The 135,637-nt window shown below is 35.9% G+C and overlaps 5 protein-coding genes and 1 long non-coding RNA gene across 12 annotated transcripts; 2 read left to right on the forward strand and 4 right to left on the reverse strand.

The window, feature by feature from the left end:
• Positions 1-3,623: 3,623 nt before the first annotated feature.
• On the forward strand, positions 3,624-52,489 carry LOC145222257 (erythroid differentiation-related factor 1-like). Of its 4 annotated transcripts, XM_080088338.1 has the most exons (25): positions 3,625-4,040; positions 4,104-4,340; positions 5,105-5,363; positions 10,718-10,829; positions 15,503-15,626; positions 15,866-15,955; positions 18,554-18,665; positions 18,794-18,915; positions 19,249-19,410; positions 19,567-19,663; positions 21,177-21,329; positions 29,668-29,809; positions 30,474-30,524; positions 31,860-31,991; positions 32,503-32,670; positions 36,778-36,849; positions 36,939-37,112; positions 38,656-39,000; positions 39,064-39,293; positions 47,286-47,474; positions 47,532-47,672; positions 48,557-48,710; positions 48,768-48,868; positions 48,935-49,155; positions 52,215-52,489. In XM_080088338.1, the coding sequence occupies exons 2-25, from the start codon at positions 4,189-4,191 to the stop codon at positions 52,399-52,401; spliced, it is 3,690 nt and encodes a 1,229-aa protein (XP_079944464.1). In that variant the 5' UTR covers positions 3,625-4,040; positions 4,104-4,188; the 3' UTR covers positions 52,402-52,489. The 4 variants fall into 4 exon arrangements, with proteins under 4 accessions (XP_079944466.1, XP_079944464.1, XP_079944467.1 ...); XM_080088339.1 differs by having other exon boundaries at positions 3,628-4,340; positions 18,554-18,653; XM_080088340.1 differs by lacking the exon at positions 36,778-36,849 and having other exon boundaries at positions 3,624-4,340.
• Positions 52,490-53,762: 1,273 nt separating this feature from the next.
• On the forward strand, positions 53,763-66,363 carry LOC145222258 (matrix metalloproteinase-21-like). 2 transcript variants are annotated; one of them, XM_080088342.1, is made up of 12 exons: positions 53,763-54,431; positions 55,525-56,025; positions 56,083-56,372; positions 56,439-56,780; positions 57,112-57,346; positions 57,416-57,578; positions 58,112-58,299; positions 58,361-58,508; positions 58,958-59,087; positions 59,168-59,316; positions 64,970-65,142; positions 65,548-66,363. In XM_080088342.1, exons 2-12 carry the CDS (start codon positions 55,657-55,659, stop codon positions 65,860-65,862), a joined length of 2,502 nt encoding a protein of 833 aa, XP_079944468.1. In that variant the 5' UTR covers positions 53,763-54,431; positions 55,525-55,656; the 3' UTR covers positions 65,863-66,363. The 2 variants fall into 2 exon arrangements, with proteins under 2 accessions (XP_079944468.1, XP_079944469.1); XM_080088343.1 differs by lacking the exon at positions 53,763-54,431 and adding an exon at positions 54,904-55,094.
• On the reverse strand, positions 66,306-69,282 carry LOC145222260 (uroporphyrinogen-III synthase-like). Of its 2 annotated transcripts, none has more exons than XM_080088347.1 (6): positions 69,148-69,282; positions 68,936-69,086; positions 68,300-68,380; positions 68,161-68,244; positions 67,915-68,099; positions 66,306-66,829 (listed from the first exon to the last, which is right to left on the reverse strand). In XM_080088347.1, exons 1-6 carry the CDS (start codon positions 69,280-69,282, stop codon positions 66,701-66,703), a joined length of 765 nt encoding a protein of 254 aa, XP_079944473.1. In that variant the 3' UTR covers positions 66,306-66,700. The 2 variants fall into 2 exon arrangements, with proteins under 2 accessions (XP_079944473.1, XP_079944472.1); XM_080088346.1 differs by having other exon boundaries at positions 66,306-66,841.
• Positions 69,283-69,307: 25 nt separating this feature from the next.
• Positions 69,308-69,664, reverse strand: LOC145222262 (14 kDa phosphohistidine phosphatase-like). Its single transcript, XM_080088348.1, has one exon. The coding sequence runs from the start codon at positions 69,662-69,664 to the stop codon at positions 69,308-69,310; it is 357 nt and encodes a 118-aa protein (XP_079944474.1).
• Positions 69,665-69,937: 273 nt separating this feature from the next.
• On the reverse strand, positions 69,938-117,227 carry LOC145222259 (NCK-interacting protein with SH3 domain-like). Of its 2 annotated transcripts, XM_080088344.1 has the most exons (13): positions 116,991-117,227; positions 111,475-111,581; positions 111,270-111,379; positions 91,202-91,427; positions 91,033-91,129; positions 87,562-87,708; positions 87,088-87,210; positions 84,773-84,875; positions 84,632-84,712; positions 81,251-81,379; positions 79,076-79,165; positions 78,828-79,018; positions 69,938-70,899 (listed from the first exon to the last, which is right to left on the reverse strand). In XM_080088344.1, exons 1-13 carry the CDS (start codon positions 117,165-117,167, stop codon positions 70,693-70,695), a joined length of 1,788 nt encoding a protein of 595 aa, XP_079944470.1. In that variant the 5' UTR covers positions 117,168-117,227; the 3' UTR covers positions 69,938-70,692. The 2 variants fall into 2 exon arrangements, with proteins under 2 accessions (XP_079944470.1, XP_079944471.1); XM_080088345.1 differs by lacking the exon at positions 87,088-87,210.
• A 6,370-nt stretch (positions 117,228-123,597) lies between these two features.
• Positions 123,598-127,136, reverse strand: LOC145224974 (uncharacterized). Its single transcript, XR_013859774.1, has 2 exons — positions 126,664-127,136; positions 123,598-126,180 (listed from the first exon to the last, which is right to left on the reverse strand). It is a non-coding gene; the product is annotated as an uncharacterized LOC145224974 (long non-coding RNA).
• Between the last annotated feature and the right edge of the window lie 8,501 nt (positions 127,137-135,637).

The following is a 135,637-nucleotide window of genomic DNA, read 5'->3' on the forward strand; positions in this document are numbered from 1 at the left end:
TTAGTTGATATTGGTCAATCACCGGATTCTACAAATGAACATATCATGATAACTTAAAGTGCATAATTCACAGATTGTTGCAAAAACATCAACCAGTACTTAAGTGCATATAAACAACAACTATGGACTTTTCCTTTAACCAAATGCACAAAAACCACTCCAATATAACTAATCTTTTACACCTAACTCACAATATTTATGCAAGGATTTAGGAAATGATTTTTCCAAAGCGTTCGATCGAGTTTTGCACCAAGTTACAGCAAGTTGGCATAAATTGGAACTTGCTCATGTTACTTCGGTCGTATTTAGCTGGTCATTTGCAAAGAGTGCGCTTTAACAATGTTTTTTTCTGATTTCGTGCCTACCAATGCTGGTATTCCACAAGGTTCACTCTTGGGCCCATTGCTTTTTTAATTTATATCAATGACATTTTCAACAACATAACTTGTAACATTTTGCTTTTGCTGATGACACAGCACTCTACTTCTCCGATAAATGTGATCTCCGCCTAACAACGCTTTTTGTTCGCAGAAATGTCCACGCCCTGCTTCAGTTTCATAAAGTTTTACATCGTATTGCACCTTCTTATTTGCTTGGATGCGCACCACATTTCATCAAAGATATGGTTGCTTACGACCTTCGTCATTCACTTAAACTTAACTCCATTCATTGTCACAGCAATCAAAAATTTAACTTGTTTTTTGCAAGTCTATTCGGTGGTTTAAAAACATTTTTAATAAGTTAAGATTGTCATTAAAGGGGTATAGATGGAATATGCGCTTCTTTCCGTTTGTGTTCTATTTACCAATGATGACAATTGTTTTTGTCAAAACGATTGACTAAAAACTCTGTTCTTAGTAAATATCAGTAAATTTTGAAAAAAACACATCATAGCTTTAAAACATCTGGTGTCAATTTGCCTTGATCCCAATCAGTAAATGGGCAACGTTTAAGGGGGACACCACTGAGTCAAGCAAAAATTTCATAAATAATCAGGAAAATGCAAGTATATGCACCATCAGTTGTCAGTATATCAGCATCCTATTTCTAACACTTAACTTTAACATATGGTACAGAAAAAGAAAAGGTGATCTCCAGAAAAAGGTGATTTAGAAATCACCTTTTGTAGTTAATAAAACCACAACAAAACATGTAAGATTATAGGTCTCACCTCTGCATCAGATACAACATCAACATTTCCTATCATCTCAATATGACTGTTGACCATACATAAGCTAGAAAATTTAACTTTTCTTGTCATGTCGATAGCTGAAGATTGTGAGTTACTGCCAGATACAAGAACATTTGGTCGGAGTCCAGCAGCTCTTCTCAACCAATTTGATGGTGCAAGGTTAATGTTTGTTTGGGGAGCCAATTGAGTGAACAAAGTGGGGTATTTGGAAGCAGAGTATTGAACAATTGCTGATGACCTGTGCAACATATGTATATTTACTTAAGTAGGTTTATTAGGGCAATAATACAAAACAATTTCTCAGAAGCACAAGACATGTTTCGATTTAACTAAGTACTTAAGGTGTTAAAACTTTCAATAATGTTGCATGTTTTATATGTATATGTGTGCAACGATAATAATAGGTTCTTGATGAAATTGGCTCATGATTGTATCAGTGTCAAAATCACTCATTGGTACGGTATTAAACCAGCTCCTCTAAAATATGCAATCCATTCATGTTGAGGTTATTGGGGTCAAGGTGAGGGTTAGTAATAAAAAATAACAATAAAATTTATTCTCAGATACACCTTTTGGGCTTATATTTCACATGCGTTGGGTGTGGTACTAAACACCGCATGATTTTGCATTTTAATGCATCATTACACATGTAAGAATATTAGCCCCAAATGGGTATCTGAGATTGAATTATAATGGTATAGTTATTACAAGCCCACTCACCCTGACCCTTATAGCCCTAACCATAAACATTTGTATAAATTTTCTTAGTATATTATTTTGATTATGTAATTAAATTAGCCGTTATGAAACTGCATTTATTAGGACAAACAGCACAAATTCTTGGGTTATGTATCTCTTAATAACTGACATGTTCACAGCTTGGTGGAAAATAAACTGGGAAAATATCAAGATGTTTAACCCTACCCTACACAAACTGCTCAAGTCATGCAAACTTGAAAGAAATGATTTTATGTTCTGAAAGATGTTTAAACTCTTGTATACCGAATTTGGTCATCCAGAGCAGAATCTGTGATACATTTATGACATTTGTTGCTGTCTTCGTTAGTTGTATCTAGATATGTTCTTCCGGTAAAAACACTTAAATGACTTGTGACCACAGACGAATCAACGTCATTTTGTCTAAACCAGGGGTGTCCAACACGTGGCACGCGTGCCAAAAGTGGCACGCAGAGCATTTACAAATGGCACGCGAGCTTTTGCACATTCAGGTAGTAAACATTTGTCACGCAATTAAATTTGTTTCTATTGATTCTTCTTGGCCTTTATTATAACCTCTGTAAAGATTAAATTGTTCGTTTTTGACAAAATTTAAAGCCTCCTGGCCATAGGCGTAGAGCTTCAAAAAAATTCCAGGGGTGCGACTTTTGATCAATAGCGCCGATACCGCCGATCTGTGTTTTAGCCTGTAGTTTCTGTCAAATTATATTGTAAATAGTCACTTCATACATTTCTTTGTGTGGTTGGGGTGTTTGCTGTGCGTCCAATAACGTATGCACATACCGAAAGGACGATTTGCCGAATCAGTCATTTTAACAACGATTTAGTTTTTAAAGAACTTGTTACGCAGGAAATAAAAGTAAAACCAATTCACGTTTCAAATATAGCTGACCGAAACTTAGGTCATCTTGGATCAAGTTTGGGCCGTTGCAGTGCTTGGCAAACGGACATTTAACACGGCTCAGGAATCGGTAATGCAAACGTACATAACAGCATCTAAAAGCGGCTATAAACCCCTTGTATTGTTTAATGTTGGCATGGAATTTATTAACAAAAAAATTATAATTATTTTTATTTCAGAAAGTTATTGCACCACATAATACTAAAACGTTAGTGAACGTGCCATGTTTATGTCGCAATAAAATGCCCGTTTATTTCGAAACAATTGTAATTGTTACGTTTCAACCGATGTCTGTTCAATTAATTACGTGACTACAAACGCATTTGTGTTTAGTTGGAAAAACATTTTAAACCGACGTAACTTGAACAAAGATAAGTTTTGACGCACACAAAGTACTCAAATGCCCCATTTTTTTCTAACCGTTTAAACCAAAATTGGCACGGCGGTGTGTTCGAGTTGGACACCTCTGGTCTAAACAAAGGAGGGTGGGCGGCGCACGTACTTGGGAGGGCAAAGAGAGGGGATGCAAGGTAGAGAGAAGAAATGAACCTTTCAAACGGTACCCTGATTGTCGCTCTGCGCGCTCTACTTCTTGCCCAGTAGGCTCGTGAACTATCGTCTTGGATTTTGTGAATGCCTCTATTTTAATTCCCTCGTATAGGATATAACAGATAAAAGACCCAATGTCGTCATAATTCGCGGATTCGTGGAAATCTTATGTCTAATTACAAAATGAAGTCTTTTTGATTGTTTATTTTGCATTATTTATACTTTTCTATGTCAAAAGAGGAATAAAAGTAGAGAAAACTGCTGTTGTTGTGAAGATTTGGGGCAAAACGCGGCAGATTTGCTGCAAAACGAGACTGTTTTGCCTTAAAGTTTCTGTTGGATGGTACCTTACTCGAGTTTTGACTTTTGCGGCAGTGACACAACGATTGTGTTTTGGTCATGCGTTTCGCAGGCTTAACGTTGAGTTAAAAAGGTTGTGTTATTAGGGAACGATTGGCGTCATTTTTGGTATGACGTCATTAGAAGGTGTGATGACGTCATATATGAAGTTTGGGCTCGCTACGATGGATATTACGCAAAATGGATTTTTTTGTAGGCCTGTAAAATTGTATGATGACGTCATGGTGACATCATTACGTGTGTGACGTATACGGGTTATGACGTAGTTCATGGTTGCATCCTTTTCAGCACAGTATCATGGTATTGAGACACTGATAGTGTGAACTGTGTGTGAAGTCACAAAACAATATTTGTTCTTTCAAGTTTCAGTCAAATGTTTTGCATGGGTATTAATGTGACCCGTATACAAGAAAACAAAAAAGACCTACATGTTCTAGCCTAGCATGACATGGATTCGTTGGATTTGAATGACGTTGATTCGTCTGTGGTCACAAGTCATTTAAGTGTTTTTACCGGAAGAACATATCTAGATACGACTAACGAAGACAGCAACAAATGTCATAAATGTATCACAGATTCTGCTCTGGAGGACCAAATTCGGTATACAAGAGTTTAAACATCTTTCAGAATATAAAATCATTTCTTTCAAGTTTGCATGACTTGAGCAGTTTGTGTAGGGTAGGGTTAAACATCTTAATATTTTCCCAGTTTATTTTCCACCAAGCTGTGAACATGTCAGTTATTAAGAGATACATAACCCAAGAATTTGTGCTGTTTGTCCTAATAAATGCAGTTTCATAACGGCTAATTTAATTACATAATCAAAATAATATACTAAGAAAATTTATACAAATGTTTATGGTTAGGGCTATAAGGGTCAGGGTGAGTGGGCTTGTAATAACTATACCATTATAATTCAATCTCAGATACCCATTTGGGGCTAATATTCTTACATGTGTAATGATGCATTAAAATGCAAAATCATGCGGTGTTTAGTACCACACCCAACGCATGTGAAATATAAGCCCAAAAGGTGTATCTGAGAATAAATTTTATTGTTATTTTTTATTACTAACCCTCACCTTGACCCTAATAACCTCAACATGAATGGATTGCATATTTTAGAGGAGCTGGTTTAATACCGTACCAATGAGTGATTTTGACACTGATACAATCATGAGCCAATTTCATCAAGAACCTATTATTATCGTTGCACACATATACATATAAAACATGCAACATTATTGAAAGTTTTAACACCATAAGTACTTAGTTAAATCGAAACATGTCTTGTGCTTCTGAGAAATTGTTTTGTATTATTGCCCTAATAAACCTACTTAAGTAAATATACATATGTTGCACAGGTCATCAGCAATTGTTCAATACTCTGCTTCCAAATACCCCACTTTGTTCACTCAATTGGCTCCCCAAACAAACATTAACCTTGCACCATCAAATTGGTTGAGAAGAGCTGCTGGACTCCGACCAAATGTTCTTGTATCTGGCAGTAACTCACAATCTTCAGCTATCGACATGACAAGAAAAGTTAAATTTTCTAGCTTATGTATGGCCAACAGTCATATTGAGATGATAGGAAATGTTGATGTTGTATCTGATGCAGAGGTGAGACCTATAATCTTACATGTTTTGTTGTGGTTTTATTATGGGTCCCCTTCCCTGAAGGGGACACATGTTGTTTTTGTCTATATATTTTTTTTCTTGATTTCTTTTTTTCTTTCTAACGTGGATTTGTTCCCACGTTTTGGTCAAGAAAGAATGGTTCAAACTTTTTCAAATTTGCACACATTATAGATATTGGTCTTAAGATGGTCCATGTGAATTTTGACCCCGTTTGATCCCTCGGTTTACCCACAGCCCCCCAAAACGTGAAATTTTTAAAACGGTTATACTTGCTAAAGTACTTCATTTAGGAGTTACATGCTTTGTTGTTTGGTGCAATATAAGGTATTTCAAAGAATTTTGTACCATAAAAAAAGATTTACCCATTTTCACCCCGTAAACCCCAAAATATTCGTTTCTGTCTAACGCTGGTTTGTTAAATGCGTTTGGTCAAAAAAGAGTGCTTTAAATGTATTCAAATTTGCACAGATGTTAGTTATTGTTCTGAATTTGATCCTCCTGAAGTTTGACCCCAAACGACCCAGCGGTTCACCCACAGGCCCCCAAAACGAAAAAAATTAAAAACTGCTGTACTGACCCAAGTACATAATCTGAGGGTTTCATGCTTTGTTGGTTGGTGCAATGTAAGCTATTCTAAAGAATTTTGTAACTTTTTATTGGATTCACCCATGTTTACCCCTTAAACCCCAAAATAATGAGTTTTAGGCCAGAAATACAAGCCCTAATGTGCTGAAATGTTAAACAATTGTTTGCAGTAGGTTATTCGTTTAGTATTTAAAAATTTGCCTTAATCGGCCAAATAGTTACTTTTACAGTCCATAATATGTGTACACTGTCAGTCAGATAGAAGTCTCAAATCTCAAGGTAGTAATTCACTTGTTTACGATTAAGGCGGGTGAATACAGCGGGAGTGCTCAGAATTCACTTGTTTACGATTAATACGGGTGAATGCAGCGGGAGTGCTCAGCTTGACGTCCGGACGGACGTTTTACGAGACAGTCGTGTTGGTGATTAGAAATCATCTGTTTTTGCGCAGCCATGCTATGTCGTTTTATTAAGTTATCAAGCTCATTTTCAGTTTTGGAAAATTGTGTTTAATGAGATTAAATTGAAAGTATTTTTCCTGTTCTTATTTACTGTTTTTTTGTAATTATATGACAATAATGATGCAAAAAAAATACGGACAAAACTTTTAAAGTTGGGTTAAGGCTAAAGTTGGTTAAGTTTTTCCTTAAGAATCTAAAAATAACCAGGATGTTTGTTTACCACAAATTCGCACAAACGCGCGTTTCGTTTGACCCATTGGGACCCATTCGTTTTTGTTTACAAAAACAATCATATGTGTAGATCAAATGATGTGTATAGTAAATTGGAAAATATCTAACAATGATTGTGTCCTATTTTTACTGTTACCAAATCGCATATGCATATGTGTGGGGACCCATTAGAATATGCTTGCAGAAACAATTATATATGTTATATAGTGCCACGAAAAAGATAGGGACCCAATGCCAAATATATATATCCATTATAAATATAGTAAATGGTATATGTGATACATCGTTAAATATGATGTAGTATATATAAACTGGCAATATATAGGAAAACCACTATTCTAGTTAACTACAAAAGGTGATTTCTAAATCACCTTTTTCTGGAGATCACCTTTTCTTTTTCTGTACCATATGTTAAAGTTAAGTGTTAGAAATAGGATGCTGATATACTGACAACTGATGGTGCATATACTTGCATTTTCCTGATTATTTATGAAATTTTTGCTTGACTCAGTGGTGTCCCCCTTAAACGTTGCCCATTTACTGATTGGGATCAAGGCAAATTGACACCAGATGTTTTAAAGCTATGATGTGTTTTTTTCAAAATTTACTGATATTTACTAAGAACAGAGTTTTTAGTCAATCGTTTTGACAAAAACAATTGTCATCATTGGTAAATAGAACACAAATGGAAAGAAGCGCATATTCCATCTATACCCCTTTAATGACAATCTTAACTTATTAAAAATGTTTTTAAACCACCGAATAGACTTGCAAAAAACAAGTTAAATTTTTGATTGCTGTGACAATGAATGGAGTTAAGTTTAAGTGAATGACGAAGGTCGTAAGCAACCATATCTTTGATGAAATGTGGTGCGCATCCAAGCAAATATGAAGGTGCAATACGATGTAAAACTTTATGAAACTGAAGCAGGGCGTGGACATTTCTGCGAACAAAAAGCATTGTTAGGCGGAGATCACATTTATCGGAAAAGTAGAGTGCTGTGTCATCAGCAAAAGCAAAATGTTACAAGTTATGTTGTTGAAAATGTCATTGATATAAATTAAAAAAGCAATGGGCCCAAGAGTGAACCTTGTGGAATACCAGCATTGGTAGGCACGAAATCAGAAAAAAACATTGTTAAAGCGCACTCTTTGCAAATGACCAGCTAAATACGACCGAAGTAACATGAGCAAGTTCCAATTTATGCCAACTTGCTGTAACTTGGTGCAAAACTCGATCGAACGCTTTGGAAATGTCTAAGAAGACAATTCTGCAATCATTTCCTAAATCCTTGCATAAATATTGCGAGTTAGGTGTAAAAGATTAGTTATATTGGAGTGGTTTTTGTGAAAGCCGAAATTGTTCGGGTTACAGAGTTTATTAAATTCTAAAAAGTTGACAATGTGCTGGTGAAGAAGTTTCACAAATACTTTTGACAGGGAAGGCAGCAGCGAAATAGGACAATAGTTTTTCACGACACTTTTAGACCCTGTCTTATGCAGGGGAATTATCTTCTTTTTCCACTCACTAGGAAAAGTATAAAATGACAATGCTAAAGATTCAGCACATTTTTAAAGAATTTTGTTGAGAAGGTTCAACAGATCTGAACATTTTGTATGGTCTAGGTTACGCAATACTTGGTAAACTTCGAACGAAGTCACTTCGAACGGAGATATGGATAAGGTGGCTGTGTTTAACATTGGGGGTAATCGCATTGAGAGCAGATGTGAAGGTAACATCAAGATTGAAGCAAAGTGATTAGGTTGGCTTTATCAGCTTCGTTGGATACGTTAACTCCATTCTGAATAAAAATGAGGAGTAATTGTGCTTTCGTGTGAACTAATTTTTAGAATTTTCTATTATTTAAAAATCTGTAAGTGACCAAAACCACCTGGAAGAAGGGGATGGCAAGCATGCTTGATCAACAACGTGCAAGTGGTAATGGGCTTTAGCGACCTTTATCTTACGTTGTAATTCATTTCTAATCTTATTGTACTGCAATTTGTGTTGAGAATTAAAAAATGCTGGTCTTAGCTGGAAAAAGGGAATTCATGAAGGGCACTATTCATAAAACTGCAATGTTGGAGCAAAGATATCCTGCTATTTGCTGTATGAACTGCCTGGTTGCTGTGGTACCAAGCTCACAGTTTGCGAAGTGTTTTACACAAACAATTTTGGGAATGAAAACTGAATGCTTAGTAACTAAACATACTAAATGGTGCAAACCTGAATTGATAAGTGTTTTTTACCTTTCCTTTTTACTAATTTTGTAAATATATGACAATTTAATAATGGAAAAAGAATACTGACAAAACCTTTTTAAGGCAAACAAACTTTATTTCCAAAATAACTGGAAACTGCATGGAGCTTTATTCTTTTTTCTTTAAAAGGGCCAAGATTAGCTTTCCTTGTGTGGTAGCCATATTAAACAAATAATGAAACTGGATTGTGCAGTTTAACAAACTATATGTACCGGTTTTGTGACAACATGCTGTTATAAGAAAAAATGACAAGTGCATAGTAAATCTGTAAATAAAATATGTATACATAGAAAAGCTACCTTTCTAGATGTTATCTGTTGTTGTTTTATATTTGTTAAGTAAAAACATTTTTTGGGTTTCATTCAATGGATGGTTAAATGGCTTGATGTTTTTCATGTTAGACTTTTGTAGTATGGTAAGTTAACCACAACTATAACTCACAAAAGTATCTTTGCCTCATGTGCTTGTGATGTTGTTCAACAAATATACTTTTTATTGGTCCTCAGCACTAGCATGTTGCTATTGCTAATAAAAACATTTGTACTCCAGTATTCTTCAAACAGCTTGAAAAATGGGGACTTTTATGTAATAACAAAGTTTATGAAAGAAATTAAAAGCTTCTGTTTGATTTGTGGGGGTGATAAAGCAAAAAAATGAATTGTTCTGAGCCTAGATTTCTCTAAATTTTATTTTAGCTGGTTTTGCATTTCTTATCCGTAAAAACCTAGTATATCGTTTTTTCATAGATAATAAACAAACTAACAATATGTCGTGAACCGTAGGTATGCCAATTTTTTTTACTGTAACAAACACCAAACAGGTTGGCAAAAATTTTGTTTTTGGATGTCATCTAACACCAAACACATTTTGTTTTGTTTTCTCAAAAACTTGGAAATTGCAGTTACTAGGTTTTACCAAACGACAGCAGAACTGTACAAAAACAGACAAATGAGATTGTAGAAAAACTATTTCTTGGTGGAACAGGTCATGTAAGGGCTTATGTACTTTGCGGCCATTGTTAAACTTATCCTGCCCACTGTGAAAAAAGTTTGGTAACCCCTGCTATAGTACCACCATTTATTATTTTTGCACAGTCGCAAATACTGTGTTTCACCTTCCAACAGCAAACTTTTTTGTTATGTCTTGAAAAGAATTATTTACTGCTCTACAGGTGTGGGGAACCATGAGTTTCTGTAAATAAAAACAAACTAAGGTTGTAACAAACATTACCTAATTGGTACACAATCTAAAATAATAGTGTATGTGCAATGGAAAAATGGGATAGGCCAACTAGTTGGGTTTCAAACCTTATTATTTTTTTAGTTCATGTCAGGTGATAATTATGTTTCATATATGTCTGGCATAACATTGGTGACGAATATAAAGGTTAAAAGATAAGGTGCAAGTCTCTGAAAACTATGTTAATTGGTTAAATCTCATTGTCAGCTTGATCGCTGCATGACAGACATTTACTGTCGGTCTAATTCTATGTATCCCAGAAAGCATCAAGGAACAGTGATTTGCTATAAATTTCATATATTTTTCCTGGTTTCATCATTGCATGGCCTTCCGGTCTGCAGTGTCAGTCACTTAACATTGTTTTATATTAGAAATCACACTGAGAATCCAATAAGCTGGAAATAGATGCTCAATGTTAAAAAGGGCATAAAATTATTAAGGACATTTAGGTAATCATGACCAAATGAATGTGTTTCCAATATTTGTTTGCAGTATTGACTTTTTGATCAACAGGTACTTATTAAAACTTTTTGATTAACTAGTACTTATTATTTGCAGAATATTAAAAAGTTGCTTAAGGTACCCTACAGCAAGGCACATATCAGCATGGCAGTTCATCGGGTTGGCAGAACATTACTTCTGGAACAGTTCAATGTTACCAAAGATTTAGGTAATGGCATCGCTAGAATCATACTATCTGTAAGTTCGTGTTTTTTAATTGGTCCCCTTCCCTGAAGGGGGCACATATTGTTTTTGTCTGTATTTTTTTCTGTCTAACGCTGTTTTGTTTCACCCATTTGGTCAAGAGAGACTGCTTCAAATTTACATACTTATTAGGTATATGTTTTTTTAAGGCTCTATGTACTATAGTACATGATCTATGAGTTTCATGCTTTGTTGGTTGGTGCAATGTAAGGTATTCTAAACAATTTTGTAACTTTTTATTGGATTCACCCATTTTAACCTCTTAAATCCCAAAATAATAAGTTTTATAAGCTATTGCTGCCAGGCATAGTATCAAGTTTAAAGAGCTCTTCTGGCAATCTTCATTTGCCAGAAGAGCTCTTTAAACTTGATAATAAGTTTTAGTTTAAGGCCAGAAATACAAGCCCTAATGTGCTAAAATGGTAAACAGTTGTTTGCAGTAGGTTATTCGTTTAGTTTTCAAAAATTATGCCTTAATCGGCCAAATAGTTACTTTAACAACAGCCTATAATATGTGTATTATACACTATAATATAATATCAGTCTATAATACACTGTCAGTCAGATAGAAGTCTCTACTCTCAAGGGAGTAATTTACTGGTTTACGATTAAGACAGGTGAATGCAGCGGGAGTGCTCAGCTTGACATCTGGACAGACGTTTTACGAGACAGTCATTTCGGTGATTGTAAATCGGCTGTTTTTGCACATCTATGCTATGCCGTTTTGTTAAGTTATCACGCACATTTTCAGTTTTAGAAAATTGTGTTTAAAAACTTACCTTGAACGACAATTTCAAGGTCAAAGCATGAGATTAAATTGAAAGTATATTTTTTTGAAAGTATCCCGTTCTTATTTACTAAAAGAATATGGACACAACTTTTAAAGTTGGGTTGATGCCTTCTGAAGTTTTTACTTTAAGAATCTAAAAAAAACAGGACGTTTGTTTACCTTAAATCTGCACAAACGCGCGTGTGGGGACCCATTCGTTTTTGCTTGCAAAAACAATCATATGTGTAGCTCGTTTGCTCAATAAACAGTGCTTCAAATTTATTCAAACAAATTGATTCAAATTTGGACAGATCAGTTATTAATCCAAATTTAATTCTCCTGAGGTTTGACCCTGAATGACCCAGTGGCCACAGGCCACCAAAATGTAATATTTTTAAAAGGGTATACTGACTAAAGTGCATCATCTGGAGTTAAATGCTTTGTTGGTTGATGCAATGTAAGGTTTTTTAAAGAATTTTGTAACTTTTAAAAGGATTGATCCATTTCACCCCTTCAACCCCAAAATATTTGTTTCTGTCTAATGCTGGTTTGTTATATGTGTTTGGTTAAGAAAGAATGCTTCACATGTATTTAAATTTACACAAGTGTTAGCTATTGATCCAAATTTGATCCTCCTGAAGTTTGGCCCGACTGACCAAGAGGTTCACCCACAAGCCCCCAAAACGTAATTATTTTTTAAACGGCTGTACTGACTAAGGTACATAGTCTAAGAGTTTCATGCTTTCTTGGTTGGTGCAATGTAAGGAATTCTCAAGAACTTTCTAACTTTTTATTTGATTTACTTATTTTATAGCCCTTAAACCCGGAAATAATCAGTTTTAGTTTTAGGCCAGAAATACAAGCCCTAATGTGCTGTATTTCTGCAAACACTCAATCAGTTTTGTAAGTACTTAAAATTTTGATCTAGGTTTTACCAACTATCTTACACAAACTGTTGATGAAAAACATAGATAGATTCATGTGTAAATTAATTAACACAAAACCCATTCAGTAAAAAAATATTGTTAAATTAGTGTCATAAAAATACTATGCAAAATGTAACAATTGCAAAAACTCAAATCTTCCAACACTTTATTCCAAACAAACAAATTTTATTATAAAAGAGGTGCTTTACCTTCACAGCCTATAATATGTGTACAATTTTAAGCAGATGAAGTCCCAAGGCAGTTACTCACTGGTTTCTGGTTAAGGCAGTTTAATGCTGAGCTGGATAGCTTAGCTTGACGTACAGACAGACGTTTTGGAGATACATGGCTATGGCTGCAGAAAAACAATTTGTTATGTATACCTTTGCAGCAAAATATCTTTCTAATTTGTCAGTGTCTATAATACTGTCTAGGTTTGTAAACCTTTTTACCATGACTAATTCGCATAAACTCTTGTGTGGGGACCAGACATGGGGTCGAATACACTTTACGAATACCAGCATGACTGTATTTGAATTCATGAATACTTTGGTAATTTTTGAGTGACAGCAATTCGAATGGTATTCGAATAAAACGAGTGAAGTATTTGTATTCATGAATTGTTGACCACACTACAACGACAAGTAATTCGAATACTATTCGAATAAACCAAGGCACGTATTCGTATTCATGAATTCTACGCACTTTTTAAAGTTTGGCAATTCGAATTGTATTCGAATAATGCGAGTCAGGTATTCGTATTCACGAATTGTTTCGTAATGTTAAGGTGGCAGCAATTCGAATTGTATTCGAATAAAGCATGTTAAGTATTAGTATTCATGAATAGTTGACCAAAAAACAACAACGTGTAATTCGAATACTATTCGAATAAACCCCAAGCGTGTATTCGTATTCATGAATACTTTGTACTTTTTGAGATGAAGCAATTCGAATTAATAGTTCTAGTTATTTGTATTCACGAATTGTTCAGTTGTTGTAAGAAGCAAACAATTCGAATAACATTCGAATGCACCGATTTGGATATTTGTAGTTGCGGAAAATAAAAGAAATAAAATGCCCCGAAACTTAAAAGGTATTCGATCAAAAAGTAACATGGGTTTATGAATTGCAAATTTATTGGTAAAAATGTAAACCAACGAGCTTTTTTGCCACATTAGCTTGACTGAAGTCTCCGTTATAAAAACACCAAATTTGCATGAAATGTTTGCTTCATGAACACGCTACACCTGTCATGTGCTGAGAACAACCCAATGTTGTAAGCTTTGTAACACAATTCCATTTATGTAGTGTCACAATTAAACTTCTATATGTCATTGTTTCGTAACATAAACAAAAACTTGTCAAATCAGGTCACATTCACTGCCAATTTGAATTGTATTCGAATCTATTTGGCAAAAATATGTAGCAAAATATTCTCGACTACTTCTAGTCTGGAGGTAATCGACAATTCAAATTGTATTCGTAAAAACGTAGTCATGTATTCGATTTTACGTATCTTACGTTGCCAAAGGCTGACAACAATTCGAATTATATTCGTAAAAATGTAGTCATGTATTCGATTTTGCGAATTGTTATGTAGCCACAGGCTGACAACAATTCGAATTGTATTCGTACAAATGTAGTATTGTATTCGATTTTACGAATTGTTACCTTGCCAAAGGCCGACAACAATTCGAATTGTGTTCGTAAAAAATATTGTGTATTCGAATTTGGAAATTCTTAGGTTGGCAAAAACCTACAACAATTCGAATTGTATTCGAATAAATTTACTCAAGTTTTTGTATTCATGAATTGTTGGTTCAAAAGTTAACTTCAACTATTCGAATTGTATTTATGCACTATCAAACGAAAGACAAAATCATTCGAATACAGCACGAAGGTGCCATAACCTGTATTCGAATGCATGCGAATGACAAATACGAATGGCCCCATGTCTGGTGGGGACCCATTCGTTTTTCCTTGCAAAAACAATCATGCGTGTAAATCAAATGGTGTATGCCAGGGGTGCAAAAATGCGGTTGCATGGTCGCGCCGCGCGACCAATAAACTTGCGTGCGCGACCGTAATTTGTAGCCACAATAATAGGTGGTTTATAATTTTTTTTTAATTTTTTAAAATAATAATAAAGATAACAATTTATTACAACACATTTGTTTAAAAGCAAAATTGTTCCCAATTTTCTTCAGATTTGACTATATTTCGTTATCACTACAAACTAACCAAAATATCCACGGTGGACGCCACCGTGCTTTAAAAACCCAAGGTGGCGACGCCACCGCCTACTCGCCGCCTATGGACTAGATTACCATTATCGTATCAGGGAAAATAGTTCACCTTTCACATACACTTGTTTTTTACCCAGCTTTTATCCAGTAATCCTAATATAATAGAATACTCTCTCACAAGTAGGTCAACGCTAATACCACAACAAATAGGCTGAGGTCATCATTTCCAATCTTCGTTTGATGCATCGCATAACGCAAATCAACACAATCAAACTGTTCAGCTCAATCTATGGATTATGTTTAAACTTTTAAGCATAAGCAAATGGGATATTGTGAAATAAATCAATTATTTAAATCACTAGATTTTAAACAAAACCATTAGGACATTTAGAGGTCATTCGTAAAATGAGAACTTGCGATATGGCTATTAATAGCCAACTGGTTGTGCATTAGGTGAAAAGAGACACTTACACAAAACCATGTGCGCTACTTAATTTTACTGCGCCCTACCAAAATCCTACATAAATTTTGCACCCCTGGTGTATGCATTAAATAGGATATCGCATATTTAAAATGGAAATATATAGGAAGACCATCTTTCTAGTTCTAATTATTACATTTGACTTAAGTTTAGTCAAATGTTCATGTTAACTAAAATTTGACAACACAAGTGAAATTTTATGTTACAATGTTTCAGATCAGGAGCAAGATTGGTTTCGGTTTGTTTGCAGTATGTTACCTCAAGATCTTAAAAATATTAAGAAAAAATTGCCTTCAGCTCAACTCGATCGACTTATGCTTTCCAAGTTTTTATACTACAGGTACTTAATTCAGTTCCCAGGTGGTGAAGATAACATATGTGCCGAGTGAAACAGTGTGATGATTGATATTCCTGTTTTAAATATAAATGAGTTGTCCACCATATAAAAAATATTATGTGTGAAAACTTACTGGTACACCTAACATGATTCGGTCAAATGTGGCAGACAGACTTACAGTTACAATATTTACAAGTTAAAAAAAGATATTTAGACGTCATTTATGTTTAAAACAACTTTAGCTTGACAAAAGAGAATGGTGAAGAAAACAGTCGGACAATCTCTGCTGAATCATCAAAATATATTCCAGGCTACAGCACTAATATTGCAAGGTTTGAACTTTTGTGTTTTTTTTATTGTTGTTGTTGATCTTTTCAAAATAACAGGCCAACCCATAAGTGTTGAAAGAATTAGGTATGAACTGGATGATATTAACTAAATAAGTTATGCATTTAGTGGTTAGTTATTATGCCATTAGACAATTATAAATGTTCTCAATATAAGGGAATAACCATGCATCAAGTATGATACTTGTTGATTCTACAAATCCAAAATAAATACAGATGAATCCAGTTAATCGCATCATCGATTTGCCAAGGGCATTTGATGCGATAATCCGGTTGCTATGTAAACAGTACACGCCGTGAACAAAAGTGCTCATTTTCACTTCCCCAGCTCTTTTGTTGCCAAGAATTGAAAAAAGTACTCTCAAGTCAAAACTAGATTTATTACTCTCAGCGCATTACATGACGTCATGCATCCTAACTGCCGTGGCTATGGTGCAATCGCCCAAGTGTGTTGAAGAGACAGTAGAAACGCATACACACTCTTTAATCGGCGCACACGTCACAGTTCTCTTGATTTGTGCTTTCTCTTGTAGTCAGGTTTATTTGAAAAAATATGTTACATCGCATCGTAGCCAAGGGGCCCAGCATTTAAATTTGGGAACTTCCCTCTGACGACGGTTTATGACGTTTTAGTCTTGTTTTGGGTAGTTTCCCTTATAAATTTGCTAGGCCTTTCGCTTAAAATACATGTAAAATGGCCTGTTGTTTCTGACCTATTTCGTTTTTTAGTTCAAACCAACACGTTAAGCGGCAAAGTGCTAGGTGCATATTTGTAAGCAAGCCCAAACCCGAAAGTACACCACCAAAACCTGGTCAAACTTACAACTTTGGCACATTCTATAGCACAAGGGCGCTAAGGCGAGCTGCATCAGTTTCTTTTATAACAGTGGTTCTCAAACTTTTTGGCCGCGACCCAAATCTGAGCTTTATGAACATCTTGCGACCCAAGCCTCAAACAACAAAAATGTATTTTTTATTTTTGTACGAATAGTTATCATCCTTAAACGCTAACTGTTACTTTCCAAGTTCAGTTTCGTATGATTAACCTCCTATTATTCCCCGTGCTAACGTGTTACAATCACCGTGTGCGTAATAGAAAATTGGAAGGCTATTGTCTGTATGTTATAATGATTGGTTCATTTTGCTGTATAGCTTTGTCGAGTAAGGCTGTATTTGGAGACAGGCATGCGAGCGTTTTTTGCACAATGTGCTCGAAAATGTGCAGGTGCCAAAATGTGCAGGTGCCAAAATGTGCAGGTCAAAATGTGCGCACATTGTGTATTTGGCTACGGTTCTATCAAAACTCTCAGAAAACCACTTAGTTATGCTGCAATACTCCAAGGTTACTAAGATAAAGCCACATAAAATGCCTATGATACAATAATTCAGTCATGACTGAGAATTTAAAATACTTGAAAATTGAAATGAAAAAAGTTCGTTTGGGCAGAATTGAATCACCACAGTGCGACCCATTTTGTGACCCTGCGCGACCCATACTTTGAGAACCACTGTTTTATAATCTGTTATCCAATTGAGAAACAGAATAATTGATTTTAGCACACCGTTAAAGACTCAGATTGTGGCGCTACTTTCTAGCTTACTCAGCAAAACTGCAGCTGCAAGATTAGCGTGACTGTCACGTGATCAACGTGTGATCGTTGCTTCAAAAATTTAAACCAGCAACAAATACTAGAAGAATAAATGCCTTTCTTAATCAGTGATCCACCTGATAAGTTGCGCAAGGTCACGAATAGAAGAAATAAAATATGGCAATCATTGGCATGTTACCAATTATGTGGATCTAAAAACACATAGTGTGATTACTTGCGATCTAACATTTTTTACAACCATTACGTGTTTGGCGAGTCATGAACAATATAACAGAAAACATATTTAACCATTTGTATTACATTTAACATTGTTCAAATTTCAATACAGTTTAATACTTTGAATTTGGTGCAGTTCACACTTTACAATTAGCGTCTTTGCCGGAACACCAGTTTCGTAGTATTAACACGTTGAACTCTTTAATTAAACGCTTGTTATATCACTATTGATGATTAGACAAGCCAACAAAAATGGATCAATGTGCATGGATTTGAGATAACGACTCCTTGTTATCGCACAGCGGTAAACTGAACGCCGATTTAATCTCCTAATAACTTTTCAAAAATATTTTATGGTCGAGACCTGTCTTTTTCAAAGTTGAAATTAGAGGTGTTATTTGGTGTAGAATGCAAACATACATCTATGTCTTTTTCGCATACATTACCTCCGGAGGATTTAACGATTTTCTTAACAAACGATGGGTGACGGCTTGGGATTTTTAATTGTAATGCAATTAAACGGATTATACGATTAACCGGCATGCGAATAACTGGATTTGTCTGTATGTGAATTTTTTAAATCCGGTTGTGGATGAGAGCAATGTTGCAGAGTCAAAGGTTTTAAACCAAGTCAGATTTTGAAATGAGTCCTGACAATACACCGTCAGCATCCTGGAAATGCTTGGAACCAGACTTTTGACTCTGCTCATAAATATTATTTCTTGGTAACTAATAAAGTGACACGTGTTTTGTGTAGATTGGATGATTTGAGTGGTAATTCAGAAATTCATGTGAGGAAGCCTGAAAACAGATGGGATTTTTGGACACCTACAGATTTTTCAACAAAAAAATCTCATGTATCTCTTTCTGTACATAAAAAAAAACGAAAAGAAAGCTTTTACTTATTCACAATATGTTTTAATTTGTTTGTTTAATCTGGTTGCATCATTTAATGGATTTTTGTTATTTATTAATTATAAAATTACTCTTGTTTTAGGATGTTAAGGATAAATTTGAACGTACAATTTTGTGGACATTTGAGGATTTACAAATGTTACTTGGGACAAATATGCCAATATTTGGAGGTGGAGAATATCCTGCAGTCAGCTTAAGATTGTTGTAAGAAATTGATTGTTGGTGTTCTTCTGAAATGTTTGTTGGACTTGGATAACTCTTTCACAGCTAGTAGATATGACATCACAATGGTGCTATTGTAGTTTGCTGTGTTGTGTTTAAATCTGTTAGTTTAACATGACCTTTCCCTACCTGATAAAAGTATTGTTACAAGGAAAAAGAAGACCATAGCTGTTGTGCATTTTTGGATAACTAACCTATGCTAATAACAAGGAAAACTATTCTCTTTATATATTTTGTGTGTGACCGGTTTCAGTTAATGTATTGTATGCCTCTATTAAAAATCTTCACTGTTTTATATCTATTTCATGACTGCAGTGATTCCAAAAAAGCAATCAACATATTAACTGGAATTGACTATTGGCTAGATAATTTGATTTGCAATGTCCCTGAGGTGGTAATGTGTTTTCATGTCAATGGTATCGTACAGAACTATGAAGTTATAAAAACAGAGGAAATACCAAAGCTTGAAAATTCAAAGTAAGTTTTTACTTGTTTGTTTGTTTCTTCTGTGTGCCCGAAACAAAGCCTGAATTTTAGTTCATATTTTTTTTAAATTCTGACCAGGTGTTATGTTTGTGCTACATTCAAATTTACAATAAGAATTACATATATTTTCAAACAAATCTATCTTAGGTTTAACCCTCAAGTAATCAAGGACATTGCTCAGAGCATTTTATCCTTTTTAAAATCAAACTGCACAAAAGAAGGCCATACATATTGGTTATTTAAGGTGAGATAAAATGCAGCATGGGTCTAGCACAGGGGTCACCAAACTACCGCGGGCGGATCTGGATCCGACCGAAGGTCATTTTATCCGCCCCGCGACCCCATTTTTTGATTTGCCAAGTATTATTGATAACTTTGTAACATTACAAAATTATTCTACTTCTTACAAAAGTTTTCCTGTCGCAATATGTAGAACTGATATTACCTGGTTTCAAAGGATTACAATGCCCAGGATTGATCCAAAAGCGAGTTTGGTACATCACAAACAAATTGCAAACAATTGCCTTCTTTTGTTACTTGTGACATAATATACAAGCTTTGCCCATGTAATGAGACTAACCATATAGTTCAACAGTTGCATCACAAGATTTTAAATGGGATTGTAGGAAGACCATCTCTTGGCACCCCAATAAAAATCGCTTTGAGGGCAAAGTTTGGAAAGGCGGCCCTAGGGCATGTAAACTATGCGGCCCGTGTGAATCATTATTAAACTTATCCAGCCCGCAAGGAAAAAAGTTTGGTGACTCCTGGTGTAGCATATCCATTATTTTGAATGTGTATTACCGGTATTTGAGCAGTAATCAAATTAGTCCTTGCCCTGGAGCATTTGCAAGGGAATTGCAACACTTTGTTTATACATTTATAAAGTATGTGTTGTTCATTAGGCAACATGACATGAGGTTACTGCAGACAACACATGCCTAAATGCAAGACACAGAAACAAATTGTTTTTCTGTGCCACAACATAAGTGGACTAGAAGTTTTAATGGTTGGTTTGAATTAACATGGCATTTGTGAAAGAAACAGATTGAAAGCATAAATAATTTAAGTTTACTTGAAATTTGTTGTCAATTAAATAAGATATTCTGTCACTTTTAATTTGTGTAACAGCTTAAAGCAGGGGTAGGCAATCTTGTTACTGTGGGGCAGAAAACAATTGCCAAAATATGCTTACCTACAAGTAAAATTCAGATTCAATTCTAGCCACAAATTGCCATGTCACTTAAAAATAGCACCGGGCACATTAATCTACTCAAAAATATGTAATAGTTGGACTAGTTTCCCAGTACATGTGAAATCCAAGCGTTTCTGCTGGCCGCACAACCTTTAATCATGGGCCGCATTTGACCTGTGGGCCACAGTTTGCCCACCCCTGGCTTAAAGTTAGTGCTGGTGACCCTCTTGGCTGTTAACATGGTAAAAACAATGATTTAAATGCTTTGTCATTTCAACCATTATATCAACGAAAACACAATAAACAAGCAGCGATTTGATATGCCAGCACTTTTTTCAAGCAGAGAATTGTGACATGTGCAGCAATAAATTTTAAATTCATGCCCACAGCAGAGTAAAGGCAGAAATGTTTGAGCAAATGTTTTGATTTTTGTCTGGTAAATATACCGGTTACATTGTTCGGTTAATTCCTGGCAAAAAAATAGTTTGCAATTACCAAACTAGATGTCATCATATAATTGTGGATCCATTTACTGTATTTAACAGTCCCACTTCCCTTTCAGGGCAGTAATGATGATGTTGTAAAACTGTATGATCTTACAATGTTGTGTGACAATAATAAAACATGTAGTGATGAAACATGTAGTGATTTGAGTAATCCGTTTACCATACCAGTTGCTTCTTTACTGTTCAAAATGGCCACAAATTTGATGCAGGTGGGTGAAAAAACTGTTCAACTTAGTTGTTAACTGCTTAGCATCATGGCTGATACTAACCTGAGAGTAGGGTGTTGTCATAATGTGGAAAATGATCCAGCTCCATGAACACCACTTTAAATGACACATGCGATGGCATCCGTGTGTTAGTTTTCAATGTTGTTAAATAAGCAAATAAAATCACTTCAATCAGTGCTCCAATTTGCCAAGCATTTTGCTGATTCTTTTAGCTGATTTTCCCACTTGTCCAACTTTTACATAACACTACAAGGTGTCAAAATACGGGAAATAAACTAAACCACTGCATCAAACAGGTCAGCGCTTACACTACTGCACATAGGGTGATGTCACACTCACAAACTGTCTTGGATTTAGATAATGTGAAAATATTAAGAAACTTGTGTTAACAGTGGAGAATGGGTAAACAGAAAAATCAAGCTTCTCCCAATTCAGTGTAATTATGGGTCCCCTTCACTCTTTTATGGCTCCCCTTCCATGCGTTTGGTCATAAAAGAGTGCTTTAAACATATTTAAATTTACATATTGTTACATTAATGTTTGTTAAAGCCAGTCAATGGCCACCGCCAGGGTTATGCATGACATGAGGGAAAGATGATTGGCAGGTTAATAAGCCAGCTCTGTGTGATATGTTGTTTGGCGTTGTTTGGCCAAACCAGCTCTGCAAATATGTCGTTTGGCAAAAGACTGAAAAGGCGTTAATATTTAACTCAGTGGTTCGCAACCTTTTTGACCTTGCGGCACCCTATCAAAGAGACATAGTTTGCAGCACCCTGGCAAAACTGGATCAATTTTATGAGGTTTCTGTATTTATGTACTTTTTTACTTTTTCTGTCTAACGCTGGTTTGTAATGCTCGTTTGGTAAAGAAAGAGTGCTTCAAATTTGGACACATGTTAGTTATTAATCCAAACTTTATCTTCCAGAAGTTTGACCCCGAATTACCCAGCGGTCCACCCACAGGCCTGCGAAACGTAAAATTTTTAACGCTGGTTTTTATCACTTGTGTGGTAAAGAAAGAAATTTATTCAAATTTGGACATATGTTAGTTATTAATCTGAACTTGTTCCTCCAGAAGTTTGACCCCGAATGACCCAGCGGTTCACCCACAGGCCCCCGAAACGAAATGTGTCTGACGCCCGTTTGGTCAAGAAAAACACTGTAGGCAGAAGTCCCAAGAGAGTAACTCACTGGTTTACGATAGCATGAGGGCTCAGCTTGCCGTCGGACAGAAGTTGTACGAGACGTCGTTTCGGTGATTAGAAATCAGCTGTTTTGCACAGCAATGCTATTTCGTTTTATTAAGTTATCACTCGCATTTTCAGTTTTGGCAAAGGTTTCACACATATGATGTGATTTAAACCTAATGAGTGTGCTTCGGTTTCCTATATGTCAAGCAAAACTTTGTTGCAAGATAAATGTTTTTTTAAATGCTCATTGCCAGGTTGGCCGCCGCATGACCCCGGGTTACTTAAGGTCAACTAGTAGGTATTACTAACACAGTTCAGAACTTTCTTTCGTCATAATGTAGCATTTTTTGCAATCAATTTAGGAATCAATACTCAAGGCATGTATAAATTAGGTTAAACGGTGTTGTTGAACACTAAGGACGGCGTGCTATTGAAAACGGTGTCAAAAGGTCAAACAGTCGCTTGGCGTGTGCACCCTGAGAGGTTACTACAGGTCAATGGTACTCGTTTTGCGAAACAAAGTTAAATGAAAAACAATTTGTTATGTATACACTTGTAGCAAATTGCTTTTTAATTTAAAGTGTCTGTAACACAACTGTTACAGCTTTCTAGAAAAAAAGTGTGTTTAAAACCTGACCTTGGACGACAATATCTGGGTCAAAGCAAGAAAATCAATTGAAATTTTTTAATGTTTTTGTAATTATATGACAATAATAGTGCAAAAAGAATACGAACAAAATTTTTTTATTGTTGGGTTAATGCTTTCTAAAAATTTGTCCTTAAAAATCTAAAAATTTTGCTTGGTTTTTCGTTTTGTCCTCGAAGCATATTAAATTGGTTTCTGATTAAGAAACATTTCTAGAAAATAAAAAAGATAATGTTAAACAAACCAAAACCTATCAAAAATTCAAAAGCCTGTCAAATGACAGTAAATTGGCCTATGTAGTTGTATCATTGTTGTAGTTTAGGCTCTAAACCCAATTGTGGTAGTTCAATGTTATAATGGATGTTAATTAGGAAGTTTCAAGACTAGATTTTTTCAAGGAATTCTACCTTCTATCCAACAGTTGTGCCCTTAACTTCGTCGTGGTTTTTAACAGTGTGTAGCTATTTCCGTCTTGGTGAATATTTTAACGCAATTGTGCTGCTACGGCTCAAATTTGTTGGAATTGCCCAGTAATATTTAAAATGTTAACATGGCAGAAATAAGCAAGTATATAGTAGGCAACACTTGTAGTTTTGTATGGTTTTGACAAAACACTTTCTAGAATCTAGATTGACATATAAAATCAAAAGAGAGCAGAAAAAAGGGGACTTAATGGGCTGCTTCCGGCCCACGGTTGTATTTTGAAGAACCCACAACTGCACAAACACAGGAATATTATTCCGTTTATTAAACATAAATCTGCAAATTTGATTAATAGTGTAACAATGTTATTTCCCTTCTCGCTCAGCATTTGCACTCTACAACATGGCACAAAACGTCACTGATTAAAACAGAACTTATAATGTAACCTAAAGGTGAGTTTGAGGGAAGTAAAAATGCTCTAATGCTTAAACAGAGAACTAGAGAAAAGCCTCTCCTTGCTGAAGTTAATACTTTCATTTCAAACATCCATGTTTGTTTGAAATAACCTTATCTCTTTTAACACAGGGTTTCTCACAACTCAAGCACTGTACAATGTGCACAAGTGCAAGAGCACACATTGGTGTTGCTGTTTTTGAAGTAATAACAGTGTCTTTTTCATTTAATATTTTAAGAATAATCCAAGAAAGAAAATTATAACCTGTTCACCTAAGTGAATTGTGGGCCAAGATACTTTTGTTGTATTTTTATTACAGGTCTATTTCCCTAAAAGGGGACACATATTGTTTTGTCCACATTTTTATATTTTTGCTGTCTTAACGCTGGTTTATGTTTGGTCAAGAAAGGGTGCTTCAAATTTACACACATGTTAGTTATTTATGTAGATTTGACCCCAAAGAACCCATCGGTTCACCCACAGGCCCCTAAGTGTGATTTTTTGGACTCTACGTACTATAGTACAAGATTAGGAGTATTTTGTAACTTTTAGTTAGATTCGCCAATTTTTCACCCCTTTAATCTAAAAATATTCATTTTTAGATTTTTCAGTTCTAAAGGTCAAAGTTAAGCGCCCTAATGTGTTAAATTTATAACAATTGTTTGTAGTGTGTACCTCATGTAGTAAAATTTGATGCATGTACAGACGTTTTACTATGCAGTCATTTTGGTAATTAGATATTAGCTGTTTTAGTGCTACTATATGGTTTATTAGGTTAGCATGTGCATGTTTCGTACCTTAGACATGATTTAAATTTCTTTAACTGTATTTTGCTTTGTTATATGTCTGGCAAAACGTTTTTGTCTAATATAAATGTAAAAAAAAACTAATAAAAGCCATAATGAATGGTCATTAAACAATCTTTGACCTTACAATGTATGGTCATTAAACGGATTTTACCCCAAAATGTAACTTTTTTGTTTCTGGAGAAATAAACTAGACAAACAATGCTCAAGTTTTGTATAAATTAGGTAATATGTTATTGTTAAACACTAAGGAATGCATGCCATTGAAAAACATGTTGAAAGGTCATTAATAGTCATTTGGATTTCGCGAAAGGTTTTTTTTATGTTTCTAAAGCAATATCGGAACATGGGATTCTTATAAAGACATCTAAGTTACATTTGTATTCATTTCCAGTGATGTTCTGCTTTGATGCTGCTTGGACTTGAAGTAACAACTTTACTTTAAATAACCGGAACATTTTAAAAGTGTAACTAATTCCTGTAAACACATGCGTGGTACCCATTCGTGTCTGCTTGCAAAAACAACTATATGTGTAGATCAGGGGTGTCCAAAAGTGGCACGCAGAGCATTTGAAAATTGCACGCGAGCTTTTGCACATTCATATGGTAAACATTAGGATTTGTTATGCAATTAAATTTGCTTCTATTGATTCCTCTTGGCCTTTAGTCTAACTTTGGCAAAGATGATCATTAGTAAAGTTATACAACCCACTGATTAAATTGCATTTTTAAAAGCAATTCACATTTCAATATTAAAATGTGAGTGTACGTGCCATGCTTATGTTGCAATAAAATGCCCGTTTATTTCGAAACAATTGTAATTGTTGCATTTCAATCGATGTCAGTTCAATTAAATATGTGACTACAAACGCATTTGTGGTTAGTTGGAAATACGTTTTAAAACCGACGTAACTTGAACAAAGATGCGATTTCGACGTTACACAAAGTACTCTACGCCAGTGCCCCTGCAAACTATTCGTACCTTGTGTAGCATAAACAGAACAAAAGGTTTCTGGAGTATCATAAACAAGTACTTAACAACATGTTTTTTTTCTAACCATTTAATATGGTTCTACATAATGGCCAAATATTCGGATTGAGCCCGTACCGTTAAGACGTTTTAGACATGAGTTGGAAAAAGTACCAAACATTGGCACGCGAGTATATTTTAAAACAAAAATTGGCACGGCGATGTAATCGAGTTGGACACCCCTGGTGTAGATCAAATTGTGTGTATAGTAATTCTATAAATAAGATATAGAATATATAAAATGAAAATGTATGTCAATAACCCTGTTTACATGCGTTGTCTACAAACGGATCAGATTAAGCCTCAAGCCGGCTTGAGAATTGACCCGTTTCAGCATCCTATTTACATGCACATATCGCAAGGCTCGATCCGCTTCATTTTGTACGGTGCACTTACCCCCAAAAAATGGTAATTCATTTCGCTTTGTTGTTTAAAATAGCATTGTTAAAAGTCAATGCCTGGCAATTATGTAGCCTTGTTTATAATAAGGCAAGTGATGCTTTACCATTCAGTTCATTTTGCCAGAAAAGAATTGAGCTATTAGTCCAGAAAGCAGTCTCTAGGTATTGTGTTAATCAACTAAAAAGCCAACAGCTGTTTCTTATTGAAATTGTAGTTGTAGTTTCAGAAGTTGCTTGGGTTTGCTTTAGTGATAAACTTTAATTCTGAGTAATTCATTCAACAAGTTTGTTGGATATAAAGCATAATGACATTAAACAAGGTTGGGGAAATAGCCATTACATCATGTTCGAGACTTATAACCAACTAAATTTTCCCGCAGAAGACATTGTAGGTGTCAGTAAAGCAGGTTTGTTGGTATTTTTATGACTGTGCTTTTATAAATCACTACCAATCTTACTTGCAAATTGTATTAAAATGAAACATGTTTAAAATCAGGTCATAACAAGTGAAGCAAAGTTGCAATAACAATGAAATAAAAACTACTTTCTTTAGATATATGTTTGGTTTCATTTATTAAGTAATTATGGGTTCCCTTCCCCTCATCTTTATTTCACTCAGTTTTTTTTTGCTCCAGGGAAGTTTGTCCATGCACTTTTCGCATGAAATCTTTGGTGAATTTGAATGAAAATTTCACAGATGGTAGATATATTTATGCAGATGTGCCATTTGCTTTGTTTGACTTGATAACCCCAGTATTTAGCCCGCTAGACCCCAAAGTGTGAAACGTTTTTGTATGTTGCTGGGCACCACAAACGAAAGATTTCTGTGGTGTAATGGTATAATAAAGGCACCAGTACATATGGTACTTGTGTTTGTGCATTACTTGGTGGACGTTTTTGCACATGCCAGTCAGAGGGGTATTAACAGCCTTATGTAGTCAGAAGCGTTGACGAATGTTGTTAATAACACCTCTAGTGGTTAGAATTTTAAATATTGTTCGATTTGGATAAAATTTTGCATGACTGTTAATTAGGTCATCATGGTTTCATATTTTATACTTTTGGGTGTTAAACCCAATCAGTTACCCCACTGACCCCCTAAAATGGGTGAGTATTTTAAACGGTGTCGGAATTTAGTGAAATTTGAAATACTTGCAGAATTTTTCATTTATATGTGTCAATTGTTTTGTTTAACCATGTTACCCCAATATTTACCCCTCTAGCCCCCTAAAAAGGGTGAATTTTTTGAACATTGTCTGAATTTGATGCAATTTGGACAGCTTATAGAGTGTGCTATTTATAGTTATTGTTTGTTATGTTCAACCCTGTCGCCCCAACATTTACCCCACTAGCCCCCCAAAATGTATAAATTTTTTAAACAATGTCTGAATTGAATAAAATTTGGACAGTTTGTAGAGTGTACCATTTGTAGGTGTTGATTGTTGTGTTAAACTCTGTAGTACCTATCATTTACTCCACTAGACTCCTACAGTCATCATAAAATAGAAAAACCTTCAAAAATATATGAATAGAATGAATTTAAATAGTCTTTGCTCCATATAGCATATTTATTTATGCACAGTACCGATCACTGTGTTTGACGATACAATGCCAAACTTTCTCATTGTAATCTCTTGAAATGCATTATTTACAACTTTGCATGTGTAGGGACCCATGAGTTTCTGCTTGCGGAAACAACTAAGGTTATAAAAGACAGTGGATGATATGGGACCCAATATAAAATAAGTGTCAGATGTAAATATATGTTAAGAAATAGGTCACAGTGTATGTACAATGGCATAATGTGCTAAGCTACCCTTCTAGTTTTTTTAAATCAGTGCTAAGCCACCCTTCTAGTTTTTTTAATCATAGTAAAACATGTATTTTGGGTTGCAAATCTTTTGGCACCATTAAGATTATGATGATGTTACTGCCATGTCATAAGGTACAACACACCTTTAGAAAAACTTGCTGAGGCAGATAAACTGTTTTCAGTTCTCATTCTACTCAGTAAAGAAGTACACTTATTTTTTGGAAGATTCACAATACCCTTGTTTGTATGTTTGATCAAGTCTGTCATGATTTTTACTCTTTACACATTTGACAAAGACATATCGAACCCACACCAATGATTAATGATCGAAAAGCGGAGGTCACAACAATGTGAATACATATACAACACCACAGTGCATAATTAAAATACAGACACCATGTTTGTTATCAATTTTTTTACTGTTTCGTGTGTTTGGTGTTTTATTGTGTGAATACTGGCATGGCGTTTTCTCGTAGTTAATCTTTTTATGGACTCCACCATTGCCTTTCTGCTTGTGTCTTCTTTACCGTTGTTTTAAAATAAATCCATATATGTATCATGTTCTTGCATTGATGTTTGTCCTACAAAAAAATAACATCCAACTGTGAATACTATCAACAGTACATTGTAATGGGTGGAGCCTTAGTGTCATTAAAAAATATCCACACGGTTTTATGTAGGTGTTTGTCCCATATAATAAAATTTAACATGTGATTGTGAATACAATCAATAGTACATGGTAATGGGTGGTGCCTTAGTATCATTACAAAATATCCACATGTTGGGTTCATAAAATAAAACTTATCATGTGATTGTGAATACAATCAACAGTACATAGTATTGGGGGTGCCTTAGTATCATTACAAAATATCCACTTGTTTTATGTAGGTGTTGGTCCCATAAAATAAAACTTAACATGTGATCATAAACACAATCAACAGTAGATGGTATTAAGTGGTACCTTATGATTACTAAAAAGCCACACAATTTTGTCACACCGCATAGATTTTGTTACAGTTATGACAGAATAGCTTTACATTTACAAACTGCCTTTGCACATGCTTTATGGTGTGTGTTGTAATAGTTATGACAAACTGTTCATATTCACCTGCATTGCAGATCAATTTGAATATAGTTTCTTACAAGGGTGGATTATATTTCATACACACAGAAATCTCACCATTCTCCAATCCTATGGAGTGCTTTAGCACATTTACGCTAAATAAAAGACTATTTAAGTTTGTTGCATCACAATCGATAAACAGATAATACAGACTGAGGACAGATGACCCTGGCTTTTAAATCTATCCGTTATCTGTTTAAGCCGTATATCTAGAAGATTAGATTAGTTGTGTGTAATAAATATACAGTAAGTTCTGGACAAAGGTTGACATGAAAATGCAATTTTGTAGAAACATGTACATGGTGAATGTGTGATCGATCACTTGAATATTGTATGGAAACACCAACTTTTTAGATTTTATGAAGTAAATCAACTAGGCCTGCAACAAATACTAAGCATTCAGAATATACTTACAAAACGAATAAATGCTTTTAGGGTGATGGTTTCTCGGAACACAACATAACTGTTAAAAGATTGTTGAAAAATTGTGTGGGACTTCTGGACAAAAAAATTGATGTGGAACCTATAATGCTCTCTAGTGCCCTTGGAATGTTGTCAACTTTATTCCTCTTTAACTGTAATGATTCAATGTTATATAATGCAAAACATTTGCATGTTTATGAATGGGTCCCTTTCATTGAAAGAGCCTCATAGTGCTCTCCTACACTTTTTCAGTTCAAAAAAGATGTTATTTTCCATGGTTTAGCAATGAAGGGTGGTTAAAAGTAACAACTATGAACCCCCTTCTCTCGCTTATTTGGTATCTTCTATTCTGCCCATCACATATGTTTTTCCTTGTTTTGATTAAGAAAATGTTTTTTTCAGATTGATTTAATTTTTCGCATGTTGTACAGATATCTAAAATTGTGAAATGCATTTAGATCGTTTTGGTGATTAGAAAATTTGAAGAGATAGAGTGAAGGTTAAATTTGGCCTAATTTGTGTTTCTGGATCCATACTTAATCACACCATTCTTACTAATTTGTACAAACACACCTGAGTGGACCCATTTTGCTTGCAAAAGTAATCATGTTAAGTTGGACAAATGGTGTGTATGGATGTGTATAAATCAGTAAAAGACATAGAAAATACAAATGTTTATGTATAGGAAAAACACCTTTCTAGACGTTAACTAGATCTTAGCTGACTTAGCGCATATGAATTGATAAAACATAGTAATGATGCCTTTTTGTCTGCATGTTTTTTGTGCGATGAGTGTAAACATTTTGTACTTTATTCAGCTGATAGCTCCCCCTTGCCTTATATTGGCAAAGATTCACTATTACCCAAAGGTATGAAAAACAGTTTACCCTAATTTGGTCTTTGATTTGTTTAACCACATTAATGCTTTGGTTTACTATTTTTGCTCATTAAGATTGAGCAGCATTCATAATTATGGGTCCCCTTCCCTGAAGGGACACATTGATTTTACTCGAATTATTTGTTTGTTTTTTCTTCCCAAAGTTTGTTCGACTCGTTTTTCCATCAAATGTTTGATGGATTTGGCTGAAATTTACACAGATGGTAGATATAGTTATGTAGATGTGCATCCCACTTTGTTTTTGGTGATTACCCCATTATTTACCCCGCTAGCCCCCTAAAATGGCTATTTTTCCCCCAAAGTTTGTCCGACTCGTTTTTCCATCAAATGTTTGATGGATTTGGCTGAAATTTACACAGATGGTAGATATAGTTATGTAGATGTGCACACTTTGTTTTTGTTGATAACCCCAGTATTTACCCCGCTAGCCCCCTAAAATGGGTGAGGTTTTAAACAGTGTCAGAATTGGCTGAAATTTGGATTTCTTGTATAGTATGCCATTTATAGGTGTCGATTGTTGTGTTCAACCCTGTAGTCCTAACATTTACCCCAAAAGCCCCTAAAGTGTAAAACGTATTTGTATGTTACTGGGCACCACAAACGAAAGATTTCTTTGGAGCAATAGTGTTACAAGGGCAACCAGTTGTATGTTGCTTGGTGGTCGTTTTTGCGCCATGGCAATTAGGGGCTTGTTAACAGCCTTATGACGTCAGAAACATTAACGGTTGTTGCTCAAAAACCTCTAGTGGTCGAAATTTTAAACATTGGCGGATTGGGCTGGAATTTTGCAGTACTATTGATTGAGTCATTGTGGTTTTTATATATTTTTTAGTTTGTGTGTCGAACCCAATTAGTTGCCCTACTAGCCCCCTAAAATGGGTCAGTTTTTTAAAACGTTAAATAGGACATACTTCAAACAATATCTGGGGTGAATCTAATTTTATAGTTTGTATTTTACATAGTATTATTATTTAAGCCCAGTGCGGATCACTGTGTTTTACCTTACAACGCCCGACTTTCTCATGGTTATCTCTTGAATTGGATTATTTTCAACTTTGCATGTGTGGGGACCCATGAGTTTTTGCCTGCAGAAACGACTAAAGTAATAAAAGAAGATGGCTAATATGGGACCCAATACAAAATAAGCATAGGAAAATAGGTTATAGTGTATATGCAAGGGCAATATGTGCTAAGCCACCCTTCTAGTTATAGATTGGAAATGCAGTGGAACACCAAATTTGTGATTAATTTGGTCGCTTCCAACATTTCAGGTTTCTGGAAACCAACTGTTTCACTATGTTTATAGATAGACTGTCAAAGCAGAAAGACGCACCAAATGAGTGTCACATTAATGAAGAAAATTCATTGCTTTGTGAAAATGAAACAAGTGCTCTCACTTTCTGCTTGAGTGGTTTACGAGTGTTCCAACATTGCACAAGTATTATAAATAGAAATTTGCTTTTTTTCTGGAATTTGCTGAATTGTTAAGAAAACAAAACTAAAATATAATTTCGATAACAGTATTGATTTGTGAAGCTTTTGGTTTGATCCCACTTTTATGTACATATCCGTATCTGAAAAATAGCTTACTGTTGTAGCTTAAAACATGATATTCTTCATTTCTGTAAAGCGTCTGTTTTTGCTTTTCTACTTTTTTTAGTTTTGTCAAGCTTGGGTAGATGCGATGACAATTTTACTATAAACATACATTTTTGCACACATACAATTACAAAATTATTTGTTTAATTTTAAGTCAGAAAGACCATTTTTTCTCTTTTGTCACATTTCTACTCCAAGTTGGTGGTTTATCGGTCAGTACAAATGGCAATGATAAAAACTAATGATTTTCAAACATAGTCACATGGGTAAAGCGTGTGCACATCTTTCTAGTGCAGATGTTTTGTTTTTTTCTTGTAAAAGATAAAAATTAAGAGTGTGCTTCCTTTTAGAAAAGTTGGAACAAATGTCTGCCCAAATGTGTGGAGAAATTATGACCGTACAACTCCAAATCGTCAGCAACATGATTGTTGCATATTTTCAACAGGCTTACAGGGCATTTTCTAATGAACAGCATGAAGTTTCAATAAGGTGCTTTATGATGACACTATTGTGCTATGGTACGTAAAAATGATTAAGTTTGTGTAGCATGAGAGGTTAGTGTGCCTAACTCTTTTGTGTGTTGAAGAAGTAAATTACTTGGATTTATTAATGTTCTAAATCATGGTGGTCCGACTGCAGGCCAGAGATAATTTTGTTTGTTGCAAAGTTAAACTCTTTCTTGTATTAAACTGAATTTTTTAAGTGACAACACAAAATACTGTAAAATCTTCCATTGTTATGCATGACAAGGCTGATTGTTATGTATAGTAAAGGGTTTCTGTGCTAACAAACTAGTTGTAATCAGTTTACTTTATGCCATGTAACTGAAAGCTGCACAGCTGCTGCTACTTTCATAAACTAGGTGTACAGCCTATAAAAGAAGAATAAAAAATGTTATTGGCAAAAAAAGTGTTTTTGAGTTTTGGAAGAAAGTTATCTAGTTGTTGAAAACTGTGCATAGACATCCTGCTTGTGTAAGAACAGTTACAGCTGTAAAAAGGTGCGATGGTTAGGAAACATCAATTTATTTCCCCTAAACCACTAGGTTTTTTTCTGTCTAACGCTTATTTGTGTCCTGCGTTTGGTCAAGAAAGAGTGCTTCAAATTTATTTAAATCTACACAGATGTTAACAGTTGATCCTCCTGAAGTTTGACCCTGAATGACCCAGCGGTTTACCCACAGGCCCCCAAAACTTAACATTTTTAAAGCGGCTTTACTGACTAAAGTACATAATCTAGGTCAGGGGTGGGCAACCTACGGCCCGCAGGCCGCATCCGGCCCGCGAGCAACTTTGGAGTGGCCCGCGACACGTATTTTATTTTGATCCGCTGGACGGAATATATGTGTCAAAGTCCATTTTTATGCCAAAGTGTTGTTACATTACACGTTCAAAGTTATTAGTTTATTACTAAGAATAGAAATTGTTACGTACAAAGACAAAATCATTGTGTGTTTGACTTTGCCTAGCACTACTATGTTGTTGCATGATCATCGTTACAGCCCGCCGCCACAATATATCACTACTTTTTGGCCCGTGCATGCAAAAAGGTTGCCCACCTATGATCTAGGTGTTTCATGCTTTGTTGGTTTGTGCAGTATGGTATTCAAAATTTTATGATGTTTGATTGGATTCACCCATTTTCACCCCTTAAACCCTGAAATAAAGTTTGAGGATAGAAATGCAACTTAAATGGTCTTAAAATTCAAATTTGGTATTCGTTATGTGAAACAAAGTAAAGTGAAAAACAATTTGTTATTTATACCTTTGTAGGAATGGCTTTTTAATTTAAAATGTCTGTAATACAACTGTTTTAGGAAAATTTGTGTTTAAAAACTGACCTTGGACGACAATAGGAGATTTAAGCAAGAGATTTAATTGAAAGTTTTTTTTCCATTTTTTTACTGTTTTGTAACTACCGTATATACTCGCCAATAGGTCGCACCACCGTATAGGTCGGACTATTAGTTTTGTGTTAAAAAAGTGTAATTTAGAGTTGACTCGCACATAAGTCGCACTGAAAATCTAGGGATTTGAAAGGCCCTTTCCCTAGCTTTTTTGCATAAATAACTGATTGGTTGTTTTTTAGCATTGAATTGCATTGAAACCGCAAAGCTATGTTTTCTCAACAAAGCGTGAAAATCCAACGCACGATAGCACATTTCCACTACAATTCGCGTCTATAATGCGCACCCTTTATTTTTTTGCTGAAAATTAGTATATAATTTTGCGCGTTATACTCGAATAAATACAATATATCCGCCCAAATACGGTACTTGCAATAGCCGAAAACTTTCAATTTTGTTGCGACTTGGTGGCGATTTGCATTTATGTCGAGCGGTTAGGTCACACCTATATTTTTTTTAAATATAAGGCAAAAAGTTGCGACCTATCCGCGAGTATATATGGTACAGTCAAACTTCGAAACTATGCCACCCTTTGGGACCGAGAGAAAGTGGCACAGTAGCAAGGGTAGCATAATAGCGAGGGTTGTTTTTAAACATAGCCTTGTGATGTGACAATGTACTGTAATGCCACGTTGTGTTGTACGATTGTAATTTATTACAGTATACAGCAGGGGTGTCAAACTCATGGGGCTTCGAGGGCCACATTGCAGTTGGAAATTATGCCAAGGGCCACATGTGATTTTTAATCTAGTTTTATAAACTTTAACCAGGGGAGCACAACCTTTTCGCCATGACGGCCGCATTGCAGATCCTTATTTCACCTTATTTTAAAATTACAGATGTAAAGAAATAGGTTTATATTATATTTATACCATCAATTGAAGCCCCAAAATCCCAGATTAATTTCCAACTTGGTGCACAGATTGAGCTGCACAGTGTGAAGATCAGTCTTAACTGTTTATGACGTCATAATTTTTATTGTGGTGCTTGTGGCACCTGTTTTTCGGCATTGTTTGTACACAATAGGCGCACAAAAAGTCGGACGCATATGGCTATTAGGCTGGTAATACTCTTTTCAGTACCACAAAATCTGTTTAGAGCAGTTGGAAAGTCAAAATATTTGGCAACGGAGTTTTATTTATGTCCCAGCCGCCAGTGTATATATTTTAATAAACATGTTCACGGCCGCACAAACTCGTCTCTGTGGCCGTGCACGCCCGCACAAACTCGTCTCTTTGGCCGTGCACCCCTGACTGAAACTTAACGCTTATTTTTAGTTAGAGGAACGGTTTTACTATCGTTTCTATCCATAACATATGAATTTTTATTTCTTTATGAAAGTTCTGTAAATGTCTGTTTAATGCAGTGGTTCCCAAACTATGCGCCGCGGCACACTGGTGTGCCGCCAGATGTCATTAGGTGTGCCGCCAAAAATATTGAAATTAAAATCAATCAAGTAGAGTAGTAGTACCAGGTGCTTAGACCACTAGGCCAACATGCTCCACGTCTCTGAGATGTTCAACTAGGCTATTTAACTATGAAAGTGACCTGTATAGCGGCTTTATGACCTCATAGTTGGTGCCTTTGTCAGCTAAAAAAATTATTCAAATGTTCGAAGTGCGCCATTTAATTTTTGTTTTTTCTAAAATGTGCCTTAAAAGAAAAAAGTTTGGGAACCACTGGTTTAATGAATAGCTTAAACTTTGAATAGTTAAAAAATTATTATATTTGGATAAAAATCTGACAAATAACTACAATTGTTGTTGATTGTTTGAGGGCCGCATTAGAGGGCTTCGTGGGCCGTATGCGGCCCGCGGGCCGCACGTTTGACACCCCTGGTATACAGTATAATTTATTACAAAAATACGGATAGATCGTGCCTAGAACAAACAAGATCTGTTAGTTTTGCCGTGACACAAGCACAGAACGGCGTTTACATAAATCGCTGCAAAGCCGTGAAACATCTTAACATGACCATGTTTGTTTATTAAGCGTTTTTTTTTTCTGTTTTATCATGAGCTGAAACCGAAAGTTGTCAGAAGGCCCAATTTTTCAATCCATAACCAGACCGCTAATACAGTAATACTGTACTCTCATGTGTCATAGTATCAAGGGTAATGGGTGGCATAGTAAATATATTTTCTATTGAACTTAGTTGGTGACGATCAAAAATGGTATAGTAGTGAGGGTGGCATAAGATTAAGGTGGCATAGTATCGAAGTTTGACTGTATATGACATTAATGATGCAAAAAGAATACCGACAAAACATTTTCAAAGTTGGGTTAATGCCGTCTAATTAGTGATGGGACGAGTACTCGGTATCGATGGTATCGAACGATTTCAGTGGTATCGATACTCGTACTCGGTATCGAAATATTTTGTCTCAGTTTTCGATACCAACGTGCGAGTACCGAAGGCCGATTTACACCATAAGAATACGGGCAACTTTACGCCAATATTTGCTTCAGACAGCACAAAATACTCACTTCAAAACCTGGTATCGTCCCATCACTACTTCTAATAGTTTGTCCTCAAGAGTCTAAAATCAACCGGATTATTTTATGGTGAACCCGCATAAACATGCGTAAATAATATTTGGAGGTATTTTGTATGTTTTTAAACAAGCATGTTTTACAAAAGTATTAGCCTAAAATGAAACCTGACTCTTTATTACAACCAACGATTTTGTTGTTTTTAATGGTTCAATATGTTTAAAAGAGTACTGGAAACAATTAAATGAGCAATGTAAATACTCAAATGAAACCTCACCAACAAAGATGTTTATGCTAGGTAAGCAGCATACCAGTTTTTTAGTGTGCGTGTGTGTGTGTGTGTGTGTTTGCGCGCGCGCGCGCTTCACCTTGTATTTTGTTTGATAGGTCATAAACCCCACTGTTACTTGGATGAGATTTTTGCAAATACCCTTATTATGTGTGGTGACCTCAAGCTGAACATACTACAAAACAAAAACCCACAAAGGGTTTGGAATAGTCCTAATCTAACCAATGAAGATCTTGAAATAAAACAAATATTAAAAGAAAATTTTGCCGGAGGTTAGTTGCCTGAAATGTATTAAGTCTCTGTAAAGGAAACATTTAAATTCACTTGATTTCTTTTTTAGTTTTGGTTTTTTTAACTTAATAAGCTGGGCAGCTATGAACCTTTCAAAACTACTAGATATGGTCATGCAGCCTGTTTCTTTTACCTCATATAATTGCCTTTTTGGCCACAACCAACCTAAATATTTTTTACTCCACATTAAAAGCCAAAATCTAAATTGTCTTTGACAAATTGTACAATTTAGTGTACCTACTGGCCCTTTTTTCCTTCAAGTACAACCTATAGTATGTGTACACTGTCAGTCAGATAGAAGTCCCAAGGGTGTAACTCACTGGTTTACGATTAGGTGGTTTTGTGCAGTTTTTATTGCAGGACAGACATTTACGAGATGGGCATTTCCATGATTAGAAATCAGCTGTATTTGTGCGGCAATTCCGTGTCATTTTATTAATTTATCATGCGCATTTTCAGTTTTGGCCAAGGTATGAAACCTAAGACATTATTAAAACTTGATAAACATGCATCAAATTCTTATATATCAAGCAAAACTTTGTTGATCAACATACAGATGAAAAAATAAACTTGACTTTTTGAAAGCCGTGACAAATGGTTTTTAAACTCTCGTTGTCAGCTTGGCTGTGGCAGGACCATAGGTCACTAAAGGTCAACTTGTAGGTACTACAAACACAGTTAAGAACGATTTTTCGTCTTAACGTAGCTTCTTTATTTTTGACAAATCAATACTTAGGTCATGTGTAAATTACGCAAAACGGTATTGTTGAACACTAAGGACTGCATGCTATTGAAAACGGTTTCAAAAGGTCATAAATGGTCATTTGATATCTGTACCATGAGAGGTTATTACAGGTCAATGGTACTCATTTTGCGAAACAAAGTTAAGTAAAAAACAATTTGTTATTTATACCTTTGTAGAAAATGGCTTTTAATTTTTAGTGTCTGTAGTACAATTGTTAGGGCTTTCTAGGAAAATTTGTGTTAATGATAAATTGAAAGTATTTTTTCTGTTCTTTTTGCTGTTTTTTTAATTATATGACAAAAATGATGCAAAAACTTTTGAGTTAATTTTGGGTTGATGCTTTAATAATTTGTCCTTAGAGGTCTAAAAATAACCGCAACGTTTGTTTATCATAAATCCGCACAAACACTCATGTGGGGACCCATTTGTTTTTGTTTGCAAAAACAATCATATGTGTAGATCAAATGATGTGTATAGTAAATTGGTAAAAAGGCCTTAAAATATATAAAATGGAAGTATATTAGAAAAGCCACCTTATTTTAAAGATGTCAAGATCATCTGCTAACGGGATGCCATAATTGGATTTTAGTCATTAACTAAATACTTGTAACAGCAGTATTTGCAATTGCAACCCATGAATTTCTTGTCACTTTTTTTTGTTTGCTGCAAAATAGAGTTCCATTAATCCTAAAACCTTATGGAAAGCAACATAATAAATGTCTATTTGTTGTTCAAATGTTTGGGCTGTGTCTATTTTATTATTAAACTATGGTTTTTAGTTGGAGAAAAGTACAAAGATGTGACAAGAATTTCAGATGATGTAGAGCAAACTCTTGCCTCTTGTCGCAGTTGTTACCAAACTGCTTACACTCACCTAACATCTTACAAACCTATGAAAACTGCATATGATAAGGCAGGCACCAAAGTAAATGAATTGGATGGTTTAGAGGACAAACACACTTCAAAAATTCAAAATCTTGGCACAAAACTGGGAAAAAAGCAAGAGATGTCTGGTCAACAATTGTTTCTTGCACTGGTTTCCCGGAAGCTGGGTCATGTTGCTAATGAACAAGGAGCTCTTGAGTTATCAAAAGCTGTTGCTTTGCTTCAACAGGGCACAACAGGTTTTCTTTTTGCTGGTTTGAAGGTATATGTATTCTTGATATTGTGACATAAATATTGTGCAGATGAAATTTTCGCAAAAGAAAAAGCTGTTTGGGAGTTGTGCTTTTCACAGTTTGAAACTGCCTTGTCTTCATTCAAGTCTGCAAAAGATGATACAAATCAGGCTTTGGTTTTATCAAATCTGGGAAAACTGATGAGAATTTGCGCCCAATCATTTGCACAAGCCAACAAATATAATTTTACATTTCATGAGCAACATCTTTATGAAAAGGCACTGGATTATTATCAAAAAGTACCAGTGTTTATTTGTTTTTGTTTCAGAAAAGTTTTTTTTTCACTGAAAGTTTTATACATTTAAATCAGGGGCCCAAGATATATTCTAAAGCCAAAAAAATATGTGGAGGGCTTCACCATTGGAAACTTTGGTACAGGGGTGTCCAACTCTAACACTCAACCATGCCAATTTTGGCTTTAAAATATACTTGTATGCCAACGTTTGATATTTTTTTTAAACATCATAAAGTCTTATGTCTTAAACATCATAAAGGTTCGGGCTCATTCCGAACATGTGACCAATATGAAGAAACCTTTACATGTTTAGAAAAAAATTATGTTGTTAAATATGAGTAAACTTGTTTATAATGCTTGAGAAACATTTTATTCTGTTTATACAACACAAAATACAAATAAATTGCAACAGGCTAAACAAACAATTTAATTAGTGGGTTGTTTAACTTTATTACTGATAATCTTTACTGAAGTTAAAATAAAGGCCATAAAAAATCAACAAAAAATGTTTACCACCTGAATGTTTGCAAATGTCTCTGTGCCATTTTTAAATATCACATTTGACATACATGCCATGTGTTGGACACTCTTAATTTTATAAACAACAAACAAATATACAGAATAGCAAAGTAAAAAAATCAGCTGTGGTATGTCACTCTGCCTGTTTACGAAAATTTACCCCGATTTTTAGGGATTTTTTTTTAAATTTATACATAACAATGTTTTGTTGTTTTGTTTGTTAAAAGTTTAAATGCTCACACAATAGACGATAGGTTAAAATTGTTTGTATGTTGAAAAAAGCGTACATAAAAAAAGAACATTATCTAGCAATCCGTTACACCTAACTGACGCTAAATTAAAACCCAAGAATTTAAGAGTAAAAATTTACCCTAAATGTGACCTCAGAAATGGAAGTAAATTTAAGGGTAAAGTTGGAAATTTACCTCCTGATGTGATCAGACTGAAAACAATGGTAACTATGATTAAACAATGGATAAATATGCTCCAACAATTAAAATCCTAAAAAAACATCCAATAAAATCATTGCATATTGTCTAGCTATCAGGTAAACTCGATGGTCTGACATGTTATTCATTTAAGGTAAAACATTTAATTTGTAAAAAATACAAAATGGAACCCTTGGTACTCATTGCCCTAACTGTTACTATGTTCCTTTTAGCCCAAGAATATTTAGATGTGTTTGTTTTTTAACTGCAGAGGTTACATTCTGTTTTGTTAGTTCAATTGAATTAGTTTTGACATTTACAAAATAAAAGTAGAAGAATGTAATTTATACAGATGACTGTGTTAAAATTAGTGTACTGATGAAAGCCAAATCCTCCTCATCAGCGTCATGACACTCAGTTTGGATAGCTCCATGCATAGGCGGTGGCGCCACCACCACCTTGGGTTTGTAAAGAACGGTGGCGGCCACTGTGGATATTTTGATTTGTTTGTAGCAGTATAGTACGAAGCATCGTAAAATCTGAAGAAATTTGGGAATAATTTTGCTTTTAAACAAGCATGCTGGCATAAAAGCAACAAAACGTGTCAAAACTGCAACCTGTTTTGGTTAGTGCTTTGTGACGTCAAACACCCAAGTGTTGGCAGTGAATGTATGGCCATTAATGTGTACAATGCGATTGTACTGTAATAAACGGTTCTTTTAGGTGATACAAGAGCAACAACTTTTTCTAAACGTTGCTAAACCAATAATAACGTTAAAGCAATGTGTTTCAAATGAACATTAGTTTAAAAATTATTAGAGCAACGAAACATTTTCTAAACGTTGCTAAATCAATAATAACGTTAAAGCAATGTTTATGTGCTTGGGTTGGAGCTCATTTGGTTGCACGCATTAACGACGTCACAAAAAGTGACGTCATAATTTACATCCGCCACCTTGCAGTTTTGTAAAACTCGGCGCCTATGGTTCCATGATTAAACTAATTCAAATTTGTGTTTTGTTTACCAGCCTTGTAGAATAAAAATTGTCACAGTTTAGCTTAGTGGTGGCATTTGTTCAAATCACATTAAACCATTGTTCATTACGGGTCCCCTTCCCTGACGGGGACACATATTGTTTTTGTCTATATTTTTTTTCTTTTTTTCCATCTAGCGCAGATTTGTTCCTATGTTTTGGTCAAGAAAGAATGGTTCAAACTTTTTCAAATTTACATTATAGATATTGGTCTAAAGAGGGTCCATGTGAATTTTGACCCCGTTTGGTCCCTCGGTTCACCCACAGCCCCCCAAAACGTAAATTTTTTGAAACGGCTATACTTGCTAAAGCAGATGATTCTGGAGTTTCATACTTTTTTGATTGGTACATTGCAGCGTATTTTAAAGTATTTTGTAACTTGAAGTTGTATATATCCATTTTCACCCCTTTACCCCCAAAAATTTGTTTGTTTGTTCACATGTTAATGAGGTCAGTTGTTGGCTGTTAAAAATTTCAGTGCAATCGGCTCAGTAATTACTCTTTCAGCCCCAAATATGTTTTTACATGCTGTCTTTTGTCAAATTTGTGCTCGCTCAGTACACAGCTGACGCAATGGGAGTGATTGACGATAGTGGTGCATGGAAAAAAATGCCTCTGCTTCACGCATGAACACAGTCGTCACTTGACCATTTTCTCACTGGTTGGAATTAAGATGTTACGATGTTAGTTATATTGCACTGTAAACGTTAATGTAGGTCAACTTATTCGTGTTTCGAAACGCAGAGTGACAACGCAGCACGATTTTTTACACCTGTGTAACGTGACTTCTCAAACTGCATTAATAAAACTGTTTGAGAACAAGTTTTGGATATAAAAAGCCCAGCTAAGCAATTGTATTGTTGGTATGAAGAAAACAAAAGTTTACAAATATTTCTTTAATACAACAAATGTCATCTGTGCAATTCAAATTCTTACCTAGCATATGCATGTGCCATTCATCCTGTTACGAATTCAAAATATATGTGTGTGTGGGGGGACTCATTGGTTTTTGCTTGCAAAAACAATTATCTTATAACAGGCTACAAAAATATTGGTACCATACTGAACGTATCCATCAAACATATATCCCTTACAATTATAATGAATGGTGGGTAAATATGGCACAGTTTCTGTAAAATGGAATATATAGGTAAACCACTATTCCAGTTTAACAATGATTGTGCCCTATTTTTACTGTTACCAAATCGTATGTGCACATGTGTGGGGACCCATTAGATTATGCTTGCAGAAACAATTATGTTATAAAGTGCCAGGAAAAAGATAGGGACCCAATAAAATGTAGGTGCCAAATATATATCCATTATTATAAAAGTAAATGGTATATGTGATACATCATTAAACATGATGTAGTATATATAAACTGGCAAGATATAGGAAAACCACTATTCTAGTTATCTGGTGAAGTTTGTCCATGCACTTTTGGCAGGAAATCGTTGACAAATTTGGATTAAACTTTTCAGCTGGTATATATGCCATATGTTTCATTTGACTCCATTGTCCCAGCAGTTGGCCTAAAGGCAACCAAACTTGCATAACATATTGGATGTTTTTGCAGATGGCAGTTAGAGGGTGGTAACAGCCTTATGATATCAGAAACGTTAATAGTGCTTCTCAAACATCTCTAGTGGTCTAAATTTTAAACATTGGCTGATGTGAACAAAATTGTACAGGACTGTTTATTACAGTACGCCAGGCCCATTGAAGGCGCTGTTTATTGGGTCATTGTGGTTTTATATTTTATTAGTTTAGGTGTAGGACCCCATCATTTACCACACTTGCCCCCTAAAATAGGAAAACATTTTAAACAATGTCCAAATTGGCTGCAATTTGTGTACAGGACCAGGTTTTTTTTAAGGTTTGATTTGGGTGACCGCTAAGTAGTTTTAAGAGACCGCAAGTGTTTCATTTAAATACCAAAAAATAGCCATATTTGCTTAAACGAATTATTTATTAGGCTACTGGCAAATTTTTGGAAACCGCTGGAGAAATTTGGTGGACCGTTTCGGTCCCCCAAAACACCTTAAAAAAAACACTGTTACAGGACAATTAATTTTGACATTTCCTGAAGTAGACATATTTTGATTTGACTCAGGTTTTAGATAAATTTTATTTTATAGTACGTTTGGGCGTCAATTGTTGTGTTTTATCCTAAGGACCCAACATCTACCCACCAGTCGCCTAAAATGGATTTTTAAACAATGTCTGAGTTAAAGGAAATTTGAACAATTCATAGAATATGCTATTTTGAGTCATTGATTGTTGTGTTTTACTCTGTAGCTCCAACATTTACCCAACCAGCCCCCTAAAATCCTTAAACAATGTCCTAATTGAATGCATTTTGGACAGTTTATAAAACCTGCTATTCTGAGAAAGTTAAATGTTATAAGCTTCTTTATTTTTGAAAATTAGACTCTAGAAAACAATCTTTAAGTGGTCTCCAACCATTTTAAAAAGGAACCTCAATTTAACAGAAAATGAAATCATCATTTACATTTTTTTCATCCATGAGGTTGTTTTACATAGACTTTAGTTGCAACTATTGGGTTCATGATTATTGCACCACAATGATTTATTTGTGACATTAGGTAACAAGCTGTACTGCAAAACGTGAGCAAAGGTTGCAAACTAGAGCGAAAAAGTATCATTATAGGTCCCCTTCCCTAAAGGGGACACATTGATTTTACTCAAATTTGTTTTTTTCTTTTGTTTTGGCAGTTAGGGGGTTGTTAACAGCCCTATGAAATCAGAAGCGTTAGGAGTTGTTGCTCAAAACACCTCTAGTGGTAAAATTTTTAAACATTGGTGGATTGGGCTCAAACTTTACAGTACTATTGATTAAGTCATTGTGGTTTCATATTTTTTTTAGTTTGTGTGTCGAACCACATTAGTTACCCTACCAAGTTGGACAGCTTATAGAAATTACCATTCATAGGAGCTGTTTGTTGTGTTTTACTCTATAGCTCCAACATTTACCCCACCAGCCACCTAAAATAAATGAATTTTTAAAAACTTTAGAATTAAATGAGATTGAAAGTTGTAGCTTGTAAAATTTGCTGTTCATAGCTGTCTATTTTTTGTTTTGCCCCATTATGCCACTACTTACTCCTTCTTTTCTTCAAAAAAGAATTGTAAAAACGACATACTTTAAACAATATCTGGGTGAATCTGGTTTGTATAGTTTTTATTATACATAGTATTATTATTTAAGCCCAGTGCCGATCACTGTTTTTGCCCTACAACATCCGACTTTCTCATGGTTATCTCTTGAAATGCAATGTTTTCAACTTTGCATGTGTGGGGACCATGAGTTTCTGCCTGCAGTAACAACTAAGGTTACAAAAGATAAATGTGGGCTAATATAGGACCCAATATAAAAACAGCATAGGAAACATATTCATGTTTTAAAATAGGTTATAGTGTATGTGCAATGACAAAATGTGCTAAGCCACCCTAATAGTTTTTTTGGCAATAAATCAAAATGGTAAAAATTTTATTAAATGACTTATAGTGTCCCTAAAAAAAGTTTATGTGTCGCGACCCACAGGTTGGAGACCATTGCATTAGGCAAAACCATTATTGGAGAACACAAATGACTGCATGCCATTGAAAATCATGTCAAATGGTTTGTCCACAGCTGCATGCAATGGTATACATTTTGTGAACACAAAGTTAATTGAAGAACAGTTTTTTAAATAACCTTTGTGGCAAAATTGCTTCTCAACTCGTCAGTGTTTGTAATGTAGTCTGGGTTTTGCAGGTAAAGTTGTTCAACATATAAAATGTAAATACATTGGAGAACCTTTCTAGTTCAGCAAAATATTGATCGCCATGTTTTAACTTATAGTTTGAAACTTAAAAATCATATAGCATTGATTGCTTGCATGAATAGTTTATTTTTAATCACTGAAAAACTGCCCAGTAACATGTAGGTTTATGTGTAAAGCAGCAGTCTTTTTATCACCCATGTGAAATTGTCAACATGCTAATCACTTCAATTTTATGAAACATGTGGGCCATAAACTTATTGGTGTCTTTGAAATTTAATGGTTTGGAAGCGTGTATGTTAATTGCTGGACAAACATGGTCGTAATTTTTAAAAAGTTTCTCTTTTTTGACAACACAGGAAATAATAAAAAAACTGTATTAGAAAGAAAGAGATGAATAAAAACAATGTATACCCTTTTGTTTTTGACAGAGGTTATTTTAATGTCATTACTACTGGTAATATGACACTACAAATCAATTAGTTCAACTGTTTTTGGGTACATGTTGGTCATAGTTTATCTGTTATAGTCATGGAAGGGGACCCATATTGATTTTACTCAAATTGTTTTTGTTTATTTCTTTGTTTTTCTTCCCAAAGTTTGTCCGACTCGTTTTTCCATCAAATGTTTGATGGATTTGGATGAAATTTACACAGATGGTAGATATAGTTATGTAGATATGCATCCCACTTTGTTTTTGTTGACAACCCCAGTATTTACTCCGCTAGCCCCCTAAAATGGGTTATTTTCTTCCCAAAGTTTGTCCGACTCGTTTTTCCATCAAATGTTTGATGGATTTGGATGAAATTTACACAGATGGTAGATATAGTTATGTAGATGTGCATCCCACTTTGTTTTGTTGATAACCCTAGTATTTACCCCGCTAGCCCCCTAAAATGGGTATTTTTCTTCCCAGAGTTTGTCCGACTCGTTTTTCTATTAAATGTTTGATGGATGTGGCTAAAACTTATACAGATGGTAGATAAAGTTATGTAGATGTGCATCCCACTTTCTTTGTTCAAATAACCCTAGTATTTACCCTGCTAGCCCCCTAAAATGGGTGAGCTTGTAAACAGTGTCAGAATTGGCTGAAATTTGGATAGCTTGTAGAGTATGCCATTTATAGTTGTCAATTGTTGTGTTCAACCCTGTAGCCCTAACATTTACCCCACAACCCAAAGTGTAAAACGTATTTGTATGTTACTGGACACCACAAACGAAAGATTTATGTTGCTCAATTGTGTACAAGCAGTTGTATGTTACTCGTTTGTGACTTCGTGGATTGTTTGGTGAACGTTTTTGTGCCATGGCAGTTAGGGGGTTGTTGCCCTATGACATCAGAAACAACAACGGTTGTTGCTCAAAACACCTCTAGTGGTCGACATTTTAAACATTAGCGGATTTGGCTGAAATTTTGCAGTACTATTGATTGAGTCATTGAGGTTTCCTATTTTTTAGTTTACAAGTGTGTCGGACCCCATTAGTTACCCTACTAGCCCCTTAAAATGGGTCAGTTTTTTGAACAGTGTCGGGATTGGATAAAATTTGGGTAGTATGTGGACTATGCTATTTGTAGGTTTCAATTGATGTGTTTTACCTTGTAGCCCCAACATTTACTCAACTAGCCCCCTAAAATAAATGAACTTTTAAAAAACGTCCTAATTATATGAAATTTTGCAAAGTTTATTAAACATACTAAGTCCTCAAATGTTATGTTTTGCCCTGTAGCACCACAACTTAACCAACTAATTCCTAAAATAGGTGACCCTTTTCACAATGTTCGAATTGAATGAAAACCGGACAGCTTGTAGAATTTGCTATTTATTTTTGTGTTACCCCATTATGCCACTACTTACTCCTTCGTTTCTTTGAAAAGGACTGTTAAATAGGACATACTTCAAACAATATCTGGGGTGAATCTAAATTTATATAGTTTGTACTCTACATAGTATTATTATTTAAGCCCAGTGTCGATCACTGCGTTTTACCTTACAACGCTAAACGTTCACATGGTTATCTCTTGAAATGCATTATCTACAACTTTGCATGTGTGGGGACCCATGAGTTTCAGCTTGCAGAAACAACTAAGGTTATAAAAGACAGTAGATGGTATGGGAACCAATATAAAATAAGCATAGGAAATATATCAATGTTTTAAAATAGGTTATAGTGTATATCCAAGGGCAATATGTGCTAAGCCACCCTTCTAGTTCTTTTTTTTTTTTTTCAGGCACTTACAAGTCAGAGAAAGGTAAAAGAAATAAAACAAACCCTAAATATTGATAATTGTGAAACATTAGTTCCCTCTGTTCGTGACAATATTTCCTGGGAATTAAGTAGCACGTATTTTTCCATGGCTAAAAGAATACAAGACAATGCCCCAATTGGGTTAAAAACACCTGATGAAATTGAGCGACAGGTATTTGTTAATATTATATGTTTAAACAGATATAAAGCATCCTATTTTATTCAACAGATTGTGGACCTAATGAATAAATCATTGAAACATTGTAGTGATATCTGGAAGAAAACTCAAAAAACTGATTTAACAGTGCTTCGATGTGGGGAAATTCATGCAAGGCTTGCTTCTTTACATCACAACTCCTTTCAGAAATCTGTATTAGAAGTTATTTTAATTGATTAAATTGATGTTTGTTTGTTTTTCAACAAGAAGCAAACAAGCGAGTATATTTGCATAAAACATGACATTTCGACCACAACTTGTGTCATTTTCAAATGAATGAATTTACAAGCAAGCAGCGTAAAAAAGGCGAAAAAGAAGCGCGGAAGGCAGGTAAAAGCATGAAGATAATGACGATAAAAAGTAATGTGTTAAAAAGGTACAAGGGGGTCGAATTTTGATCTACATTTAGCTCGGGGCTGTGTTCCTGAATGTTGAGCGATTTCAAAATCAGCAGCCGAGTAAAATCTTTTGACGAAGCCAGAACATCGGGGTTGTGGAAATCCACCTTGTGCGTTGGATTGCTCTTCAAATGGGCACACACGGTCGATTTGACGTCCACTTGGTGTTCCATTATCCTGGTGCATAGGTTACACCGGGTTTGACCGACGTAGTTGCACCGCACGAGCATTTTAGGCGATAGACAACGCCCGACTGCAACAGTTGAGGTTGTCTATCCTTAACATGAAAATTAGATTTTAATTTTTGTGTTACATGCGCAAGGCGTAGACGTACTTTGTCTTGGGAAAAACGCATAACATGCCTCGTAATTCATGTCGTGCGTAATGGGAAACAGGGCCAAGAATCGCTCAACTAAATGTAGATCAAAATTCGAAAATAATCAAAATTTGCTGCTTGCTTGTAAATTCATTCATTTGAGAATGACACAAGTTGTTGTCGAAATGTCATGTTTTATGCAAATATGCTGGCTTGTTTGTTTCTTGTAAGAATCTTAAAAACCGTGAATTGTGTACCTTTGTTTTTCAAAATTTGCTATAATCCGTGCTGTACTTAAAGAATTATAATTGGCTGTGTTTTAGACTGATTTTGGAAAAAGACGACATCTAAAAGCCCTGGGAGAAAATCATTACAACAAAGCATGCACGTTTTATCTGCAAGTACTTAACAAACACCCAACAGCCTTGTTGCGAGTAGAGATTGAAAGAGTTGCTTTACAGGAACAATTTATTACAAGTAATTTTAATAGTTTTTTTTTTAATAGAGGTTTGTCAACCTTGTTATTGTTTTCAGGCATATCTTCAACAAGTAGAAAGTTGAAGGCAATTTCTGATGGATTTAAGTATCTTTTGCCATGTGTTAAACCACTAAACATAATAATACAGACACTCAAAGTATGTATCAAAAGTTTGTTTCTGGGTGTTTAGAATAAAAAACAACTAACATTTCGGTGCTCTCAGGAAACAGTTTTATGCAGCAAGGTGAATGATGATTCAAATTTTAAGACCGCACAAACCTGGCAGAAGTCATCAGTTCCTAAAAACAATCTTCAAAAACCTGGTCCTGAGTGTATGGAGGAATGGTGCAAACTGTCAGGAATATTAAACCAAATCACTCTGTCTCTTTTACTCTATTTTTTAAAAGCAATGCAAGCACCTGTGAATTCGTTGTCAGCAAAGAAGTAAGTATATTTATGGGTCCCCTTCCCTGAAGGGGACACATATTGATTTTACTCAAATTGTTTTTGTTTGTTTTTCTTTTGTTTTCTTCTTTTTTTTTCTTTTTTTTTCTTCCCAAAGTTTGTCCGACGCGTTTTTCCATCAAATGTTTGATGGATTTGGCTGAAATTTACACAGCTGGTAGATATAGTTATGTAGATATGCATCCCACTTTGTTTTTGTTGATAACCCCAGTATTTACTCCGCTAGCCCCCTAAAATGGGTTATTTCCTTCCCAAAGTTTGTCCGACTCGTTTTTCCATCAAATGTTTGATGGATTTGGATGAAATTTACACAGATGGTAGATATAGTTATGTAGATGTGCATCCCACTTTGTTTTTGTTGATAACCCCAGTATTTACCCCGCTAGCCCTCTAAAATGGGTATTTTTCTTCCCAAAGTTTGTCCGATGTGTTTCTCTATCAAATGTTTGATGGATGTGGCTGAAACTTATACAGATGGTAGATAAAGTTATGTAGATGTGCATCCCACTTTGTTTTCCGGATAACCCTAGTATTTACCCCGCTAGCCCCCTAAAATGGGTGAGTTTGTTAACAGTGTCAGAATTGGCTGAAATTTGGATAGCTTGTAGAGTATGCCATTTATAGTTGTCAATTGTTGTGTTCAACCCTGTAGCCCTAACATTTACCCCACAAGCCCCCAAAGTGTAAAACGTATTTGTATGTTACTGGACACCACAAACGAAAGATTTCTGTTGCTCAATAGTGTTACAAGGGCAAGCAGTTGTATGTTACTCGTTTGTGACTTTGTGGATTGCTTGGTGAACGTTTTTGTGCCATGGCAGTTAGGGGGTTGTTGCCCTATGACGTCAGAAACATTAACGGTTTTGTGCTAAAAACACCTCAAGTGGTCGACATTTTAAACGTTGGCGGATTTGGCTGAAATTTTGCAGTACTATTGATTGAGTCATTGAGGTATTCTATTTTTTTAGTTTGTGTGTCGGACCCCATTAGTTACCCTAATAGCCCCCTAAAATGGGTCAGTTTTTTTAAACAGTGTCGGGATTGGATAAAATTTGGGTAGTATGTGGACTATGCTATTTGTAGGTTTCAATTGATGTGTTTTACCTTGTAGCCCCAACATTTACTTAACTAGCCCCCTAAAATATATGAAATTTTGCAAAGTTTATTAAACGTACTAAGTCCTCAAATGTTATGTTTTGCCCTGTAGCACCACAACTTAACCAACTAATTCCTAAAATAGGTGACCCTTTTCACAATGTTCGAATTGAATGAAAACCGGACAGCTTGTAGAATTTGCTATTTATTTTTTGTTTTACCCTATTATGCCACTACTTACTCCTTCGTTTCTTTGAAAAGGAACATTAAATAGGACATACTTCAAACAATATCTGGGGTGAATCTTAATTTATATAGTTTGTACTCTACATACTATTATTATTTAGGCCCAGTGTCGATCACTGCGTTTTACTTTACAACACTAAACGTTCACATGGTTATCTCTTGAAATGCATTATCTACAACTTTGCATGTGTGGGGACCCATGAGTTTCTGCTTGCAGAAACAACTAAGGTTATAAAAGACAGTAGATGGTATGGGACCCAATGTTTTAAAATAGGTTATAGTGTATATGCAAGGGCAATATGTGCTAAGCCACCCTTCTAGTTTGTTGTTAAAACAGACGATGTGTTTTGTTTGTTTGAAGTGTTGTTCATCATAAAATCAGTACTGTGGCCCACAACCCATGTTTAATAGACTACAAATATATTGTACATTTTATACGGGTATACTAACTTTTCACCCTTTACCTTAAAATTTGTATGGTCACATGACACATAGTTCATTGGTGGGTGCTTTGTTGGTTTGGGCTAAGTATCTTAAAGCATTATGTAACTTTTCATTAGATTCACCCCTTTTTCATTTCTTCACTTCATAATATTTGTTTGTGGTTTAAAAGTATTTTCTGTTAAAAAGTGCTGAAATTTTAAATGTTTGTTTATGGGGTCTTGCATATTATTTAAAATTTTATCTTCCCAGTAACTAACCTAGCCATGAGTATACTATGCATGTAACCCCCTAAAATGGCTGAAATTATTTGTTAAAATCGCGGATGCAGTGCAGCTTTTTCAGCATGTCGAAACCCACAAAAATAAGTCCCCTTCCCTGAAGGGTCGCATCTTCATTAGACTCAGTTTTTTTTCTCCGGTGAAGTTTGTCCATGTACTTTTGGCATGAAATCTTAATAGATTTGGATAAAACTTTTACAGATGGTAGATATGGTCATGGAGATGTGCCAATTGCTATGTTTGACAAAATAACACCAGTATTTACCCCGCTAGGCCCTAAAGTTTATGTTGCTGGGCAACACAAACCAAAGGTTTCTATGGTGGAATTGTGTAAAGGCAATAGAACATATGTTACCATGTTTGTGCATTGATTTGTGGACGTTTTTGCGCCGTGAAAACAGGCTTATTACGTTAGAAGCATTAACAAATGCAGTTCAAAACACCCTTATGAGTCAGAATTTTAAACATTGCCAAAATTGGATAAAATTGTTTTTGTCTACCTAATTTAGAATGATTTTAATTATTTAAGCAGAATATTCATTATAAGTACCCTTCCTTGAAGGGGACACATTTTGTTTTTGTCCTTTTTTTTTCTTTTTTTTTTCTTTTTCTGTCTAACGCTGGGTTGCTCCATGTGTTGGGCCAAAAAAGAGTGTTTCAAACTTGTTCAAATTTACGCACATGCAAATTAATACACAACCTTTGGGCTGATTCTTTCTACTAATTTGTTCTCAAGAGTAAAAAAATATTCGTACCATTTTTACCATAACCAATTCTCCTGTACATGTGTGTGGGCACGCATTCGTTAAGCAAAAACGATCATGTTAGTAGATCAAATGGTGTGTATAGTAAATAGTTAAATAGAATATAGATAAGGAACAATAAAGTTAAAGTACATTGGAAAGCCAGTTTTTTTTCTAATTTCATTTTACTTCTTCATTTGCAATAGTATTTATTTGTTATTTTTTTATTTAGACCACATATTTCCCCACAGCGTACAAACATATATACTTCGTGTAAAGACATTTACGCCAGAACTCTGCGATGTAACGCGATCATCATCAACGGAAATATGAACGAACTACTTTTGAAAAAAATGGACAATATACAAGAGATCATTCAAGATCTGGAAAAACAAAACATTTGTCAGTTTTGTGTTTAACTTATCATTAGCGCTATGTAAAAAGGATTGAAGTTCTGTTGTTTTAAGTACAATGTGACGCAAAAGAATTACATCAGAAAAACCCATACTTGCAAGCCGTGTAAACAAACCTTTTTAGTGCATCAATTTGCTTGCGTGGATCCTAATTAAATAGGTTGAAAAATTACGGTAGATTAATGAGAACCGCATGGACTTTTTCCCAATATTCACGTTTCTTGCGTTTTTGTATGTAGGTATGGAGAAACCGAGGTTATAATTCTGTATTCTAAAAAAAAATTGGTTTAAGTATGCTGGGAATTCTACGCTAAATAGTGACCCGAATAAGATTTTGTGTTAAAATTGGGCGTTTCGACTTTCTGCGGTGAAGCATTTGTAATGCAAGCGACCATCAAGTCGTAGATGCAAAAGAACATTGCTTCAGAGTCCAGGTCCAAACTTTTCTCAAACGCGCAACACTAGAGTTATGAAAGGCAATTTATCACCGTTACCGTGCAATTTTTATAGTTGTCTGAAGTGTCAGTCAGATGCAAGCAAGTGTTGATAGCAAGCAACAACGCCCTTCCACACGTGTAAGATTGAAGTGTTTGTTATCTTTGCTTACTCATAGTGATCTGTTGAACAACTAAGTTAATTTAATTGAGGCAAAACAGCATTGACAATTTATAGTGGGTTAAAAGGCATACTTTGCATAGCCTACGCCCCTCTGATGAACAACGAAGTTTTTTTCTGCTGTAGTCTAATTTAACGTCGCTTGAAATTTCAGACAGTGCTTCGGTAACTTGTGCACCGATTCTGCAAAAAAAATAGTTTTAATTTATTTTTATGTATTGTAAACCTTAATGCAAACACGGACAGTGTTGGTCATAGCCTACTTATGTATTGTAGCCTAAACTTAATCATACTTAAATTTTCTAATTAATGAGGTCATTTTTTGTGAAAAAAAATGCAACAACGGACAGTGTTGGTCATAGCTTTCAGGTGTATAACAAGTTACTGTCATTAAACAAAGTATACATCGAATTGTAATTAAAGCACATTTAAATTGCATTTAAAGGTGGTGTTACTTCATACGATAACGACGCGCACGTCACGTCAATTACCAGCATGACGAAATTACATACACGCATCCAAAACTCCACATGCTTGTATGTAAAACGCATGAATGCTAGCCAACACCTTATGTGGCTTTACATAATATAAAGTGGGTATTTTTTTCAGTGTAGCCTACATTCAAACGTAAGCGTTGAGTGTTAACGCGCACACTTAGCGTTAAATCCGCAAAGTACAGGTTTTAGTAAATCGTAACTTGCATAGCCTATACACTAATTGTTTCAAAGTATAGCAAAGAGTAGCCCAATGTGGTTGAAAAAAGTACGTTTCGGTCTGATAATAAGAAGTGCGTGGTTAAGGAATCGCAATCCGTCAGAATTTTGCTTTTTTATATGTACGACGACTTTATCTTGCAGCAGCAAAGGGTTGATGTGAGCATAACTCTAAGCAAGATTGCTGTGATAGATATATTTAGCTACTGCAGTGCAGCAAATAAAGACAAGCAAGAAAAGTTTAATTACCAAGACATGGGCTTCTGCAGTAAGGAAGGGAATGTGGGTTTTTGTAGTAATGGCATGCTGTTGTCACGTGAGGAACAGGTTTTTGTAATTTTGTGAAGTTCGTCGCAAATCCGCCACACGGGACGTGACTCAACGTTAAGTGTGACCTTATAAAAGCTCCCACTGTGAGATTCAGACAGACATTTCTTGGAGCAGACTTTGGCGAACGATGCTGGCCACCATGCAAAACTAGCTATCAGTGTGTTGGAGTAAGGATTGCGTATGTACCTGAACGACGTTGTAGTGGTTACTCTACAGAAGAAAAGGTACTAAATAGAATTGAAGTGACCAGGACAAAAGCTATTGTTAATAATAGCTACCCAACTGTATAAAGAGACAACTTAATGACGGAAGACGCCACTTTGTCTGACGACAAATAACAGCAAACCAGTCTTGACTCTTGAGGACTAAACTAAAATCGTAAGTTGTTGATAAAGACCTTATTCCGAATATTTGTTTGGTTGCTGAGGCTCATACCACGTAGCCTACTGTAGGTATTGGGTATAGGCCTATACCTAAATTAATCAGGCGTTATTGACCACACTTTTGGGGCGTGTATAGTTATGATTAAGTTACGAAATAGCGCATGCAAAGTATACTGATTTCTACAAGCACATGTTTGATCGAATAATGCCAACGTGCCTTTTACATACTGCCCGTAAAAATAGTGCAACAATGGATCGCTTAACTCCCCGTAATAATGAGCTAGAAAAAATGTAGCGGGACAAAACCAATAATAAATAACTTACTGCTTGGGGCGAAATCACAAAGTAGTACATGATATTTCGTTGGGATTGAGATACCAGGCGGTATGCAGTAGAGAAGATAGCATAAGCGCGACTGTTTTGAAAAAGTGTATACAACTAAAATAAAAGTGGTTGAAATTCGTTGAGTACAGACTAGTTTACCGATTTTTGTAGTTTTGGCATATCACGACGTTTTGGCTGTAACATGACAAACGAAAACGATTGACGTAAATCTTACCGGAAATTAACCTGACAGCGAATAGACGACATAATTAATATTGGATTCGCAATCGATTTTGGAACTTATTACCGCCAGCTGCACAGCAAGTCATGCGACGTTAGTACATGACTTAAGTAAATCAACAGATTATGAATAACGGATTTATTTGCCTGCCAATTTTTGTGTGTAGATGACTTAACAGTCGGCGAAAACAAATTAATCAATGGTAACTACTTCACCAAACATTGACAAAATGCAGTTGGTGTGTAAAAGATTGATTTTGCATCGTTGGTATTTTGTTCGCATGACAAACCTGATAATTCCAGAACTAAACTGGAGTTAATATAATTTGTAGTTTGGGTCCGTAGGAAAAACACAACACTTGTGAAAGTGCTAAAAAAGTCTGTTGTTTTGAGCATTAGCTGTAATAGTAACTTTGCCGAACCTTGACCACATAGTTGTCATTTTAAAATCAATGCGCATGATTACGTTTTTGTTTGTTTAAGGTTTTGTAATCCAAATGATTTATGCAAAACCTTTCTTTCAGATTTCTTGGTTTTATCAAACGTCCATACTAAAGTTAGTGAATGCGGGTTAGTTTACGACAAAAGAAACTCAAGGTGGAAGTTTATCAGAGCATCAAGTTACAAGTTTTGTTTTAAAAACTATTTGTGTTGCAATGAATAACTGTGATAATATGTGTATAACACAAGAACATGGAAAGACAAACTTTGCGAAAACTTTCTCCAAACTTGAATCTCCTTTGAGGATCAGGCGGGGAGTTGGCAGTAGCTGGACGTTTTATAATTTTTTTCAACTAACACACTTTTGCAACGTCATGGAAAGTGATTCATCGCCAAACAAGCTTTTTATACCGAGATTAAGCCGAAAAGTATTAATTACCCTTTGCGTTGTACTGTGCGCACTGGTTACTCAAGGGGAACCTCAGTTTAGCAGACGATATGGGCCACCAGTTCAACGTCAGTTTCAGTCCGACCTCAGTGCATTGTTTAACGACAACAGATCAAATCCAACAGCGTCCGCAAAGGTAAGATAAAAGAAATTGTATAATTGATTGTCGTCTCATTGATATATTACATGAAAGGAATATCTTGACAAATTTGGATGGGTAGAGCCGCCGGATTGGACAGCTGTCTCGCCCAGGTTTAATGAATCTATACTAGAGGAGGAGTCGTTAGGGGCCTTAAACCAACCTCATGAAAGAACACAAAATGCCGACAATGATACAAGAATTGAGTTTCTGGTGAAAGAACGTTTTGCAGTTCTATCTGAACAGAAGTTTGAAGAGGCGTTAAAAAATTTTCAACAATCGAATGGTCTAATTGTAACTGGTCGCTTAGATGAACCTACGATTTTTGTCATGACCCAGCCAAGGTAACGTTCAATCCTGCAAGCTACTAAAATTTTCACACAGCTACAAATAACTCAATCGTTGTGCAGATGTGGTGTTCCTGATCAGACCGCTTTATCACCAACAAACATGTCTAAAAATGCCATCAACAAAACGAGTTCTCTAAACGATGACATAGTAAGTGGATTTTCTTCAGGAGATGAAGGCGTGGCAATTACAAGCGATAATTTAAACTCAAGTGACTCGAGAAAGCGAAGGTCTATAGCCGATGATCAGATTGATTTCACGTATGAAGAGTATTATGACGAATATGGAATGCCTCTCATGTCGAATATTCAGGAAGCAACTGAAAATGCGAAAGCTGAATCTGTACTGGCTAACTTTGTCACCGAAGATGTAATCTCAGAGGCAGTTTTATCACATTCAACAAGGTCAGTTAAATACTTCAAATTTATTTAATCAATGTAGGATATGATTCGTAACTATACAAGAATACTGAATCATTGATGATAATTTTCTAGAGATGTTTTGATGTGCGTTAATGCGCATTCTACAGGTGGGTTTGGCAGACACGATTACATGTCTCGCACGTGTATGCATTTGACAATTTAAACCTGAAATACGATGCACTTGTTGTGAATTAATGTCATAAAATAAAAAAAACTTTGGTGTGGGCAAAATTCGATGTTATTTCGTACCTTGTTTACAACAATTAGGCACGATTTACGCTTCGTGTATAAACTTTTGTGACATTTTTATTAGGGCTGAAAGCCTCGAGTCAATTTTGGAAGCCCTTCGAACGGAAAAGGATGCCCAAAAGCAAACGTCGGTGACAAAACAACGTACTGTTTACCGCCAACCCGGCCTTCCATCACGCATAATAATGAACGCAAGGGATAACAAGCGAAAGCGAAAAAAACGTTCTTTGTTGTATACGATTTTTCAAAGAAATGGCTGGGGTATGGCCTTTACCAAAAAAACCATAACTTGGAGATTAGTAAGTTTTTGAATTATTAACCGGTAAACAAGAACTTGACCTAAAACAAAAACAACTTAAAATTTGTAGGTAAAGGAATGGCCAACTATGAACCCGTCCATGAGTGCTAATGAAGTATGGTTTACAGTTAAACTTGGATTTCGCATGTGGAGTGAAATTTTACCGAGAAACTTTTTGGAAGACAATACGTCACCAATCATTGACGTAGACATATTAATCGGATTTGGCTCAAGTAAGATTCGATACCTAATTAAACATTTTCAAAATGCTACTGTTATCTTAGTTGGTTTATATAGTTTTCCCTGTGCCCAAGTTTACGTAGTTTCTCTGATAGTGGAATTCGCCCGCGGCTTGCTATATCTATTTTGTGAAGCGTCGGTGCTCACACATCACAAATGACCTGCTATGGGGATGTCGCGTTTAGTTCTCCTCTATTATTAGCAACGGAAGATCTGTGTGTTTCCGTTGTCAATCATTGCCAATTTACTGTGACAATTACCACTTCCCAGTGCCGATCAGGCGGAAAGAAATACTCAAGTAATAGGCTGATAAACTTAACAACAAAAATATAGTGACATTGACCGATATCATTTTTATGCTGTTAACCAGCGTATGTCAAGACGTTTCTTCATTGGCACAGGGATCTAATTGCCTCGGGCGCAATGACCAGAGACTAAAAGACAATAAATTTGCAACAAAGTTTCACTATTAACTTTGTGCTAACTGAGTAAATAACAAATCACTTTTCATACATTTTTTTATCAGAAAGGCACAATCGGTGTCCTGTTGAGTTTAGAAAAGGACCCTTCATGCAAGAATATGCACATGCTTGGCCACTTCCGAAAGCCGAAGTTCATTTCAATGACGTCCAGCCGTTTGTACCTGTTAGTTGGGAACCGGGAACACAACACGGTATTCGACGGTCAGCACAGTATCCCATAAGTTTGCTTAAGGTTCGCCAAATAAGTAGTAAACAATACGCAAAATGTGATCAACGCAATACCGCAATTTCAGGTTGCAATTCACGAAATCGGCCATACACTGGGCCTTCCACACAGCGAAAATCGAGTTTCTGTGATGAACCCTTATTACAAGCCGTTCAAGAGCAAAGACGCAGTGGAGCTTGGCCCGTCAGACCGGCAAAGCATCAAACATATTTACGGTAATAAAGGGAAACTTGAGATACATTACCCAAAAGTAGGCTAAGCCATGTACGGGCTTGCACAAACCATCGTTACAAAACCATGCGCTCAAAAGTACAGTCGAATGATATACCGCATGAATGTAATTTGGTCCGCTTGCGTGCGAACAAACCATATAGCATGTTTCCTGTATTTGAGAGCGCAAGCAATATTCTACATAGAAGGAAAACACCCGTATCCACCTGTTGACAACTATCGACAATCGCTGCACAGAAACTTACGTCGCACCAAAATTATAGCAATTTGATCAACCACACCCACCGTTTATATGTCGTCCAGGTCAACCAGTCGAATAAATTGTTCCATGCAAAGTTACTTTGAAGCCCTACGTGACATTAAAAGGGGGAACAGCTGTCTGCTGGAAATGGTAATAAACCTGTATCGTTATTTGACATTATGTTCGTTTCAGGGGCTTGTGAGATTTCGTTTGATGCTGTATTTGATTGGGTACGACAGGTTCGCACACAAGATGGCGTCCTACGATGGAAGTTTAACACCTACTTTTTCCGAAAGTCGTGGTACTGGCTTTATGATAACAGGTGAGTTTCATCAAACTGGTAACAAGTTTTGTCTTAAACAGACGCTTGAACGCATTTCTGATCAAAAATTTTGTCTATAGATCAAACCATCCTAGATATGGCGACCCAAAACTAATAAGTCAATATTGGCCTGGTGTCATGGAACCATCGGCATCCCAGCAGAAGCTTGACGGAGTGGTTCACGTTAGGGAGTGGGGCACACCTCATGGCCCAACTTTTTTCTTTAAAGGTAATATTTTTTTTTACTTTTATTTGAATAGTCGTTTTGGGTACAACATTTAATCTGTAATTTTCCTTAAGTGAAACTTAAACAAAATGTAAGGCATACTTCATGCATTCATTGCAGGCTGCATAATTCATAGTTATATATTGTGTTGTTTTGTTCTTCTGTATTTTTCTGTCCCACGCCGGTTTGTTTTACACCTTAGCTTTAAACTTTTTAAATCTAGACACGATATAGCCCGGGGGAGATCGAGGATGGTTGGGATGTTTTTTTGAAATATTTTTAAAACTACCTACAAATTCTAGTCTGCGCTCTCAATCTTTTGCCGAAAAAAGGTTGTTTAATCCGTCCAAACAAAACACATGTAGGGGTTAATTAATAAGCTTAGCTCAAACGAAACAACTCTCAATTATCTGGAGTTGCCCCGGTACCGGGGACAGGCACTGGTATTTTTCGGACAATATGCTGTCGCAAGTGTTTTGTGTTCGGTAAGTTAGAATTTCACATTACTTACACTTTATCTGACAGGGTTGGTGAATATTCAATTTAGTTGTCATTATATCTGTGAAAGTTCTTGTTGGACAACTGCTTATTAGAACAGCCTGCTTGATTCTATCCAAGTCTTGCTACCAAACATTTAACGTAGCCTAGTTTGTCGATTAATTACCGTCTACAGTCTACACCAGGGGTGGCCAACCTTCTACATACCATTGGCCAACTTTTTAACATGCTGTGTTGGATGCGCCATAAATGTCTCATAACCCAACCTTCCATGACTACTTCTTGTATATAGAGAGAAAGAGAAAGAAACAACTTTTGCATGAGAAGGATAGTAATAAGAATGTTGTGCATGAATATATATATATAATTAATAGAGCTGGCTTACTTTATTTATTTATTAGTTTATTAATTTGATTTTCATGATTATCAAAAGAAGGCAATGCACCCTTTCTAATCATGCAATGCGCCACGTTTGGCGCATGCGCCATAGGTTGGCCACCACTGGTCTACACTTCAGAACAGTGGTTCTCAACTCGTTTCAGGTCATGGACCACCAGTCCAACCAAATAAATATCGTGGACCAGTCCATTGTTAAGTAATGACAAAAAAGCATCCACAACAAGCATGTTGGCTTGAAATGTATTACATAATTTTATTTTAAGGAGAGATAACAGATAACAACAAATGACGAGTAACTTGGGTAAGCTTTTTTCGTACTGAACATTCTATAAATTATATCCAACTAGCCTACTTCCGATTTAACACAAATCATAATTAACGTCCTGTGGACCACCCAAAAAGTCATCATGGACCAGTTGAGAACCACTGCTTTAGAAACATTGAGATTTTGCTTAAAAGTTCGGCGACTGATGTATCAGCTTTTTACGATACGGCGTCATAAAAGTCGAAGCAAAGAACATGGACAAATTAATCACATCGTGCTAAACAAATCACTTAAAACTAAATTTACCAATCTCTACATAATCTGCACATTTTTTTAAATTGGCACTCGGCAACATATGTGCGATAAAAATGTCGGCACACGATTTGTAACAAAAATATCACCGAAGGCAGGGGTGTCAAACTCGTGGTTCGGGGGCCACATTGCAGTTTAGTTTTATACACTTAAACAACCTTTTCGCTACTACGGCCGCATCGCAGATCCTTATTTCCCCAACAGCCGTCAATTACCTGCTGGTTCAGTTTTACTTGTTGAACTGTGAAGATCAGTTTTACTTGTTTATTACGTCTATGTTTATTACGTATATTGTGACGTTTATGGTACCTGTTTCTCGCATTGTTTGCACACAATAGGCGTTCAAAAAGTCTGACGCATATGACTGCTAGGCTGTTAATACTCTTTTCAGGGTCACAAAATCTGTTTAGAGAAGTTTAAAAATCAAAATTGTTGGCAACTGAGTTTTAATTGCGTCACGGCCGCCAGCACATATATTTTAATGAACATGTTCACGGCCTCACAAATATCTGACAAAATAATACAATTGTTGTTGAGTGTTTGTACCGTTGGTCAGGGGTGTCAAAATCGCGGCCCGCGAGCCGCATGCGGCCCTTTGCCTGGTTTTATGCGGCTCTTACGTTGTTTAGGAAGTTTGGGGCCACTGCGGATTTTTTGGTTAGTTTGTGGCTATGACGTTTTGCTTTTAAACAAACTTACTATCGGTCTGGCCACAAACCTTGCCTTAAAACTGCAACCTTATTAAGGCAAATGTCTTGATTATGATGGCACATATTCAATTGTTGAACAATGAATGATTACTCATTGTTTCGTACAATGCAAATAAGACACAAAGCAACAGCAATATTTACAACAACGTGTTCCAAAATTAATAATGTTTCAATCCGTTGTTTTTCGGGTTATCACCAACGTTATTTTATGGGCAGTCTGTCTGTTGGTCGTGGGTTTGAGTTGAGCGATTGTTGTTGTTGAATGCATTAGTGACGTCGCAATGAATTTAGTTTCACCACCTTGCATTTTTGTAAAACTCGACGCCTACTTTGGGGCGTGCGCGTTAGATGAAAGTACCGCAAAGTTCAAAGCAGGGAAAATCTTTTAAGTAAACAATTTTTGTCAAGTTAGCCTTCAAAAAGGCAGAGAAAAAAAAGATTTCAGTACCTCACCAGACATGAATCTCACAGCCCGTTACTGATAGTAACAGAAAAAAAGGATATTTTAATTTGTATGTTTTTGTTTGTGGGATTCGTTAAAATGAGAGTTTGTGTGTAAGACAGTGCAAATCATCCATTGTTAAAAATAACTGGCCCGTGGTCTGTACAAGTCAAATTGTGTCATTATTATGTTTGTGTGCGACATTTAGAATAAATCTGGCTAATACAGGTCGCTCATGTTGGCCTATGTGTATAATGTGGCTCTTTGTGGTAACACAATAACAAATGTGGCTCTTAGGCATTGACCGGTTGGCCACCCCTGCTTTACGCAGTCAGGCCTTGCTCGGTCGCAACAATCGCGGGAGTCAGCACACAAATATTCTGCGAAACACTGTCGCTAAAGTCAGGCCAGTCAGACTTTTATTCGACCCCATTTTGTTGGCAGCAAAAATTTATTACTTCATCTTTTTCACGTTTGTGTACAGATGCTAAAAATACAATGCTTCATTTTGGTAAAAACTACAAATTGCCGGAATTAAAGCAATCATGAAACAAGTTGCTTGTACTGTTATGTCAGAATTGAACAAAATGACAAACAGTAACTGTTGCCACCACGTTTGAACAAAACCTAATTATGACCCAACAAACAAAATGGGTTAAAAACCTAGGATGTAACTTTGGGGTTCGACCAAAAGCTGAAGAATATCGTAGGGGTTCGGCTGTTATAAAAAGGTTAAGAACCACTGCTGTAGAGTATAGTAGACCATGAGATAGGCGTATTTTTATTGACAATGATAGTAAAATTGTCAAACCGGGAAGGTGGTAATGTCAAATATTGTCCAATACACGGATCGCCCAATACCAGGGCAGTCTACCTTCCACCTCCAGGCAACACCGTTCAGCCAATATACTCAGTTGGGAGGGAATAGGGGGTTGCGATGTTTTAAGTCTACTAGTAGTTTGTTGCATTTCTTGATAAAATGCTTTACATCCCAGTTAAAAAATTATTCACCCTTGTAATAAGTCGAACCGCATGTCATATGGGTTCGGGTTCACTTTGTTTTGTTTTTTTGAGTTCGGGTCCGTTTTTAAAACGCCCTATAGCTCGCGTATCTTCTTCAGTGCGCTGTTTTGAGAAATCATAAAATACAGGCTGCATTTTTTTACTATAGTTCGGTTCCGGTTTGGGGCCAACGCAAAACAAAATATATATTGTTCGACTCCGGTTCGGGTTTTTAGGAAATCGTAATTTGCGGTTCGGGTTCAATGAAATATACCGCTCAAACCGGTTCGCGAGTTCGGGTTCAGTTCCGGTTTGACTCCCTGCTTGTAATACACTGAATCTGTGGCCCTAACATGAGTAAGTAAAATAAGAAAAATGTAAATCCAATATTATTTTATGACAAAAAAACTCAGTGAAAACTATAACGTTAATTCACTTTCCATGCCAAAGAACCATTACCAACGATTTATCAACAACAAAATAAATTAAGTTGACACAAATAGAATATGGTAAACTTACGAGCTACATGCATATGAGATGCATGTTGTACCATGTACTGCACTCTCCAGTCAATGCGGGAAAATGTGAGCGTTTTTGCACAAAATGCTCGAATATGTGCAAGCGTAAATGTGCGCACATTTTTCCAAGATAAGGAAATAAAATTATCTGAAAATACTGCTAAAAAGCAGTAGTCATTCTGTATGATATTTTTCGGTGTTTAAGTCCTGCGACTTTGCTGCAAGGTTATTTAGCCCAGTGGTTCTCAACCGTCCGTCCGCGTCAACTTTCCTGCCGGTGCGCCAAATATCTTGCAATTTTATATCTCAATTGAAAAATTCAAAATTGGAAGGCTTGTCCATTGTTAAAAGAAATAGAACATCCAATTTGAAACTTATTTAGAATTTCTCACTTTCTGTCATTCGTAAAATATGTGTGTTTTAAGTCAACGCTCTACTTCGCCTTGCAGAAACTTCACAAGAACCGCGTTTAACACGTATGATATCAAACAGACAGCAGCAAACTTCTCATTAAATTCAATTTTTCATACTTCTTTTGAATTGCATATTTTTGTCGTAATTACATTTTGGGTTGATTTTGAAAGTCCACCGGTCCGCAAAATTTGTTTTGAAAGTTTGCCGGTCCGCAAACTTAAGGTTGAGAACCACTGATTTAGCCCACAGTATTTTAGTGCAGTGCAGTTAGTCTTGAGAATAGTATAAGACAAGGAGATTTCGTTATAAGGTTACTTATTGATTGCTTTTGAACTAAATAAATTCATTAAACGATACTTGAGTTGAGTTTATTTCGCCGGGTGTTAAAATAGTAGCAGCACAATTGCGCTAAAACATTCACCAACCCTCCAAGAATTCGCTGCGCAACGCTGTGACGTTGTAAACGAGGGCTTCGTTTATGTGTGTATTTTCCCGGGGCAGGCAACAAGGCCATCAAGAGGTTAGACCTACTATACCTGCTTGGCTGGGCTATAGCACGGCGGTTGGTTATGGCATGTCAACATACGTATTAAAAAAAAAACAATTAGGGATAAATTGTCGAATCTGTGCCAAATGTTGAGTATTTATCGATGCTTAGAAGCTTCATTCACATTTGGATAAAATTGGACTTAAACTTGCTGATGATGAAGGCAAAAATAACGTGGACAATGCTTGGGCTGAATTAAAAACAGTATTTCTTGCTTTTCACCGATATGTCTTTCTGAACATAAAAAAGATCACACCCTATTAATACTGTTGTCAAATTGCCTACGTTTGTGTAGAGACCTCCTACCTACACGTTTCTGCTTGTAGAAAAAATTATAGTGTGTTTAATGCCAGCGGGTTTAGCCTACGTAGGAACCCAATTGAAACGAGGCACGTTGTGCAGATCGGTTGTAAATATCAAAGAAATGATGTGGGCCTATATGTCGATAAACATTAAATAAGATGCGAATAAATCGGAAATACATCTTTTTATTCAAAAGAGGAAGCATATTTGTTAACAATAGCTACGTGCATTGAAATGGTTTTGCAGGTGACACATACATTGAATACGACAACAAAAACGACCGCGCTAAAATTTTCAACAAGTTCGGACAGCGATATCCACGGAGAATCGCCGATGACTTTCCAGGAATTCCCCACCCAATTGACACAGTGTTTTACAAATGGGACGAAGGACTTCTCTACTTTTTTAAAGGCAATTATGTATGTATCCTACCCAATTATACACACCGTATTTAACGAGTCTTTTTTTAATCTTGTGCAAATAGGGTTAAGGCTTAACTTAAGCTGGTTACTGTCGCATCTGAAAAATGTTTCTACCTATTTGTGGCTTTAAAATGCAAGCAGGAGAGTAAAATTAAAACACCACTAGGTATGTCTCATAAGACAGTTACGGGGTGACATTTCATTGTATTAAAATAAACAAAATCTCTAATGTAAAATCTGAGTCAACTCAACTTTTGTCCGTTTGTAGTCTAGTTAGCAGGTATTATTAAAGTAAGTAGGCTAGTCTGTGCTTGGCTAAACAGTGTGTTCTTAATTAAGAAAAACGTTGGTGAGAACATCCATCTGTCCAGGTTTGGGGTTAATCAAACGAAGTACGTTTAGGTTTACAGATTTCGGTGGAGCAGTAAGGCCCTCGAAGACATCTTAATAATTTCTGATGTTTTTCCTGGATGGGGAGGAGCTTCGCCTTTACCAGGTCACATCGACAGCACATACTACTCCTACAAAAAAAGGTCCTACTATTTCTTCAAAGGAATCTATTTCTGGAAAATGGCTGGGCCAACGGAAAAATATTTGAACATCGGAGTTGAGTTCAAACACAATGCGGTTGGCCCAAAACAAAAAATTTCCGACTACTGGAATGATTTGTGCGATGTCGAACCGACGGAACTAGTAATGACCTTACCATCTGGATAACAGTCTTTTGGATTAAGTATTGCAAGTCTCTCCCCCCCATTTGTTCGTGCCCATCGCCCGGGCTGGCATAACCGATGACTGAAAACCCATTGTGGCTGTTTTTTACTTGAGCGGTGTGTTGCTCTTCACAGGTTGCAATATTTCGTGACTTATATAGCCTTACTGACAGTAAGACGTCAAGAAAAACTCATCAGCGCTTAATCTGTGAACGGCTGGCTTTGCTGTATATATCGTTGAGACAACAGCTAATCGCAAAACACGCTTGCAAGCTGATTCAAGTTTTCCACTACCTCAGTGTTTTGATATTAAATTAACCTTACTTGCCATTGTTTTACACCAATGCTTGCAAAAATATAGCTCATTTAAGGTGGCTGAACACATGGCCTACATTATATTTTTCGTTTGAAAAGTTGTTTGCCTTTTGAAAAATCGTTTTCGTTAGGTCGCGTTGTACGATTTGTATTTAGTTCCAATGCACAATAAACACGAATTTTAAGTTTACGCCACTTTTACATCACGATACGGCAGGGGTCGACAAGCTTTTAATCGACGCGTGCCAATTTGCTTGTTATTTCCATATGGTGATGACTTCGCCTGCCAACATTTTTCTGACCAATAGTGATTTGTGCCAGCTGATATCGATTGTAAACAGAATGCTGACAGATTTGTGTCTGCAAGATCTTCAGTGCCAACTTTGACACGCGTGCCAGGTGTTGCCGACCCCTGAGACAGGGTAACAAAATAGTCATAGAATAAAGTTTCGAATAGCCGAATAATTAGGGCAAATACTCAGCTACTGCACAAAAGTCTTATTGGTAATCGGCGCGGCACCAAAAAGTTATAATGTAGTCTTGACATCCTCCTCGATTGCCTGGCGGACATAGGGAGCCGATGGTTTGCATGCAACAATTATTGGTATGTCCTCGTGTTTCAAAGAATCTGCAGTTGTTTTACCAATTGCCACTGTCTGTAAAAAATGCTTCCATTTGTATGAAATTTCGCTAAAATTCTCGATTTTGGTGCTGCAAAAACAGTGTTTTGCACATTTAGCCATTGCATAAACACTATTACCTATTTGAAATGTTAATATGTGCCCTACACTTGAATTATAATGGCCTCCATATCTTCCACCGTCTATTATGGCCTTAGTTGTTTCTGCGGACAAAAACTCACATGTCCCCCTACTCCCCCAGCAAAATCGAAAATTATGCATTTCAAGAGATAACCATGATAAAGTTTGGTGCTGTAAGATAAAACATAGTGTGGGCTTAAATAATCATGCTATCAAAAGTACGAACTATACAAATCTGATTCAATTTACACTTTGAAGTTTGTCCTATTTTAAAGGAAAGAAGGGGTAAATAGTGGCAAAACAGAGTAAAACACAACAATCGACACCTATAAATAGCACACTGTTAAATTTAATTCAAATATGAGCTGTTGTGGCCAGGCATAATATCAAATTTATAAGCTCTTCTAGCAATCGCATTTTTATACCGACGCTTCGACGTCCTATACAGGTCGTCTTCATCAAGATAAGCACGATAAACAAAGAAAAAATCGACACCTATAAATGGCATATTTTACAACAGGGGTCACCAAACTACGAACCGCAGACGGAATCCGGCCCTCGAGGTCATTACATCCGGCCCGCGATCACATTTTTTGGTTTGCTAAATCGCTTTGCTAACTTTGTAACATTCAAAAATTAATCTACTCCTCACGAAAGTTTTCCTGTCACAATATGTAGAATTGATATTACCTAGTTTCGTAGGATTACAACGCCAAGGATTGATCCGAAACCACAAACATGACTACAAGTGTTAATTGTGCGCAAACAATTGCCTTCTTTTGTTACTCGTAAGATGAGACTAATATACAATTTAAAATGCAACACAGCTAATTGTTCAATGTCTTTATCAAATACTCGCCAGTATTTTTTGTCTCGACATTTTAAGGAAAATTCGGAGCAGTATTGGTAAACACAACATGTGTTGCCTTCTGCAAGGGGACCCGCCAAATATTTGTCATGTTTAATTAAAGGTTACATACCTTAACCGTTGACATCAAATCGCCAAGTATTTGTTTCCACACATTAAAGGAAAACTTGTATCCCATTGGACTAAAATATACTATATAGTCAGGAGAGAGAAATTTCGTGCAATATTTTTCAATATTTTCAGCGATAAATGGATCCGCGATGGAATTGTATGCCTCTAGTATCTCAAAAAGTTGTCCTATAAATAATCCGTATTGTATAGTATAACGTTGAAAAAGTTCGAAATAAATTAGTGCTACCGTTATCAAGTAAAATCTTCGACAGTGTTTCTCTTCGATTGTGGCCACAAACGAACAAAAGTGGGCAGTCAACCAATACGTCAGCTGCAGCAATAAGTACATGATTAATTAGTATCTTGTTTGTTTGTCAATTTTTTACCTTTACTGGAAATAATAATCTGAGCTAGATTTTCGGCATTTCCACTCTCTTTTCCCTTCGTTTCGAATCCAATATTTTTGGCTGAAAACATTTCCACACATAAGTGAAAATTATTCCTTATGCGCAGATCTTAGAAAATAGAATACATGAGGCTCTAGCAATTTTATTCAGGGAACCAACCGTGTTTTTAGCCCCTATTCCACAAAAGTTTTCGTTAATCCGCGACAACCTCCTAAAAATCTTTTTTCAACTCCATCGTTTTTATTACAGTAGCCTATTGTGAATTTCCATTACGTCCGCAAAATGTAATGCTCAAAACAGACATAGACTTAAAATGATTGGGAATCAGTGGCAATCGCCAAGAAACAACATTTCCAAAACTTTACAAACGAAGTATTTGACTGATGTAAGTCAACAAGTATATCACGAGTCATTGCGTGCCACAAACTAATCTAGCAGACTAGAATTAAACAAAAGCTAGAAAAACAACAAGATCAGCCACAGCAGTAAAACTACAGTGGTGCAATTGTTTAGTTGCATACACAATTTTGCCTGGCTCCTTTTCGGTACTTAATACGGCTGCTAAAGAAAGTCCGATGAAACAAATGTAAATGTGGAACGATAAAACTAGCATACCAATTTCAGCAGTAGACTCTCCGACCACGTAACACGGCTTGTGTCTCCATCTGTCAGGAAGCACAGTGAATTCACCAAGAACAGCTTGAATAGCTTCCCCTGCTCTCTTACTAGTCATAATAATTCCACTGTATTTATCGGGTTGCGTGATCTATAAACATTGCATTATTATTTAACATTGGCATTCACTTGTCACCAGCAGAATAACCGACCTTTTCATACAATTTTTCAGCATTTATAAACGAAAATGTTAAAACAGGTATTGAAACAACATGAGAAATAGAATTCAATGCATCGTGATATGGGTCGACAGGGAGGACAGACGAGCGCATCAAAACAACTTTCATTCTTGTGTTGTAAAATGTTAAGATACTAATATCCCTCGTCCGACCACGTGACTTGATGGTCTGGATAACTTTCTTGAATCTTTTTTGCAGTTATGCTATGGTCAGCTTTTCCATAGCCGATCGAATACCCATATATATGCACAGTTTTCGATTTATCGTCGTGATTTATTCTTCCGCCACCAATTGCTTCGGTAGATAAACCTAAAGCTTGTACTTGAGGAGCTGTTTGATCAAACACATCCGCGTGATATGTCGCGTCTTGAAGACCACGAATAATTATCTTTTCGAGGCCACAGCAAGATACTTTGATTTGGATATATTTAAAAGTTCCTTTGTCAATGATTACATCTGGTACGGTATCTAACCTATCATTGGAGGTCATTCTTTATCTAAAAAACACAAAATAAACGAAAAATAGAAAGGTGTGAAACAATTTGACAATATCTAATTTACATTGCATGCATGACTTTCTTAGCATGATATAATTGCACAAGACAGCACAAAACAGAAGTCTAATCATGATTGCAACGACACATATAGACGTAAAAGCGCAATAGTTTAAACGTTTCGCAAGGGCTTATGCAATCATCAACTAGAATAGTGGTTTTCCTATATATTGCCAGTTTATATATACTACATCATATTTAACAATGTATCACATATACCATTTAAAGTATGAAACTTCAGAATCATCTGCTTTAGCAAGTATAGCCGTTTTAAAAATTTCACGTTTTGGGGGGGGGGGTGAACCGAGGGATCAAACGGGGTCAAAATTCACATCGACCATCTTTAGACCAATATCTATAGTGTGTAAATTTGAAAAAGTTTGAACCATTCTTTCTTGACCAAAACGTGGGAACAAATCCGCGTTAGACGGAAAAAAGAAAAAAAAACACCTGCTTGTGTGCGAAGTTTGGTATATAGACCAATCGCAACAGTTTAGAACACATCAACATGAAAGAACGTCACATCAATATACCCAATAAGGCAAGTAAGTAACAATTAAGTACAACGGAACACTATAAGGTCTTTGTTGGTGAAAAAAGCTGGGATGTTTCTCTCTGTTTGTGCTCATTAATGCGCGTTCCCATGCAGGCTGCGTCTGTTTATTTTACAATGTGACAATAATTTTTGTTTCGCACCTATTTATCTCAAGTATTATTAAACGGGTGTAACTTATGTAGCCTCATATCACTGATGACAGCATGAGCATTTAAGTCTATTTGGGCCGTTATATTCATCAACAGACTTATGAACAGATGCGTAAATAGTGTTCTAAAGCATAAATATAATATAATATGGTATAAAGCGAAATTTAGAAATATTACACGTGAACAAACATCGTTCAGATAAACACCTCACATAAATAATGCGACAACATTAGTTTGCTTGTCAGTAATATACATAAAATCACATTGTTATGAGAGAAAGTTCGTGTAAAATATTGTGGACAATTTTTTTGTCAAATTCCGCGACAGTTCGAAATGCCGTTTCATTTATGTCCTCATCTTTAATGCGGTTAAGTATGGACATTATTTCCGCACATCGGTGTTTCGTTTCAGAATAGGATGAATTTTTGACGATGCTTAAAAGTAGATCTAGGTGCTCGGTCCGAAGCTGAAACACAAAAAAAAACGTCATGCTATTTGACCTGTTGACATCAAACTTAAATATGATTGTCTATCGCTGAATGTAAATCGAGCGGCGACCAATTTGTCTTTTTTAAATGTTACTTAATTTCTGAATATTAGGGCTTGTACTTCCGACCTAAAGGATTGATCAACCTTTGAACAAATAAGGTTCGCTGGGTCATGTACTTTATTTAGTATAACCAGTTTGGAAATTTCATGTTTTAAAGGCCTGTACGTAAAAAGTTCTCAAACTGGGGTCCACCAAGCGACTTAGGATGGACCGCAGGGTGCTTGAGGTTTTTTACCATATTATATAATAGCAGATCTTACGACATTTTAAGCAAAATTTTAACAATAATAAGTGCCTTTATTGCCTTTATACTGCTTTACTTTTGCATGTGACCTAATCAATTCCTTTAAATCACTGTCACATGAGGTAATCTTAGTGAAAAAACAAAATTCACTTGGTATGTTATTGTGGAAGGAATAATTCAACTATTAGCAAGGAATAATTCAACTATTTGTTGTTAACTTTAGGTATTGCCACAAGTGCTCCAAACAATGTGAAGAGACCATTATGAGAAAAAAATTTGAAAAGTTTGAGAACCACTGTTGTAAGTGATCCCCTAAGGTCAAACTTAATCAACGGGATAATCAACGCTGGAACACACCAGTATTGTCCAAAAAAGAATATGGACAAAAATAATTAGTGACACATAATGAAACAACCTTAATTCAGGCCTGACTTACACTCAACTGTAATTTCACAACAATTAATAAACCTTCGGACAATCTCATATTAAAACTGAGAAGTATTTCCATTTTATATGTTCTATTTCCTAACTAGAAGGTCGGCTTAGCACATTTTGTTGTTAAACATACACTATAACCTATTTTAAAACATTAATATATTTCCTATGCTTATTTTGTTTTGGGTCCCATATCAGCTATCATCTTTTATAACGTTAGTTGCAAAATATGCATTTCAAGAGATAATAAAAGTGGGGGGGTGTTGTAAAGCAAAACAGAGTAATCGGCACTGGGCTTAAATAATAATATATTGTTTGAAGTATGTCCTATTTAACATTCTTTTTCAAAGAAAAGAAGGAGTAAATAGTGGCGTAATGGTGTAAAACAAAAAATAGACACCTATGAACAGCAAATTCTACAAGCTGTCCAATTTTTATTCAATTTGAACATTGTTAGAAGGGTCACCCATTTTAGGGACTAGTTGGTTGAATTGTGGTGATACAGGGCAAATTATAACATTTGAGGACTTAAAATAGTATGTTCAATAAACCTTGCAAATTTTATTGACATTTTTTTAAAAATTCACTTATTTTACGGGGCTAGTTGAGTAAATGTTGGGGCTACAAAGTAAAACACATCAATCGAAACCTACAAATAGCATAGTCCACATACTACCCAAAATTTATCCAATCCCGACAGTGTTTAAAAAACTGACCCATTTTAGGGGGCTAGCAGGGTAACTAATGGGGTCCGACACACAAACTAAAAAAATAGGAAACCTCAATGACTCAATCAATAGTACTGCAAAATTTCAGCCAAATCCGCCAATGTTTAAAATGTCGAACACTAGAGGTGTTTTGAGCAACAACCGTTAATGTTTCTGACGTCATAGGGCAACAACCCCCTAACTGCCATGGCACAAAAACGTTCACCAAGCAATCCACAAAGTCACAAACGAGTAACATACACCTGCTTGCCCTTGTAACACTATTGAACGACAGAAATCTTTCGTTTGTGGTGTCCAGTAACATACAAATACGTTTTACACTTTGGGGGCTTGTGGGTTAAATGTTAGGGCAACAGGGTTGAACACAACAATCGACAACTATAAATGGCATACTCTACAAGCTATCCAAATTTCAGCCAATTCTGACACTGTTTACAAACTCAACCATTTTAGGGGGCTAGCGGGGTAAATACTAGGGTTATTTGGACAAACAAAGTGGGATGCACATCTACATAACTTTATTCACCATCTGTATAAGTTTCAGCCACATCCATCAAACATTTGATAGAAAAACGAGTCGGACAAACTTTGGGAAGAAAATACCCATTTTAGGGGGCTAGCGGGGTAAATACTGGGGTTATCAACAAAAACAAAGTGGGATGCACATCTACATGACTATATCTACCATCTGTGTAAATTTCATCCAAATCCATCAAACATTTGATGGAAAAACGAGTCGGACAAACTTTGGGAAGAAAATAACCCATTTTAGGGGGTTAGCAGGGTAAATACTGGGGTTATCAACAAAAACAAAGTGGGATGCATATCTACATAACTATATCTACCAGCTGTGTAAATTTCAGTCAAATCCATCAAACATTTGATGGAAAAACGAGTCGGACAAACTTTGGGAAGAAAAAAAAAGAAGAAAAAAAAAGAAAAAAAAAAATTTGAGGAAAATCAATATGTGTACCCTCCAGGCAAGGGGACCCATAAATACTTCCAATGCTCTGTGAAATCTCTAATAGCTTTGACCTCGATATCAGTGTCCAAGGCCACTTAAGTTGAAACTTTTCCTAGAAAATCCTAACAGTTTTAGAAACACTAAAAAAAACTAGAAAGGTGGCTTTTTAAAATTTCTATTTTATATTTTGTACATCCTATTTACCGACTTACTATACACACCACTTGACCTACACACATGGTTGTTTTTGCAGGCCAAACCGAATGGATCCTCACACCTGTGTTTATGCCAGTGGTTCTTAACCTGGGTTCGATTGATCCCCAGGGGTTTGGCAACCCTGATTCAAGGGTTCAACGAAGGTCTTTTGAAGTACAATACAAATACTCGTTTTTGTCAAACTTAAGGGATCTTTTGTCACTCATAAATAGCAATTTTCATTTGCTAAATAGAAAAACAGTGGAAGATTGTAACTAGGGTTTTGTTTTCTTTTTTGACTTAACAAAGAACATTGTGTGCATTGTTTGTAGGCAGCAAAACAACAAATCTTTGTTAAGTCAAAAAAGAAGCGAAAACTTATTACTTCATTTTTTATGTTTCTGTAAAGTTTGCCAGAATTAAAACAATCCTGAAACAAGATGCTCGTATTATGATGTCATAATTTAACAATATGACAAACAGTACCTGTTACCATTATGTTTGGTCAAAAGCTGATTATGACCCACAGAACAAAATGGGTTACAAACCGAGGATATATAACTTGTTGGAGTTCGACAAAAGGCTAAGGAATATCGGAGGGGTTCGGTCATGATAAAAAGGTTAAGAACTACTGGAGGTTAAGAACTAAACGTTAAGAACTACAAATTAGAAAAAGCATCAAACCAAACTTGAAAAAGTTTTGTCCATATTCATTTTACATCATTAGATTGTCTTCATATATTTACAAAAGTAGTAGAAAAGAGCGGTAAAACAATACTTCCCATCCTCTGCGAATTTAATCTCTAATACAGTGGTTCTTAACCAGGGTTCGACGAAGGTCTTTTTGAAGTATAATACAAATACTCATTTTCGTCAAACTTTAGGGTCTATAGTCCCCAAAAAATGCCATTTCTATTTGCCAAATATCAAAATGCTGGAAGGTTACACTAAGGCAGGGGTGCACAACCTGCGGCCGTACGACCGCATGCCGCCGAGGTGTCAAGTTTGTGCGGTCGTGAACATGTTTATTAAAATATATGTACAGGTGGCCATGAAGTAAATCAGGGGTCTCCAACACGCGGCCTGCGGGCCAGATCTGGCCCGCGAGTCAATTTTCCGTGGCCCGCGGCGCGTTATTAACAATTTGAAAAATGTTATTATTCGTTAAATATGACCAACTTTTTTTGTTTACTCACCCGTCGAGTGTTCAAGAAAGGAAAAGTAATGAAACTTGAACTGGACACACCAATATATCACTATGCGTTAAAAAGAATGAACCTATGTGTTACATAATTATGATGAAATAATGCGAACTTGTGTGCTGGTCATCAAGTGTAAAAAGAAAACCGTTTAGTTCTTGTTTACTGTATAATTTTATTTTATGGATGAGGAACGTTTATGTTTTTACCAATCAACATTTTATTAACATTTGAGTAGGCCGCATAGACTCTTTTAGGTGCTTAGGACGATTTTCATAAGAAACAAATTGAACTCGCGGTCAAAGATAAATCCAATGCTAAAGCCAATTAAACGTTTAGCCAAACTAAATTTTAACCTGCTGAAAGTAATTTTCAGTTTTACCACTGCAGCGTTTAGGATTCATTTCACCTAAATATTATTTGCTTGGTAACGCATATCAATGATATAAGAGCGCTTTGTGACATCACAGACAAAACTATAAGATATGAATTATGCGCAAACAATTGCTTTCTTTGTTAATTGTGGTGAAATAAAAAGCCTTGAACACGCAAAAAAGATTCTAAAGACATAACCTCTTGAAGGTCAACGAAAAAAGCGCCTTCAACCATTAAAGAACCCAAGACTTTAGTTTGGAAAAAGCCGGCCTAGAGTGTTAATAGAGTGGTCTTTTAAAGCATTTTGACATCCAAGGCCGCATGTGGCCCGCGGCTTCAATGCAGTTCAAAAATTGGCCCGGGACAAACTTTGAGTTGGAGACCCCTGACGTAAATAAAACTCTTTTGCTAAATATTTTGAATTTTATACTGTTCTAAACAGTTTTTGTGATACTAAAAAGAGTATTACCAGCCTAATAAACATACACGCCAGACTTTTGTACGCCTATTGTGTGCAAACAATGCAAACAAAACAGGTACCACAAGCATCAAAATATAGATTATGACATCATAAACACTTAAGACTGATTTCCACGCTGTGCAGTTCAATCTGTGCACCAAGTTTGAAATTAATCTGGGCTTTTGCGATATTAGATGGTATATATATGATATAAACAAAGTACTATTCCAAAACAAAAAAGCAGGTAAATTGCGGCCGTTGGTGAAATAAGAGTTCAAGGGTAAAAATGGGTGAATCCAATAAATAGCAAATAAAATACTTTATGAACTAGAAAGGTGGCTTTCTAATATACTTCCATTTTATATATTCTATATCCTATTTACCAATTTAATATTCACATTATTTGATCTACACATATGACTGTTTTTGCAAGCAAAAACGAATGGGTCCCCAAACGCACGTTGTGCTGATTTACGGTAAACAAACAGTCCGGTTATTTTTAGATTCTTAAGAAACAACTTTCAAAAGGCATTAACCCACCTTTAAAAGTTTTGTCCATATTCTTTTTGCATCATTATTGTCATATAATTACAAAAAAATCAGTAAATACGAAAGGGAAAAATACTTTCAATTTAATCTCATGCTTTGACCTTGATATTGTCGTTCAAGGTCAGTTTTTGAACACAATTTCCAAAACTAAAAATGTGCGTGATCACTTAATAAAACGACATAGCAAAACTGCGCAAAAACAGCTGATTTCTAATCACCGAAACGACTGTCTCGTAAAACGCCTGCCGGACGTCAAGCTGAGTCATCTCGCTGTGCATTCACCTGCCTTAATCGTAAACCAGTAGATTACTCCCGTGAGATTTTAGACTTCCATCTGACTGACAGTGTACACATATTATGGACTGTATAAGTAACTATTTGGCTGATTAAGGCAAAATTTTAAATACTAAACGAATAACCTACTGCAAACAATTGTTTAACATTTTAGCACATTAGGGCTTGTATTTCTGGCCTAAAACTAAAACTTATTGGTGAATCCAATAAAAAGTTACAAAATTCTTTAGAATACCTTACATTGCACCAACCAACAAAGCATGAAACTCTCAGATTATGTACTTTAGTCAGTACAGCTGTTTCAAAAAAATTTCGTTTTGGGGGCCTGTGGGTGAAGCGATGGGTCATTTGGGGTCAAACTTCAGAAGGATCAAATCTGGATTAATAACTAACATCTGTGCAAATTTGAATAAATTCAAAGCACTCTTTCTTGACCAAACGGGTTTAACAAACCAGCCTTAGACGTAAACGAATATTTTGGAGTTTAGGGGTGAAAATGGGTAAATCCTTTTTTACGGTACAAAATTCTTTAAATACCTTACATTGCACCAACCAACAAAGCATGAAACTTTTAGATCAGGGGTGGGGAACCTGCAGCCCAAAGGCTATATGCGGCCTTTTAGGGCACTAAGTATGGCCTTCGATATCAAACAAGAGCCAATGGTCCCATAGTGGTACACAAATCGATTTCTGTAGGACTACCAAGTACCCAATGATTTAAAATCTTACTTGTGTTGCAAACGAACAATTGTTTGCGCATAATCTTATATCTTAAACATGTATGTGATGTCACAAGCTGCTTTTAGATCATTGATATTTGTAAACAAGCGAGTTTGTAGGTTAAATAAGACCTGAATGTTGTAGTGAAGGGGAAATGTAGTGGCAGTGATGGGGAGACTCGAGTCACCTTTTTAAAAGACTTGCCTTAAATCGTGTCTCAGTTGTGAAAAAAGACTCTACTTGGACTCGTCTTAGTAGAGACTTGACTCGGACTCGTTATTTCACCAACAAAACGGAAATTTGTTATAACGGATAGGCTGTTCAGTTGGCTTCAACCAAACAACAGCAGCAATTTACTGTGTGATGTGAAGTTATTTTTGCTTAATTTTAACATAACGAAGTTGCTGCTACATGCACAAACTATCTTATGCTGACATTAACCGTTGTACTTAGTTGGTTTAAGGCAGGGCTGTGCAACCTTTGTTACTGTGGGGCCAAGTACAATTGCCAAAATTAGATCGCAGGTCGTACCTGTGCATAACACAAGGTGATTTTACTTTGTTGCTTACCAAATATGCTTAACTACCAGTAAAATTTGCATTTGATGCTAGCCACATATTGCCAGGTCGCAGAAAAATAGCATCGGGCACATTAATCTGCTAAAAATTATTTAATAATTGGACTTGTTTGTCAGTACATTTGAAATCCAAGCGTTTCTGCGGGCCGCAAAACCTTTATTCAAGGGTTGCATTTAACCCGCGGGCCGCAGGTTGCACACCCCTGGTTTAAGGTAATCGAATGCAGTACATGTCAAGGTCAAGTATTCACTTTTAAGCGCTTATATTACTGTACATATGCTCACCTAGCGCATGTGGTAAAAAAAATATTTTTAGTTTTTGAGAACTGCTTTGAACAGATTGACGTTCTTGTCCACGCAGTTTAATGAGTGTCAATTAATGTGTTTCATTAAATTTGAGCCTACCCTAAGAAAGGGACGTTTATGGGTTTTGTTTGCTGTAATGAAGTGGTGTCCATTTTAAGGCAAAAAAGTTGCGAAGAACCATGTAAATAGAATAACTATCCAAACCTTTAACCTTTCCTTGCAAAAACTTTTTGGGACTTGCCTTGACTCGAACCGCTAATGACTTGACTAGACTGATAGGACTCGTTACCCAACACAGTGTTTTCTTAGCTTGGACCGTAAGAACCTACAACTACACAAGTGAATAGCAAAGCGACCATTCTGTAAGTCAAAGTTTAAATACCACTGTCCTTGGCGTGTAGTATATGTGGCCCAAACGAGTGTCGATAAACCGTTTGGTGGCCTTTTTAAACAAAAAGGTTCCCCACCCCTGTCCTAGATCATGTACTTTAGTCAGTACAGCCATTTCAAAAATTTTACGCTTTGAGGGCCTGTGGGTGAATTCAGGGTCAAACTTGCAGAGGATCAAATATGGAACAATAACTAACATCTGTGTAAATTTGAAGCATTCCTTCTTGACCAAGCGCCTATAACAAACCAGCGTAAGACAAAAAAATTAAAAAATACAGTCAAACAAAAAATGAGGATGTGGTACAGTACAAATAATGGAGGAAAAAAATTAGGAGCCCCCAATGAGAACAGAAACCTTTGCCATAAGTTAGGATGTTATTATATAACATTTCAAAAAGCAAAACAAACCTTGGAACCAGCAGAAATGTCTGCAATATTTCTGGTTATTATGTCAATGAGAACAAGTAAATCATTAGTGTACAGAAATGAACTGGCTGTTTCTTTTAGAGAAAAAATATCTTGTAGAAACTTCAACACTGAATGTGGTGGTGCTGAAGTGTTTATCCAATCTTCCTCCTCATTTACCTTAACTGGATCCTCTGCCAAAAATATCACAATGCTATATGTATAGTAGAAAAAAATATGACGAGACAAACCTCCTCTGTTGCAGAGAAACATTATTTTTTCACTTAAAGTTGTGCATGTTGTATTTTTGATTGATTGCATTATTAAATTTTCCAAGGGAACTGAAAGCAAAACAAATGTAATTTTAAACCAAAAACAACAAGAGTTATTGAGGCTATGGACAAAACAAACCAGCAGTATAAAGAAAAGCACATACATACAGGAGAAAATATACTTCAAAATTAACTAAAAGGTGGCTTCCCATATACTTGCAATTTATATAAACTACATCCTATTAATAATTAACCACATACACCTTTTTGCCAAACTTATAATGTATATACAGACATTACATAATGTCAAGTCGGCCCCTATCTACAACCAGCACTTGTGAATTAAATAGTTTTTACAAGCAGAAATATAGAATCTCCACACAAGCGTACATGCAAATGGGTTACATTATTATAAAGTTGTGATCATGTTTATGTTTTGGAAGAAAAAAACTAAAATTCAAGGACAATATTTAACAAACTCGAACCAAGCTTATTTTCATGTAATTTACATCATTGATATACAGGTAAAGCAGAACAAGAAAGATAAATTAAATTGAAAAATGCAAACAGTGATCATATACTATATACTCCATGGTGACTAAATAAAACCCTAAAGATATAGTAAGATCAGTCAAGGCAGTAAAACAAGAGCAGTGCTTTAACAAGCCACCAAAGGCATGTTGTTTTACTGTTGAAGGTGTTAGTGATACATGTAAGTTGACTAGTAGTAACCTCTTGCTGTGTGCAGAAGTGAAATCAACAACAGCCATTTAATAACATTTCAATAGGGTGTTGGTAACACACTGTTTATCCTTTATGTTTAACAACAATGTTTTTTCCAGATGTTCTTGAATTCTAATTATCGAATATTGAATTTTATATCAAAATTTGAAAAATATACATATACTGTAGCAAATGTGTGACCAATCATTCTTAAACCTGTTTCACAATATGTATATGTGATGACCAAGCAACCTCCTAATGCCATTGTACTGTGATTTTGCCACATATTTATGTTGTAAGTAGAGGTTATCATTGCACTTATTGTAAACCTGTTAATTATTTTCCATCCTGTGTTTCTCAAGTTGTGTAGCGTCTAGTTCTGAGGATTTCTAGTGTATAGCATCTAGGTCTATTCGTCCACCAGGTTGTATATTTAACAAATTTGTTCTTGAAAAAACTAGTGTTTTGTTTAACATTACACCAGTTGAACAACAAATTTGTTAAATCTTGGTGTATAGTGGTGATGGGTTAAATTCTCAAATTTAGGTTCAAACAGAAACTGAATCTTCAGTTTTGCCTGATTAAGTTTGCCCGAAACAATCAAATCATTTATAACATCATACGAAGTCATGTACTACACTTCAACAAAAACTGTGTAAAACGTGTTAGATAGAAAAAGCGAAAACAATTTGTGCCCCTTTACCCATAAACACTGTGTGTGGCAGCAAGGCAGCAAGGCCAGCTATCATTCATTATGATACAACTATCTGTATGTGCATTTATCTACAGCCATTACTATTAATTGCCAATTTGTATATTCCCACTCTCTTGTCCTATGTAATGATTTACATACATCATTAGTCTAGTAAAACATATGACCATGCGTGAAACAACGCGCAGACTTCCCGCTCTACCTTAAACCGACACAATCGTACACCTGTAGGTTTACATATTTGGGGCTGTAAAGCTGACCAGGCTAAAATTTTAAATACCAAATGAGGAACCCATTGCAATAATTAAAATTTTAGCACAATAGGGCTTGTAATTTCGACCTTTGGGACTGGTAAACCTAAAAACGAATATTCCAAGGTTAAGGGGTGAATATAACTAAAAGTTACAAAATACTTAACAATGCACTAACCAACAAAGTATGAATCTCCTGGATCTTGTACCATAGAATGTAAAGCTGTTTTTAAAAAAAATCGGGGCCTGTGGGTGAAGTGCTGGGTCATTCAGAGTCAAATCTCAGGAGGATCAAATTTGGATCAATACCGAACATGTGTGTAAATTTGAATATATTTGAAACACTCTTACTTGACCAAACGCATGGAACAATCCAGTGTTGAACAGAAAAAAAACGGAAAAAAACAATATATAAAAACAATAATATGTGGAGGTTCTCATAATTCATGGTATTATGTGCGATCTTACTTGGAAAATGCAGATTGATAGAGAGCAAAAGACGGACAAGTATGTCAGAAAGTCTGTCATCAGTATCACCCTCTGTTCCTTCTTCAACAGACTTTAGTATGGAGTTTAAAAATGTCACTCCAATAGTGTCTAAAAGGCACACAAGGGCAAACAGTTAAGACCCAATTTATAAGCTACATGTAACTAGAAAGGTTGCTTCCTATATATTAGCATTTTATACATTCTTTGTGATTTGTGGTTATTCACACATACAATTTGCCATACACAACAGATTTGCATTTTTACCCTAAATTTAAATGAATTCCAACTTTAAAAACAAATTGCCAGAGAAGTGGATTAAAACATATTCATTTTACTGAACAGATGTTTAGACAAAAAACATTTGTCATCATCAGTGAAATATGAAGTACAAGCGAAAACAAGCATGTTTATACTTTGCCGAACCTGAAATATTGGACGTAACATCTGACCGGATTCGTTTATTAATTTTAGAGTCGCTTCAAATCCAACAACATGCACCGGGACTGAACGGTGACACAACTTCTATGCCCCTGCATCTTTTCAACACCTAATTATCACTCTTTTATCTCCTTGTTTGTCTGCAACCTTTTATCAGTGACGTAGTTGAGTGAATTTTTCTCTTTACTTTTCTGTGTAAATAAACGCGTTTTTCACTGATGATGGCAAATGTTTTTTGCCGAAACATCTGTTCAATAAAATGAATACGTTTTAATCCACTTCGCTGGCAATTTGTTTTGTACTAAAGCTACTATTTAAGTCCGTGTTTTGTGTACCTAAGATATGATTGAGCCCCACAAACATTTACAACCAAATAACATACTGACATTTTACATACACTGTTACATATTATAAAATGACATTTTTCCATTGGGTGCCATATCAGGCACTGCTTTTATGAACTTATTGTTTCTGTAAGCAAAAAATCTTCGGTGCCCACACATGCAATTTATGTACAGACAAAACCAGTTACCGTAATTTTCCATGTATGATGCGCCCCCGTGCATAATACGCACCCTAAAAATGGCATGTCGAAGCTGGAAAAAAGCCTGAACCCATGTATAATACGCACCCAAACTTTGACTCTTACTTAAGTCCGTAAACGTAAAATTATTTCAGAAAAAAGAGCATCTTTGGGAACAACCGGATGTTATTCTGCCAGTCAGTATCACTGCGCATGCGCTAGAAAACTCGATAGCGAAGAAATGTTTCGGATTTGTGTAGGGCACATTGTGACAACAAACGGGCAGGTAATCGAGCAAGCGTCTGATACGAGAGCTTTGTGTTCGTATGGAGCGTGTTTGAAGTGAACAGCAGCCATCTTGATGAAACTGCTTATTAAACTGTGAATTGAAACTAATAGGTAGAGAACTGAACTCTCGCTCTTTATATAGCTGACGTGTCTTGCGCATCCGTTCTGCGCATCGGATCCGAATTTCTGCCGCCGAGTTCGAATATCTAGCGCCATGTAGGTGTCGATTTTTAAACTAGTACTGTAAAGGCGGCCACATGATATCCGGTCTGCGATGGAGATTAAAAAACAAACAATATTTGTATAACACACCATCAAGAATTGCACCATCGCATCAAACGATGTGTCGTCAATTATGATTTTTACTGACTAAGTGTGTTGGGCAGGATGGCTAAATGTGATGCGCGATTGACAACAAACACGAAGAAAGGTGTGATTTCAAGTTTTATTTCAAGAAAGATTTTCTTCAAAAATTGTTGTACCCATGCAAAATGCGCACCCCAGATTTTAGGACAATAAATTAATTAAAATTTGCGCATTATACACGGAAAATTACGGTAACCCTGATTACAATTTGCCATATGTTTAATCCTGATTAACCAGTTTTCCCCATTATTTAAATTAAGAAAAAACAGTACAACATGTCACATCAGTTGCCAATTTACACTTCTTCCATTGATATATAGTTATAAAGCTAATTCAAGCCAGCATAGATGATTCCTCTCATTGAAAGTACAAAATAAACAAAATCACTCTCTCAAAACTACATCAGTGCTTACACCACTAAACAAAAGGTAGCATCACATCCGCGAATTATCTTGTGTGTGGTACAATCTGTCGTGTGAGTTTCAATCAAAGATCAGCACATTGCACTCTTCACACATACATTTGCAACATTATCATTAAGTAAATAGCCTCTTTCACAATCTATCCTCTCATTTTTAATGAGATTTGACTCAATTAGTTGTTATGGTTGGTTCTCATGATGCATTATTGAGGCCAGTTTCAACAAATGGTAGTAACAGGGAATTACGCCTTGTTTTAGTGTCATATTGTTTAGTGTAATATTGTATGATGTAATTGCATTATTGTTTGTCCACTATTGCTGATTGTTACTATGTACCAGTGGTTCCCAACCTGGGGTTCGCGGACCCCCCAAGGGGTCCGTGAGATGGTTTCAGGGGGTCCGTAGAGGCAAACATTTTTTGTACCATTAATCAACAGTAAAATATTTGTAAGTTTGTGTTTACAATCCTGCATACACGTGCAGATTGTTTATCAAACATTCGGGTCAGAAGAAAAAAATACTTTTTTGTGATTGTAATCTCCCTTGTGACATCACAACACACATGAACAATGGAATTTATAGTGCTTTGATTCAACCTTTGTATACAAGAAAATCAATCTCTATTACGTATAATGTATAATAACGTATAATGCAAGAAACGAAAAACATAGAGAGACTTACGAAAAATTACGCTGGCGTGTAAAATATATAAAAGGGGGCTGTGACTACAAAAAGGTTGGGAACCACTGCTATGTACCTTTCAGTGGAAGATTTTACAATTTGAAGTTGTGTGCAACACATGTGCAAACAACTAAATGGAATACCAAATCCTTTGTAATCCTTAAATTTCGCCATGTGCATTTCACCAGTATTACTGTCCAGTAGTTATTAAAGTTATTCACCCAGGAAATGCTATAGACTTCAAATCATTTAAAAATTAAAACAATCAAATGTCTGGTATCTATTTCTGTTCAATAGTGATAATTTTCTAAAAAAAAATAATTTTGTTCCACCAAATATTAAAAAAACTGGAACATGTATGCACTAATTTGTCATTATAAGTAACAAAAAATAGATTTAATGACAAAGAGCACAATCACAACATAATCACAAACAATTTGTTAAATAACTTCAAATACTCTTATTTATTAACCGTTGGGCCTATGGCTATGTCTGTTATATTTTTAACCAAATATATGGAAGGAGATAAATTTAGAATATATTTTATCTATATTCAGTTTATTTTGCAAAATGGAATCTCATAAATCATTAAGGTTTGAGTTTGATTTTTAAAAATAGGTAAAATTGTTACATTGTATCATACCATAATAACTAACAGGAATAGGTTCACCAGTTGAGAATAACATACTCAACACAAGGGCAGTGTAGCAACTTCTTTCAATATCTGTAAAAAAGCAGGTAGTTTGCACCAAATTGTTTGGACATAAAAAAGAGGAACACCAACCATGTAGGTAGTTGTTTAACTCACAGACAAGCTCCACTGGTAAAACAGTAGAAAGGAACATAGACACAAATTTTGGGGATATTGCGCATAAAACACCAATAATCTGCAAAAATATAGATGTCAAATTACAGATTTTAATTCCACAATTATAATAAACACAAAATAACTAGAATAGTGGTTTTCCTATATAATGCCAGTTCAAATATACTACATCATATTTAACGATGTATCACATATACCACTTACTATATTTATAATGGATATATATTTGGCATTGGGTCCCTATCTTTTTCCTGGCACTTTATAACATGATTGTTTCTGCAAGCATAATCTATTGGGTCTCCACACACAGGTGTATGTGCAATTTGGAAACAGCAAAAATAGGGCACAATCATTGTTAAACTGGAATAGTGGTTTTCTTAAACTACTCAATTAAACTTGTGTAGGAGATTTTTATAAATCAACGTCAACTAATTTTATACAGCAGGGGTGGCCAAACTGCGGCTCTTTGAGCCTTTGATTGCGGCTCTTTAATGTTGCACATATATTCCCCATATTGCCCAGTTGTTTAACCTGATTATAAAACAACGCATTCTATGACGTATTAACAATAGACTGTTTGTAATAACCAAGGTAGGCTACGTTCCGAAAAACCAAAAAAATAATATTGTACAAAAGCGTGTTGGCTTGTGCATTGTAGTCAAAAACTCACAGTATCACCACACAACATTAATCATTATTTTATAGAGCGTACACTTCATTGTGAGTGAATAAATTCGTTTCTGATCTTTTGTGTTGCGGCTCTTTTAAAACTAAGTTTTGTGATATGCGGCTCGAGCATGATGCAGGTCTGGCCACCCTTGTTATATAGGGACAACATTTAGAGGTTAGTGCCGATTTTTTTACAACAGAGGTTAGTGCCGATTTTTCATGGTTTTATTTCCATCAGCGATCATTGTCTTGTGGCATGCGAATGTTGTTAGATAAAGATATGGCGCCGATTGCGGCAGGAGGGGCCTGTCGTTAAACGCCATAGGGCGCAAAACTGTGTGATACAACAATTGCGTAACTAACATTTTAAATTAATCTACAAACACATCTTAATTGCACAGTGCAAAAGACTGCCTGATAGCACGTCCAGTTATGCGCGAGGCCGAGATATTCGCTTTTCAGTGGGCAGATTTGCGCTTTTCATGCCCAATTGGGCTTTTTTTCGACATGGAGTTGCGCGTTGTTTTCACAAGGTGGAAAATGGATGAGTCCGACTATTTAAACTTTGAAAAAGTTTCAACATTTTTTTTCCTTAATAGCCCTTTGTTTGTTGAATTATGATTTTTAATTCGCACATAGCGTTCCCTGGCGCCGTTAAGTTTCTACACACCAACAATACGATTCCTTAGCTGGGCTTTTTATGTCTAAAACCTGTTCTGAAACAGTTTTATTAACGCTTTCAGTTTGAGAAGTCACGTTACACAGGTGTAACAAATCGTGCTGTGTTGTCGCTCTGCATTTCGAAACACAAATAAGTTGACCTACATTAATGTTCACAGCGCAATACTACTAACATCGTAACATCTTAATTACAACCAGTGAGAAAATGGTCAAGTGACAACTGCGTTCATGCATGAAGCAGCGGCATTTTTTCCATGCGCCACTATCGTCAATCACTCCCATTGCGTCAGCTGTGCACTGAGTGAGCACAAATTTGACAAAAGACAGCATGTAAAAACATATTTGGGGCTGTAAGAGTAACTACTGAGCCGATTGCACTGAAATTTTTAACAGCCAACAAGGAGCACCCTATCCACAGCTGTTTACAATTTTAGCAGGTTAAGTCTTGTATTTCTGACCTCATTAACATGTGAATAAACAAACAATTATTTGGGGGTAAAGGGGTGAAAATCGATATATACAACTTAAAGTTACAAAATACTTTAAAATACGCTGCAATGTACCAATAAAAAAAGTATGAAACTCCAGAATCATCTGCTTTAGCAAGTATAGCCGCTTTAAAAATTTCACGTTTTGGAGGGCTGTGGGTGAACCGAGGGATCAAACATGGTCAAAATTCACATCGACCATCTTTAGACCAATATCTATAATGTGTGTAAATTTGAAAAAGTTTGAACCATTCTTTCTTGACCAAAACATGGGAACAAACCCGCGTTAGACGGAAAAAAATACAGACAAAAACAATGTGTGACCCCTTCAGGGAAGGGGACCCATAATTAAACCAGCTTTAGGCGCAACAGACGCTGGACAGAAAAACAACAGCTGGTCTACTCAAGAGGATCAGTTCACTATCCCGGACATACCTGCAATAAAGTAATTCGTATAGAAGGTCTTGTTTCCATTTGGTAATAGGTTGCAAGTGTCATAATTGCAGCATATTGATTTGAAGAGACTACTTTCATACATACTTCTTTACTGCATTCAGTCTTAAAATCATAAAGTAGACTTTTAGCAAATATGAAAAATTCAATTTTTTGCACAAAAATGTATTATTTTTAGTTTAAACATGTTTGGTGAAAAGTTCATTACCACTGTTAAAAAACGAAAAGATTGCTTGAGTAAATAATACTGTACATGATTTAATGTAATTGGTTTTGTTTTTGTATTTTCTTCTAATAAAGATTTGTGGAAAAGAATAATCTTCAAATCATGATGTAAAAATAGAAACAAATCATGGTATAAATCAAGGCTATGTTGTTTTCACTAAATCCTATGTTATAAAGTTATAATAAACATTTTGGGGGTTATACTTTTTATAGATTTGATACACAACATACCAAAAACTGTAAAATGTCATTCAAAATATTTGAAATTTTTAATTCATCATCATTAATTGCCCAGTTTCTCTGCTGTGCATCATCCTTAATTTCAGCGAGGTTTGCAAAGGCCAAGCCCAATGATTCCATATCAGGATCATTAGATTGCTGAAAAAAAAACAACTTAAAAACAACAACTTAAAAGCTCAACTGGAAAAATTGATCATGACTGCAATTCCACTGCACAATCATTTATTTCGCAGGTTCAATACTTCGACAATTTTTATTGCAATTTAGTAACCCCCTGCTGGGTATGAACATTGAACACAAGAACAGATACACCATACTGCCCCACAATAGAACTAAATTACATTAAATGGTGGCATTCTGATGAACAGACAAATTTCAGTCCAAGACAAATTCAAAGCTAAAGCCAATTAAAAACTTCAGCAAAACGAAATCTTAAGCTGCTAAAAGTAATTTTCAGTTTTACCACAACAGCTTTTAGGATTCATTTCACCTAAATATTATTTGCTGGGTTATGCATATCAATGATCTAAGAGCAGTTTGTGACATCACAGACAAAACTAAGATATGAAAATATGCACAAACAATTGTTACTTGTGATGAAATAAAAAAGCCTTGATCAACATGTAAGTATGATTGTAAAAGACAACCTCTTGGGAGGACTAAATACTTTAGTTTGGAAAGAGCTCGACTAGAGCGTTAATAGAGTGGTGTAGGGCAGTGGTCTTCAACCTTTTTTAAAGGCGACCCCAATTTAAAAGAAAATGAAATCAGCATTTACATGCGACCCCATTTTTTCCGATAGTAAAAGCATGTTTCAAGTAATGCCGAAACGGAAACTATTTTCATGTAAATATGCTCGTCTAATTTTCAAGTAGACATTAAATATTAGAATTCAGTGTGCAGTATTACGCTTAAATGAGAGAACCCAAAAGTTTTATTTAATTTGGCCAACCTAATTCGCGTTAAAGCTCACCAGTTGACAGAAATCAGTAAATTTAGGTATTTTTTCCTTTGCCCGCTGTATTATTTTGGACACAATATGTGATTCATGGGGCTCTATCGCATAACAATGGGTTGGACAACTTGTGTTTAAAATAGATTATTGCATCACAACGTTTAGATTGTGACACGAGGTAACAAGCTGTACTGCAAAACACTAGCAAAGGTAACGAACTATAGAACAAAAAAGTATCATTTTTTGGTAATAAATGTTAACGATTTAAGCGACCCCAGAAAAAGTTTAGGCGATCCCACTTGGGGTCGCGACCCACAGGTTGAAGACCACTGGTGTAGGGTGCAGTATCAAGGTCTTTAAAAGCATTTTGACATCTAAGGGCACATGTGACCCGTGGCATCAAGGCAATTCGAAAATTGACCCATGACAAATTTTGAGTTGGAGACCCCTGAGTTAGTTGCATAAATCCTAAACCCATAGTCTCATAATCATGTAGTAAATTACTTACAACATAATGGAGGAAAATGAGTAGAATTTCATTGGTATGTGCAAAAAAACATGAAAATGGATTTCTCCATCCAAGTCATCATAAAACATAAGGAACTCATATTGATTCAAAAGAGATATTACTATTACAGTGTCTAAAATGTAAAGCAGTGTGCATTAGTTGCGAAGCAGTGTTTGTTTTTAGTGGGCAGCTTAGCACTTCCATATTTAAAGTTTTTGTGATTGTAACACACAAAACACTTTAAAGCAGTGGTTCTCAACCGCCGGTCAGCGTCAACTTTCCTGCCGGTCCGCCAATATATTACAATTTTATTTCTCAATTGCAAAATGAAAGATGTTGAAGGCTTGTCCATTGATTAAAGAAATAAAACAACCCATTTTAAACTGATAGAGTTTCTCATGTTCCGTAATTTGCAGCATTGTGGCGTAAGACAAAGTTCAGAGTCTGTTTGGACGTTGTCGTACGTCACAATGCTGTTAAGTGTGGTGCCAAAATGTTTAAAGTGCAACTCATTCAAGACCAGTTGTATGTGAAAGCTAAAGAATTTATCTTAAAAACGTATATCCTGAGCGCGGTGACCAAGCAATGAAATTACTGCTGATTTTTTGTACAATTTACCTATCTGAGAAAAGCTTTTCACCGTTACAACACCAAACAGAGAAATCGTGTGGAAGTCAACACTCTACTTCGCCTTGCAGAAACTTCTTTAAAACCGCCTTTAACACGTATTAAATCAAACAGACAGCAGCAAACTTCCCATTAAATTGAATTTTTCATACTTCTTTTGAATTGCATATTTTTGTCATAATTACATTTTGGTTTGATTTTAAAACTCCACCGGTCCGCAAAATTTGTTTTGAAAGTTTACCGGTCTGCAAACTGAAAAGGTTGAGAACCACTGCTTTAAAGATCATAATAAACCAAGGGTGCAAAAATGCGGTCACGTCGCACGACTGTGACATCATCAACAAGAAAAACTTAAATCATTCAGATCAATCTAGGGATTAAATTAGAAATCATACCAGACAGGTAAATTGCATATTATGAGATGAATTAAAATTCTTTAAACTAGAATAGTGGTTTTCCTACATATATATCGCCAGTTTATACTACATCATATTTAATGATGTATCACATATACCATTTACTTTTATAATAATGGATATATATTTGGCACCTACATTTCATTGGGTCCTATCTTTTTCCTGGCACTTTATACCATAATTGTTTCTGCAAGCATAATCTAATGGGTCCCCAAACACGTGCATATGCGATTTGGTAACAGTAAAAATAGGGCACAATTATTGTTAAACTGGAATAGTGGTTTTCCTATATATTCCATTTTACAGAAACTGTGCCATATTTACGCACCATTCGTTATATTTGTAAGGGATATATATTTGATGGATACATTCAGTACGTTACCAATACTTTTGTGGTCTTTTATAACATCATTGTTTTTGCAAGCAAAAACCAATGGGTCCCCACACACATATATTTCGAATTCGTAACAGGGTGAATGGCGCATGCATATGTTAGGTAAGAATTTGAATTGCACAGATGACATTTGTCGTGTTAAAGAAATATTTATAAACTTTTGTTTTATAACAGTCACAGCCCTTTGTTTGTTGAATTATGATTTGTAATCCGCACATAGCGTTCCCTGGCGCCGTTAAGTTAAGAAAAAAAAAAAGAAAAAAATATAAATACAAAAACAATGTGGCCCCTTCAGGGAAGGGGACCCATAATAATAAGTGGCCCCTTAATGAACACAAATATAACAACTCAGTTTCCATTGTGTTTTGCAATATGTTTATGTTGACCTGCAGTCCCCCTTAGTGATTCTGTACATAAGTGGACAATAAATAAACAGCATTTTTATCAGCACAGTTAAGCAGTTGAAATGCAGTCAAACAACAATCTTGTGTTCTGTGTTTCACAATATGTGTACACTGATTCATTTGATGGAACTTTTTTATTTCTTACCAAAAAATCCTACCTCTTGTTTTGGAAAAGTTTGTATAATTCTGCTCATAGCTTTTGACAATGAAGGGATAGAATTTCCAATTGAAGACATACAAGATTCCAAAAATTCCCTGTAAAAGTCAAACATGTAAACAATTCTTTACGATGTTACCAAGCAAATTATGTTAAACAATGCATTATACCTTGATTTAGTAAGTGACAAATTTGTGTGGATCTGTGTTAGTTCCATTAGATCCGAGCCGATTGATAATGGAACATCTTCAACTGCATTCAGATTATGGGTGCCAGGCTTATCTTCAATGATGTTGAATCTTTGTAATGATACATCCTCAATGGGAGATTCACCAGCACTTTCCATAGTACTGTTTCTCCTCACAGACGACCGAACAGGAGGTGGAGGAGCTTCAGCTTTGTAATAAGAATTGGTACAACACAATTGCACGAAATAAAAAATCACACAAGGTTTGCTTTCACTGTGCCAAAATTTCAGTTACCTCGTGCCAAAATTTCAGTTACCTCATACCACTCCGGTTAAATGCAACTTCAATTTGCCAAGTCATTTGCGATAACTCAGAATTAACTAGAAGGGTGGCTTAGCACATTTTACTATAGCATATACACTACAACCTATTCTGCAAACTGTAATATATTCTCTATATTTATTTATATTGGGTCCTATATTAGCCAACATTTTTTATAATCTTGATTTGTTTCTGCAGGCAGAAACTCATGGGTCCCCAAAACCGCAAAGTTGTAAACATACAACCATAAGAAACGGTGCTATAAAGCTATAAAGTTATGTAAAGTACAAACTGTCTAAATCTCATGCAATTGAGACATTGTTATAAGTTTGTGTGCCTAAATAGCATAAAACACTGACATCTCAAAATGGCATATTATACAAACTGTCAAAATGTATTGTTGATTAATTCACACATTTTGGGGGGTTGGTAGGGTAAATAATAGGGCTGCAGGGTGAAACACAATATTCGACAGCTACAAATGCCAAATTCATAAAACTAACAAAAATTCATCCAAATCGGACGTTTTTTAAAAAATAGGTGGCTTAAGCAGTAAATATTGGGCTACATGGTGAAACACAATAATCGACGCCCTAAAATGGCATAATGAAGAAACTGTCCAAATTTCATCCGAATCGGCCATTGTTTAAAAAAATCACCCATTTTAGGGGTCTACTGGAATAAATATTGGGGCTACAGTGTAAAACACAACAAACGATGCCCTAAAAAAGCACAATGAACAAACTGTCCAAATTTCATCCGAATCGGACATTGTTTAAAAAAATCACCCATTTTAGGGGTCTACTGGGGTAAATATTGGGGCTACAGTGTAAAACACAACAAACGATGCCCTAAAAAAGCACAATGAACAAACTGTCCAAATTTCATCTAAATCGGACATTGTTTAAAAAATCACCCATTTTAGGGGTCTAGTGGGGTAAATATTGGGGCTACAGGGTAAAACACAACAAACGATGCCCTAAAATGGCACAATGAACAAACTTTTCAAATTTCATCCAATTCGGACATTGTTCAAAATTTACCCATTTTAGGGGGCTAGTGGGGTAAACACTGGGGCTATCGAGTCAAACAAAACAAATGGCACATCTACATAACTATATCTACCATCTGTGAAAATTTCATCCAAATCCATCAAACATTTCAAGGCAAAACGAGGTGGACAAACTTTGGGCAGAAGAAAAAAAAAGAAAAAAAAAAAAAATCGAGTAAAATCAATATGTGTCCCCTTCAGGGAAGGGGACCCATAATTATTACAGACAAATCCAGTGATGACACATCCAACAAGAAGGATGGCTTAGCACATATTGCTATTGCACACACACTATAACCTATTTTGAAATATATATATGTATACAAACAAATCCAGTTCATCGCATCATCGATTTGCCAAGGCATTTGATGCGATTAACCGGATTATGCGATAATCCGGTTGCTATGTAAACAGTACATGCCGTTAACATAAGAACTCATCTTCACTTCTCCAGCTAAAACACGGTTCCTGTAACAGTCAACTATGGCTACGGAGTACTTTCTTTTTTACCGAAAATACTCTTAAAGTCAAAGTAGATTACTCCACACAGCACACAATCTGACATCATACTTCTTAAATATGGTGGCTATGGTACAATTGCCCAAGTGTTATGAAGAAACAGCAGCAACACACACACACACACTCTTTAATTCAGTGGTTCTCAACTGGTGATCCATGGAAAATCGGTTTTAAAGAATTAAGTTTCAAGCCCAAATGGTTTGTTTTATAAGTACAGACTTCAAACTTGCCTAAACATGAAATGGTCCACGATATTATTTTTACTGGGCTGATGGTCCATGGCCTTAAATGAGTTGCTTGATTTGTGCTTTCTCTTGTAGCCAGATCTATTTTAAAAAAGCGTTACATTGCATCGTAGCCAGAGGCGAACCCCGAAATTTTAAAAGGGGACAAACATTTTAATTTGGGAAATGCCCTAACGGGGGTCTAGGACATTTTACTTCTGCTTTGAGAAGTTCCCCTTATAAATGTGCCAGGCCAGTCGCTTAATATACAAGTCAAAAAGCCTGTTGGTTCTTACCTACGTGGCAAAGCACTGAGTGCAGAATTGTAAGAAAGACTCAGATTGAGGTGCTATGTTTTAGCTTGCTCCGCAAAACTGCAGCTGCAAAACTAGCATGACTGTCACATAATCAATTGTTGCTTCAAAAATTGAAACCAGCGTCTAGAGCAGTTCTTCTCAAACTGTGGTATGCGCAGTGTTTTTTTTAAGGTGTTTTGGGGGGACCGAAACGTTCCCCCAAATTTCTCCAGCGGTTTCCCAAAATTTGGACTTGCAACTACAACTACAGTTTTTGGTATTTAAATGAAACACTTGCGGTCTCTTAAAACTACTTAGCGGTCACCCAAACCAAACCTTAAAAAAAAACCTGGGTATGCGTACCACTAGTGGTACACTTTTCAGGTGGCACACGAGTAGATTTTCTGCTATACCTAATTTAAGTCAGTTCTAAAATTGCAACTTAACTAACCCAACAGATCACCTCTGGTTTGGGCGAAACTCATGTACAGTCTTTTGAAATTACTAAATATGCTGGTTAGGGCAAGAAAATAGGCCTATTTCTTGGTCTATCCATGAATGCGGTCCGTATATGATTGAGAACCACTGGTCTGGAGAAATAAATGCCTTTCTGAATCGGCGATCCACCTGTAAGTTTTGCGAGGTCACGAATAGAAGACATAAATTATGCCAGACATTGACCTGTCACCAATTACATGAATCTAAACAACATAGTTAAACTGTAATAGTGGTTTTCCTATATATTGCCAGTTTATATATACTACAGCATATTTAACGATGTATCACATATACCATTTACTATATTTATAATGGATATATATTTGGCACCTACATTTCATTGGGTCCCTATCTTTTTCCTGGCACTTTATACCACAATTCTTTCTGCAAGCATAATCTAATGGGTCCCCAAACATGTGCATATGCGATAACAGTAAAAATAGGGCACAATCATTGTTAAACTGGAATAGTGGTTTTCCTGTATATTCCATTTTACAGAAACTGTGTCATATTTACGCACCATTCATTATAATTCTAAAGGACATATATTTGATGGATACATTCAGTATGGTACCAATACTTTTGTGGCCTGTTATAACATCATTGTTTTTGCAAGCAAATACCAATGGGTCCCCACACACACATATATTTTGAATTCGTAACAGGATGAATGGCGCATGCATATGCTAGGTAAGAATTTGAATTGCACAGATGACATTTGTCGTGTTAAAGAAATATTTATAAACTTTTGTTTTGTAACAGTCACAGCCCTTTGTTTGTTGAATTATGATTTGTAATCCGCACATAGCGTTCCCTGGCGCCGTTAAGTTTCCACATACCAATAATACGATTGCTTAGCTGGACTTTTTATGTCCAAACCATGTTCTGAAACAGTTTTATTAACGCTTTCAGTTCAAGAAGTCATGTTACACAGGTGTAACAAATCGTGCTGGGTTGTCGCTCTGTGTTTCGAAACACGAATAAGTTGACATACATTAACGTTTACAGTGCAATATCACTAACATCGTAACATCTTAATTCCAACCAGTGAGAAAATGGTCAAGTGACGACTGCAGTCATGCATGAAGCAGAGGCATTTTTCCATGTGCCACTATCGTCAATCACTCCCATTGCGTCAGCTGTGCACTGAGTGAGAACAAATTTGACAAAAGAAAGCATGTAAAAACATATTTTTACTATTACGGAGCCAATTGCACTGAAATTGGAGCACCCTATCCACAGCTGCTTAAAATTTCAGCAGGTTAAGTCTTGTATTTCTGACCTCTTTAACATGTGAACAAACAAACAAATATTTGGGGATAAAGGGTTGAAATGAATATATATAATTTCAAGTTACAAAATACTTTAAAATACGCTGCATTGTACCAATAAAAAAGTATGAAACTCCAGAATCATCTGATTTAGCAAGTATAGCCGTTTTAAAAATTTCATGTTTAGGGGGCTGTGGGTGAACCGAGGGATCAAATGGGGTCAAAATTCACATGGACCATCTTTAGACCAATATCTATAATGTGTGTAAGTTTGAAAAAGTTTGAACCATTCTTTGTTGACCAAAACATGGGAACAAATCCGCATTAAAAATTTCACGTTTTTGGGGGGCTGTGGGCATAGGCGTCGATTTAGGGGTGACCGGGGTGACATGTCTCCCCTCCTGAAAAAACAGGGGTTACAACATATGTATTGTCTCCCCTGTTTTTGTTTAAAATAAAGTATTGCCAGAAAGACCACATACACACCTATGCCCTAAAGTAGTTGAAACTGGATGTTTGTTATAGATTGAAGGTCACAATCAATGACAAACGCAAGTGTCTCGTGGTTTGTTATGCGACGTAACAATGGTAACAATCGGCATTGTTATGTGATAGTTAATTGTTTTCTTCCCAGCACATTCAAGCTGGTGGTTGAAGTATCTTATGTTTGCTTTATGTTAACTGCAGGAATGACTAGTCCAGGGGTGCTCAGCCTTTTCGCCATGACGGCCGCATCGCAGATCCTTATTTTACCAACGGCCGGCCAATTGCCTGCTTGCTTGTGTTTTAAAATTACTGATGTAACGAAATATTATATGTCAACCATCTAATGGCGCCTAAAAAGCTTAGATTTGTAACTTGAAGAGCTGAACAGTCGGACGATCAGTCTTAGCTTGTTATGACGTCATCATCTATATTGTGACGCTAAGGGAATCTGGTTTTTCGCATTGTTTGCACACAAAGGCATAAAAAGTCTGCCACATATGGCTACTAGGCTGGTAATACTTTTTCAGTTCTATAAAATATGTTTAGAGCAGCTTGAAAATAAAAATATTTGACAAATAAGTTTTTATTTAGGTCATGGCCGCCAGTACATATATTTTAATAAACATGTTCATGCCCGCAGGTTGTGACCTCCTGGACCAGTCAAACTAATATAGGCATTTTTGCAGCCAAAACGCAAGCAACCCTCGAATAAGACGTTTTTTGTCTGATGTTGAGTCATTTAAAAATCGTCACACGCAATGTAAATAAACATCTTGAACAACGTATACTTAAATACTGTCACAACTGTACTATCTCACTGTGTGAAAGTTGTATATCTGCAATGTTTAGTTCGTTACGTGCAACCGAATATGGGTCTATAACTTAGATCGTGCGGTCGCTAGGACAACGGAGCAGTTAACGCAACTGCTTTGTGTTCCTACGATTGTGGGCTTTAAGGGCTGATGGATGTTTCCAAAACATGGAAAGGTCTCCCCTAAAATTTTGCAAATAATTAAAAAATCGACGCCTATGGCTGTGGGTAAACCGAGGGATCAAATGGGGTCAAAATTCACATGGACCGTCTTCAGACCAATATCTACAATGTGTATAAATTTGAAAAAGTTTGAACCATTCTTTGTTGACCAAAACGTGGGAACAAATCCGCGTTAGACAGAAAAAAAGAAAAAAAAAGAAAAAACTAGAAGGGTGGCTTAGCACATTTTGTCGTTGCATTTATACTATAACCTATTTTAAAACATAAATATATTTCCCATGCCTTTTTTGTATTGGGTCCAATATTAGCCATAGTGTTTCATAACCTTAGTTGTTTCTGCAGGCAGAAACTCATGGGTCCCCACACATGTAAAGTTAAAAATAGTGCATTTCAAGAGATAACCATAGTCCACATGCTACCCAAATTTTAGCCAATTCCGACATTGTTTAATAAACTTACATTTTAGGGGGCTAGTAGGGTAACTAATGGGATGTGACACTAAACTAAAAAAATATGAAACTCAATGACTCAATCAATAGTACTGCAAAATTTCAGCCCAATCGGCCATTGTTTAAAATTTCGACCACTAGAGGTGTTTGATGTCACCCCCTAACTGCCATGGTGCAAAAATGTCCAACAACAAGTAACATACAACTAGTTGCCCCTGTAACACTATTGCGCCACAGAATTATTTCGTTTGTGGTGCCCATTAACATACAAATACGTTTTACACTTTGGGGGCTTGTGGGGTAAATGTTGGGGCTACAGGGTTGAACACAACAATTGACACCTATAAATGTCATACTCTACAACAGGGGTGGCCAAACTTGTTTACCAGAGGGCCAAATTTGCAACTGTCTTGCTACTGGAGGGCCGGATTAAATGAGATTTACGTAAAATTTGTCGTAACTGGTTGCCATCTTTATTAAAATATATATTATTGTAGTAGAATAACAATAAATAACACCATCTTGTTTACACTTGTATTTAATAACTGCTAGTAGCAGCCAGCGCTGTTGCACTGCTTGTTCACAGTGGTAAATATGGTGCTTGGAAAAAAACCAGGCAAGGTGTTTGGCGGGCCGGATGAAACAGGACTGGGGGCCGGATGTGGCCCGCGGGCCGTAGTTTGGCCACCCCTGCTCTACAAGCTATCCAAATTTCAGCCAATTCCGACATTGTTTACAAACTCACCCATTTTAGGTGGCTAGCGGGGTAAATATTGGGGTAATCAACAAAAACAAAGTGGGATGCACATCTACATAACTATATCTACTATCTGTGAAAATTTCATCCAAATCCATCAAACATTAGATGGAAAAACGGGTCAGACAAACTTTGGGAAGAAAAAAAAAACAAAGAAAAAAAAAATTTCGAGTAAAATCAATATGTGTCCCCTTCAGGGAAGGGGACCCATAAATATATACAAAAACAATATGTGTCCCCTTCAGGGAAGGGGACCCATAATTAGCAGTGATCTAACATCTAAGATAACCATTGCACATCAATCAATACATCAAAACGGTGTATTCCAGAGGTGGGGAACCTTTTTGTTTACAAAGGCCACCAAACAGTTTATGGACACTCGTTTAGGCCGCACTGACTATTTCCCAGGTCAAGGACAAGTGGTGTTCAAACCAGTGTTTCATACAGGAACAGAACGCTATACCGGAACGAAATAAATAATTTTTGGTCCAAGTATCAGAACGAAATACTGAAATAAAAATTATTCAAAATACCGGAACGGAACGAAATACTGTTATTTTTTATCACGGTATTTCATTCTGAAAAAATCCGGAAGAGTTGCTTTAAATTGGTTAACTTATTTTAGTGTAAGAGCTTGGTAACAGTGAGCATTAATATTTAACGTCATAAGATATTTTAGCCTGTGTGTGGAACTGTCTTTGGAAGATTTTTTTCGGTTGAAGTATTGGAATATGTCCGGTTTATGACTGGTATCATAACAGTGATAAATGTTACGATTTTCGTTTTTATATTATTGCCAGGATATTTTAGATTAAGGGGTGGGTCGAAAGAGAACAAACCAAGCGTGGAATTTTTTTACTGAAGTAAAGAAGAAGCAGAAAGTTGAAATAAAATGTACGCATTGCGAATTTGTTTTTGAAGGGATGGCTCATGGTGGAAACATGTTAAAACACATAAAAATGTCCATGCTGATAAATGAATTGACTTTCAAAAAAAAATGCCATCGGAAATAAGAAAGCCAAGAAACTTGCCAAACAAAAAAACTTTTCAAAACCAAACAACAGCCAGCACGCCGACAAAATATCTGTAAATGTCCAATTTCAGGCATGTCCAGAGGACATTAAGCGATATGCTATAGAAGCGGTCACCAAAAATGGTCTTCCTCTTTCAGTGTTTGAGGCGTCTGGTGTAAAAAAAATGTTAAACCCTCTTATAAAGTCAGCAGATCTTACACTTGGCAGCAACAAGATGAGAGATTTGACGATCGAGGCAGCTCAACACAAACGAGAAAACTTAAGCGAGCAATTGAAAGGTAAACTGGTTTCTTTGAAAATTGATTTGGCTCATGGAATTGGCTCTACGTGCATGGAACGCCATTTTATGGGGATTACTGTTCAGTTTCTTAACGGGAGTGAACTTGTTTTAGCAACATTATCCGTTCAAGAGATGACAACATGTGCCAGAGCAGTTTATACACTAACCACTGATAATGGTAACAATATTATAAATGCTTCAGTATACGTGGATCCGAGGTAGCGATGTCTTCTCTCAGCTTCCGAAAAAGGCGTCGCAAGAGCACAGCTGCAAGAGATGTGTTCAAAACTAAAAAAAGTTACAGACGACAGTCAACTTGAAATGAGTCCAGTCGCCAGCACTTCCAGTGAGCAAAACAGCCCAGAAAGGAACCAAAGAGCTGGGAATACAGCATTTGATTCAGAAGATGACATAATTGAAAAGTTGTTGAAAGCAAAAGATTTGGAGCAAAAGAAACCTGCCCAAGGCGACCAAGTTCAATGACGCCCTCGACGTGTACGAACAGTCCAAGCGGGTTGACAAAAAGGAAGATCTTTTTCAGTATTGGAACAACAGCTCTTCTATAATGAAAGCAGTAGCACAAGTGACAGCGGGCTACCAGTTACACAAGTTTCGGTGGAGAGATCATTCTCTGGGCTTCAACTGATTCTGGAAGCCAAACGGAACCGCATGAAAGGGGACATTGTTGACGCAGTCAGTGTTTTTTTAAGGTGTTTTGGGGGACCGAAATGGTCCCCCAAATTTCTCCAGCGGTTTCCCAAAATTTGGACTTGCAACTACAACTACAGTTTTTGGTATTTAAATGAAACACTTGCGGTCTCTCAAAACTACTTAGCCGTCACCCAAACCAAACCTTAAAAAAAAACCTGGACGCAGTTATGTTGAAATAACGTGTGATATTTGTGGCAATAATAAATTCAATTTCACTCCACTTCACTCAAGTAAGATTAAAGAACCTCGCTTTGTGTACCATTATTGGACTATTGGCTCTAGTTAGAAAATCATTGCCCTAGAACAGGGGTGGGCAAACTTTTCAGTGCAAGGGCCGCATTCAAAAGTTCCTAATCTTATCGGGCCGCATAGTATTTCACCGCAACAGCCACCAATTGCTTGCTTGTTTTTTTTTACATAACTAGTGTAAAGAATTAGGTTTATATCATGTATATACGATTCAAAGCAGTTTAAAATGCTCATATTAATAATTTCTAACTTGGTGCATAAGTTTAGCTGAATGGAGCTAGCTGTTTATGACGTCAAGATCGGTATTGTGACGATTGCGGTGCCTGTTTTTTCGCATTGTTTGCACACAATAAGCGGTTAAAAAGCGGTTCTTAGGCTGGTAATCTTTTTTTCTGTCTCACGAAATCTGTTTTTGGCAGTTTGAAAACCGAAATATTTGGCAGAAGTTTTAGTTACGTCATGGCAGCCTGTACATGTATTTTAACATACATGGTCACGGCCGCACAAACTCGTCTCCGCGGCCGCATGTGGCCGTACGGCCGCAGGTTGTGCACCCCTGATTTAGCCCAAAATATTAACATAGTATATTTTCAGCTATGTGCAAATACGTTTGTTGTCACTTTGTTTACACAAACATTGGTTGAAACGTTACAAGTGTAATTGTTTCAAAATAAACAAGCATTTATTGCAACATAGGCTACACCACGTTTTTTTGTTAAAAAGCTAGAAGGGTGGCTTAGCACATATTGCCCTTGCACATACACTATGATCTATTTTAAAACATAAATATATTTCCTATGCTTATTTTGTATTGGGTCCCATATTAGCCATCGTCTTTTATAACCTTGGTTGTTTCTGCAGGCAAAAACTCATGGGTCCCCACACATGCAAAGTTGAAAATAATGCAATCCAATAGATAACAATGAGTAAGTTTGGTATTGTGAAGACAAACACAGTGATTGGTACTGTGCATATCTAAATATGCTATATGGAGTAAAAACTATTTAAATTAAAACTCATTTTAGGGGGCTAGTAGGATAACTAATGGAGGTTCAACACACACAAATTTAAAAGTAGGAAACCACAATGACTTAATCAATAGTACTGCAAAATTTCAGTCCAATCTGCCAACGTTTAAAATTTCAACCACTACAGGTGTTTTAAGCAACAACCGTTAATGTTTCTGACGTCAAACGGCTGTTAACAACCCCCGAACTGCAATGGCGCAATAACGATAATTGGCATACTTTACAAGCTATCCAAATTTTAGCCAATTCTGACATTGTTTACAAACTCACCCATTTTAGGGGGCTAACGGGGTAAATACTAGGGTTATCCGGAAAACAAAGTGGGATGCACATCTACATAACTATATCTACCATCTGTATAAGTTTCAGCCACATCCATCAAGCATTTGATGGAAAAACGAGTCAGACAAACTTTGGGGGGAAAAAACATTTTAGGGGGCTAGCGGGGTAAATACTGGGGTTATCACCAAAAACAAAGTGGAATGCACATCTACATAACTACATCTACCATCTGTATAAGTTTCAGCCACATCCATCAAGCATTTGATGGAAAAACGAGTCAGACAAACTTTGGGGGGAAAAAACATTTTAGGGGGCTAGCGGGGTAAATACTGGGGTTATCAACAAAAACAAAGTGGAATGCACATCTAAATAACTACATCTACCATCTGTGTAAATTTCAGCCACATCCATCAAACATTTGACAGAAAAACGAGTCGGACAAACTTCGGGGGAAAATATCTATTTTAGGGGGCTAGCGGGGTAAATACTGGGGTTATCAACAAAAACAAAGTGGGATGCACATCTACATAACTACATCTACCATCTGTGTAAATTTCATCCAAATCCATCAAGAATTTGATGGAAAAACAAGTCGGACAAACTTTGGGTAGAAGAAAAAAAAAGAAAAAAACAAAAAACATTTTGAGTAAAATCAATATGTGTCCCCTTCAGGGAAGGGGACCCATAATTCCTTGCGCCAACATTAAACAAAGCGAGTCGCTTTTAGTATCCATCTTAAGTGTGGTGTGGTTTGTGTTAACGACTCTAAAGCCGTATTTAATGTCCGTTTGCAATGTACTGCAACGACCTAAACTTGATCCAAAGTGACCAAAGTTTTGGCGTCAACAGTACAAAGTGACCAAAGTTTTGGCGTCAACAGTACAAAGTGGGCTGTATTTGAAAACGTGAATAGCTTTTACTTTTATCGAATGAAGAAATTGTTTTAAGTGAATATGTGCATGATAACGTGGCAGAAACAACAGGTTAAAGCACGTAAACATCCCCGGTAGTTTTTGAAAACTACGCCTGTGGTTATAATACTATGCAGTGTTGCTCGGTAACTTTCTCTTTAAAATTTCCCAACATTTGGCGGGCCGCATGAACTCCTTTGCCGGGCCGCATGCGGCCCGCGGGCCGTAGTTTGCCCACCCCTGCCCTAGAACCAATCAAATAGTAACCTGGAAAAAAGGTCAAAAAATACATTTGTCTTTTTTCAGCGCCTGGTGCAGTCTGTATATTAACATCTTAAAAATGTATTTTCACTTCGAATGTATACATATATATATATGTACACTTTATTATAATTGGTCCCATATCAGCCTGTCTTTTATAGCCTTAGTTGTTTCTGCAGGCAGAAACTCATGGGTCTCCCACACATGTAAAGTTGTAAATAATGCATTTTACAAAATAACGATGAAAAAGTCTGCAGACATTTATGCTTTATGGGGGCTATATGTTAAAACACAACAATTGACACATAACTCTGGCAAAATGCTCAAACTGTCCAAATTTCATCCAATTCGGACATCGTTAAAAAAAATTTTCTGAAGTTTGGTGATTGTTTTTTATATCTCCATAAGTGATTTTAATATGACAGATTGAGCTACTGTGGTTTTCAACCCCTTTCATCTTGCGACCCATTTTAGCAACCAAATATAACTTGCGAGTCCCTTTCAAAAATTGCCACATATTTTTTTAATAATATCCAGAATAAATCTCACTTTGGGCTAAGAGAATATGTTTAAGCTTGCTGGTCTGTTCGTTTTTTATGCATAAGTTATCTGGTTACAAAAAAACACTGCACGCTTTACATATAAGTGTTTTGACGTTTGCTTACCCACAAGGTGCTGTGGCATTTGTATTGAATTATCTTCCCTTATTGTGGCGTAAAGCATCTGTTTTGTATTGTAATGGTCATAATGAAACACAAAAAAGGTTGAAATAATATAGTTTGAGGTCAGCGCAATGACATTGGTTTGTAGAAATTCCAGTTTATGTGCCTAAATCAGGATGGTTCTTGTCATTGTTTGGTTTGTGTTTGGGCAGTGTATGCAAAAACATCAAAGGTCGAAAGTACACATCAAAGGTACCTTTCTTTATTGCAGTACGATAAGTTATTAGTATTTTAATTCAAAACTTTTTGTTCAGGTAATATCAGATGAACCATCAAACCAATGTCAAACACATAATTCTGTCATTGAGGAAGAAGCAGAAAGAAGACCATGTCACTTTGACCGCCATATTTGATGCAATATGTTTTCTTGGCGAAACAGGCAATGCTCTTCATGGAAATGGGAATGAAAAGATTACAGGTTCAAAATCAATCTGCACTGCTAACATGTTACAAAGGCTCTTAGGAGACCCTGACATGAAACAAGAAGAGCTGCTAAAGAAAATTTCCGCATTTTAAAGAGAAGATTTAAACATTGAAGATACGAGAAGGGAACGCAAACAATGGTTTGCCCGTTGCAAGCGAGAATCAGCAAAGAGAGGAAATGCGGGAAATAGAAATTTTAAGGGACATGGCACCTAATCTTCACACTGCTTTGGTCACCTACATAGTTCTTCCAACTTCGACATGCGAGGCTAAACGATCGTTCAGGGTACTTCATCGTCTCATGACTTATCTTCGTTCAACGCATACGCAGAAACGCCTTAACAACCTCACCATTTTGGCAATACATACATAGAAGCCACAGAATCATTAATTTTAGAAGAAGAGGTAAAAGAGTTTGTGTCACGCACGGATAATGTTTACACATTTCATCAATTTTAAATACAATCTGATGATTGCTTTAGTCTTGTGTATGATGAAATAAACTGATTTTTGAATCATCCCTACGTGACGTAATCCTGCGAAACTGGATGAAATGTATTCTGTATGTCCTTGCGCATATACTTAATTACATTTAGTTGCATAATGTCTGAAAGCTATTTGGAAAGTGTATAGCAGGGCTACTCAAAATGTTTTGTTAAAGTAATTAACCTTAGTTGCATTCAGTGTTTTTTAAGGTGTTTTGGGGGACCGAAACTGTCCCCCAAATTTCTCCAGCGGTTTCCCAAAATTTGGACTTGCAACTACAACTACAGTTTTTGGTATTTAAATGAAACACTTGCGGTCTCTTAAAACTACTTAGCGGTCACCCAAACCAAACCTTTAAAAAAAAACTGGTTGCATTAGCATTTCTTACAGGAGTGTGTGGACCCCTTTACTATTGTTTTTGGACGTTTGACAAAACTTTTGAGTAGCCCTGCTATACACTGTCCAAATTTCATTTTGACATCATGCAACCAAATATATGTTTCATGCGTAGTTTCATCAAAAACCATAAAAGATTTAAAGGCAAAAGGGGCAGGACATACTGCACAGAAGAAAAAAAGTAAACAACAAAGTTATATATTTCAAAATAAGTCCCTTACAAAAAGGGGACCTATAACTGAAAACACCTGGCTTTGTGAGGGCAACTCCATATTATTGGAATATGTATATCATGGTTATTATGCTCGGAATTGGTATGTGCATGAAAATTGGCTTCAACTCTTGTTAGACTCTACCAATATCAAATTAACATAAAGAACTAGAAGGGTGGCTTAGCACATTTTGTTGTTGCATTTACACTAAAACCTATTTTAAAACATTAATATATTTCCTATGCTTATTTTGTATTGGGTCCCATATTAGCCATCGTCTTTTATAACCTCAGTCGTTTCTGCAGGCAGAAACTCATGGGTCCCCACACATGCAAAGTTAAAAATAATGCATTTCAAGAGATATCAGATAACCATGAGAAAGTCAGGTGTTGTAAGGTAAAACACAGTGATCGGCACTGGGCTTAAATAGTAATACTATGTAGAGTACAAACTATATAAATTTAGATTCACCCCAGATATTGTTTGAAGTATGTCCTATTTAACATGAGTAAGTAGTGGCATAATGGGGTAAAACAAAAAATAAATAGCAAATTCTACAAGCTGTCCAGTTTTCATTCAATTCGAACATTGTGAAAAGGGTCACCTATTTTTAGGAATTAGTTGGTTAAGTTGTGGTGCTACAGGGCAAAACATAACATTTGAGGACTTAGTATGTTTAATAAACTTTGCAAAATTTCATATAATTAGGACGTTTTTTAAAAGCTCATTTATTTTAGGGGGCTAGTTGAGTAAATGTTGGGGCTACAAGGTAAAACACATTAATTGAAACCTACAAATAGCATAGTCCACATACTACCCAAATTTTATCCAATCCCGACACTGTTTAAAAAACTGACCCATTTTAGGGGGCTAGTAGGGTAACTAATAGGGTCCGACACACAAACTAAAAAAATAGGAAACCTCAATGACTCAATCAATAGTACTGCAAAATTTCAGCCAAATCCGTTAATGTTTAAAATGTTGACCACTAGAGGTGTTTTGAGCAACAACCGTTAATGTTTTTGACGTCATAGGGCCGTCATAGGGCAACAACCCCCTAACTGCCATGGCACAAAAACGTTCACAAAGCAATCCACAAAGTCACAAACGAGTAACATACAACTGCTTGCCCTTGTAACACTATTGAGCAACAGAAATCTTTCGTTTGTGGTGTCCTCCAGTAACATACAAATACGTTTTACACTTTGGGGGCTTGTGGGGTAAATGTTAGGGCTACAGGGTTGAATACAATAATCGACAACTATAAATGGCATACTCTACAACAGTGGTTCCCAAACTTTATCTACTCGCGTACCATTTTTTGGGTTCATGCAGCGTTCTCGTACCACCTACAATAATTGTCAGAAAATTCCAGAATTCACAAATAAAAATGATGTGCAAAATGTTTAATGAATAAAAATGTTACTAAACTTTACTAACTAACTTTACCTTAGTAACTTTAGTCTTTAGTAACCAAAGGCTCGTAAATATTAAACAAAAATTAGTCAAACTTTTACCGCCCTCGCTACGGTGCCACTGTCAACACAACTAGTAGCTTATTACAATATCTGACTTTAAGGATTTATTACGTCGTAATAACAGATTCATAACGTCATAAAACACCTATTTCGTCACAAAGAAACCCTGCTTTACAGTTCGATGCGTCAATCAATACACCAAGGAATTAGAATTTAGTAGGGAATATAGTATGAAATTTCACGCTCTACGTAACTTGTGTAAATTAAAATAATTACGATAATCACTAGGAGATCATTTGCGATCGTTTGGTGTGAACTGAATAAGTTGCTCGCGTACCACCTTGGAGACCTTCGCGTACCACTAGTGGTACGCGTACCATAGTTTGGGAACCACTGCTCTACAAGCTATCCAAATTCAGCCAATTCTGACACTGTTTACAAACTCACCCATTTTAGGGGGCTAGCGGGGTAAATACCACAGTTATTTGGACAAACAAAGTGGGATTCACATCTACATAACTTTATTTACCATCTGTATAAGTTTCAGCCACATCCATCAAACATTTGACAGAAAAACGAGTCGGACAAACTTTAGGAAGAAAAATACCCATTTTAGGGGGCTAGCGGGGTAAATACTAGGGTTATCAACAAAAACAAAGTGGGATGCACATCTACATAACTATATCTACCATCTGTATAAGTTTCATCCAAATCCATCAAACATTTGATGGAAAAACGAGTCAGACAAACTTTGGTAAGAAAATAACCCATTTTAGGGGGCTAGCGGGGTAAATACTGGGGTTATCAACAAAAACAAAGTGGGATGCACATCTACATAACTATATCTACCATCTGTGTAAATTTCACCCAAATCGATCAAACATTTGATGGAAAAACGCGTCGGACAAACTTTGGGCAGAAAATAACCCATTTTAGGGGGCTAGCGGGGTAAATACTGGGGTTATCAACAAAAACAAAGTGGGATGCACATCTACATAACTATATCTACCATCTGTGTAAATTTCAGCCAAATCCATCAAACATTTGATGGAAAAACGAGTCGGACAAACTTTGGGAAGAAAAAAAAAGAAAAAAAAAGAAAAACAAAAAAACGATTTGAGTAAAATCAATATGTGTCCCCTTAAGGAAAAGGGGACCCATAAAAACACGCAACAACTAGAAAGGTGGCTTTCTGATATACTTCCATTTTATATATTCTATATCCTATAATACCCATTTACAAAACACATAATTTAATCTACACATATGATTGTTTTTGTAAACAAAAACGATTGGGTCCTCCACACACGTGTTTGTGCGGATTTACGTTAAACAAATCTGCCATCTTTTGGAAAAACCTATTAAGCGCCATATTTTTCAAAATGTGTTTTTTTAGTGGAATGTCCACTTAATGTTGGCTAGTTTTCTGTGTTAAAATTTGGATTTTGAAAGATGTCTAGTTATCGATATATTTACGGTTAAAAAAACCTAGTAAGTAAAACACAACGCTAAAAGTATTTGGCAAAACCTAGTATTGCTGTTTGACCAATCATGATGGTCGAGTTTGGCATGTGACAACTTTTTTCTCACAGCTTCATGTTGTCGCCTTGTTTACTTATCTGGTGGCATTGTGATTTAGTTTTGTATGCTATTAAGTAAAGACTGATATTTTAGGTTTGTTTGACTGTAATTATACCACCCAGTTTCAGTGTTTGTTTAGAATGGCTACCACAAGAGGAAAACCAATCTTGGCCCTTAAAAAAACAAAGAATGAAGCTCCAGGTTTCAGGAAGTTTGGATTAAGAAACTTGTTTGCCAGGTTACATTTCTGAAGACATTCAGGTAGAAATTTAAGTTGAGTTTAGAAACACAGTGTTTAGAAACACAGAGAATAAAAGTTTGAGTTGTTAAAGTTCATGTAAGCACACTTTGATTTCAGCACTATAGCCATAAGCAAAAAAATAACACATAGATTTGGCTCAAAATCAGATTAAGAAACAGGTTATTGTGCTGAAATTATAACCGCATGTGTGGATGATGTTAATCATAATGTGAGTAGTTGTTGTCATTTGCAGTCTTATCTGACATGAAGACTGAGCATCATTCAACTCATCAAATGATCATGATTCAGAACTATTTCAGCTCCAAGATGACAGCTCTTGGTTAGGAAGAATTGTGCCACTGGACCAAGATTTGGATAGCTTAACCAAAGAAAATCCAGATGTTAGAGTTTCATCTAAGCTTGAGAGTACATGCTGAACCTATTACAGGTATTTTCTGTCCCGCTTGAAACCTTCAGTGTTTTTTAAGGTGTTTTTTTAAGGTGTTTTTTTAAGGTGTTTTAGGGGACCGTTTCGGTCCTTTCTCCAGCGGTTTCCCAAAATTTGGACTTGCAACTACAACTACAGTTTTTGGTATTTAAATGAAACACTTGCGGTCTCTTAAAACTACTTAGCGGTCACCCAAACCAAACCTTAAAAAAAACCTGACCTTGCATGATGTTAGGTTTAAGTTGTTAAAAGTTAATGGTGATTTTTAGCTGATAAATGTTCGTAAACAGATAAACATAATCATTGAAGTTTGCTCATCTCAAAGTTAAACCATTCCAATGTGTTATTAATATTGATTGATAAGTTTTCATGCCTAATAATATTATAAAAACTGCTGGTCGCAGGAATTTGCTGGAAGAAGGAAAGTAATGAAGGGCACTATTCATAAAACTGCAATGTTGGAACAAAGATATCTGCAATTTGCTGTATGAACTACCTGGTTGCTGTGGTACCAAGCTCACAGTTTGCAAAGTGTTTTATACAAACAAATTTGGGAATGAAAACTGAATGCTTTATAACTGAATATACTAAATGGTGCACATCTGGATTGATAGTGTTTTTTACCTTTCTTTTTGACCAATTTTGTAAATATATGACAATTTAATAATGAAAAAAGAATACTGACAAAACCTTTTTAGGGCAAACAAACTTTTTTTCCAAAATCCTTGAAGCTGCATGGAGCTTTATTCTTTTTTTTTCTTTCAATGAAACTAGATTTTGTAGTTTAACAAACCATATTTACCAGTTTTGTGACAACATGCTGTTATAAGAAAAAAATACAAGTGTATAGTAAATCCATAAATAAAATATACATAGAAAAGCTACCTTTCTAGATGTTATATGTTGTTGTTTTTTATTTGTTATGTAAAAACATTTTTTGGTGTCATTCAACTGATGGTTAAATTGCTTGATGTTTTTCATGTCAAAATTTTGTAGCATGGTAAGTTAACCACAACTAAAACTCACCAAAGTTTATGGCATGTTTTGTAAAAGTATCTTTGCCTCATGTGCTTGTGATGTTGTTGAACAAATATACTTTTTATTGGTCCTCAGCACTAGCATGTTGCTATTGCTAATAAACGGTTTTTGACTGAACATTTGTACTCCAGTGTTATTCAAACAGCTTGAAAAATGGTGACTTAAATGCAATGACAAAGTTTATGAAAAAACTAAAAAGATTTGTGAGGGTGATAAAGCAAAAAAATCCATCTATTGTTCTGAGCCTAGACTTTTCCAAATTTTATTTTGGTTAGTTTTGCATTTCTTATCCGGTAAAACCTAGTATATCGTTTTTTCATGGATAATAAACAAACTAACAATATGTCGTGAACCGTAGGTATGCCAAAACTTGTTTACTGTAACATGTTTGTGAAAAATACCAAACAGGTAGGCAAAAATTTTATTTTTGGATGCTAACCAACATCAAACGCATTTTGTGCTTTTTCTCAAAAACTTGAAAATTGCAATTACTTGGTTTTACGAAACGACGGCAGAAATGTTGCAGTGATTTTTAGATTCTTAAGGACAAAATTTTAGAAAGCATTCACTCAACAACAACAAAATTTTGTTCGTATTCTTTTTGCACTATTATTGTCATATAATTACAAAAACATTAAAAAAAGACGAAACAAATACTTTCAACTTAATCTCTTGCTTTGACCCAGATATTGTCGTCCAAGGTCAGGTTTTCAACACAATTTTTCTAGTAAGCTGACACTTTAAATTAAAAGCAATTTGCTACAAGTGTATACATAATAAATTGTTTTTCATTTAAATTTGTTTTCGCATATGCACATGCCAAAGGACTGTTTGACCTTTTGACACCGTTTTTAATAGCACGCCGTCTTAGTATTCAACAATACCGTTTTGCCTAATTTATACATGGCATAAGTATTGATTCCTAAATTGATCCTAAACAACAACAAAAAATGCTACGTTATGACAAAATAAAGTTCTGAACTGTGTTTGTAATACCTACAAGTTGACCTTGAGTAACCCCAAAACATTTATCTTGCAAAAAAAATTTTTCATTTTTTTATTTTTATCTTTTATGTTGAAATGGGTAAATCTATTTTAAAGGTAAAAAATATATACATACATTGCACCAAACAACAAAGCATGAAACTTCTTCATCATGTACTTTTGTCAGTACAGCCATTTTAAAAAAATTATGTTTGCGGGGCCTGTGGGTGAACCCTTGGGTCATTCGGGGTCAAACTTCAGGAGGATCAAGTATGGATACATAACTAACATCTGTGTAAATTTGAAGCACTCTTTCTTAACTAAACGAGCGTTACAAACCAGCGTTAGACAGAAAAAAGAAAAAAAAATACGGACAAAAACAATATGTGTCCCCTTCAGGGAAGGAAACACACACACACCTTTGCTATGACTAGTTGCTGAAGGTGGGGGTGGAGCTTTCCTCTTGGAATAATCCTTTTTATCACCATGAGCAGAAGCTATGACATTCTCTTTGTGCTTTATTAATTTTCTGACAAAAAACATATATCAATATTGCAGTCGCCCCGCATTGCAATCCAACACAACACTTTTTAAAAAGTTCCAAATGTAAATGCAGAAGCATACCCTAATAGGGACTTCTCCTCAGCTGTAAGTTGACCACCTTTGCTTGTTGCTTTGACAGCAGTTATAGCTCGCTCCACAGACAGAAGAACCGCATGTTCTGAGTTTTTCTGACACAAACAAATATTTCAAAATGGTGGCCTTCGATATTTTGCCATACCTTTTCTATCAATGCAATCAAAAAGTTTTATGACCACGTTATATCAAGACCATTACTATTAATTTAAGGGTGACTGGAGTGACATGTCACCCCTTACAAAAAAATCATAGAAGACTATGTATGAATTGTCACCCCTGATTTTCATTTTATTTAACATATATATTGTTGAAAATCCAAAAGGCAAAAACATGAAGTAAGCTAAAGCAGTTGTTTGCGTCATTGACTATTACAATTACGACAAACAAGTTTTGTCATTACACAACATAGCAATGTTAAAGAGTCATCCCAGGTTATATATTATTATACTAGGGACGAGGAACCTGCGGCCTAGGTCAACAATTGCAACCTTCTGGGACCTTTATTATTTGTAACACTACAAGGTTTCCTGTGTAGGGTCAACAAAGCAATTTGGGAAGACTGCAAGTCTTTGTACTTTCTTGTTTATGTCAGATTAAGCAACTGTTTCAATTTATGTGAAAATAAGCAGATATCTCGAGCAACGGCCCTTTATTAAACACAAGCAACAAAAGAATGCAATTGTTTGTGCACAATCTTTTTTAGTGTTGTTTGTGACACAACAAATTGACCCAGGCCTGGGTGATTGGCAGGACAGGAATTTCAGTTTATTGTTGTAAATCTACTTAGCAACCTTCAGTAGTTAACTTACATCAGCTGGCGCCACAAATGATGTAAAAAAACTAGAAGGGTGGCTTAGCACATTTTGCAATTGCATATACACTATAACCTATTTTAAAACGTTAATATATTCCCTACACTTATTTTATATGGGTCCCATCATAGGCGCAACTGGGGGGGCAGGTTTGTCGGCATGCCAGGTCCCTTTTCTATCGGCGTTTTTTTATCGAATGCCTAAGGTTAAAACATCAACATACTATCACAATGGACTTTGTGACTTACAAGTGTTACTTTTTCACTACATTCAAAGCCGTACAATCCAAGGACGAAACCCAGTTTGTTTTAGATTATTAGTGGAAAAGCGCGTCAGACCATTCAACCAATCTATGATACGCACTTAGCAATACAATCGTTTTTGGGAAAGTCGTATTGGTAGCTCGTTGCCTGCCTATCTGATTTAACACTTCAAAAAAAATAACCTATTTTAAGGGGTTAGTGGGGTAACTAATGGGCATGGCGGGAAAAAGTGGGGAAATGGGGATGCTCCATCCCGGGAAATCGGTCACACGTAAAAGCGAACACAAAAGTCAAAAATAAGTTTTGCGGTGGAATAACGCAACAGCGCCAGTTTTTATTACTGGTTACATCCGGCGATGCAACGAAACGTGACGTAACTAAAACGCTGCGACACATTGGTCAACACACAAGGTGCTGAGTGTCTTTGTTCGCACTGCGTGTGTGTGTGCGCGCACGAGCACAACAATACGCATTTGTTTCACAACAAGTATAGCAATGGCGCGAAACAAAAACAAGCAGCAACATGAATGAAAAACAGAGGTAAATCCAGATGCACAGTAGTGATAGTACACATCGTTGTTATGAATTTTAATCTTTACTAATCGGCTGGAGTTATTTTTAGAACTTGACAGACTAATTATTGAGTTTAAAAATATACTGCAACTCGGTGTTTTGTTTTTTGAACACTTACGAATAGCGTAGTAGAAAGCAACGAAAGCGCATAAATAAGTTTGGAATACTCTTTGTGTGCGAAAATTACAACGTTGCTGCGTTAGTTTAGTGCTCCTGATGCGTATAACAAGTTGGGGGATTTACCAAAAAACGGCGGGAAACTTTGGTGGCTTCCCGGGAAATTTGCATTTTTTCTAGCCCTGCTAATGGGGTTCTACACCCAAATGTATAAAACATGAAACCACAATGACCCAATCAACAATGTTGTAAAATTTTATCCAAATCGGCCAATGTTTAAAATTTTCACCATAAAGGTGCTTTTAGCAGCATTCAATAATGCTTCTGATGGCATGAGGCTTAACGCCCCCGTAACTTCATGTGCAAAAACATCCAACAAGCAATGCATAAACATATGTAACATATATTCTGTTACCTTTATCACACTATTGCACCACAAAAATCTTTCATTTGTGGTGCGCAGCAACATACAAAAAGGTTTTGTATTTTTTGGGCTAGCGGGGTAATACTGAGGTTATCAATTCAATCGCATCTAATTTCAACGTTGAAAATGACACGTCTCAACCATAAAATATTTTTGAAAAGTTACTGGGAGATTAAATCGGCGTTCAGTTTACCCCTGTGCGATAACCAGGAGTCGTTATCTCAAAGCCGTGCACATTGGTCCTTTTTTGTTGGATTATCTAATCGCCAATAGTGATATAACAAGCGTTTAAATAAAGAGTTTAACATGTTAAAATTACGAAACTGGTGTTCCGGCAAAGACGCTGATTGTAATTTCTTACTAAGTGCGAACTGCACCAAATTCGAGGTATTGAACTGTATTGAAATTTAAAGTGTTAAATGTAAAACAAATGGTTAAAAATGTTTTCTGTTATATTGTTCATGACCCGCCAAACACCGTAATGGTTGTAAAAAATGTTAGATCGCAAGTAATTACACTATGTTGTTTAGATTCACGTAGTTGGTAACGTGCCAATGATTGCCCTATTTTATGTCTTCTATTCGTGACCTTGCGCAACTTATCAGGTAGATCAACGATTAAGAAAGGCATTTGTTCCTCTAGTATTTGTTGCTGGTTTAAATTTTTTAGCAACGATCACATGTTGATCACGTGACAGTCACGCTAATCTTGCAACTGCAGTTTTGCTGAGTAAGCTAGAAAGTAGCGCCACATTTCTGAAAGCAGTGGTTCTCAAACTTTTTTACTATGCGGCGCATTAAACAACTAAAATTTCCTTCTGCGGCACACTTCGCAGGCAAACACAACAGAAGTTGATCATAAGCTTATAATTAATTTAACTTTCAACTTTATTGTGGTGGGTAAGGATGCTTTTTATTACCAATAACAAAATATGGGCCTTAAAACTTTGTTATGCGCACCAGTATTTCGCCGCAAAGGCCTAAAACACTAGGGAATGTATTTGCACTTCAAAAAAGAAAATATTTCGCGGCACACTTGGAAATCTCTCACGGCACACTAGTGTATTACTCGTATATTAAGCGAGAGGTCTACCACATTTATAAGGGAAACTACACAAAACAAGACTAAAACGTCATATCCGTCGTCATAGGTAGGGCTGTTATCAAACAAATAATTATTTGATTATTTGAAATTTTTAATTATTTGAAAATTTATCAAATAATTTTTTACTCATTTCAAATAATCAAATATTTTTTTCCTATGCAGTACACCTCGATATATGTACAAAATCAATTTATTTGAACACATTGGGGACTTTTTTATGAAATTGCGGGTACACAGAAGCACTTAAACATATGTTTTCAGCCTTATATTAATGTTCATTACCCAATCCCCCAAAAATGTTGGACAAAAAGCATGAACGGTATTAGTTACACCCAGGAATAATTGAAGTTTTTCAAGCAAGTGATTGGTATAGATCACTATTCAATTCAGCCAGTATCCCAGAAAAAGATGTTGTAATAGCGTAAAATACACACGGAATATGTACAGATGGTTTTACCAAATTACGGAGGATAATTGAAGTTTGTCCCTATCTGTACTAATTTATTATTTTAAACAGAAAATAGATTTAATGACTAAGAGCTTACAAAATTTGTTTAGTAGTTTTAACTATCCTTATTTAATAATGACTCTGGGACTTACATATCCGGTATTGTAAATTATTTGATTATTTGATTTGAAAGGAAAAAAAATATTTGATTATTTGAAAAATTAAAAACCTTTATTTGATAACAGCCCTAGTCATAGGGAAGTTCCAAATTTAAATGTTGGGCCCCTTGGCTACGATGCGATGTAACATATCTTTTCAAATAAACCTGACTGCAAGAGAAAGCACAAATCAAGCGAACCGTGGCATGTGCGCCAATTAAAGAGCGTGTGTGCGTTTCTACTGTTTCTTTAACACGCTTGGGCGATTGCACCATAGCCACGACAGTTAGGAAAGCATGACGTCATGTATTTTGACTTGAGAATACTTTTTACATTTCTCAGCAACAAAAGAGGGAAAATACTGCTCCGTTGCCATAGTTGAGCGTCACTGCAACTTTGTTTTAGCTGGGGAAGTGAAAATGAGCACTTTTGTTAACAGCATGTACTGTTTACATAGCAACCGGATTATCGCATAGTCCGGTTAATCCCTTTAAGTGCCCTTGGCAAATCGATGATGCGATTACCCGGATTCGTCTGTATTTGAATTATTTGACAAGTATTTGACTGGTCAATTGACCTGATTATTTTTGACTGGTCAAATACCTAACCCTAGTTTTGTTAAAATTCTTGTCATGCATTGCAACTTTGGGGATTTACAGAAATGTGCCCGGGAATTTTTGAGTGTAGCGAGTTAAAAAATATATTTTTTGGGGGGGGGCTGTGAGTAAATCGCTGGGTCACCCAGGGTTATTTGAAATTCCCAATGATTGTTTTTTTGTCGAAAAATTTATCAACTTTGAATAACTAAGTAACATGTATGCAAACATGAATATCATTGAAAGACTGTTTTTTGACCAAACGGTAAACCAGCTTCAGACAGAAAGAAAATATGTATATATATTAAAACAATATGACCCCTATGAGAAGGAAGGCCATAATTATGAACTCTAATCAGAATCTATAAAAAGTGTTTGAGGTAAATTTTATGGTATTTTAATGCAATATTGGTGGCTTTATATACAAATTTAATGATTGTATTGTATTAATTTTGAAACCAGGAATAAAAATGGTCCGTAACAGTACAGGAACACTACACTCATGCCACAGATTCGGAAAAAGACACCTTAATATGAATTATTCTTTATATATATATATATACTGTTTAAATTTCAAACAATTCAGACAATTGTTTACGAATCTTTCAATACAAGGTAAAACATGTCACTTCACACCTCAAAATGTTTTCACACCTCAAATTTTTTTAACACCTCAACATGCGGCTTACAATTGAATAAATACGGTAGATAAACTTCAACGGAAAGAAAAAAAAAGATTAAAATCAATATGTGTCCCCTTCAGGGAGTTCCTGCCCAAAACATTCTCGAGAAATCTTGAAAAAAATGTAGAGTTGATTCTCAAGAAAGAAATAAAATATCCTCTCGAGAAATTGTGTCATGTACCATGAACAAAAACTAAAAGTTCCTCATGAGATATTGTGCCATGTATCATAAACAAAAAGTAAATGCGACAGGCCTTGTTACTTGTATTTTCGGTTTCAACTCTAAATAGTGGAACCCTAATGAAAAAATGCAATAATCATACCTTAATATGTCTTGTTACATAGGTATTTGGAATATAACCAACTTTGCCTTCTTCACTTGAAGCAAGCCACCAAGATGAGTTGGTTTCTTCCAAAACAAACAAAATATCACCTTGTCTAAAAGACAGTGTATGTGTGTTTCCTCCACTTGATTCGTAAGTATGTAATGCTTTGTACATTATTATGTCTGATTAATAATGCCTACAAGATCAAGTGCACATAAAATAAAAAATGAGCTATACTTTTAAAATTGTTATATCGAAGCAATAGGTGCAGCAAACAATGTTAAGGTGCACCAAGCGTTGATAATAATAATGCCCCTAGCCATAGGCGCCCACTTGCTAAAATCGGCGGGGAGGCAGAATTTTATAACTTGGTAAAGACGGAAATATTTTCAGCCCGGACGTCACCTAACGTCGCAAGTTACACCCTTTGCAGTGTTTCTGGTATACTGGTACTGGTATACATTAGCACAGGGGTGGGCAAACTACGGCCCACGCGCCGCATGCGGCCCGGCAAAGGAGTTTATGCGGCCCGCCAAAAGTCAGTAAATTTTAGAGAAAGTTACCGAGCAACGCTGAATAGTATGATAAGCACAGGCTTAAAAAAATAATGAAAAATACCGAGGGTGCGACTTGCCGATACCTGTACCATGTGCTGTATCTGTAGCCGTACCATACTTAGGAAGTTAGGAACTAAACTCAGATACTTTTTAGGTGCTTTATCCTGTTGTTTCTGCCTCGTTCTTATGCAAATTGTCACTTGACACAATCTCTTCGTTCGATAAAATAAAAGCGATTCAAGTTTTCAAATACAGCCCACTTTGCACTGTTGACGCCAAAACTTTGGTCACGGTTTAGGTCGTTGCAGTACTTTGCAAACGGACACGGCTCCAGAATCGTTAAAACAAACCCGCACAACACCTAAAGAACTAAGAATGGAAAAGCATTTTCCATGTAACGAAATCAGTCGATAAAATCTTGGAATATATATATCTTAGTTATACAATTAAATAAACGGTGATCGTCGATGACCATGTTGCCTGTTGAAGGGTCAGATACTGTTCAGTTCAAATACTCTCAGAACACCTAAAGAACAATTACAATTAGCGGTTCAACACCAACGCCCCCAGTGCAAACAGCGGAAAAAAGGCTCCAGCAAACACACAAAACATCGCATATCTTCAGTTCTAGTACAGGTAGAAAGGTGAAATTTCACACCTGTACTAAGTCGAGCATGCAGAATTTGAAAATGCAAAAAAAAAATTTTTGCCACAAAATTAAACAAATTTTGGGCCGAAATATTCCGATTTTGGTAACTTAAAATAAAACGGGAAAAATAAAATATTGCTCATTTTTTGGGAAAAGCTTTACGTTTCTGAAAATCAAAGTGATAAGCGCCTAATTTCGGGGCGGCTGGTTAAAAAAATGCAATTTAGTAGAAAAATTTTATGACGTAAAAAGGTGGCAGTTTAGGTTTGGCGCTCAAATTTTGCGGTCAAATCCCAACGGATTTGAATGAAACTTGCAGGAAATGCAAATGAGGGTCATTACATTGCACAGAAAAAATATCTACTTAAAACGACCTAATGGTAAAAATTGATAACCGATTAAATGTTATTACTGCCAAATTACATTTTGGAATAAGTACGATCTTCAGTTTATCTTTAAAAAACGCAAGAAATTGACACTCAAATGCAATGAATCACACACATATGCAATTATGAGGTATTTAGGCTACTAAGTTATATTGTAAAAATCAAAAGAAAACATTGATTCTGAGCGAAATATTAATCATACGAAACTGAATAGTGCCATAACGACCAACGCTTGTCCTATTTTGAGGCGAATTTTTAGCTATTGTGTTCAAACGGGAAAAATGCCACTGCCATATTCTTTTTCCGTAGCGCATGCCGTTTTCAAACAGCCCTAAATCGTTATTCTAACTTCGGGGCCACTGCTCGCAATATTCACTTGAAGTTCATAACTCGCGCATATCAAAACCACAAGTATTAATACGCTTATGAATATGACTGCTCAATGCTCTTTACTACGTTTCGCTGTGGTTTTGATTATTTTTAAGCGAGTGCTATCGTTGGTTTGTTAATTCCTTGAAAAGTATTGTGTGCAAATTTTTCTGTTCGGCTTTGTTTGGTTCGCGAGATATTGAGGTCGAAAGTGAACCCTTTTTGGCCATTTTGATCGGTCGCGCGTCATTGTTTGCTGGCGAGCGGGACGGCGGCAATATGCGCGAGTTATGAACTTCAAGTGAATATTGCGAGCAGTGGCCCCGAAGTTAGAATAACGATTTAGGGCTGTTTGAAAACGGCATGCGCTACAGAAAAAGAATATGGCAGTGGCATTTCTCCCGTTTGAACACAATAGCTAAAAATCCGCCTCAAAATAGGACAAGCGTTGGTCGTTATGGCACTATTCAGTTTCGTATGATTAATATTTCGCTCAGAATCAATGTTTTCTTTTGATTTTTACAATATAACTTAGTAGCCTAAATACCTCATAATTGCATATGTGTGTGATTCATTGCATTTGAGTGTCAATTTCTTGCGTATTTTAAAGATAAACTGAAGATCGTACTTATTCCAAAATGTAATTTGGCAGTAATAACATTTAATCGGTTATCAATTTTTACCATTAGGTCTTTTTAAGTAGATATTTTTTCTGTGCAATGTAATGACCCTCATTTGCATTTCCTGCAAGTTTCATTCAAATCCGTTGGGATTTGACCGCAAAATTTGAGCGCCAAACCTAAACTGCCACCTTTTTACGTCATAAAATTTTTCTACTAAATTGCATTTTTTTAACCAGCCGCCCCGAAATTAGGCGCTTATCACTTTGATTTTCAGAAACGTAAAGCTTTTTCCAAAAAATGAGCAATATTTTATTTTTCCCGTTTTAGTTTAAGTTACCAAAATCGGGATATTTCGACCCAAAATTTGTTTAATTTTGTGGCAAAAATTTTTTTTTGCATTTTTAAATTCTGCATGTTCGACTTAGTACAGGTGTGAAATTTCACCTTTCTACCTGTACTAGAACTAAAGATATGCGATGTTTTGTGTGTTTGCTGGAGCCTTTTTTCCGCGGTTTGTCCTGGGGGCGTTGGTTGTTTCAACCAATGTTTGTCCAATCAAGTGACAATAACAAACGTATTTTTATAGCTGAAAATATGCTATGTTAATATTTTGGGCTAGATCAGGCGTGCACAACCTGCGGCCGTACGGCCGTGACGCAACTAAAACTATTTTGCCAAATATTTTGATTTTTAAACTGCTAAAAACAGATTTCGTGAGACTGGAAAAAAGATTACCAGCCTAGTAACTATATGCGTCAGGCTTTATTCGCTTATTGTGTGCAAACAATGCGAAAAAACATGCACCGCAATCGTCACAATACAGATTATGATGCACTGCAGCTCCAGTTTCGTGACGTTTTCAGTTGTGCGCATGCGCACTTACAAAAGCTACATGCCGGGCGAAATAGGCGAGAGGGGGCTGTAGCTCGCGCAGCCCCTACCGTGACGTAGCGCTAGTTGTGTTGTCTGCTTCGCGTCAGTGAGCTCCAAAGCCAAACCCGTGTACTATATTCTTAAGTTCGGCAGTGAGTAGTATGGTGGCCGCAAGGATGGCAGTACGGTACGGTACGATGGTACGGTACGGTACGGTACGCATCAAATTTCATCAAAAAGTACGGTACGTAGGTACGGTACGCAAAGAAATCTGAGGTACGGGTACGGTACGTGGTACAGTCCTTCACTAGAGCGTACCACCGTACCAAAAGCGTACCGTACCACCGTACTGGTACGCATATTAAATGTTGATTAAACGGTCATTTTTGAATCGTTACCATTTGCAGATAATATCAAAATTGTCTGAAACTTGAATTTAAGTTGTTTAAAACATGATTTCATCACAGTGTCCCTATACCAAAATAGTGCTCAAAAAAGTTTATGACGTCACTGCTTAATAATGCGAGCTTACCATGCAAAAGGAGAGTTACGCGCAAAGGCGCCGAGTGGGCGGTGGCGGGGTGGGTTTGTAAAACACGGTGGCGGCCACCGTGGATATTTTGATTTGTTTGTAGCGGTATAGTACGAAACATCGTAAAATCTGAAAAAAATTGGGAACAATTTTGCTCTTAAACAAGCATGCTGGCATCAAAGCAACAAAACGCGTGGAAACTGCAACGTGTTTTGGTTAGAGCTTTGTTTATGACGTCAAACAAATTGTTGGCAGTGAATGTATGGCCATAATTATGTACAATGTGATTGTACTGCAATGACTGGTTATAGTTTAGACCAGGGGTGGGCAACCTGCGGCCCACGGGCCGCATACGGCCCTCCATTAAAGGTTGTGCGGCCCGCAGAGACGCTTGGATTTCAAAAGTACTGACAAACGAGTCCAATTAATACATATTTTTGAGCTGATTAATGCGCCTGATGCTAGTTTACTGCGATCTGGCAAAATGTGGCTAGAATCAAATACGAATTATAATTATACTTGTAGTTAAGCATATTTGGTAAGAAACAAAGCAAAATCACTTTGTGTTATGCACATGTGCGGCCCGCGATCCAATTTTGACATTCATAATTGGCCCTACAGTAACAAAGGTTGCCCACCCCTGGTTTAGACTTTGGGTGATACAAGAGCAACAATTTGATGAAACTTTTTCTTAACGTTGCTAAACCAGTAATACGTTAAAGCAAACTGTTTTAACTAAATATTATTTAAAAAAATGTTTTTAAAAAAAAGAATTTAACGAATGTTACATTCCATTGAAAGTTTCTTGGGCTTTGAGGTGGGTTCGTGTGGTTGCACGCATTAGTGACATCACAAAATTGACGTCATAATTTACGTCCGCCACCTTGCATTTTTATAAAACTCGGCGCCTTTGGTTACACCTTACACGTACCGTAGACGTATTATTAAAACGCGCACGTGACAAGAACAGAGATTAACTCGGCATTTGTAATTGATTCTCAAGTTAGTTGAAAAAGCTAGCTAGTGTTGTTGTCTCTTAAGAAACATGCTGTTGAAAATTACCCACTGTCACTGCACGGGCCCATCGTAGAAAACGCATCAACCTTTCATTTCGAATGAGCTGGTTGTAATGGGACAGCTTGTTGTTTAGAGCGTACCGTACCACCGGTACGCAAATTTTCGTACCGTACCTTGAGTACGGTGGTACGGTACGCTTTGATTTTTGACATTTGGTACGGTACGGTGGTACGGTACGCTCTACGTAACGAGGTACGTGGTACGGTCAACGCAATACGTACCGTACCGTACTGCCATCCTTGGGTGGCCGACAGCTGCCACTCAAAAAATAAAAACAATTAACAAAAAAATAATAATAATTACAAAACTTTATTAAATAAAAAATATTTCAAGAAAAATGAAATATAAAAGTAAAAGCAAAAAAAAATAAAAAAAAAGTTTTTCTAAAAAAAGTAAAAGCAAAACATAAAATAAAAAATAAGTTTTCAAAAAAAGTAAAAGCAAAAAAAAATAAAATAAAAAATAAAGTAAAAGCAAAAAATAAATAAAAAAAAGTTTTCAAAAAAAAAAGCATAAAAAAATAAAGTAAAAGCAAAAAATAAAAATAAAAGTTTTCAAAAAAAAAGTAAAAGCAAAAAAAAATTTAGTCACTCACTAGCTCACTAGTCACTAGTTTAATTGGTGTGTAACAACAAAATTAAGATAAAAATTGATAGGAGTTTGACTGGTGAAGTGGTTGTAATTGGTTTAAAGTCAGTACTTTGTGCAACCTCTTGCTTTACGAAACTGATCAATGCTCCACTGCAGGCACAATTTTACTTTATAAAATGTACTACTTTCTGTGTTACATTTTGTATTGCAGATTGGTAAAGTTTTTGCGATCAATAGTAAATCATTCATTGTTGCTGTTTTTGTTGCACAAGTTCAGACAGTCATTTTATTAACTTCATTTTAAAAGTCTGGTATTTTAGTCTCATTGTTTTTCATGCAGCAGATTCGTAACAGAGTGGTGTTAATTTTAATTGTATTAATTATAGTGTGTACACTTTACTATGCTTTCTGGTGCAGGATTTATATGTTTTTGAACTAATTCATGATTCCATTTTTCAGCTTAACTTTCAAGATAAATGTTTAAAAAGTTACTGTTAGACAAGTCCAACAGTTTTTCTGAAAACATATTTGGTTATCATGTTTTAGTTTATTGACAGTGTTGTCCTAGTAGCAGTACAAAGATTCCAGCTGTGAATTATGATTGTACTGTTTACTCATTTGCTGACATTATCAATAATATTTTGTGTTTTTTATGGTGCTTCTTTGTATTTTTTTATTGTAACCCCAAAGACTAAATTGTAATTAAAATAAATTAAAAACCTAAAATACTTGTTGGAAACTTGAATTAGGTTTGCAAGTACTGCACAGATGGCAAGGGTAAATTTAATTTCAGAACATCAGCTAATGACTGCATAATGTGTGGAAAGTATTGTACAGATGCTGAACGGGTTTTGAACTATATAACAATGCAGAATAGTTGACAGGAGAAAATTCCAAAAAATGTCCACTAGTATGTCAGTGCATTAAAATCATAAACGACGTGCAGATAGGTAATAATATAATTTATTCAATTTTTAGTCAGAAGGTGCAGTAAAAAATACCAAATACACATCAAAAACATACTAAATTTAGTTAGCAGACGTGGAAAATAATGTGGTAAAACAAGTGGGGATAAAGGAAAGAATACTTTTTGACAATCATAAACCATTAGTACCAGAAAAAGGTGAAACACAGCAGATAGAGGTTGATATATATGCCGCAGAACTACTGAATCAAAAAGGACTTTATCAAATGCACAACAAAGCAGCACCTATTTTGTTGTAATTATAGACAATACTAGGTACTGCTTAAAGCATATGCATTCCAAACCATTTCTTGCTTGTGGACCAGCAAGGATAGAAAAAATCATATTTTATCACACTGACCAACTTCCAGAACCTATCATCAATGATGACTAGACTTCTGCGTCTTCTCCATTCTAATGCACTAATCTTTGCCAGCTGACAATCAATTAGAAAGTAAGATAAAAGTTGAGACTGATAAGCAACAAACTTTAAAGCCCAACTCCAATGCAAGTCATCATCACACTTCTTTGTATAATCCAACTTTAATGGACCAAACTTTGCCAAGTTTGTTTCCACATTCTCTGAAGGACCCATGACCATAAAATTGCCACCAAAACAAGCTGATAAAAAGCCAGGAAAACACAAATAAATGTTTTAGAGTTCTGAGATTTGAATTTCATTCATTTTGTTGTTTGCTTGTTTTTGCATCGGCAACTGTGAACTGATTCTTCAATAAAGGATGTTGAAATAAAACACTGCTTGCTTTAGTTTTCTATACCCTTGCTTGCCTAACACATGTAATAGACATCCTGTAAGACAAAAGTCTTTAGATATTAGTTGCAATTGCAGCAGTAGAGCACATGAAGACTGTTACATTCAGCCTAAACCATACTCAATAAATCAGTCAACTGCAGTGCAGACCAAGACAAAAGACAAAAAACTCGTACCTCATGTAGTTATAGCATTGCAACTGCGTAGTAAAGTACATGCGGTTACTTACAATACAAGTTGGGGAAAGTCCCGGGTACATGCGATAGATTTAGTATATAGGCTGTGTACATGCTATACATGCTATACATGCTATACATGCGATACATGCGATACATACGATACTTTATGTTTTAAAGGGGTCCGTACAAAGAGTATAGAAAACATGAGTGGAACCTCTGACGTAACAATGGATTTTTTTGGGTTTTCCTTCGTCCTGCGTCACGGTTCAGTGCATAGAAGTTTGTTCAACATTTTGTTTGTAGTTTGCTATAGTTAAGTGCGCAAAACGAGCCATATGTGTTTGTAATTATCATCCCATGTTTCGAATTTAGTGCGAGAGGCAGAAAAAAATTGCCCATGGCAGTATGGTGGTACTAAATGTAGTTTAGTTTCGTTTATTCGCACTTTTTTACGGACGAGGTGGCGAAAAACCTTGATTTCACTTAGACAGCCACTGCTTATTTCAGTGCATACACGCTTGCATACAACAAAGCAAAAAGACTCAATCCATATTACGAAACTATGAAAAAAATGCTTTGTGAACATAAAGCGAATTAGGTCTTTGCTTAAGTTTTGTGTTTACATGCTTAAGGTTTTTTCGAAAAAGAGCAAAATTTCGTGGAAAAATATAACTTTCGTGCAAAATGACTTTCATAAATAATTTTCATAATCTTTCTGCAATTCTGCACCATTCTTGAACTTTCATTGCCTGTCAGGCAGTCTGATGAGCTCTAACAGGGCGAAAAAGTTCAATTACTTTAATTTTACATTAAACGTGTCTAAACTCTGTTGTATGCCACATTATGTCAAATAGGCCTATTTAATGTTACTTGCAAAAGATAAAAAAATATCTCAGTTTCTAAACAAAAAAATATTGTACATACATATAGGCTGGACCAACAGATTTAAAGCTGCTCAAAAAAGAGTGGATTCGTGAATCTCACAGCTGTCAGACACTGAAGTTTGTATTTGTTTTTTTAACCATTTAATTGTTTATGTTTTTTGCTTTATTTCTTGGAAGACAGCAACAAAACCCAAAGAATGGAAACCCATTAACAGTAAACAATGTTAAGAAAGTTTTAGGCAACAACCAGCACAAAAGAAAGTGATTCAAACTTGCATTTTAAAAGCGTTCAGGCTCTTTAACAGCCTTAAAGGAGTATAATGGTACGTCAAAGTTAATTTGTACTTAAAAGTTGACCAGGTTCAACAAGTGTTTGTTTGTTGTTTATTCTGAACTTGGAGTGAGTGCCAGTTTAGAGGAAAAGACAGCCATATTGAGAAGTTGCATGCCAGGGATATCACCATGAGGCACTTAGTCCATGAAGCACAGTTTTTACACTACCAACATGAGTCAGCCACTGAGTGAAAGCTTGATATTCTGTGTGGAAATGAGTGCAAACTGGTAAAAAGTTCAGTGTTCTGTTTTACATGAAACATTTTAAACATGCCTTGCTTATGTTGTATGTATCATACAGTTCATGGCTTTTAATTTCATTTGTGTGACAGGCTTCACACAATGTTCCAACTGTTCATATTTAGATCTGATTTGACAACAACAGAAGACAGAAGTATCTGTAAAATAATAAAAAATAACACAGTATTACCATAGTATAAATTTGATACAAGATGCTGAATAAAAAAACAACCAGTTATCATGCACTCTTGTCATATTTTTTTGTTTTCATAATCAAAACTGTTTGTTAATGGAATGTTTATAAGTCTTAAAAATATAACCCCTCTTATTCTTACATGCCTGACAAACTATATATTTGTTGGTTATAAAAATAATAATAAAAAAACAAAACAAGTTCTACAGTGGCAAAGTGCATGGCTTTGTCCGTACTGAACATGTGGTAAATCCATCTTTCTGTTAAATATCTTGTGAAACAAGCCACACTAAAGGATGTTAAAAAATGTACAAATTGCATTGCAAGGTAACTTCATTTTCTCTAATTTGAAACTACCACATGTGAATTTTGCCACATTCTTGTCACTTTATATGCGTAATAAACCACTCTATATAAATGTCTCAACTGAAAAACTTTGTCATAATACCTGAGATGCTTTATTGTAGAAAAACAACCCAGTGACCCAGTGAAACTTTGTCTCTCGTTTCACATTATATAGCCATCTTATATCGCAGTTTTTATAGATTTTATAAAAATTCTACAACTATAAGACAAATATAACATCATTCTTTGGCCAGCAATTAAATCCTAACGCCTGACGACCGATTATTGCATTTATTATTAACTTGCAGTCTGCTATCAAGTACATACAATTTCAGCGAAAAACGTGCAAAACTTCTATGCACTGAAGCGGAACGGCGTACGAAACTAAATTCAGCTTAACAATGCAAATAGTCACGTGACAAGCCCGAGTTTCATCTCATGGTTTATAATCTCTTTGTCTAGTATTAGTGCTCTATGTAGGCACCCATCCTACAGCCACATTAAGCTTATCATATTCGTAGAGTCGAACGGAATAAATTGTTTCTACCTGAACCAGTTTTTTTCTGAGATTCCAATCAGTTTTTGGACAGAGAAACTCTCTTTTTCTATGTTCTATGATATTCAAAATATCATCTCTTTTACTTTGATTTCTCGTTTTAAAACTTAGACAGGTGGGCCTCCTGTCTTTTTTCGTCAAAATAATTGCGCGGAATTACAATTTTTTGCGCGGATTGATCGATTTTTGATTGAAAGGTGGATTTAACGATTTACGCAACTTGTATGTAACGCCTGCAACACTATCTGACAAAAAAGAACAACAAAATAAACACTACGATTCTTCAGTTTTGCTCTATTGCGCACGCAGCCAACAGGGGTTGTGACATTTTTGGGACAGGTGTCACGGACACCCGTTGTATGTCACCAAATCAGGGACAGGCTGTCACTAAAGTCGCTGCGGATTTGGGTGTCCCTAATTTTGGGTGTCCCTGATTTTGAGTGTCACCAAGAATAAATAGCAAGACATAAGCGGGTAGGCATAATTGCTTACTTGCAAGATATTTCTTGACTTTTGCAAGTATTATTGTTTCGGAACCGGCAGTATTAGTATTGACATTTGTAAGTATTATTGTTTAGGAAACGGCAGTTAGTATTGACATTCGTAAGTATTATTATTTAAGAAACAGCAGTAAAACAATGTCCAATGAAATAACGAGAATCACAACCAAAAGTCGATTGATTATATCTCCAAAAATGCTCACGGTTAGGGTTATTAGGGTCGGGGTAAGGTATTAGCACTTAAAATTCAATAAAACTAACCCAAAAAATTAGTTACTAATGTAAAAATTTAAAAAACTTATTTCCCAACCCATTTATAGCCGCTAAATAAAAAAAATCGTCTCTTTACGCCTCCTTGTGAAATCGAGGTTGTGATTTTCGTTATGGTGTTAGTCGCTCTACCCAAAATCAGGGACACCCTGTCACAAATCAGGGACACCTGTCACAAATCAGGGACACCCTGTCACAAATCTGGGACAGCCTGTCAGTGACAGGCAGCGAGTGACACCCTGTCACTAAATTGTTACAGCCCCGTCTCCACGCAGCTGCTCTGCTAAACTTTGCAATTTCAATTTCCATAACGATTCAAACATATTTGCTGTTACATTCAGTTCTTTCAAAATAATTTAAGAATGCCAAACTGCACTTAATTATTTGTCAAACAGAAAACATTATTTTATGTAACTTGCCTAGCCGGCAGTCACTTGGCATTTTTGAAGAATATAAGGGACAGCGGCATTTTGCGCGAGTTATGAACTTCAAGTTAATATTCGGAGCAGAGCCCCCGATATGGGGCGCCGTTGTCGATAGCTAACTTGCAACGCTAAGTTGCGGCAAGATAGCTAACTTGCGACGCAAAGTTGCGGCAACTTAGCTAACTTGCAACGCAAAGTTGCGGCAACTTAGCTAACTTGCGACGCTAAGTTGCCGCAACTTAGCTAACTTGCGACGCTAAGTTGCCGCAAGATAGCTAACTTGCAACGCTAAGTTGCTGCAACTGGCGTCCCTATATGCATAAAAAGTAAATAGTTTAAAAAGCTAATAAATTAAAATAGTTTAAAAACTACAAAAAAATGCCTACCATTTCAGCTGTTCTTTTAAGTCTTCATACAAGCCAAAAATGTGTGGGTATCGAAATTCCATTAAGCAGTCCATCGTATGACCACATGTAGCCTACATGTGTTGCCGGAAATGAATGTACAACCACAACGCACCGGGTAACTTGCGACGCTAAGTTGCGGCAACTTAGCTAACTGCAACGCTAAGTTTTTTTGTTTGTTTTCAAAACGGCCTTAAGGCGCCGTTGTCGAAAAAATTAAGTTGCGGCAACTTAATTTTTTCGACAACGGCGCCCCATACCCCGAAACTACAATACCGGTAACCAGTTACGGCTTTTTGAAAACGGCATGCTCTGCAGAAACAGAATATGTCAGTGACTTTTATTCCGTGAAACGCGTTAAAGAGCATTAAGCAGTCATATTCATAAGCGTATTAATATTTGTGGTTTTTATATTTTTTAAACGAATGCCATCGATGGTTTGTGAATGCTTACAAAAGTATTGTGTTAAAATTTTTTTGTTCAGCTTTGTTTGGTTCGCGAGATATTGGGGTCGGAAGTGCACCCTTTGCGTGGTTGCTGGCGCCGTTTTTTGCTGGTTGCCAGGATCGCGTAGGTCATTTTGCAGTCTGTTTTATATTTTGCATTTTTTTTTCAAATTTTGCAGTTTCGGTGCAGTTTGCGAACAGCTTAAAATTTTGCAGTGCGAACAAAAATGGGTACCACTAAAAGAAGAAAAGCGGGAAACGCAGGAAATCAACACTAAAAGCAGAAAAGAAAGGAAAAGCAGAAAAAAGGGAAATTTGTGTTTCCTAAAAGAGGGAGAAATAATTGCAGAAAAACAGGAAAAGAGTAAAATTTCCTGTTTCTGTAGGTTTCGAAACACAGAAAAGCAGAAAAACGGGAAACGTTGTCGAAATACAGAAAAGCAGAAAAACGGGAAATGTTTCTTTATTTGTTTTTTTATGTCGTTCTAACTCTTTAAAACCATTTAATAGCGTTCTACATCGATTGTATCGGAATACAGAAAAGCAGAAAAACGGGAAATGTTTCTTTATTTGTTTATTATGTCGTTCTAACTCTTTAAAACCATTTAATAACGTTCTACATCGATTGTATCGAAATACAAAAAGGCAGAAAAACGGGAAATGTTTCTTTATTTGTTTTTTTATGTCGTTCTAACTCTTTAAAACCATTTAATAGCGTTCTACATCGATTGTGTCGAAATACAAAAAGGCAGAAAAACGGGAAATGTTTCTTTATTTGTTTTTTTATGTCGTTCTAACTTCTTTAAAATCATTTAATAGCGTTCTACATCGATTGTGTCGAAATACAGAAAAGCAGAAAACGGGAAATGTTTCTTTATTTGTTTTTTATGTCGTTCTAACTCTTTAAAACCATTCAATAGCGTTCTACATCGATTGTGTCGAAATACAGAAAAGCAGAAAAACGGGAAAAGTTTCTTTATTTGTTTTTTATGTCGTTCTAACTCTTTAAAACCATTTAATAACGTTCTACATCGATTGTGTCGAAATACAGAAAAGCAGAAAAACGGGAAATGTTTCTTTATTTGTTTATTATGTCGTTCTAACTCTTTAAAACCATTTAATCGCGTTCTACATCGATTGTATCGAAATACAGAGAAGCAGAAAAACGGGAAATGTTCTTTTTTTTATGCCATTCTAACTTCTTTAAAACCATTTAATAGCGTTCTACATCGATTGTGTCGAAATACAGAAAAGCAGAAAAACGGGAAATGCTTTTTTATTTGTTTTTTTTATGTCGTTCTAACTCTTTAAAACCATTTAATAGCCTTCTTCATCGATTGTGTCGAAATACAGAGAAGCAGAAAAACGGAAAACGTTGTCGAAATACAGAAAAGCAGAAAACGGGAAATGTTTCTTTATTTGTTTTTTTATGTCATTCTCACTCGTAAAAATCATTGGAAAGTGATCTAATAGCGTTTTTACTGATAAGTTACAAATCATTTTTTAACCGACCTTTTACATCGCTTGTGTACTGAAAATACGGGAAAACTTTTTTTTTTGTCATACCTTGTTGACACACTCATGAATATATATATATATATAACTTATGTCAACTGATCCTGCCTTCGTAATGGCTGTTAAATAAAAAAAATTCATTTATGACAAAATTAAATAGGGCTTGCCTCATGTTCATTCCATTTTCTGACAGTACAATAAAGTTTGGTTGAACTGTCATTTCTCCCAATAACTCTTCACGTTTTTCTCTCCTCAATGTTTTATTTCAACGTTATAACAATCGGTATTTTGAACTGTCATTTCTCCCAATAACTCTTCACGTTTTTCTCTCCTCAATGTTTTATTTCAACGTTATAACAATCGGTATTGTTCTATATGGTTTTTTTAATGCATTGCGTATTTACTTGCACACAACAACCACATAAACAGAAACATTTCTGTCTAGGTATTTTTGAACAAAAGGAATACAAGGATGAAGAGTATGCAAATGCAAGGCGATTAAAAAGTGTCCCGGCTAAAATGAAGAAGAATTACAAACCATAAATGTCAACAGTTACACTTAAACGGATGAACAATTGTTCCATCCGAACGAACATTTCCTGGCAGACAGACCCGGTGGAACCATTTTCTACATGAGATGCAGAAAACCTGTGTTTGGTTTGTTTTGTTTCCTGAGCAGCCTATGGCTTCGCATTTTCCCATGCCTCAGTGCTCTTTGCATTTGATTTGAAAATTTGGTGGTATGGCCGTTTTTCGATGGACAGTGAAGATTCTGCATTGTGTTTCTCGTCCTTTTTTTCACTGACTGCCCGTTTAGCTTCATCCAGCTTTTGTTTGGGCTTGGTGGATGAATAAATCAGTTCTTGGTTTGCTACAGTTTGCTTTATCCAGTTTCTTGCTTCAGTAGAACTAACATCCACAGGAGGAGGGATGGTTGAGGACACAGAACATGTTTACCACACATAAAACACCACAGTCATAACTGTTTTTTTGTTGGGGAACTGCTTAACATTGTACAAATTTCCACTCTGTGTACGATACTTTTATGCCAGCAACAGCGTAGCAAGCGGCCACTATTTGGAAAACCTTCGTCATAAAACAGTTTAGTTTGGAAGATGTTGACGTTTCGAAGGTGTCAATCGAAGCAATAATTTTTTCCTTAAGATTTGCTATGATTAGAAACCAATGACCTCCAGGGTTGCAGACAACGCAGAAATTGTCGAAGTTAATTGCTTCTCTTTGGCAGACAAATGTTGCAATCACGTCGTGCATATTTCTTTCTGCACACTGCAGAAGAAAAGAATCGAACATTAAGAATGCTGGGCTTGTGGTATCTTTAATCAGGCACTGGATTGAAAATTCCAGTGATTCTTCTGTCAACCACCGGTTTCCTTCCAAACACTCAAGCAGATAGGTCTTACTCCAACCTTCATCAATTTTGATTTCCGAATAGTTGCTTATCCATGGAAACAGCTAAACTTCAGAAGAATGTTTAACTTCACAATCATCCAATTCATGGATCGAAAACTCATCAACAATTGTTGTATCATCTAAAGTGCTTATCCATGGAAACAGCTGAACTTCAGAAGAATGTTTAACTTCACAATCATCCAATTCATGGATCGAAAACTCATCAACAATTGTTGTATCATCTAAAGCTTCTAGACTTAAATCATCTAGTGTGTCAACTGTTTGGCTAAGCTGGACGAGATTTCCCTTTTTGGGTGTTGATGTTGCATGTTGTAATTTGACGCTTTTTCAGTCCAGGGGAAAAGTGGCTGGGGCGGGGTCAACTTCGTAGTCATAATCCTTTGGTCTTGGCCGTTTTCGACCGGATTTTTTTTCAGAGCCACGGCTTTTTTTGATCATCATCGAAAGGGACTAACTACGTTGGTCTTTACTTTTATCTTTTGACTCCTGTATTGCCATTTGCCCTGCTGGAACATGGAAACATAAACCGGTACTTGGACAAGAACACTTTGAGGGCTTCGGGTTCAAAACAACGCTTTGTACGTTGTTCGTGAAGGATTCATTACTGAAAATGATGATGTGGCAGCGGAAAAGCCAATAAGACCTCGCTTGATGCGTAGTCGTGCCATCGCTTTTTGGGTCGTCTGATAATCATCTTCCTTTTCCACACTGCCAACCTGTCTGACTTAATCTGAAAGTGTTTCGTTTACAAGATTTTCCATTGTGGAAATAACTGGCAAGTGTACTTCAGTGCGTGTTGCCGCAAAAAAGAAAACTCTGATTTTAACTGGTATCTTCCGAAGCCAGTAACTGCGCACGAAAATTCGTAGCGGTAAATGTCCTGAACTTGCTTTAATATCATTATCATCAGGTCAATAGGTAATAACTGGTGTTCTGTTACTGCCTTAAGCACGTGGTTCATACTTTCCGCGATGTTGTTTGCTACAGCACCTTGTTGAAACGCAGCATACTTTTCTGTTACAAACATGCAGGAGTGTTGAATGAGATCGTTTTTTTAGATTTCCATTTAAAATAGCTTTTATTTGATTGCGACCAGCTGCTTGAAAGTATCACGTACAAGTTACAAGTTTTCTGTATTTCGACAAAATCGATGTAGAACGCTATTAAATGGTTTTAAAGAGTTAGAACGACATAAAAAAACAAATAAAGAAACATTTCCCATTTTTCTGCTTTTCTATATTTCGACACAATCGATGTAGAACGCTATTAAATGGTTTTAAAGAGTTAGAACGACATAAAAAACAAATAAAGAAACATTTCCCGTTTTTCTGCTTTTCTGCATTTCGACACAATCGATGTAGAACGCTATTAAATGGTTTTAAAGAGCTAGAACGACATAATAAACAAATAAAGAAACATTTCCCGTTTTTCTGCTTTTCTGTATTTCGACACAATCGATGTAGAACGCTATTGAATGGTTTTAAAGAGTTAGAACGACATAAAAAAACAAATAAAGAAACATTTCCCGTTTTTCTGCTTCTCTGTATTTCGACACAATCGATGTAGAACGCTATTGAATGGTTTTAAAGAGTTAGAACGACATAAAAAAACAAATAAAGAAACATTTCCCGTTTTTCTGCTTTTCTGTATTTCGACACAATCGATGTAGAACGCTATTGAATGGTTTTAAAGAGTTACAACGACATAAAAAAAACAAATAAAGAAACATTTCCCGTTTTTCTGCTTCTCTGTATTTCGACACAATCGATGTAGAACGCTATTAAATGGTTTTAAAGAGTTAGAACGACATAAAAAAAAACAAATACAGAAACATTTCCCGTTTTTCTGCTTTTCTGTATTCCGACACAATCGATGTAGAACGCTATTAAATGGTTTTAAAGAGCTAGAACGACATAAAAAACAAATAAAGAAGCATTTCCCGTTTTTCTGCTTTTCTGTATTTCGACACAATCGATGTAGAACGTTATTAAATGGTTTTAAAGAGCTAGAACGACATAAAGAAACATTTCCCGTTTTTCTGCTTTTCTGTATTTCGACACAATCGATGTAGAACGCTATTAAATGGTTTTGAAGAGCTAGAACGACATAATAAACAAATAAAGAAACATTTCCCGTTTTTCTGCTTTTCTGTATTTCGACACAATCGATGTAGAACGCCATTAAATGGTTTTGAAGAGCTAGAACGACATAAAAAACAAATAAAGAAACATTTCCCGTTTTTCTGCTTTTCTGTATTTCGACACAATCGATGTAGAACGCTATTGAATGGTTTTAAAGAGTTACAACGACATAAAAAAACAAATAAAGAAGCATTTCCCGTTTTTCTGCTTCTCTGTATTTCGACACAATCGATGTACAACGCTATTAAATGGTTTTAAAGAGTTAGAACGACATAAAAAAACAAATAAAGAAACATTTCCCGTTTTTCTGTATTTCGACACAATCGATGTAGAACGCCATTAAATGGTTTTAAAGAGTTACAACGACATAAAGAAACATTTCCCGTTTTTCTGCTTTTCTGCATTTCGACACAATCGATGTAGAACGCTATTAAATGGTTTTGAAGAGCTAGAACGACATAATAAACAAATAAAGAAACATTTCCCGTTTTTCTGCTTTTCTGTATTTCGACACAATCGATGTAGAACGCCATTAAATGGTTTTGAAGAGCTAGAACGACATAAAAAACAAATAAAGAAACATTTCCCGTTTTTCTGCTTCTCTGTATTTCGACACAATCGATGTAGAACGCTATTAAATGGTTTTAAAGAGTTAGAACGACATAAAAAACAAATAAAGAAACATTTCCCGTTTTTCTGCTTTTCTGTATTTCGACACAATCGATGTAGAACGCCATTAAATGGTTTTAAAGAGTTACAACGACATAAAAAACAAATAAAGAAAAATTTCCCGTTTTTCTGCTTCTCTGGATTTCGTCAGCGTTTCCCGTTTTTCTGCTTTTCTGTGTTTCGAAACCTAAAGAAACAGGAAATTTCACTCTTTTCCTGTTTTTCTGCAATTATTTTTTCCCTCTTTTAGGAATCATAAATTTCCCTTTTTTCTGCTTTTCCTTTCTTTTCTGCTTTTAGTGTTGATTTCCTGCTTTTCCCGCTTTTCCGTTTTTCTTCTTTTAGTGTTACCCAACAAAAATCCCAAAATTTCTGTCCGCGACATCACTAGTGAGCCGCGAGCTAGATAAGTTTTGCAGGAGTACATGTAGTCATGTACTTGTTGTAACCAAAGTATATATAAAACACTATGTAGACTTTGGTTGTAACCACTTAACCACTGGGCATTATCTTAGTTTTAGTATCACATGCGTTGGTTCTTTGATTGAAAAATTGTGACGTCATAGTGATGTAACTATATGAGTGAGGTATCCGCACTGTGTCGTTTGTCACAATCATAAGGGGAATAGTCGGCATACCAGACCCGTCACAGCAGTTTCCTTCACTCCTTCACACACAAAATAAAGTGTCTATTAGTTACAATTGTGCACTACCACTAAC

This window comes from Phallusia mammillata, chromosome 4 (genome assembly GCF_965637545.1).
Source record: "Phallusia mammillata chromosome 4, kaPhaMamm4.hap1.1, whole genome shotgun sequence".
NCBI lineage: Eukaryota > Metazoa > Chordata > Ascidiacea > Phlebobranchia > Ascidiidae > Phallusia > Phallusia mammillata.

Bases quoted from the DNA above. Each gene is read 5' to 3' on its own strand.
- LOC145222257 (XM_080088338.1), top strand. From the start codon at position 4,189: ATGGATTCGTTGGATTTGAATGACGTTGATTCGTCTGTGGTCACAAGT. The intron at 19,411-19,566 runs GTAAGTTTTTAC...AATCTATCTTAG, and splicing joins CCAAAGCTTGAAAATTCAAA to GTTTAACCCTCAAGTAATCA. The intron at 48,711-48,767 runs GTAATTTTAATA...TATTGTTTTCAG, and splicing joins ACAGGAACAATTTATTACAA to GCATATCTTCAACAAGTAGA.
- LOC145222258 (XM_080088342.1), top strand. From the start codon at position 55,657: ATGAATAACTGTGATAATATGTGTATAACACAAGAACATGGAAAGACA. The intron at 57,347-57,415 runs GTAAGTTTTTGA...TAAAATTTGTAG, and splicing joins AAACCATAACTTGGAGATTA to GTAAAGGAATGGCCAACTAT. The intron at 57,579-58,111 runs GTAAGATTCGAT...TTTTTTTATCAG, and splicing joins ATTAATCGGATTTGGCTCAA to AAAGGCACAATCGGTGTCCT.
- LOC145222260 (XM_080088346.1), bottom strand. From the start codon at position 69,282: ATGAAAGTTGTTTTGATGCGCTCGTCTGTCCTCCCTGTCGACCCATAT. The intron at 68,100-68,160 runs GTAGCACTAATT...GATTATTTATAG, and splicing joins GAAGATTTTACTTGATAACG to GACAACTTTTTGAGATACTA. The intron at 66,842-67,914 runs GTATGTAACCTT...TACAAATGGAAG, and splicing joins ATTTGATGTCAACGGTTAAG to CATTTTTTACAGACAGTGGC.
- LOC145222262 (XM_080088348.1), bottom strand. From the start codon at position 69,664: ATGACCTCCAATGATAGGTTAGATACCGTACCAGATGTAATCATTGAC.
- LOC145222259 (XM_080088344.1), bottom strand. From the start codon at position 117,167: ATGTACAAAGCATTACATACTTACGAATCAAGTGGAGGAAACACACAT. The intron at 81,380-84,631 runs GTATGATACAAT...TGTGCCTTTTAG, and splicing joins TATTCCTGTTAGTTATTATG to ACACTATTGGAGTGACATTT. The intron at 70,900-78,827 runs GTTTGTTTTGCT...TTTGTGTTTCAG, and splicing joins ACATTTCTGCTGGTTCCAAG to CTTCGGACCGAGCACCTAGA.